This window comes from Gopherus evgoodei, chromosome 1 (assembly GCF_007399415.2).
Source record: "Gopherus evgoodei ecotype Sinaloan lineage chromosome 1, rGopEvg1_v1.p, whole genome shotgun sequence".
NCBI classification, from domain to species: Eukaryota; Metazoa; Chordata; order Testudines; family Testudinidae; genus Gopherus; species Gopherus evgoodei.
This window is the reverse complement of record NC_044322.1, coordinates 11,058,385-11,189,545: the sequence shown is the minus strand read 5'-3', so window position 1 is coordinate 11,189,545 and position 131,161 is coordinate 11,058,385. Positions and strand designations below refer to the sequence as shown.

Genomic DNA, 131,161 nt, shown 5'->3' with positions numbered 1-131,161 from the left:
CTAAAGCGCTCAGACTTGCTGCGCTCAGGGGGGTGATTTTTCAGACCCCTGAGCCAGGAAGCGCTCTAAGTGTAGATAAGCCCTTAGATGGTCATGCTGAGCCCTAGGCAACCCCTTAGAGCTGACCACAAGCATCTAACATGTTTTGAAAGGTTGCTAAGTGGTGTTTAAAATCCTGCTAGCTAGCTGCTACCTATTTTCCTAGTCTAGGCAGGGCCTCAGGCTGCAGGCCAACACTCTTTGCTGTTAGTCTAAAAAAGAGGAAATTTAGGTTCTCAAGTGATTACTCAAAAATCAATTGATTAACAGAGTTGGTCTTTGAGGTTGGGGCCTGGTGCTCAATTCCTGCCCACAGAACACAAGGGACCCTTTTGAGGTAACTGAGGAAAATAACTTCTTTTTGGAATGAAGCCATATGACTTCATTCTCAGCACCAAGGAAAATCACAGTCCTTTCCCAAAGACTCTCAGCGCATCTGCTCTGCCTATTAAGTTCAGAACACAAATTAAAAAAACCATTGTTTTGCTTTCAGTCAGTCACCTCTCAAGCAAGACTTATCTTTTTCGATGAGAGGTCCATTTGCCACTGCCACTTTGTGGACAGACATCCCTGAACATCTCTTCCTGTCTTTGGTCATGGAGCAGGTCTTAGATGCCCAACAATAGGTTGGGATGAAGGATTGATAGAGTTTGGCTTGGATTCAGGAAACGGGATACCCAATTGTCCAGGTTTTTTCCCCACTTTGAATTTTAGCATCCAAAAAGTGGGGACCTGCATGATCACTTTTAAGCTTAATTACTAGCTTAAATTTGGTATGCTGCCACCAGCCAAAAATATAGTGTTTGGCACACTTCCTGTTCCCCCAAAACCTTCCCTGGGGAACCCAGGACCCAAACCCCTTGGGTCTTAAAACAAGCAGAAATAAACCATCGCCCCTTCTTTCCCCCCCAGACTTTCCCCTCCCTGGGTTGCCTTGGGAAGCTACACAGATCCAAACTCCTTGGATCTTAAAACAAAGAGGAATTAACCATTCCCTTCCTTTTCCCCCCACCAATCCCTGGTGAGTTTAGACTCAATCCCTTGGATTCCAAAACAAGGAAAAATCAATCAGGTTCTTAAAAAGAAAGCTTTTAATTAAAGAAAGAAAAGGTAAAAATTATCTCTGTAAAATCAAGATGGAAAATGCTTACAGGGTACTTGGATTCATATAGCCTAGAGGGACCACCCCCCATCCCCATCTTGAGATTCAAAGTTACAGCAAACAGAGGTAAAAATCCTTCCAGCAAAAGACACATTTACAAGTTAAGAAAACAAACATAAGACTAATCCACCTTGCCTGGCTATACTTACAATTTTGAAACATGAAAGACTGATTCAGAATGATTGGGAACATCTGGGTGTACGTCTGGTCCCTCTTAGCCCCAAGAGCGAACAATGAACAAAACAAACAGCACAAACAAAGACTTCCCTCCACCAAGATTTGAAAGTATCTTGTCCTCTGGTCAGGTGTCAGCCAGGTTCACTGAGCTTCTTAACCCTTTACAGGTAAAAGAGACATTAACTTAGCCATCTGTTTATGACACCAATGGTGGAGCTAATAAAGGGGCAAGAATGGCGACTGCCCCCCACCCTGCCCGCAGCAGCCTTCAGGTGTATGTGTGGTCCTTTTTCAAGCATATTATGCAGTTGACAAAAGAAGGTGTAAAATTTTCACACAGGGATGGAGAGCAAGGGGAACTGCTGCTTCTAGGTGACTATAGGGCAGACTCACTCTCCAGCCACCAATGACCTATTGACCCCTGCTTGCAAAACCTGGCTCTGCCAGTAGGAGTACCATCACCACAAGGAACCCCTTTGGGGTACCAAATTATGGCACCATCTGTCCTAACCTCCTAATAATAATGGAGCAGAAATATGCTCTATTCCTTTGGGGACACTTTGGAATGGTCTCTTAAAGGCAGTCTGCAAAGGTGGGAGAAGACTTTGTGCCCACTTTTTGCTTCCTTAGCTCTAATCTACACACAGAAATTGCACAGATTTAACTAAATTGGTTTCTAAATTAATTTAAGGCTTGGCTTTTTACATACAGTTGTTTTTTACCATTGTAACTGTATTGTTTTAGTAAGAGACATAGGTCATATCTACACTACAGCTGCGCTGCCATGGACTGGAAGGGATTTTTCTGTTGCCGTAGGTAATCCAAATCTCCAAGCGGCAGTCACTAGGCCAACAGAAGAATTCTTCTTTCAGCCTCACTGCATCTACACTAGGGATTAGGTCAGCATAGCTATGAAAATATTCACACCCCTGAGTGCCAAAGCTGTGTCAACCAAACCTAACCTAACTGTGTCAACTAGTTAAAGCAATATAACCCCTAGCTGAGATGGAGTTATTTTCCTAAACTATATGGTATAAGCGCCTTTATATGGTATAACTCAGGATTTCTCAAACTTCATTGCATCGTGATCCACTTCTAACAACAAACATTACTACATGACCCCGGGCAAAGGGACTGAAGCCTAAGCCCAGAGTCCTGCCAGTTGGGGGGCGGGGGGACCTGAGGCCAAAGCCTGAGGGCTTCAGCCTTGGGCAGGGGGCCATAACCTGAGACCCGCTGCCCAGGGCTGAAGCACTCAAGTTTTGCTTCAGCCTGGGTGGTGGCGTTCTGACTTCGGCTTCAGCCCTGGTCCCCAGCAAGTTTAATGCCAGCCCTGGTGACCCCATTAAAACACAGTCGCGACCCACTGTGGGGTCCCGACCCACAGTTTGAGAACTGCTGGTGTAACTACAACCAGACTGGGGCATGAGTAAAGTGATACAAAAACTATGGGTAGACCAGGTCTAGTTAAACTGGTGCAACTCCCTTGTGTGGACACATTTAAATTGGTTTAGGAGTGGTTCGTGTTGAATGAGTTTAATTTGGTATGTATATTGTCCCACTAGGAAAGGGGTGCTTCAGGGCTTGTCTACATCACAAAGTTGCAGCGCTGGTGAGGGGGTTACAGCGCTGCAACTTAGGAGGTGTACACATCTGCAGGGCATCACCAGTGCTGCAACTCCCTGTTTGCAGCGCTGGCCATACTCCCATTTTGTCTCGGGTGTAGAGGATCCAGCGCTGGTGATCCAGCGCTGGTAATCAAGTGTAGACACTTACCAGCGCTTTTCTTGACCTCCGTGAAATAAGCAGGTATCGCAGCATACCTGAGGAAGCCTCTCTGGTAATCAAGCAGGTCTCCTTGCCCGGTTTGCTCTCGCGTTCCCCGAACCCCCGAACAAGCAGGTCTCCTTCCCTGCGGTTTGCAGGGGGGTTCGGGGAACGCGAGAGCAAACCGCGGGGAAGCAGGTTTCCTTCCCCGGTTTGCTCTCGCGTTCCCCGAACCCCCGTGCAAGCAGGTCTCCTTCCCTGCGGTTTGCAGGGGGGTTCGGGGAACGTGAGAGCAAACCGCGGGGAAGCAGGTCTCCTTCCCCGGTTTGCTCTCGTGTTCTCCGAACCCCCGTGCAAGCAGGTCTCCTTCCCCGGTTTGCTCTCGCGTTCCCCGAACCCCCGTGCAAGCAGGTCTCCTTCCCTGCGGTTTGCAGGGGGGTTCGGGGAACGCGAGAGCAAACCGCGGGGAAGCAGGTCTCCTTCCCCGGTTTGCTCTCGCGTTCCCCGAACCCCCGTGCAAGCAGGTCTCCTTCCCCGGTTTGCTCTCGCGTTCCCCGAACCCCCCTTGAAGCCGCCCAACAGCGCTGCAGTGTGGCCACATCTAACACCACTTGCAGCGCTGGTTGCTGTAAGTGTGGCCACTCTGCAGCACTGGCCCTATACAGCTGTACTAATAAAGCTGTAACAACCAGCGCTGCAAAATTGTAGATGTAGACATACCCTTAGTGTGGTCAGGACTGATCATCTGCTTCAGGTCCTCCACTATAGGAGTGAGGAGTAATCAAAGAAACTATGTGTTCTGATTCATCACTGAATTAGGATGCAGACACTAAGGGCTTGGCTACACTGGAGAGTTGCAGCGCTGGTGGTGGGTTTACAGTGCTGCAACTTACTCACCATCCACACTTGCAAGGCACATACAGCACTGCATCTCCCTGGCTGCAGTGCTGGCTGTACTCGTGCTCTGCCTGGGGAATAAGGACTGCAGCGCTGGTGATGCAGCGCTGCTCCGCCAGTGTGGCCACCAAAAGCGCTGTAATTGGCCCCCAGAGGTATTCGGAGGTATCCCAGAATGCCTGTTCAGTCACTCTGCTCATCAGTTCGCACTCTACTGCCCTGGCCTCAGGTGACCTGCCCTTTAAATGCCCCGGGAATTTTAAAAATCCCCTTCCTGTTTGCTCAGCCAGGTGTGGAGTGCAATCAGTGAATCTTTCCAGGTGACCATGCCTCCACATGCCAAACGAGCCCCAGTATGGAGCAATGGTGAGTTGCTGAACCTCATCAGTGTTTGGGGGGAAGAAGCTGTGCAGTCACAGCTGCGCTCCAGCCGTAGGAATTACGATACCTATGGGCAGATATCAAGGGCCATGCTGGAAAGGGGCCATGACCGGGACGTGGTGCAGTGCAGGGTTAAAGGGAAGGAGCTGCGGAGTGCCTACTGCAAAGCCCGCGAGGGAAACCGCCGCTCTGGCGCTGCCCCCATGACCTACCCGTTTTTACAAGGAGCTGGACGCGATACTTGGGGGTGACCCCACTGCCAATCCAAGGACCACGATGGACACTTCAGAGTGGCGGGGGGGGAGGACGAGGAGGAGGGGGAGGACGGGAGGAAACTGAGACTGAGGGTACTGGGGTCGGGGGAGACACCCTGGAGTCCCAGGAGGCATGCAGCCAGGAGCTCTTCTCAAGCCAGGAGGAAGGTAGCCAGTTGCAGCAGCTGGTACTTGGTGAAGGACAAGCAGAGGAGCGGGTTCCCGGTAAGCGGCTTTTATTTTCAGGATGGAAATGTTTCGGGAGAGGAGGGAGGGTTAGGGCTGCATGCATGCATGCCTAGATGTGGAATAGCCCATTGATGTGGTCTATCACGTCGCGGTAATCGGCCTCAGTAATCTCTTCAAAAGTTTCAGCCAGAGCGTGGGCAATGTGCTTGCGCAAATTTATAGGGAGAGCCACTGTGGTCCTTGTCCCAGTCAGGCTAACGCGTCAGTGCCACTGTGCTGTGAGGGGTGGGGGGACCATTGCTGCACACAGGCAAGCTGCATAGGGGCCAGGGCGGAATCCACATTGCTCTAGAAGACTCTCTCGCTCTTCCCAGGTGACCCGCAGCAGCGAGATAGCTTCCAGGATTAACTTCTGTGGAAAATGTTGGGAGAGTGTTCACTGTACTTGCTCCCTGCAGCAGTTTGCTTTCCCCAACGCACAGAAACCCCAGAACATCCCTGAAGCAATCGGTCCCCCTTACTCACCATTTCATGGCTCCTGTGGGTTATGTGCACTCTGTTTGGTATGGGAAAAGTATGCTAAATAGAAGACTGTAAACACCTTCACTGTGTGGGAATAACTGTCTGGGTGAGATTATAAACAATGCTGCCTCTGTTAACTGTTGCCATTTTTGCCTTTCGAAAGGTGTCCTTGACTATTCAACTGCCCGTATCATCGACTGCTCAGAGGCTACAAAACCTCAGGAAGAAGCTGCGAAAAAGCAAAGAAGATGTGCTGAAAGCAGTTATGGATCACTCTGCCAGAGAGAGTAAAAAACTGCAGGACTGGAGGAAAAAACTGCAGGACTGGAGGGGAAGGGACAGCAGGATCCACCAGAGAAATGCAGCGGCTAAGAAGAAAAGCACAAAGCAGCTGATAAGCATCCTGGCGCGCCAAGCGGACTCTATCCAGGCGCTCGTAGCCATGCAGGCAGAGCTCTACCGTTCCAGCCGCCCCCTGTCGCAAAGCTCTTTCCCTTGTGCCCCAATGTCAGCTCCAAACCCCCTTCCCCAGCATCCAGGTTCTTGCCACCACCAGCTGCCCCCAACACCTGTATGTTCACCAACCAGCCCTGAGAACTACGACCCTTACCCTCTGCACTCAACCCCCATCACCATGCAGTATTTTCATCCTGAAGTGCAGCAGTCATTGCACAGCACTCCAGACATGACATATTCAAACCTGTGACTGTACAGTTCACCACCCCACCCCCTTACCCTTTTAGGTTCCCAAAATGTTGTATGTCTGTCAAGAAAGTTATTTTCTTTTCAATAAATGAATTCTTGGCTTTGAAAACAGTCTTTATTATTGCAGAAAGTGAAAGATACCGTAGCCCAGGAAAGAAACAGGCACTGCAAATCATTTTAGGAAAAACAGATTCCTACTAACATTGTAACCACTGCACTTCACTTCCATGCAAGGCACCAAACATTACTGTTGGTTTTCAGCCTCATATTCCTCCCTGAAGGCATCCCTAATCCTTGTAGCCCTGTGCTGGGCCTCTCTAGTAGCCCTGCTCTCTGGCTGTGCAAATTCAGCCTCTAGGCGTTGAACCTCGGAGGTCCATTCCTTACTGAATGTTTCACCCTTCCCTTCATAAATATTGTGGAGGGTACAGCACGCAGATATAACCATAGGGATGCTGCTTTCCCTCAAGTCTAGCTTCCCATACAGAGATCTCCAGCACCCTTGTAAACGGCCAGAAGCACACTCCACAGTCATTCAGCACTGGCTCAGCCTGTAATTGAACCGTTCCTTGCTGCTGTCAAGCTTCCCTGTATATGGTTTCATGAGCCAAGGCATTAACGGGTAAGCGGGGTCTCCAAGGATCACAATGGGCATTTCGACGTCCCCTACTGTGATTTTCCGGTCTGGGAAAAAAGTCCCGGCCTGCATCTTCTGGAACAGGCCACTGTTCCAAAAGATGCATGCATCATGCACCTTTCCAGGCCAGCCTGTGTTAATGTCAATGAAACGCCCACGGTGATCCACAAGTGCCTGAAGAACCATAGAGAAATACCCCTTCCGATTAATGTACTCGGATGCTGGGTGGGGTGGTGCTAGAATAGGAATTTGTGTCCCATCTATCACCCCTCCACAGTTAGGGAAACCCATTTGTGCAAAGCCATCCACAATGTCCTGCATGTTCCCCAGAGTCATGGTTCTTCTTAGCAGGATGCGATTAATGGCCCTGCAAACTTGCATCGACACGATTCCAACGGTCGACTTTCCTACTCCAAACTGGTTCGCGACTGATCGGTAGCTGTCTGGAGTTGCCAGCTTCCAGATTGCAATAGCCACCCGCTTCTCCACTGGCAGGGCAGCTCTCAATCTCATTTCCTTGTGCCGCAGGGTGGGGGCGAGCTCAGCACACAGTCCCATGAAAGTGGCTTTTCTCATCTGAAAGTTCTGCAGCCACTGCTCGTCATCCCAGACTTCCATGACGATGTGATCCCACCACTCAGTGCTTGTTTCCCGAGCCCAAAAGCAGCGTTCCATGGTGCTGAGCATTTCCGTGAATGCCACAAGCAATTTAGTGTCATACGAGTCAGGCGACTCGATATCATCTTCGGACTCCTCACTGTCACTTTGGAGCTGAAGGAATAGCTCAACTGCCAAACGTGATGTGCTGGCGAGACTCGTCAGCATACTGCTCAGCAGCTCAGGCTCCATTTCCCACAGAAATAGAGCTGCACAGAAACCGTTGGGATAGTCAGAATGGCGCCAAACGTGGACGGAAAAACAGTGACTGCTGGGATGTGAAGTGATGCATCACAGGGCGTTGGGACAGGAAGTGGAATGACCTGCACCCTTCCATCCTCTTCCCACAACCCATGGCGTCAAAATGGGACGAGGTGCTCTGTGGGATAGCTGCCCATAATGCACCACTCCCAAGAGCGCTGCAAATGCGGCCACACTGCAGTGCTGGTAGCTGTCAGTGTGGCCACACTGCAATGCTTTCCCTACACAGCTGTACGAAGACAGCTGTAACTCCCAGTGCTGTACAGCTGCAAGTGTAGCCATACCCTAACAATATTTACAGGGTGCCATTCCATACTATCCCCCTGCCATGGGTCATTCCCCACCCATTCCCCTTTTCTGGGGAGTGTGAAATGCTTTGGCTATTCCCTGCCATTTCAGTCTTTCAGGTCCTGGGTGTAAAATGCCACATCCATTCCTTACCAGTCACTGCCCACACAGCTGGATGTGGAGAGTTGATATTACCTTTCTGTGCTGGAAGTGAAGGGGGATCATTGTTCCTTGCCTAGCTCTGGTTGCAAGTATGTGTGCGAGGGGGAGACAGCAATGGTGTTACCACACCAGTCTATCAGCCCTGCAAGGGATGGATGCAGCCAGACCTGCCATGAAGAAGGGAATCCTGGGCAGCAGCTCATACAGGGAGAACAGAAAAGCTTAGGAAAAAATCTGCCTGTGTCACAAATTTTGATAAAATCAATAATTTGAATAAAAATTTGCCAGGACTTGGCTTCAAAAAAATTTTTTTTCATTACCAGGACTCATCTATATTTCCCCCCGATGCATCTGTATTTCCCCCTCAGGTATACGAAGTTATTCTACCCTGCACAGGACTAGAAGCCAAGAAATCTTGAGTTCTTATCTCAGCTCTGACATTTACCTCCTCTGTGGCTTTGGGCAAGGCAGTTAGGGTGTGTCTACACTGAGCTTTTTTGTCAGATCTCTCACTGTTGCAATACATCATGCAGCTCCATTGATGTTAGTGACAGTGGGGTTCGTAGTATGGGCCTGCTGTTGCTCTCTCTATCAACATGACAACAGATAGCCAGCTGGTGTTTTAAGACCACTGCTTATCATGCTAAACAGGGTTGTGTGTTATTTTTTGTTCCCCTTGTCTGTACTATTCACCACTTGTCTCTTATCTCTTACTTAGGGCTTGTTCACATGAGAACCTTGCACAGGTTTAACTAAAGCTGTGATTTTAAACTTGTGCAAAAGGCAGCGGAGATGCTTTTGTTTTGGTTTAAACCAGCTTTCTTGTAATTTAACTTCAGTTAGGAGCAGGTTTAAGCTAAACCAGAATAAGAACATCCACCTAGGGAGTTGCACCAGTTTAAAAACACATTTAGGATAAAGTCACACAACTTCTGAGATTAGACAAGGGCTCAGACTGTAAGGTCTTTGGGACAAGAACCATCTTTTGCTTATGTGTTTGTACATTGCTGAGCACAATGGAGCCCTGGCCCTACCACAACAGAAATAACATGAAAGAAAAGGGTGAGTGGGGTAATATCTTTCATTGGACCAACTTCTGTTGGTGAAAGAGACAAGCTTTTGATTTTACACAGAGCCTCTAGTGGTAGTGAAACCATGGGGGATTTTATGCTCTCAGAGATTCCTTTCTAGCTCCAATACCATCAGAGGTTTTGCACAGGCAGGTGTAACTGATCTAGTAAACAATTCAGCTGATGATGCATAAGAAGGAACAGAACCCAGCTGGCTCTCTGAGTCTCTTATGTGGCTCTGTGGGACTAGCAGGAGTAAAACAAAAGGGGGAGTCTGTTAGTCTATAAACGTGCCACAGGATTCTTTGCTGCTTTTACAAAAGGGGGAGGCATTTTTCTAGTAAAGTAGCAAAGGTGACTCTGAACAGACCTAGGGAGCAGGTTTCCTAACTAAGGTGTGGTTATATAGTTTCCGGAGCAGAACAACTCTCTCCTGTTTCCCACACTATATAAGGGGGATGGGAGATAATTCTTTCCATATTTACCTCCAAGTGCCTATGGCCGGGTGGGGAGATCGATTCGTTAATGTCTGTAAAAGGCTCTGAAGCCGAAAAATGCTGATTCTCCTAAAACTCCCCCGAGCACATAGTGGGCTGGTGGCTTGGCAAACTGCGGAAGATGCGGCCACGCAGGGAGTTTGGCTGGAGGGGGATGATGCCTGGGCTCGTGCTGCCGGCTCGCAGCCCCCTAATCCCAGACGCCTCTACCTCATTCCCACATGACATCACCCTGCAAGTCTTCTGTTTGCTTCACACTCACATGTCCTTCTCCCACTCCTCCCCTCCCAATCCGCATCAACCCACCTCACGGGGGGAAGGGAGAGGGGGTTCGCCGGACACCCGCAGCGGCCAATGGGAGAGCAGCCCAGCTGAGGGCTGGGAAGAGCCGATGGGAGCGGGGCCGGGCGCTGCAGCCGGGGTTTAGGTATTGCTGACAATAGGGGAAGCCGGAGCGGCGTGCAGCAGGAGGAGCAGGGGGCGGGCGCTGCAGCCGAGGTTTAGGTATTGCTGACAATAGGGGAAGCCGGAGCGGCGTGCAGCAGGAGGAGCAGGGGGCGGGCGCTCCTGCTGGCTGCCTTGCTCTGAGCTAGCCGCGCCGCTGGGGAGTGCGAGGCAGGGAGAAAGAGGAAGCGCAGCAGCAGCAGCAGGGCGAAAGCCAGGGAAGGGAACCGCTCTGCCGCGCCCCGGTGAGTCCCATGGGTGCCCGGGCCCCTCCTGCCCGGCGCACTTGCAGGGCACTTCGCGTCACCCGAGGTTCCCCGGGCAGGGGGCGTTCGGAGAGCGACTCTCATTCATTCCCACGCTGCTCTCCGGAGTCCCTGGTGTGGACAAGTTTGAAACCAGGGCGCAGCGCAGACGGAGTCCCTTCAAGTTTCCCTGGGCGGGGGTGGGTGATTGGCGAGCCGGGCTCCGGGCAGCGCTGGTGGGCTAAGCTGCATGGCTGGGGTTGGGGAGACCCATTCAGCCAAGGGAGGGGGGCCGGCTGCTTCTCCTGCACATGCCGCTCATTCATTTAACAAAGGGAGCTGCCTTCGTTCTTAGTCCCCCTTAACTTGCGCCAGCGTGAACCGAAGGGATTCTGCGTGTGTGTGTTTGGGTGTGTGTGTGGGAAATTGAGATCTAAATTGGAGCTTCAGCTTTTCCTGGCTCTGTTGGGGTTCACTGACTGGAGAGAACTGGGGGTGGGGGGTTCCCCCCTTGCTTTCTCATAGCTAGTGGTAAAGAGACCTGGGCATGGACGCTTGGATTTTGTGGTAAGAGGGAGACCCGAAGAGGCAGTTGCGGGGTTGAGCATTCGGCTTTTTGTCTAGGGAACTGAAACAACGGGGGTGCCCGGGGCTGGCAAACGCTTCAGCGCTGAATTGATGGGGTATGTCAGGAGCAGAGAAAATAAAGAGCGTGTCACGATTCGGAGCGCCGTTCTGGCGTTTGAGGCGGTGAGCGAGCTGAGAGCTGCGGGGAGGGGAGGTGGTGTGGGGTTTGGGGTGAATACAGAGAATTGGGGACCCGGAATCCTGAGGAGGGGGTTGCACGTCCAGCGAGCGAGTTGTATGTCTAGTGAGACAAGTAGGATGGGGTTTGGGGAATGGCGATCCCACCCCCCCGGCTTTGTGTGCCCAGTGAACAGAGCTAATAGGCGGTGGGGGCAGGAGGTTGGTATAGGTTCTTGCCGCGGGTGTGTGCGGGGGTGTTGGGTGAAAATGCAGAGTGCAGCTCTTCTGGGGTTTTATTTTTGGTCCTTGGAGAGAACTCGGGCAGCAGAACTGAACTTTTTTGAATGTGATGAGCAGAGAATTCAGGGAGCGTGGGTGTGTTTCAGTGGGTGGCTTTCTTCAAGGCTGCCCTGGGGAGCGAGGGGAGCAGCCGCAGGAGGGTGCCGCTGGAGAAATGACTTTATCTCATTCTGCAACTCTGTAAAGGCTGCCGTGTGAAATTGCCCAGATTCAGAAAGCCTCATATTCCTAGTGATGTCCACTGTGATTCTGGCTACTTTCCTCTTCCAGAGGCTTTAACAATCACAGCGCTATGTGAGCTGTCTGGATGTCACAGAACATTTGCTCACACTGGCAATTACTCAGCCCTTATTCATTCCCAGCCTCCAGTCAGAGTTTCTCCTGGGGAGAGAGATGAGTAGAAACCGAATAAAAGGCTTCAGGATTTGGCTAGATATTTGGGAAACTTCATCTCCTCTAAGATTTGCAAATTATGTTTAGATGCTATGATTATTTTAATTTGTGGTAATTATATATTATTTTAATATGTGGTAATAATAGTGAGAAGTGCATTGTTAAACTATTTAGTCTTAGCCAAGTTTTAAAAGCAAAAGAACAGTGGGTGTTGTGAGTAGGCAGGATTTCTTAGAGAGAGGTATGCTTCTAAAAATTTTTTTTCAGCAAGTGAAGGAGCAGAAGGAAGAAAGTCTGTTCTTTCCATTGGGAATTAGAGAGTAATCCCAATACAGTACTTAACCTCTGGGTACAGTAATTGCATTCCCCAACCCCCCACTATTTTGGGAGCTGCTTGATGAGTTACGCGTTATCCTGCAAGGTCCTGAGTGCCCTCAATCTTCAGGAGGAGTTCAGGATACTTGTCAGGCTCAGGCAGGTCTACGCTAGAAGTGCTACATTAGTGCAGCTGTGCTGTTGTATGTTCTGTGACAGCGCTTTGATCACTGTAGCTTGCAGTGTGTGTGTGTGTGTGTGTCTTTGTCTTTTCACTCCACTGAGCAACATGGGTTAGACTGACTTACCCAGTAGTATAGACCTGCCCTCAGAAAGAGGCTTTGGTGCAATCCTTATAGATGTCCACTGAGCAGTTGAGGTTCCTTTATGCCTCCCACCCCCTCTTAATGCAGATTATTCCTACAAGCAGGCATAATCTGTACAGAGAGAGGACAGCCAGACTACAGGAAGATGTTAATGCTGCTATTCCAGTATTTGCTTGAGTTTATTTGAAGATTGATTACGGTACTTTTTCTTTTGTACCTTGAGCCAGAATTTGGCCTTGTATGCATGTAACACTACAGAAATACTGAAAGTAATGGGTGGGGGGTGACAGCCGGGTGGATAGTTGTCATACCTGAACTCTGCAAATGGGATACTAAGGCTAGAAAGGTACCCCTCCTGTATGTGGTATTGAAATAAAAGTTAAACCTGAGGAAGAAACCACTCTTGTCAGTGCACTAATGCTCTTATTCTACCATCTGCTCAGTGACTGTTCTGGGTGAGGCCAGGTAGATGAGATGGTATCCTTTATTGGACCAACTTCTGTTGGTGAGAGACAGAAGCTTTGGAGCTCACACAGAGCTGCTTTTCAGGTCTTCTTCCCAAGAGGAGAAAGAATTGTGTGTGTAGGGAAAATATAAATGGAAAGATTTGAATTTTTCTAACACCTCAAAGATGTCAAGCCTGGTTTCTCCTCCCCCGCCCGCCCCCCCATTAATTAATTACAAAAGATGAATTCAAGTTTTCTTTGTATCAGTTCGCTTGCAACAGTTTTAAATTCAGTGTTAACTGTCTCACCAAATAGGTCAGAACTTCAAACATCTCTCTACTTCACTATTACTAGCTATTTGGGGTTTATTTTTGTTAATGATTTTTCTGATCAGCAGGATGTTGGGACAGACACTGTGGTGTTTGCATGGAGGAAATCACTGGTCCTATGTTTTGCTCTCTCTCTAGATACTTATATGGCATTCATAAGTGTACTATCCGAGTGCCTTCCTTGCTGACTTAGAGCCTGCCCTTCTACTCTCATCAAAGCGAACTGCAATATTCCTATTGACTTGAGAGGGAGCAGGCTTGAGTTCTAAATCCTTTTTACTGAGATATGGTTTTCTGATTTTTTCCCCTTTTTGGTGCAGCTGTCCTGCAAGGCTTTTCTTTTGAACGGCTAACTTTTAAAAATCACTAGTTCAAAGTCTGAGGATGGGATCCCTGCCTCAAAGAGCTTATAGCCTAAACCAGGGGTCGGCAACCTATGGCATGCGTGCCAAAGATGGCACGCGAGCTGATTTTTAATGGCACGCTGGAGCCTGCTGGGAGCCCAGCGTGCCATTAAAAATCCTGCCGACACGGCAAGCTGCAGGGTCCCCGCTCCCTGTCAGGAGTGCCGGGCCGAGCGAAGCAAGTTGCCGGCCTCTCCCCTGCCTTCCCCTTGAGCCCTGCCCCCGTGCGTGCAGGGCTCTGGGGGCCGGGGCAGCGTTTGGCTCCGTGGGGAGGGAAAACCGCTCCCTGCTCATCCGGAGCTCTGCTGCCACGTGCGCAGTGCTCTGAGGGGTGGGGCAGGACTGCACGCGGCGGCAACAAAACTCTAGATGAGCGGGGAGCCTCATGCTAAGGCGTTTGGGGCTGGGGTGGGGTTGGATAAGGGGTGGGGCAGACAGGGAGCAGGCTGGGTTGGATGGGGGGGTGGGGTCCCTGGGGGTGGTTAGGGGCGGGGGTCTCTGGAGGGGGCAGTCAGGGAGTGGGGGGAGGGGTTGGAATGGGCATGGGAGTCCCGGGGTCTGTTAGTGGGTGGGGTGTGGATAGGGGTCAGGGCAGTCAGGGGACAGGAAGCAAGGAGGGTCCTGGGGGCCAGTTAGTAGGTCTCTGGAGCGGGTGGTCAGGGGACAAGGAGCTGGGGGGGTTGGATGAGTCGGGAGTGCTGGGGGAGGAGCTGTCAGGAGGTAAGGGTGTGGAGAGGGGTTGGGGCAAGCAGGGAGCGGGGGGGTTTATGGGTCCAAAGTTCTGGGGGTCGTGTCAGGGAGCGGGGAGCGGTTAGATAGGCATGGGAGTGCAGGGGGTTCTGTCTGGATGCAGGGGTGTGGATAAGGGTTGGGGCAGTCAGGGAACAGATAGAGGGTAGGGTCCTAGGGGGGCAGTCAGGGGACAAGGGGCAGGGAGGGTTAGATAGGGGGTGGGGTCCCAGGAGGGGGTAGTTGGGACAAGGAGCGGGGGGGTTGAGAGTTCTGGGGGGGCAATCACCGAGCCCTCTGCCCTGACCCCTCCCCCCCACACATAGCCATGAGCCCTGTACCACTCAGCCCTCTGACTCCTTCACCCCTCCATGACCCCAGCCCTGACTCTGACACCTCCATACATACCCAGCCCCCCTACCCTGACATCTGCACCCCCTCACGTCCCCAGCCCTCTGCCCTAACTCTTGCACCCCCCACATCCCATGCACCCCGCACATCCCTACCTCCACCCTGAGCACCAAACGGGAGCTCCTGCACCCCCACTCACATTCCTACCTGCACCCCTCACACCAAATGGGAGCTGACCAGGTAAGTGCCCCCACACCCGAACCTCCTGCCCCAACCCTGAGCCCCCTCCCTCATTCTAGCTCCTGGCCAGACCCTTCAGGTACCCACTGTATGTGGGCAGGGCCGGGACCCTAGACTGGCAGCGAGCTGAGCGGGTCCGGCAGCCGGGATCCCGGCTGGCAGGATCTGGCAGATGGAACTCCTGAGCGGCAGTGGGCTGAGCTGCTGTTGGTCTGAGGTCCCGGCTGCTGGCCCTGCACAGCCCGCTGCCGGTCTGGGGTTCTGGTTGCCAGACCCTTCCCAGCTGGGGTCCCGGCCACAGGTCCCACTCAGCCCACTGCTGGCCTAGGTGAACAGAACCCCAGACCAGCAGCCGGCTGAGGGGCTGGCAGCATAAGATCAACATTTTAATTTAATTTTAAATGAAGCTTCTTAAATATTTTGAAAACCTGTTTATTTTACAATACAACACTAGTTTAGTTATATAATATATAGACTTAGAGAGAGACCTTCTAAAAAACATTAAAATGTATTACCGGCATGCAAAACCTTAAATTAAAGTGAGTAAATGAAGACTCTGCACACCACTTCTGAAAGGTTGCCGACCCCTGGTCTAAACAGACAGGGTTCATGAAGCAGAGGGGAAGGGGAAGCAACAGCAAGCCAGTGACAAAGTACTCTGTTCCCATAGGAATTGCAAGTTCCTTTAATGCTTATTTGGAATGGGGAGAGGTAGGGTTTAGAGGCCTTTTGAGTTCAAGTGTGTTTTCAGGAGGGTGTGACGGGATCCCTGGGATGCAACCTGGAACTGGGGTACTGCTGAGCCCTTGGACCCACCATCCTGTACTCCCTCTCACTGTTCTCTAGCAGGTACTGCACTTACACAGCCATGCAGAGGCAGGGACACGTCTAACCTAGTTACATGAATGCTTCTCCCAGCCACTCATGAACCAACAATAGAGAGGCTCCAGCCAATTCCCTCCAGCTCCTCAGCCTTACACCTTCTTGCCCTGGTCAGAAGCCTGACCAGTGTAAGGCTACGTCTTCACTACCCGCCGTATTGGCAGGTAGCAATCGATTCCTTGGGGATCGATATATCGTGTCTCATCTAGACGCGATATATCGATCCCCGAACGCGCTTATATCGATTCCGGAACTCCAGCAACCCGAACAGAGTTGCGGAATCGACACGGGGAGCCGCGGACATCGATCCCGTGCCATGAGGACGGTGAGTAATTCTATCTTAGATACTTTGACTTCAGCTACGTTATTCACATAGCTGAAGTTGCGTATCTGAGATCGATTTTCCCTCGTAGTGTAGACCAGCCCTAAGATGACTTACCCAGTCTGTCTCTCCCTCAATGTGGAGAGGACATGCACTAGCCTTTGTAACTGAGCTGAGATCCCAAGCACTTCAAGCAATTTTGAAGGTTTAAGTAAAGGTTTAAGTAAAGCATAAAACAGATTTATTAGCTACAGAAAGATAGATTTTAAGTGGTTATAAGTGATGCATAAAAGATCAGAGAAAGTTACCAAAGAAAATAAAAGATAAATGTGCAATCTAAATCTTAAACTTTATTACATGAGGCAGTATTTAGATCAGCATTTTTCTCAGCCCACTGGATGTTACAGTTCTTAACACACAGGCTTCTCCTTAAGCCTGGACCAGTCTCCTCAGATCACCTTCATCTTCTCCACTTTGCTGTTGCTTCTAGCATAGGTGTGGGGGAAGAGAAAGGTAAAGGCCTTCTGTTACTGTTCCCTATTTTATATCCTTAGTCCATGTGCCTAGACGACACTTGCCCTGGTAGGCTATGCTGAGTCACTGGGTTGAGCAATCAGTCTGCTGTAGTCTTGTGCGGCTGAGTCATAGAATAGAGCAGTCCCCATTGTGTGGTGCTTGGGCAGCCCCCATTGAATTGTAAATCCCTGGATTACAATTCCCCTGCTAATTAATGGTTGTTGAACACCCTTCTGGGTGGAGGTCCTTTGTATGTCACTAGTAAATTTACAGCGCATTTCTGTAACACTATACAGCTACTTTTATAACTTCATACGCACTAATGATATACACATTTGGATAGAACAATGAGTTTCAGCAGATCATAACCTTTCATATGGTATCTTACATGGCATGCTTTGTATGAAATATGATGATGTATGAATGATGAGTATGGGGGTTACAGGGTGCCATTTTGAAGTACAGTGTGTCACAGAGGGATTGAAGGAGAGGATGAAGGCATGGTGGAGGCATCCAGCTCAATTACAGCGCTTCAGGTCATCATCCAGACTTCAGAATGAGTATGTGACCTGGAGAACCACGTTTGGTTTCTGTTGTTAAAGCTAAAACAGGGGCTTTTTTGACCTCTTGCGTCTGATCTGGGGTGCAGGTTAAACAATAGCTTTTTCCCCAGTACAGTTTTTTGGATGGTCTGGGCTCTTCGTACCTGCTTTAGTCCACTTCAACACTGATTACTGGTGTTACTTCAGTGGAAATCACTGGTGTTACTTCAGTGGAAGAGTGCAACAAAATAGGGCTCTCAAATGGTAAAATTAATCACGATTGATCATGAGATAAAAGAAATTAATCCCACTGTTAATAATAGAATACCAATTTAAATGTTTATAAATCTTTTTGGATGTTTTTCTGCATTTTCAAATATAGTGGTTGTATTCTGCATTGTAATTGAAAAGTGTAGAGTGCTTATTTTTGATTACAGATATTTGCATTGTAAAAAAAAATAAACAAAATCTACACGTCAAAGCATGAAAGAACGTATGACTGTTTAGCATATCTAGCACGTAAATACCTTGCAGTGCTGGCTACAACAGAGCCATGCAAACACTTTCAGGTGACATTGTAAATAAGAAGCGGGCAGCATTATCTCCTGCCAATGGAAACAAACTTGTTTGTCTTAGCGATTGGTGGAACAAAAAGTAGGACTTGTAGGCTTTTGTTTTTGTGTACAGTTACGTAAAAAATAATAATTCTACATTCTACATTTGTAAATTGGACCTTCACGATAAAGGGATTGCACTACAGACAGTACTTTGAGGTGAATGGAAAAATACTATTTTGTTTTTTACAGTGCAAATATTTGTAATAAAAATTAAGTGAGCACTGTATACTTTGTACTCCGTGTTGTAATTGAAATCAGTATATTTGAAAATGCAGAAAATATCCAAAATATTTATAATAAATTTCAGTTGGTATTCTGTTAGTTTTTAACAATGTGATGATTGCAGTTAATCTCAGTGTTTAATTTTTTGATAGTTAATCTGGTTTGAGTTAATCGCTTGAGTTAACTGACAGCCCTAATATGGTGAATCAGGTGCTTGATTAGATTTTATTTTTTTAAGAGATTTAGCACAACACTCTCTTTCTGTCCCTAATGTTGTGTCTCTATCTTTGACGCAGGAACAGACTGACCATGTCAAAGGCGGTAACAGCACAGCATGCATACTGTTTTACTCCTGCATTTGACATTATTTATGACAGTAGCACCCAGAAACCCTCACTGACAGTCTGTGCTTGGCATTGCACGTAATATATAGCGCGTGCCTTGAAGAGCTTATACTCTAAACCAGAGGTGGGCAAAATTTTTGGCCTGAGGGCCACATTGGGGTTGCAAAACAGTATGGAGGGCTAGGTAAGGAAGGCTGTGCCTCCCCAAACAGCCTGGTCCCCTCCCCCTCCCTGAACTCCCAACCCATCCGCCCCCCCCCGCTCCTTGTCCCCTAACCGCCCCCTCCTGGCACCTCACCCACTATCCAATCCCCCTGCTCCCAGTTCCCTGACTACCCCCTGTCCACCGCCTTGCCTCTAACAGGCTCCCCGGGACTCCCACCTGCTATCCGATTCCTCGGCCCCAGCCCTTTTTGGAATGTGGCCCTGCGAACATGGTCAGAGGACTGGAGAGAAGTGGCAGTTTCACCTTTAAAGCGGCCACCCAGTGCTCCTCCTGAGTCCTCCAGCCACATTCGCAGTGCTCCTGCTGCCTGCACCTCCTGCCTGTTCCCCTGAGGCTGCAGGTGAGCCTCCCTCCCTGCTCTTGCACAGGGGGTGCACTGGGGCTGAGCTGCCTGGTGGCACAGTGAGGTGAGACTGAATAGCAGGGGAGGGGCAGGGGGCTAGCCTCCCTGGCTGTGAGCTCAGGGGCTGGGCAGGATGGGCCTGCACCTTTGCCTACCTCTGCTCTAAACAAATGAGAGACAGGAAGTACTATTGTTCCAATTTTACAGATGAAGAACTGAGGTAAGTGGTTTGTCTAAGCTGTTGCAGAGCTGGGAATTGAACCTAGATCTTCTGTGTCCCAGTCCAGTGCCTTCAGCACAAGACCATCCATCATCCCTGATTGTGTTGATGAAATGTCAACTGTGCAATCACTGACTTTAAAAAACAGAAATACCAAAGGTCAGAACAAAGAGTTCCAGCTTTGGTGTGGTTATAACTCCTTCTACTGATGTGTTTTCTGTCATGGTGGCAGTGATGGACTTTGGATTATTATTATTATTATTATTTTTTGAACTCTAGATTGGTAGAAGGAACAGTCTTATTGATGCAATAAAACTAAACTTTTATGGTTGTTAAAATACCTGATAGCTCAAATGACACAAGCGTTTCATACCCCTATCTAGCATGACTTCTCTTTTACCTTCTAATGGATTATGGGTTATATTTTATTCATGAAGTGGGGGATGGGAAAGAGAAATCATTTTCATTCAGATAGTGGGGCTTTCAAATAGTGGTGTTTGTTACAATGTGTTCTTCTGTTTGCATATAGAAAGCTTTATGGCTTGTGAAATACATATGTCTTGTCAGATCTCTTTTTTGAAACTGTTTATGCTAAATATGGTTCCAGATTTTCATAATTCTCATTTTATATACATGCATGTGCTGACACATGCACATACATTGCTTATTTTAAGGCCTGCAGAGATCACTATGATCATCTCTCACCTGTGTTAGGCAGGAGGTCACACTAGAATTTTTACCCAGTGATTTTTTGCTGGAGAGGGACTTAATGTTCACTCATGTTGTAGGGAAAACTATTCAGCCCAGGAACTTGTGAATGAATTAGAGCATGTCTTAGAAATATATCCAATCTCTATTTAAAGACTTCATGTGATCTTGGATTTACCTTTTGCCTTTGTAAACTGTTTCAAGAATTTGTCTTATTTGGGGAAACCTCTATTTGGATCTGGAACTAAAAAGCTCAGATCCATCTTTAGTTCATACCAGTTCAGGATGAAGGAAAAAATAAGCTTTTCTTTAAGCTGGTATCCTAATCTTTAAGGATTCTTTTCCTGCTATGAATTTGTTTACGAAGAGTAGGCACCAAATGATCTGTATTCTATTACACCAATATTACCCGTCAGAAGTCTATGCAGTTGCATGGGTATAACAAGAGAGAGAACTTGGGTTATGATTTGAGTTTTTAACAATTTGACAAGTATCTAGCTTTGTGTCTGTGATAGGGATTTAAAGTGCAATTCTCAGCGCGATACAGGGTACAACTCAAAATGAGTTGTCTTGTATGTGAAGGCATAACTGGGTCTCAGAACCACGGGGTCGGGGGGGAAAAATATAACAAGGCCCAGTGGATGATGTCCTGATAATATCCCTTCATTACACTAGTTCATTTAACGAGCCTCTTGAGCCTGAACTTCCATGACCCTTCACTTTCAAAGGTAAAACTAACAGTCAGGTAACAGCTTGTCAATAAGGGGCATATAATCTAAAGAGAATTAAAGGCAAACTGACACATTGGGGTGGGATATCAGTACTTGGTCCTACTAGTGAAGGCAGGGGGCTGGACTCAATGACCTATCAGGTCCCTTCCAGTTCTAGGAGATAGGTGTATCTCCATATGTTATCAGGCTTTGAAATGTGATATTGATTAGCTTTATTAAAATTAATAAGACACTGAATTATAAAACTCCATTACATTGTGCATCTTTTCTGGAAAGAAAGTAATGCAAATAAATATTGTGGGTGACATGCTCATTTCCTTCAGAAACTACAGAACATATTAAATCTTGATGGAGCCTAGATTTTTCTGCTATGTAACACATTCTTCTTAATGGATCAGTGACACCAAGGGAGTTAACACTGGCAGCATTTACTAGCCAAGAGGCATTCAGTGAGATGGTGCCAAATATGAGTGTTCTATTACTGGACCAATGATATTGTAGTTAAAGGTCACCCGCAAAGTGGAGGTGGGGGAGAAATGGGCTTGTCTGCTTTGCTGCTTCATAAAGCACTCCCGGAAGGCTTTTATTATATTTATAAATATAAATGCTTGGAGGATTTTTTTGTTGTTGTTTTTAACACTGTAGAATAAGGTCTTGTCTACCCTAGAAGAATCTATGGGTGACTGGAGAAGAGGGGAAGGGATTTTTATTTGAATGTTTAAAACTTTGTCACTTCTGGTTTGGTTGATATTTAGTTAACTAAAACATTTGTGAGAGAAACTTTCTTTAAGGATTTGACAACCCTGCCTTTTCAACTAAAGTAAAACAGGAACCTTTGGGAAAAAGGATGCCTTTAGGCACACTTTAAAGAAGGGAGAGAAAAAAGCAGTCCTCTTCTGCTTTGGAGGGCATCTTCAACGGGGAAATGTTGCCTGTGAAGACCACTGGTCTTGCTGTATGATGCTCTATCTTGGTCCAAGCAGTATTGGTGACCTGATGGACCTCCGTGGTTAAGAAGATTGAGTGCTGGATTTTCAACGGGATCTCCATCTATACTAATTCCTATATTTTATGGAGTTAAATAACACCCTTAATGTTACAGGGTATTTTGAAGATGAGTTGAATTCCTAAACTCTGGAAGCCTGTTTCTAAAAAATAGAAAATGTTCTAGGAATAGCCAGCCTCCATCTGAAAAAATATTGTAAGATGCTAAATGAAAATGATATATTGGATGGATCACTATGTCTTCGGTGATTATCTTGTAGCGAATGACTGTCACCAGTGAACAATTGTTTCCTTTCACAAATGTTCGTATGAATTTTATTGCCAGACTCCCCAGAAGACTTTAAATTATTTGTTTTACCACAGAAGTCCATTGATGCTTTCCTCTACCCTATTCTGCCACCGTGCATCAATGCTGATCTCTAGGAGTAAGAAAGTAGTTTAGTTGCTCTGTTTAGGGCAGTGGTCCCCAGCCTTTTTGTCTGGCGGGCGCCAGATGAAGGACCATGGCTACGGTCCAGCATCTGCCAAAATGCTGCCGAATTTCTGCAGCATTTCGGCGGTGACACCTCTCGATGACATTGCTTGTCGGTGGCAAGTGGCGTCATCGAGAGGCATCACTGCCAAAATGCAGCAGAAATTCGGCTTCATTTCAGCGGATGCTTGACCGCCGGCCAGGACGCGGGTGCATTTAGATGCCCTGGCACCCGCGGGCACTGCGTTGGGGACCCCTGGTTTAGAGTTCCTGAATCCTTGTCACTGGATCACACAGGCTCCCAGATGGGAACAGTTTTTATTTTATAGCGGAACTTAACTTGTAGGGTTAACCTAGATATAAATGCTGATGACACTCTGACTTATGAGCTAAGGCAGTGGTGTTCAAACCGGGGTGTGTGAAGAAACTTTGCCCTTTTGCCCTTTTAAAAAACAAACACACAAATAACCCTTTTTGCTGCAGACTGTCTAGTACCCCATTGCCATCCTTAAATCTGTGCTGCTGCTGGCAGCAGCACTGCCTACAGAGTTGCGTGACCAGAGAATGGCTGCTGCCGCCCAGGGTGTTCATGTTGTTTGCGGCGCAGCAGGACTATTTTTTTTTAATCCTGCTCCTGTCCCACTCCACAATACCCACTCCCACCTGCTCCTACATTGTTTATTTAATTTTTATCCCGCTCCCACTATGATGGCAGCGGGTCCTGTGGGATCCCAGTGCTGCTGCAGGAGAACTTGTACATTTAGTAATAAAAACAATTTTTTCATTCCTTCTGTCAACTTGCAAAAAAAACCCGCCAGTTTGAGATTACATGTTGTAGGGCAGGGGTACATGACAAATTCAGTGAATGGTAAAGGGAGCGTGACTGTAAGTTTGTGCACCACTGACCCTAAGGCATCCGCTCTTCCTAATAAAAGTACTCGTAAGGGTCTCTATTGTGTTGCTAACTCTTGCGATCTATATCCTGAGTGTCATGATATTTGGTAGCTTTTCTTAGTTCTGCCTCCTGGAGGCATTCAGTTTGCTGAGTGTTTTAGCATTTATTTAAAAAACAAAGTACGGTAAGTTTCTCACCCTAATGACTATGGAGAAAAGCTCAGAAATTGGCCCAGATGTGAAAATCAGTAAGCAAGTACTAAGAACATAAAATGAGAGTTTTTAAAAAAAAAATAATTACTTCTGAGAACCCAACTCATTATTTTTGTTGAATGTTTAGCGTTGCTAATACTGCATTTATAAAGTACAGCATAATGAAGTTGCAGTAACGACATTGCTTAGTCTGCAAAAGCTCAATATATCCATTGAAATGTCCATTAGGCATCCTTGGGGAGAGCGAGAGAGATGTAAAACTGTTTGGGGGCAGGAAGAAGTGCTGCAGGACAATAAATGAGCATGTCGGATTGCTGTTGCATTGACCTAATAAAACCACTTAAATATTTCATTTCTGGTTTAAATAAATTCTCAATCTACTGCACATCTTTCTAATAAAGGGATTAATAAAAATCTGCGATTCCTTCAAATATCTGTACTTTGCTGTTTTAATCCATCACTTGTATATTTCTGACTTCCTTTCTTAGTAATTTAATGAATTTCATCTCTTTGTAAAATATTCCTCCTTGTGCCATCCAGTGCCAAAAGACATTGAGAGTAGGAACATAATTGCTCCTTTAGGACCTGTTCTAATCCCCTGCTGATGTTCCCAAACAAGATTTTTAAGAGATTTTTAAGCACAAAATTAAGCTGACCCTGTATCTTCATTTGGATAAGTATGTATCTAGTCTGTGAGGCTGGTTTCTCCCTTAAATCTAGAAGCAGTGTACTCACATCTTCTTGTCAACTGCTGGGATTGGGCCACATCCACCTTGATTGAACTGACCTCATTAGCACTGACACCCCCCTACCCCTTTGTAAGGCAACTCCCATCTTTTCATGTGCTGTATATTATACCTGCTTACTGTATTTTCACTCCATGCATCTGATGAAATGGGTTATAGCCTACAAAAGCTTATGCCCAAAAAAATTTGTTAGTCTCTAAGGTGCCACAAGGACTCCTTGTTGTTTTTTAATGAAAGCCCTGACACTAATCACTTTAAATGTAACTTGACAAGGAAAAGTGTTAGGGTTGTCATTCTTTTATGTAAGCGCTCTTGTACTGTCTGCTTCCTTCCTTCCCTCCCACCCCAAGTTTGTTTTTGTGCTTGCTTTCTACATTAAATATTTGTTTTGTCTGCCTCCGTTTTTTCTGAAAGACTTTAGACAAATAGAGAATGGATACATAAGTGATACTGGAGACATACACTCTCTCTCTCTCACTCACTTGGGAGGAAAGATGTCTAAATGTTCCACACCCTTACTCCCTTTAAGTCCAAAACTTATAGTCCACATTTGGGATTGTCCAAGCAGTCTAACAGCAAAACTAAAGAAGGCCACCCTTGGTATTTCTAAAGGCAAAAAAAGCAGACTTGTTTTTCCATGCTGAAGAAAACGTATGCCCCTCCACCCCCAACCTTTCATGCCTCCTGTATACATGTGAAAAGCCAAACATGACACAAAACCAGTTTTGTTTCCTTTGTAGGTCACCTTTATGTAGGTTAAAAATAAATCATCTCTATGGTATGTAAGAACAGCAATAAGTTCTTCAAATTGTGTGTCCCTGTGGGTACTCTGCTTCAGGTGCACTGTGGCCCCATGTGTCTTTGATCAAAGGCATTTGGAAGGCTTGCAGAGGCACCTTACACGTGCTTGTGCCCCACACCGAGGCTATATAGGGTTGCGTGGGCAGACTGCCCTCAGTTCCTTTTCCGTAACCTTGATCTGAGCATTCAGAGTGCTCACTTCAATTGTCAGGCTTGCCTTGGCTAGCCTTTAGTTAAGTTAGGTTAGTGTTTAGTTAAATTTGTTTTCTGAAGAGAATTGCAATATCTTGTTCTCTCTATTTCCCCCACTTCTCCTGGGAGGTTCTTTCTCTGTTGAGGGGGTGTGCCAGGATCACGTGTGTTCACATATTGTCTTACTTGCCAGAAGGCTATCCTGGTTCGCAGGGGTTAGTCCTTTAAGGGAAAAGTCAGAAGGTACTGGGAAAGTCTCTGAGAAAAGAAGTTCTAGTTCTCCTCAGAAAGAGCTTACTTCAGAGAGATCTTAAGTCTCTACAAAAATCAATCTGTCCAAGTCCTCAAGTTCTGGTCTGGATACCATTAAGACTCCAGAGTCGTCCTGTACCCATCACGCTCCTAAGACTCGGAATTCCTCTAGGAGCCGTGACCCCTCAGCATGCTTCGGTACCTAAGTCAGTGTCGACGCCATAATAAGTGACGGGGGCAGCAGAGACAAGCAGCCTGCTTCTAACAAGTTGGTACTGATAGGCGTCCTGTTACTGTTTCTGGTAGCCCGAATTGTGATTTCCCTCAGTTACCACAGAAGTCCAAGCAACTGCTTCAGCCCATGATAGCTTAGACACAGTTAACATTGTTGGTACCATTTACCTGCCACTGCAAGGGACCTACTTCAGTACTGTTAATTCATCTGGTACTGCAGGAATTTAGATATTGGAAAGACCTATTTTTGTTGAATGAACCAGAGCCTCCCCTCTTGATGGGTACCAAGCACTTTGGTAGCAACATCCACAGGGTCACTGGAATTACAGGTCTCTCTGGGACCACCTGATTCCCTACCATTCTCAGGGCTGCCCAGAGGTGGGGGACAAGTGGGCCAATTTGCCCCAGGCATCGCAGGGGCCCCCACAAGAGTTTTTTGGGGCCCCTGGAGTGGGGTCCTTCACTTGCTCTGGGGGCCCCAGAAAACTCTCACAGGGCCCGGGCCCTCAGAGCTTCCTCCGTCCCAGGTCTTCAGCGGCAATTCGGCGGTGGGGGGTCCCGCCCCAGGACCCGCCACCGAAGTGCCGGGTCTTTGGTGGCAATTCGGGGCGGGGACTCCCTGCTGCCGAAGACCCCAGGCCCCCTGAATCCTCTGGGCGGCCCTGACCATTCTCTGGCAGAGCTCCCCTGTTGGATGATGAGAAGCAACTTTCCTCGGTCTCTCACATCTTGGTGCAAGAGCCTCCTACTTACCTTTATATGAACCCTTTCCCTGGCACCTACAAGGAGAGGGTTGACTCACAGGTAGGGGACAGATCTGAGTCCCCATCACTGGTATGAGTGGCCTTGAATTCCACTCTGTATTCCTTATGGTCCCACTTAGTGGTCGTATTGCGACCCTTGGCAGGGGTTGCCTGCTGGCAGCAGTTCTCAAAAGCCCCTAGCCTCTCTCATTGGGACTGCCAGTCTCCTACTCCATCTGTTCCTCCTTAACTACCTCAACAGCTGGAGGAAACCTTTGAAGAGCAACAGACTGTAACAGACAAGGAGGCCGCCCAAAAGACTAATATTCCTCTTCTTCCCCACCCTCTCTGGCCAATGACTTCAAATGGTTTCAGGACCTCACGAAATGGGTTGCAGATTCTTTGCAGATAACCCCCCCTGAAGAAGTCAGAGAGTCACAACACAAACTATTGCACACTTGGCAGACAGCACTGTCTCCCCGAGTGGCCTTGCCCATTAACAAAGCTCTTCTGCCAAGACCATCTGGCAGACCTCAGCCACAGCACTATCTGTGTGCTGACAAAAAAAGTGTTCTGTCCCAGCCCAACCAAATATTATGTCTGGATTTTTTTCCCCCTCCACATACCTAACTCCTTGAATGCTGAAGCCGTAAATGAATGTGATAGATAGCCCCATGCTAAATCGACCCCATATGACCCCTTTGGCCATAAGAGCTATTTATCTGTGACCCTGCAGTTTAGAACAGCAAATTGTATTTTGCCCTATAAATTTGATAATCACACCGCCTGTTTCAAGTCTCACATGTTTATTGAACACCTTCCAGCAGAACATCACAAACAGTTCCAGGACATCCTAGCCCAAAGTTTATAGCTAGAATGTTTTTATAAGCCGCTCTGGCTGCTGCTGATGCTACAGCTCACTCCATCTCCACAGCAGTTGTCATGTGTTGGCCATCTTGGCTCCAGCTGTCTGAGATCCTTAGGGGCATCCAAAATATAGTTGAGGATCTTCCTCTTGATGTTTTGAAACTCTTTGCTGAGATGACCAATGAGTCATTTTACGCTTTGAAATACTCCAGAGCCACCTTGCAATCTTCTGGGATTTATACACCTGCAAGTAAATGGAAATGTAATAAATCCCAAACTTCCCAGAGTTCCTGTCCTGTCCAGTTTTCTGGCTTTGAAAGACCTTCGTAGCCATGTGGGAAGAAACGAGGGTTTCAGAGAGACACCATGTACTACATCTTGTTTAACCATTCAGCCTTCCTCATCAGAATTTTTATGGTCTAGTTGAGGGACTGAAAGAGCCCTGGTGTTCGTACGTTCAGCTGCAACAGTTGACCTTTCTCCTTTTTGGGCCTCTCCCCGCCATTTTCAGCTGGTGTGGGAGCAGCTTACATGAGACAAATGGGTCTTGAAGGTTATAACATCTGGTACTCTTTTATCTAAACCAATGCGATTGTATTGAAGTGTCTGGAAAACTCCATCTGAGATAGCAGGATTTCTGCATATCACTTTCTATTAAAATGATGAACTTTCTGTGCTCTTGTATAATCTAGAAGGGGAAAGCTGGGCAGTAGAAGATGCACATTTCCGAGGGCAAGTCTGGGACTAGGAAATTGCTGGTGTTTCTCTGCAGTGTAAATCAAGAATGGCTGACCATATACTCATACAATATAGCTGGGAGTAATTTACATGCTGGAAGCTGTGTGTGAGTAGACCAGGAGTGGATGTTCTGTCAGTGAAGCAGTGCAAAAGGCACCCCAGGTTGGAGAATTCAGGGGACACAGCTGTTCAATGGTCCAGATTTTACCCTGAGTAATGTCACAGTGTGTTCAATCTGTGGGAGGAACATTGTAGTGTAGCTGCTTACACAGTTAGGTAGAAAGAACAGGCTTACTTGTGGCACCTTAGAGACTAACACATTTATTTGAGCATAAGCTTTCGTGGGCTACAGCCCACTTCATTGGATGCATAGACTGGAACATACAGCAAGAAGATATTTATACATACAGAGAACATGAAAAGGTGGAAGTACGGATACCAATTGTAAGAGGCCAGTCAACTGAGACGAGCTATCATCAGCAGGAGAAAAAAAACTTTTGAAGTGGTAATTGAGATGACCCATAGAAGGTGTGAGGATACTTAACATGGGGAAATAGATTCAATTAGTGTACTAACCCAACCATTCCCAGTCTCTGTTCAAACCTAAGTTTAATTATATCTAATTTGCATATTTGAGTTCAGCAGTCTCTCTTTGGAGTCTGTTTCTGATGTTTTTTTGTTGTAAAATTGCCACCTTCAAGTCTGTCACAGAGTGGTTAGAGAGGTTGAAGTGTTCTCCCACTGGTTTTTGAATGTTATGATTCCTGATGTCAGATTTGTGTCCATTTATTCTTTTGCGTAGATACTGTCTGGTTTGGCTAATGTACATGGCAGAGGGGCATTGCTGGCACATGATGGCATATATCACGTTGGTAGATGTGCAGGTGAATGAGCCCCTGATGGCGTGGCTGATGTGATTAGGTCCTATGATGGTGCCACTTGAATAGATATGTGGACAGAGTTGCCATATTACCTAATCACATCAGCCACGCCATCAGGGGCTCGTTTACTCTTTCCCATGCTCCCCCTCTAGACACGGCCAACACACACTTATCAACCTCCTAGCTCCAGTCTGTACCTGCGGCATTCCTCTCCTCCCCGTCACAGTACAGTACAGCACTGTGGACTCTCAGTACCCACTGCACTCAGCATCCATACCTCTGCAGTTTAGCCCTGCTGAAGTACAGTATCCACTGCACTGTACTCCAGAGGAGAAGATTGGATATTTTACCTGGACATACACAAATCTTTAAATGTCCTGGGACCCCACCTCCTCCTGGAACCCTCCCTTCCCCCATCCCCCTCAGTTCTGTTGTGTGTTTTTCGTTTGTTTGTTTGTCTCTTTCCTTCAGTGGTTGTTTTTTAATAAAATAATTGTTCTGGTTTGTAAACAATCTTTATTCCATTGTTAACTGAAAGCAACCCGAGCCCTTCATAGTGCATCATCTGCGCTAATCACAATCACCTCCTAGCATTACAAGCACTGCACTCCTGAGCATAGCAACAAATATTAGCGGATTTCAGCTTCAAATTGCTGCCTCAAGTCATCCCTGATCCTTGTGGTCCCATGCTGTGCCCCTCTAATAGCCCTGGTCTCCTGCTGTTCAAATTCAGCCTCTCGGTGTTGAGCCTCAGTAGGTCCAGCCCTGAGTGAAGCTTTCACTCTTCCCTTCACAAATATTATGGAGCGTACCGCAAGCGACTATAAGCATAGGAATATTGTCATGGGCCAGATCCAGTCTCCCATAGAGCCATCACCAGCAGGCCTTTAAACAGCCAAAAGCACACTCAACAGTCCTTCTGCACTTGCTCAGCCTGTTGTTGGAGCTGCTCGTTGCTGCTTTCAGGGTGCCCCATGTATGGCTTCATAAGCCACGGCATTAAGGAGTAGGCAGGGTCTCTCAGGATCACAATGGGCATTTCAACTTCCCCTATGGTGATCTTCTGGTTCAGGAAGAAAGTCCCTGCTTGCGGCTTCCTGAACAGGTCAATGTTCCAAAAGATGTGGGCATCATACACCTTTCTGGCCAGCCTGCGTTAATGTCTGTGAAATGCCCACAGTGATCCACAAGCATCTGGAGAACCATTGAGAAACACCTCTTCCTCTGGCTAGGTGGTCTGGTGCCAGAATTGCATGCCATCTATCGCCCCTCTGCAGTTAGGGAAGCCTATTTGTGCAAAGCCATCCACAATGTCACACACATTGCCCAGAGTCATGGTCTTTCGGAGCAAGATGCGATTAATGGCCCTGCACACTTCCATCAACACAAGTCCAATGGTCAACTTTCCCACTCCAAACTGGTTAGTGACTGATCGGTAGCAGTCTGGAGTAGGCAGCTTCCACTGTGCAATCACCACGCGCTTCTCCAATGGCAGGGCAGCCAGGGCCGGCGCTTCCATTTAGGAGACCTAGGCAGTTGCCTAGGGCGCCAGGGGTAGGGAGGGCGGCAGACTGCTCCAGTGGACCTCCCACAGGCATTCCTGCGGGTGGTCCGCTGGTCCCGTGGTTCCAGAGAAGCATCCACAGGCACTCCTGCAGCAGGTCCACCGGAGCTGCGGGACCAGCGGACTGTCCGCAGGAACGCCTGCGGGAGGTCCACCGGAGCCGTGGGACTGGCAAGCCGGCCCTTCGCCTAGGGCGCCAAAAACCCTGGCACCGCTCCTGAGGGCAGCTCTCATTCTCATGTCCTTGCGCCGCAGGGTTGGGGTGATCTCATCACACAGTCCCGTGAATGTGGCTTTCCTCATCTGAAAGTTCTGCAGCTACTGCTCATCATCCCAGATGTGCATGACAATGTGATCCCACCACTCAGTGCTTGTTTCCTGAGCCCAAAAGCAGCGTTCCACTGCGGTCAGCACCTCTGTGAATGCCACAAATAATCTTGTCGTAGCTGCTATGCGTGGTGAGATCAATGTCAAACTGCTCTTGCCTTTGTAGTTTACAGAATAACTCCACTGCCCTTCATGACGTGTTGGTCAGAGCGACCAGCATACTGGTCAGCAGTTTGGGATCCATTCCTGCAGCCTGAAAGAGGCCGAGTATGCAGTGCACAAACCACTGAAAGATGGTGCCAAATGCTAATGGAAGTACAGGGTTTTCTGGAATGCAAAGCAATGAATCATGGGGCATTGGGACAGGACCCAGGATGCCCCACGACTCCCTCAACCTTCCCACAACTCTTAGCGGCGGAACAGGAAGTGCTGCTCTGTGGGATAGCTGCCCAGAGTGCACCACTCTGAATACCGCTGCAAGTGCCACAAGTGTGAACGCGCTATTGTGCAGGCAGCTGACAGTGTGAACACACAACAGAGATTTCCCTTCAGTGCTCTCTGAGCGGCGTTGTAACTGCTGGTGCTGTAACTCTGCCAGTGTAGACAGACCCTTAGAGTCTGAGCCAAATGCTATTAAAGTAAATGAGAACCTTAATGAGTAAAAAGGGTTTTAAGAACTGCTATACAAGAGCAAACCAATGGCCCATCTAGTATTATTCTGTCTCTGGCAGGGACCAGTATCAGATATTCTAGAGAGTGGTCAAGATGCCAGCTGTGTAGTAGCCTATTCATAAGGAAAGATTCTTCCTAACCTCAGGCAGTTGGTAATGGACTTCTGGCTTAGAGCATGATGACTTCCACTGGATATAAATGTGTAAGGGGTCTAACAGTAGATGTTCTCATATATCCATATAAATGCCCAGTCACTTCTTAAATCCTACTAATCTCTTGTCTTCAGTATTTAAGGGCCTGATCTAGTTTATTTGCCTGAGACACACACTTTCATAAAACAACTTCCTCTTACCTACACTTTTTCAAGTAGCATTTGCATTATTCTTTAGTGGAGGTAATTCTAGAATGTTTGGGTGTTTTGGCCAGAGCCGTAATGTGTTTTGGCCCTAGAAAGGTGTGTTCCTTGTGTGAGCTCCTGTCTCTGTATCAAAATTCAAAATAAGCTAAACTTGGGATTGCAGAGTGGAGAAATTCTGTAGCTGACCTTGACTTTTTTTCATGTGAGCAAAATGGGCAGGTGAAAAGTGGTCTTCCTGTGAATCTGGCATGTGTTTAGAGGTCTTTAGCAGCTCTAGCTGTGTGTGTACATACCTGCAGCTGCTGTCCTTCTGGTCTGTTTGACGCAAACATAATATTAATGTACATTTTAATTTGAAAGAACTCTTAGGACATTGTGCGGACAGTGAAGACCTTATAGCGTCAGCCTCTCCCGTTCAGTGGGGAACAGTCTCAAGTTAGGTTTTTTGGAAAGTCAGTGTCTGCAATTATGCTGCAGATTGCTTTGTAAAAGCAACAGAAGCCCATAGTGTTTTTGGTAGCAGAGAAATAGCTTAAAGCATTTGTCTTTATAATTGTAAGAAATGTACTAGTTGGGTAACACACACATTTAAGGAAAAAGACTGTACTTCTAGATCTGACTTCATGTGCTTTAGAGATACAAGGTGGGTGAGGTAATAATTTTTTATTGGACCAACTTCTGTTGGTGAGAGAGAGAAGCTTTTGAGCTACACAGAGCTCTTCTTCAGGTCTGGGAAAGGTACTCGAGTGTCACAGCTAAATGCGAGGGGGAACAGATTGTTTAGCCTAAGTAGTTAACACATACTGTAAGGGACCATTTCAAGGTGGAATGGCCCGTTAACACTTCTGCAGTCATAGGACAAAATGAGGGGTGTAGTGGGTTACAGATTGTTATAATAAGCCGTAAATCCAGTGTCTCTGTTCAATCCATGATTTTTTAGTGTCTAGCAGAGTTATTAATTTAAGCTCCCAGGCTCGTCTTCTGAAAGTGTTGTGCAGGTTTCCTTTGAGGATGAGGACTGAGAGGTCAGACATAGTGATCGCTTTGTGAAAAGAGTTTACCCACTGGTGCTAGAGTGTTTTTGTGTTTAATCATTTTCCAGGTGCTCTGTCTGTTAAGTTTTATGTGATGTCATTTATGGAGTTGAATAGAACAGAGGGACCTGCTACTTTCCTCCTCATGTATCTTAATTAGCAGAACTCAGCTTTGGAGAATATTGAGATGTATAGTTGAATAACATTAACAAATAAACTACAGGTGGTTCAAATTCAGGAGCATGGATCTAACGGACTGGGAGCCTGCTGCCAAGCATAGAGGATTCCCCAGGGCATCTTCTCCCAAAGTACTTACTAACAATCGTTGTTGGGCCTCATATTATTGCTTCCTTAAGTCCCCTTTCTTTTCCTGGCATTGGAGCACCCTTCATTTTTTTTCATTTTTAGTTTTTATTCATTTCCAATTCTGGTAATTATTGTATATGATCCTGGTTTTTAATGTTATGCAGGGCCCCAAGCACCTTGCCCAGCAGGTGCTTCAGAAATAAAATTATTATTGTTCTTGGCAGAGGCAGAGCTCTGTGTGATGCTTCCACAGCAGCTGCTTGCATTATGCCTGACTCAATTAATCCTCCTTTTATGGTAAGTAAATGGATTCTTCAATTCAAAAACCAGAAAGACAATTTAGAATTATCCAGTAAGTTACAAACCATGATCTGGGCTGGAACCTCTGAGTGATGTCCATCTAAAACAATTTGTTCTTAAAGTCTATAAATCGATATTCTGAAGAATGGGTAGTTGGGGCTAATTCAGAGTGCTTGATTCTCCACCACCTTCCATCATGTGTTACCACCTAAATCTGTTCAAAGTGGGTGAAAAATGCCACCAGTCCAGCATGTTTGCATTTTTACATCCACTGTGCACAGATGTAAATGATTACCCACAGGTGCAAGGCAGAGGTGACTCACCCTGGAGAACAGCTTTCTGGTGTAATGTAGGAAGGAGGAACAGGTGGCAGCAGTGCCAGGGTTGAGGCAGATGCATCTCTCTCCCCCTCGCCCGTTTCTGGTCGGTTGGGAGATTCTATGCGAGCGGTGGTGGTGGGGGGGGGATTAACAGAAGGTTGTGGCCTTCTTCTTACTGTAGGAGCACAAGTGGACTAGGAGCAGCTCTGGGGAAAGATTACACAAAGAAAAACTGTTTTTATGTAAGCTGGGCTGTGATGTGCAATGCATTTACCAGTTTGTTCCATGGCTGCTTAGTTTGAGAGAAAATACAGGGAGATTATATAGTGATTCTAGGCAGTGCAGGGATGTATTATACAGTTTTGGGAGATGGAGAGCCAGAAAACTGTAAGGTTGGTCTGTGTCCTGGAGTTTACATGAAGGATCATTCTTGTATTCATTGCAACAGAATACTGTCTGTTTTCTGTCATGGGAGATGCTACCTGATGGGCCTAGAAACTCAAGAGCTTGTTTGTTTGTTTTCTGGAGCCTTTGCTACCTCCACTTGGATGGGAAAGGGTAGTGATGCGAGAGAGGTTTTTTAGGAATAGTCCCTGAGGGGGCCCATGAGCTCAGCCAGGCCCCTGTCAGTTGAATTGGATTAGTGGATTAATGACATTGTTAGGATCTAAGTCTGCCTAGGATTACATAAAAACTGTACAGGGACATCAGGATAAACTGGGATACTCTTGGATTTCAGGGACATGTCCTATTGGAACTGTACGTAAATGAGACTGAGCCTCTGCCTTCAGTCACTTGCAAAAGTATGCAGACTGATACTGAAAAACGTGTATGCAAGAGGGGGCGTCGAGAATAAGCAAATTGCAGATCAAAAAGATATTCTTGGGATGTTTGAAAGAAAGCTGGGTAAACAAATGTACTTCAGCACATACATCAGTGGTGGAAAAGGGAGCTGATGGTCATGTCACAGCGTGGGCCAGAAGAGCTGAGCTAGCTTTGAACCAATATCTTTGAGCTCGTATTCTAAGTAGACTATGGAAAGCAGAATAAGAGGATCTAGTTCCCTGTTGCCTTCCACCATGTAAAGTCATTTACTCCAGTGTAATGCAAGTGCAACATGGATGTTAAATGCGAATATTCTGATCTGGTGGCATATTACTATTGGTTTGTGAAAGAGCTTTAAGGACTTTTCGTTGCTCGAAGTGCAGAAACTGTGGGAGATCTTCATGAGGAGAAAGGAGGTGAATTGGAGCCGGGGTTTTGGGTCAGAACCCTCTCTAATTCTAATGGCTAAAATGAAAATGCTTTCTAACATTGTAAGATTGTAGATCTGTACCTGGACTCCACAGTTCGGCATCACTTCTAATCGTAGAGGGGGAAAATGTTGGAACAAGTTTATAATCTGATAGCCACAAACTAACCTGCTTCTTTTGATGAGGAGTTTCTCTTGTGGAGAGGAGGAAAGGAGGGGCAGATGGCATGATCCAGGGGATAGGACACCACACTGGGAATCTGGAGATCTGTTCCCCTCTCTGCCATTAACTTGCTTTGTGACCTTGCTCAAGACACGTCATCTCTGCCTCAGTTTACACCACTCTGAAATGAGGCTATGGATAAGTGTTACCCATTTGCAAATATTGTTCTAGAGCAGGGATTCTCAAACAGGGGGTTGTAAGGATATTAGCTGAGGGGTCATGAACTGTCAGCCTCCATCCCCAAACCCTGCTTTGCCTCCAGCATTTATAATGGTGTTAAACATAAAAAAGTGTTTTTAATTTATTAGGGGGGTTGCACTCAGAGGCTTGCTATGTGAAAGAGGTCACCAGTACAAAAGTTTGAGATCCACTCTTCTAGAGACACCTGTATTACCCTCTTGGAAAAACCTTATAGGGCTGAATGGAAATGAAACTAATAGTTCTATAGAAATTCTTGGTGTGGGTAAGAGTCCAATAAAAGTGTATAGCAGAGAGAACTTTTTCTATAGATTGCTTTAAAAACTCCCCAGAAGAATTATTCTAAAGGTGACAGGTATTGACAAGTGCTGAAGGAATATCAGCTGTTTCCTTCCCTGCTGTAATTTCTTCTATTTTGTCTCCCATCCACTTGATTGACAGCTAATATGCCTTGCACTGATCCTGGAATTCTGAATCAACAAAAATGACAGGGCAAAATAATATGTGGAGTTCTTAACAGAAGTCATATGTATTAGATGGAAAAGCCATATTGCTTGCCATAGGTGGTCTCAGGAGCGCCGCCAGCTTTTTTGGCACCCTAGGCGGCGGAAGGTCCCGCCCCTGAAATGCCGCCCCCGACAGAGGTGGCAGAAGGTCCCGCCCCTGAAATACCGACGATGACGGGGCGGCCGAAGATCCGGCCGCCATGGTCACCGCCCCCCAAATATTAGTGCCCTCGGCAACCGCCTAGGTCGCCTAATGGGTTGCGCCGGCCCTGGGTGCTCTGTGTGTATTTTCCTCTTCTGTTTAAACAGATCAGTTTCCACAGGTTGCTTCACAGTTATGAAGCAGTTCAGTTAATTAACATTTTCAGTCAGAATGATCCTTTAGGACAAAGATACATTTGTAACTGTAATGCATTTGGGAATATAAGCATTTTCCTGCCTCATACAGAATTTGATGCTCCAGGGAATGCGGTGTAACTGGAAAAAATGATGCTCTCAGATTTTCCATGTACAAAGACATCCAGAACCTCAACATCTCAAAGCAAAACTCAGTCAAACGGCTCAGTTTGACCTGGCTTCGGGTGTCAGCCAGTGTGGGGGGGCCACGGGGGTCTTTAGTACTCTGGAAGTCATTCAGGGAAACTGAGCAAATTTAACAAAAGTATTGGGCTTGAAATGAGCTGAATTGCGCAGCTCTAATTGAAAATGGATGACCTGTTTCTGGGAGTTTGTTATGATAATGACCTTTTGAAAGCTTGTTCAAACTGTTTTCATTGCACTCAGACAGGAATGTTGTGTTCTTTGTCCAATCCCTTAAAACCTTTTGTTTTAGCTACTGACAGCTTAAAATTTTTGGAGGTGATATTTGGGGGTGAGGGTGAAATCAGGGATGGGCCCAAGCCAAAACCTTGACTCTGAACATCCTGAACTTCAGGAAGTGGGGTTTGGAATCCAGCTTACTTCTACAAATGACTCCTATCTCTATTAGGATCTGAATAAAACCCCAGAGTTGAGTATCCTGTAAGTGTGTGCCTGTGTGTGTGTCCAAAATCCTGCAGAGGAACATTGCTGATCTCTGAGAAGGGTTCTGAATCCTGCTTTAAACTCTGGGGTTCAGGCTGGCCCCTAATAAAAATGGCCCCACCGCTCAACTGTGTTCAGTCAAATGTCAACTTTCTTCAAGCAGATCAGATTATAGGCCCAGCAGATACTGTAAATAACACTGACCCATTGGTTAGGCTGCCCAGCCCATTTTAGGGTATTTCTAAAGCCTGATCCACATGCTTTTTTTGGTTAGGGATGTGATTTTTTTTTTTTAAAATAAAGAAATAGTGCACAGGTGTAACTGATTGAAACAGCATACAATCTTGTTGATGATCCACTAGCAAGAGTACAATCCTGCTCACTCTCTCACATATTCTGACTCTGTAGGGCTATATGGAGTAAAAAAACAGTAATTTTTTTTTAGGAGCCAGCAGATGAGCCTCAGTGTACTTGGAATCTTCTGTTGAGGTAAGAAGGTGCCATTTCTACAGAGTCACTCTTTTCAGAATAGAATCGCCTTTAAAAGATATAATTCCAAAAAGGAAGTGTGTGTATATTGGAGGGGGTGGGAAGAATATGGAGCAGAACCTAATGCAAAATGGAATAAACATCTGAATGATAATGTACAAGTCTTTCACGTGATTCTCCAAAATCCTGTCCTCTGCTGGTTGGCATGTCATTACTGGCCTTGATTAAGTGTGATTGTGTTTCCTTCTGGTGATTGCATCTTATGTGGGAGATTAGACCTGGGAAGGGAGAGGAAGAGAGACAGAAAATGAGAGGTAAGATAGAGAGCCTGACTTTTTCTACTACTTGTATAGTAACTTACACTTGTGCAAAATGGATGTACAGTTCTACTAGTGCAAAATGGTTGTTACACCTACATTGCACAGGTGTAAATGACTATTCAAGAAGTGAGGCAGTGTGGAATTCTATCCAGGGGAATACAGGGCAAGAATGGATTTGTGATGCCTTTGTTCTATGCAACCAAAAGCATAGACTTGCCTTTCCTCTAAGTCGTCATTTGTTGTTGTTTGGAAACCCTCTCACATCTCTGGATATTCAGTCTTATCAAGCTAATGTTTAAGATCATAAGCATGCAAAGATGCATCTGCATCTGCCGGCTACTAACGAAAAATGGTCTGAAAGAAGAGATGAACTTTTCTTCCCTTCTTTGTCTCTGCCATGTTTCCTTCCAGATGGTCTCATCTGGGAAGCTCCTGGGGCTGAAAGCTTATGTTGAGGAAGAGCCGTATGCATATGAAAGAAACTCCAGATAATAGGCATATAACTACACAGGCTCATCTTCATATGCAGCATTACTGTGTGCTACTGTCACACAAGCTTTTGTACTTAGGGCTTTCTGTACCTAATTTCCATATTAAAACCTTATCTGCATTTTTCCTGAGGGGCGGGGCAACAAGTGAAATCCAGGTTCAGATATGCTTTCTGCAATTTTTTTTTTTAACAGAGGTAGTGTGGTGGTGGTGATGTGTGTCTGTGTGTTAAACAAGATTAAGGCTTGATCCAACTCATATCCAAGTCAAAGGAAAGAATCCTAATAGGAACTGGATCATAGCTTTCATACAGAAACTTGGTGCTAGCTAGTGGGGAGCTAGCTACATTGGGGAGCAGGAGAGGAAGGATGGTCGTCTGATTAGGGCAGTAGTCTTTGGACTTGAGAGACCTGCATTCCGTTCCCTGCTCCACATCAGTCTCTGTATTGGACTATGGCCTAGTCTCTCTGTACCTCAGTTGCCTATCTGTAAAATGGGGATAATCGCACTGAAGATGTTATGAGGATAAATACATTAAGAAAAAAAGTGTGGTGCTCGTTACCATAGTGCTCATATACTAGGTTTATTGGGGCCATAGAATATTCTAAAATAGGGGAGGGAACAAAATTTGATTACCTGGTACTTGACAGTAATGCCCACAAAATCTGTGAAGAGGCCACTCTGCAGATCTTCCAACCACAGATGCATTCTGGGTTTTCGCAGAAGGTCTGTTTGCTTGTGAGTATGTGCCTGTTGATTCTGCAGTGATACCTAAAAATCCACAAAATGTAGGATTTTATCAGGAGCTGGTTGGGAGGTGAGAATATGGATGCAAGATGACGCTATTCTTGTATCTTACATTGTGTATGCACGTCCATCTGGAAGGCATTTTCAAAGGGGGTCAGAATCTGGCCCTTAATTTTAAGTATTGTGGATCAAAGAGGCTAAATTCTGCTACACAGCTGATCTGGAGCATTCAAAGATCTAGGTCTGTGTGGGCTGTAAGAAATAGAAGCGTCAGATATCATAGCAATGGGCTACTCTGCGGATTTCTCAGAAGCCAAGTTGCTAAAGTGACTCCTGGAAGTGAACACACAGGGTTAAACGTCCCCACTCTGTTTGAAGCAGTGAGGGCATTGAAAGCATGAGACTTTCTTGTTAAACTCTAAACTAGAAGCACTAGAGATGGTATGAGGCTGTCACAGGCACTAAGCTTTCCGAGGTTGCCTTTTAATTCAGTTCAGGAGCTAGGCACCATTGAAGATACTGAAACATAGTATTACATAGATCCTGAAGCGCTGAGAGGCAACATGGTCCAGTGGATAGGGTGTCAGTCTGGGATTCAGAAAACCTATCTTCTGTTCCTGGCTCTGCCACCAACATGGTGTATGACCTTGGGTAAGCAGTAACCTTCCCCCCCCCCGCCTTAGTTTTGCCTTTTTAGATTGCAAGCTCTTTGGGGCGGGGACTATCTCTTACTAGGTGTTTTGTTCAGTATCTAGCCCAGTGGGGCCCCAATCTCACTTGGGGCTTCTAGGTGCTTCTGTAATACGAAGAATAATAGTTTTTGGTGTATATATCTCATATCATTCTGTGACAATGACCAGCTATTGGATTATGTCCCCTGATCTCTGAATAAATAAAATATCACTGTATATTTCTCATTCAGCCTATTTCTTCAAATGTAAATTACTTATGGAAAAATAATCCTGCTTTCACGTGAGTTCTTTAATCCAGTATTTATGTAGACAATGCAATTTACCAACTTTTCTTGCAAGATAGTGTGTCTTAAGTAGACTGCTGTGATATCAGATCTGAAGTTTGGGTGGTGACACTTGCACCATGGCAATTTTAGAGTTTTCTAATTTCTGAGTTGTGTGTTCTATTTCTCGTAATAATTTTAATCCGGTAGGAGTTATGTGTGGGGTAGCATCAAGGGTGAATCGAGGTATTGATGAGGTGCTATACTCAGTTTTCAGCTCTGGATTCACCCTCTCTTCTTCACCCAGTGTTTCTGTTTTAACAGGAATTGTTCTAGGTTTTGATGAAGGTTTTTCCAAAACTTGGTTCTCATCATAAGGTGGTGGTTGCGGTGCGGTAGCCCCTGCCCATGGGCGATTGGATGGTGGGTCTTTCCCCAGTGCAGCATCCATTCCCATTACTCCATGTTCCATCTTTTAATTTGGCTTGGGCCACCTGTTTCCATTTCCGTCCCCATCCTTCAGGCACTATAAAAGCACTTGAAGTCTGTTGTTGGGTAGCAGGGGACGGCACCTCTTTCTTTTCCACAGCTGTTTCCAATTTTTTATTCTCCTGCTTTATCTGTTTGAGCATCTGATGTGTTTGGACTGCCTGCTGCCCTGCTAAAAGAAGTTGGGCTTTCCAGTGCTCGACAGCCTGGATGCTTCTTCCAAAGCCTGGGTTACCTCTTCTATTTCCCTGTTTTTTCCCATGACTTGCTTGGCCAGTATTGTGGCATGTTGTTTAAGCCATTTTACTGCCATGGCCATTAATTACAATATTCTACATTTTTTTACTTTTGTTATTGTTTTTCAAAACTTCAGTTTCTGCCATTACTTTACATATTCCAGTCCATGTTTCCCCACGTTCTTTTTAAAATTCATATGGGCTCCCCTTGCTGGCAATCCAGCAGGTCCAAATTTCATCACACTCTGTGGGGATTTGCAGGGAGGAGATAAGGGAGTTCCCTAGCTCATTGTTTTCTGTCATATTAGATCACGATTCCTACAGAGGACAGCTTGCTTACTTACCAGATCAGCGGTCGTGGGTCACAAATGTGATTCGATGTTTGGGTGTGCATGTGTTCTCCCTGTGTGCTGTCCCAGCTCTGCACAGACAGTTGACACAGCAGACCTCGAGTGAACTGCCCAGTGACCACAAGATCCTTTAAGGTATGAAGGCATCAGGCCAGGTTTATTGTCAACGAAGCATAGTACTAGTATTCCGCAGACTTTATTGGACAATTAATACAACAATGGACCAGCTCAGTGAATGGTGGAACTTTTCATTCATTCCTAGGCTAGACAAAGACACTTCCTCTGAGATACATTCTTATATCCTGATACAAACAAGTTACATACTGTCCCTCTGACAAAGTTAGTTACCTCTCCCTGAAATGGCTAGTTATTACTCATCACCTTGTTCATGTTGGTTCAATAAAAACATCTCTATTATGTACTGTCATCCAGACCTTATCTTTTAGGAGGGGTCAGCGTGTTTCTCTTATGCTTGGGGAATGTTTTTGTACCATCCTTGATACCGGGATGTTCTGGAACCATTTGATATCAGGATGTGTTTGTGTGAGTGCTCTGTGCATAGCACTTCTTAGGAATGTGTATTTTTGCAATATCAGCCCTGTTCTTGCCAGAATCTGTGAGCAGATCCTGCCTCTTACTCACAGTTTGTCTTTGCTTTATATCAGTAAAGCTTTGACCACTACTTCAGCCCAGGCCTCAGGCTTCATACAGGCCTTTTATACAAGGGCTCATGTCTCAGGCTCTCATCCTACTACAACCTGTCTGCTTAAAACAGCTCTTTCCTCCTTAGCACCAATCTCTGATTCCAAGCCTACCATCAAGAGTCCTCCTAATAATAAAACTAACCAACACTAAACAGTAGGTTCTGATGACATGGTCTGTGTTGTCTGTAGACAGAATTGGGATATAGCAATAAAGCTTAGTAGTTCAGTAGTTCATTTTTAGAAAAGAGGAATTGATCATATGCTGCGCACTTGATGAAGGGGAAAGGAAGAATGGAAGTCTTCTTTAGAGAGCTGCCTTTAGTCCTCTAACCAAACTGTGCAACTAACTCCTCTTCTTGTTGCCTTTACTAGCCAACGGTTAGAGCTCTCTCTGACCAATTCTCCGTTTTGCTAAGTACTCTCTTCCTTCAAGTCCCTTCTTAAAAATAGACCACTTCCATGCAGTCTGCAAACCTGTGTATGCACATACACACAATAATCTTTGAACCTCCATGATGACTCATAGACTCATAGGTCAGAAGGGACCAATCTGATCATCTAGTCTGACCTCCTGCACAAGGCAGGCCACAGAACCCCACCCATCCAATTTTATAACAACCTCTATCCCAGGACTGAGTTATTGAAATCCTCAAAATTGGTTTGAAGACCTCAAACTGCAGAGAAACCACCAGCAAGCGACCCGTGCCCCACGCTGCAGGGGAAGGCGAAAAACCTCCAGGGCCCCTGCCAATCCGCCCTGGAGGAAAATTCCTTCCCGACCTCAAATATGGCGATCAGCTAAACCCTGAGCATGTGGGCAAGAGTCACCAGCCAGCACCCAAGAAGGAATTCTCTGCAGTAACTCAGTTCCCATTCCATCCAACATCTCCCCGCAGACCATTGAGCAGACCTATCTGGTGGTAATCCAAGATCAATTGCCCAAATTAATGATCCTATCATAACATCCCCTCCATATACTTATCAAGCTTTGTCTTAAAGCCAGGAAAGTCTTTTGCCCCCACTACTTCCCTCGGAAGGCTGTTCCAGAACTTCACTCCCCTAATGGTTAGAAACCTTCATCTAATTTCAAGTCTAAACTTCCTAATATCCAGTTTATACCCATTCGTCCTCGTGCTTACATTAGTACTAAACTTAAATAATTCCTCTCCCTCCCTAACGTTAACCCCCCTGATATATTTATATAGAGCAAGCATATCCCCCCGCAGCCTTCTTTTGGCCAGGCTAAACAAGCCAAGCTCTTTGAGTCTCCTTTCATAAGGCAGTTTTTCCATTCCTTGGATCATCCTTGTAGCCCGTCTCTGAACCTGTTCCAGTTTGAATTCATCCTTCTTGAACATGGGACACCAGAACTGCACACAGTATTCCAGATGGGGTCTCACCAACGCCTTGTATAACGGTACTAACACCTCCTTATCCTTGCAGGAAATACCCCGCCTGATGCATCCCAAAATTGCATTTGCTTTTTTAACAGCCGTATCACATTGGCGACTCATAGTCATCCTGCTATCAACCAGTACCCCAAGGTCCTTCTCCTCCTCCATTGCTTCCAACTGATGCGCCCCCAACGTATATCCAAAATTCTTATTATTAATTCCTAAATGCATAACCTTGCACTTTTCACTATTGTATTTCATCCTATTTCTATTACTCCAGTTTACAAGGTGGTTCAGATCTTCCTGAATAGTATCCCTGTCCTTCTCCGTGTTAGCAATACCCCCCAGCTTCGTGTCATCCGCAAACTTTATTAGCACATTCCCGCTCTTTGTGCCAAGGTCAGTAATAAAAAGGTTAAATAAGATCGGTCCCAAAACCGATCCTTGAGGGACTCCACTAGTGACCTCCTTCCAGCCTGACAGTTCACCTTTCAATACGACCCTCTGGAGTCTCCCCTTTAACCAGTTCCTTATCCACCTTACAACTTTCATATTCATTCCCATCTTTTCCAATTTGACTAACAGTTCCCCGTGCAGAACCGTGTCGAACGCCTTACTGAAATCTAGGTAAATTATATCTACCGCATTTCCTTTATCTAAGTAATCCGTCATCTTCTCAAAGAAGGAGATCAGATTGGTTTGACACGATCTACCTTTACCAAATCCGTGTTGCAATTTGTCCCAATTACCATTGACCTCTATGTCCTTAACTACTCTCTCCCTTAAAATTTTTTCCAAGACCTTACATACTACAGATGTCAAGCTAACAGGCCTATAATTACCCGGATCACTTTTATTCCCTTTCTTAAAAATAGGAACTACATTAGCAATCCTCCAGTCATATGGCACAACCCCCGAGTTTATCGATTGCTTAAAAATTCTCGCTAACGGGCTCGCAATTTCACGCGCCAGTTCCTTTAATATCTTCGGATGAGTGTATATTACCAATAGATGCGACTGCTGTCCATACTTCTCGTTGAGCCTGTAGTCATCATTTGACATGTCTTGTCTGCCTTAACTTAGACAGGCGCTAACAGTGAGCATGTCTCCCTCCAGAGGCTGGCCCGAGAGACTACAAAAGCCTATCCCGTTACAACTAACAGCATTACACCTTTAGCTCAAATGAGGTTGAATTTCCTGTGCTCCTCGGTGGTGACAATGGTATCTATGTAGCCATTGTTTGCTATACTATATAAATAACAGTTTAATGGGCTTGCATGGAATAAATTGATATTTCATGTTGGTGTAAGGTTTTTAATCGCATGCCTTAGAAAGACTTTTGTCTTTAATTTTCAGCTTTTAAAATCCAATAGTTCTAAAATGTAACTGTGAAACTCAATGTTAGTCAAGTGAAGGGCTGGCAGAGTCTTTCTGCTGTAAAGAGTTTAAAGAATGCAAGATATAAACATGACTGCTCTGGGATTATTCATGATTTCATTTTGATGAGTCAGTCTTTTTTCCTTTGCTGTCTGAAATAGTTAGAACTTGCCTAGTTTCAGGGTTAAACATGAGTGTATTAACTAATCTGTGAAAGTCTCTTTGGCATTTGATAACTGTGCGATTTTGAGCAGAAATGCCTTTGCTTCATTTAAATCAGAACCTGTTTTGTCATTTCAACAGTGCGCTCACATCCCCTCTTATGCTTCTGTTCCAAAATGAGTCATATTTCAATCCCCAGAAGATCCACTGTCAAGTTTCCCCTTGGCTATTTTTTTAAAGTTAATCATTGTGCCAAGGACCTTTTCTAATAGCTAGAGATTCAGTGTTGAATATTACATATTGTTGCCTAGACACCGCATTGATGACTTAACTGGCTGTGACCTGGTTTGCAAAAGAAGGGCTGATCCTGAAATGTGTGGAGCACCTGCTACTCCAGATGAAGGTGCACCTGAGCATCAATCCCAATCCTGTGCACATTGAAATCAGTGATTGCAATGAGTGAACGATCACCCTCTAAGGGGATACTCCATTCAAATGCATTTCAAAACATCAGCTGCCTGTCACTTGACTCCTCACGGGAGGAGGGTTGGAGGAAGAGAGTGAATGTAGCTGCTGGCTCCTTATTCAGAGGGGTGGATCAGACTGTCCCCCAGCTATGTCCTCTCCTTCCTACGTTGCTTCCCATGGAACAAGCTGGTGGTGGTCCTATTTATTCTTCTGTAGCTCTTTGGGCTTGCCCATAAGAGATGAATATCTGCATGCCAGTAATATGTGTGATATATTCCTTTATGAATGAAAGATTCATTCCATCCCTAGGGTTTCCTAATGAGAACTTCTGTTAAGGATCTTGATTAACATGCACTAACAGTTCTACTATCTGTGCTAAAGCTCCATGAGTTGAATTTTCAGAAGTTCAAAGGGACTTGTGTTCCAAACTCAGGTGCTTTTGAAAATCTCACTGCAGATTCCTACTTGCCAAGGGCAAGTGGGTTTTTCAAGCCTTGCTCCTGGAGAATCATACATCGAAGCTGAATTCTTTTGTTCTGTATACTGTCAACAGAGTGCAGGCCTATATTTCCAGCCTATGTAATTTTTATTGTCAATTATGGAAAGCACTGTGTTGAGTGCATCTCCTCTGGAACATACTGCATCATCTCTACTTTGCTAAATGGTGGCAGCTTTCTGCAAACAGCTACTACAGGAAACTTAAAGATGCAGTACATAGAAAGGAATAAGTTAAATGGCTAGTCATGGTTGGAGCTGGGCAAAAGTTTTTGGATGAATAGTTTGTTCACCAAAAACTTCAGTTTTTGGTTGATTGAACTTGGGAATAGTTGATTGAACTTGTGAATAGTTCTGAGTCAAACTGATCAAATAGTTTCTTCCAGGGGGGAAAAAATGACACCCCCCCACCCCCAAAAAAAAGTTGGAATGAAACATTTTGACCTTTCATTTCAAAATGACATTTGTTTTAAAATTTAGCGAGATTTATTTAAAAATATGAGGCGAAAAATACCTAAAAACGGAGGGGAGGGGAGGGAAGGAGGAATTGTTTTGAGTCAAACAATGTCTAGTTCAGCCACCAAACTAAAAACTGAATTATTCAATCAGCTCTAGTGATAGTTAGTCCTGGAATAAATCAGAACCAGCTGATGTGACATGAAATGCAACAGTCCTTTTTCTACACAGAATGCAAGTCATGTTTGAACATCTTGTTTGTCACCTGTTCTAATGCAGTATTTTCCAATGTGGGGAAGCAGGTTTTACATCAGTTGAACTTTACCTCACCTTCAGCCCCCCTTCCCGAAGACCTACAAAACTAGACTGGTTAAAGAAACAAATTTATTTTCTAGGGAACAGTCCTCCCAGAAGGATAGATACAGGGTATAGATGTCCTAGTGGACAATTTCCGTCTCCAGTGCTGTTCTTTGATCCTCTTTTTAATAGCTGACAGTTGGGAAGGAAGGAATCTAAGAACCTTTAAAGAGACGCTGGGGATTGTTAAATAGTAATTGATGACATGCTGCAGTTCTACTGATGCCAGACACAGACACTGCTGCTTGACTGTTGAATAGGTTTGCTGCATGATATTCTACTGGCTTGTTTCATGATACACCTTTAACAAAATCAGAAACAGCAACTCCCATGAATTTGGAAACTCCAGAATATTTTTTCAGCTGTTGAATTGAATAGCTGCAAAATAAACACCCAGGAACTGCATTTCAGAAGCTGTTAGCATGCCATCTTTCTTGTGCCAATAATAAAGGGATGCCGTCAGCTAGTTTTAGGCTCAGTTTCATGTTTAGGGGGTGGGTGAGATGGGAAGTGTTACGTGACTGAATCGGACAAATCCTGAGATAATTTATTGGGCAAAATTCCCATTGCCAAAAACTTTTAAAATGATGCACTGTTAACCGACCTGGCAGGAAATTATCTCCAGCTAAGGTGGGAGAGCTCTGCTTCTCCACCTCAGTGAAGTATTAACTTCAACGCCTGCTTGGAACTGTGTCAATGTCAATATGGAATGTTAGTCAACAGCAATTAAGAAACACACCTAGCTGGTGTTAGGCACCAAAGCCCAAACTGTCTGTATTCTCTTCCTCCTCCAAGGCTGGGCTCTTTGCTCATTCGTTCTTCAAAGTGGAACTCTCTCCGCTGTCACATCATCTCTACTGGAAGGGAGAAGATTTTCTTCTCCTCCTCCTCCTCCTCTTGGCTAGCAGTTGTGATAGATGAAGGCTCAGCATAGAGAGAGATGGTCCCTGTGTTCAAACAACACTTCCTATTACAGTAGTGACTAGAGGACCAAGCCTGTGCTAGAGGCTGTACAAACACCTAGATAGTCTCTGCCCCCCAAGAGCTTGCAATCTAACTAGACCAGACAGACAAAGGGTAGGAGGGGAAATTTGACTAAGATATCACTGCAGGTCAATGGCAGAACTGGGACTAGAACCCGGAGCCTGGCATTCACCTAAAAATTAGATTGACCTAGCCGCATTGACAGTGGATCTTCTGGGGACTGAAATATGACTCATTTTGGAACAGAAGCATAAGAGGGGATGTGAGTGCACGGTTGAAATGAAAATGTTCTTGCCCAGTGTGTTGTAATTACATTGCCCAGTGGCAGCTAGGCCAACACAGGAGTTCTTCTGATGACCTAGCTACCGTCTCTTGGAGAGATTGATTTACTACATTGATGGGGGGCGGGGCAGGAACCTCCGTCCATGTAGGAAGCATCTACGCTACAGTGATCTGTCCTGACACAGTAAATTTTGTCTTTGTAGACTGGTTCCTATGCGGTACCATATGGATACAGTACCAACTTGGAAAAGTTGGTGATTGTATTTGAAGAACCATATGCAGTGTTTCTGTTTGCCCAGAACCAGTTACTCTATCCAAAAGCAGTCCTTCTCCAGTGGTAGTTCTGATTGAGGGCCTCATGGTAAGAACACAGTTGTTCTCATTCTTCAACCAACCATGTGCTTGCTAGTTAAACAGTGGAGTTTGCTTATTGTCACATTTCCAATGACTGAAACTGTGTCAACCCAGTGTGATAGATGGGCTTGTAGCTTTTTTATGAGAGCATGCTTTTGAGAGTAAATATAGCCTGCACAGATGTTAAAAACTAAGGATGCTTCTCAGGGGATTTAAACAGGAGGTGAATGTTGCTGGTCACTGTGCCATGACCCTTTTTTATTTCATCTGTTTATATGGAAATTGCTTTTCCCTTCTTCTCTTAACACCATCTGTTATTCCAGAGACTTCGACTATACTAGGGTGTACTTTTGAGGGGGAGGGTAAAACGGCTCCCTGGAGCTTCTAGAGAAGCATAAAGAATCTGGAATCTGATTTCATCCACCACAAAAAACTTGGTCTTGTTTGATTGATCACTTTTATTCATATTTGGTTGTTGCCATTAGGAGATGAAAACCCAAGATATGAATAAGCATAATCTCCTCTTGAGGACCTCATTAAATCTTCCTTCAATGTGCATTATAACATAGTATGTGGTGTTGGCATGATGCCGCACATGTAGCAAATGAATAATTTTTGCAAATATCTGTCCTTTTGAGGCTTTTTTTTAGTCGAGTGCTCAAACATGGATAGCTATTTGATGAATTATGCCTAAACTGTACATATCTATCATTTGATTTAACAAGTGAACAAGAGTTTACATTGTATACTGTGCATTTTTGTTCTGAGTATTTTCAGATAGGTCTGAGCATGTGTGTTCTAATAACAATAGAAACTTTCATTGTCCCTCTGGGAGTGCGATAGGAGCTAAACAAACCCAGAAAACAAGTAGCTAGCAGGCTGTGTACTCAGTTACGCTGATCTATCCCTTTGCTTTTCTGGTGAATCCCATCCCTGCTCGCTGTTCTTCTCTATTTAGGCCTCAGTAGAGCAAAACACTTAAGTGCCTGCTTAAGTACTGTTGGAATCGGACTCACTTACTCCCAGTGGAAATTAAACATGCCCTGAAGTTTTTTGCTGACTCAGGGCCTCAGATTTTAAGCATCTTGGAGCAGAGGCAGCTCTTCATCCTTGACTGTTGAAAAGGCACCTAGTACGCGTTTGGCACTTTGTAAATAATACTCCAGCTTTTGAGTTGAGGCCAACTATCAATCTTAAGGCTGCACCAAGGCCACATAAGTGTCCCGCCACTTGGTGATCACTGTCTCTGATATCCTGCTCGTAAATGCTGCAGCCATTTATGGTTAATGTTGCATTATATTGCAAAATGTTTAAGATATGTATATAATGTCTGTCTTCCTTTTTTTTTTGTTCTTTTGTCTTCTGTCATCTTCCACGTGTCTAGACTCTCCCTCAATCTCTCTGCTTCCTTATCACCTTAAAAAGTGACAGAGTCCTATGACACCTTATAGACTTACAGACGTATTGGAACATAAGCTTTCGTGGGTGAATAAAGTGGGTATTCACCCACGAAAGCTCATGTTCCAAAACGTCTGTTAGTCTATAAGGTGCCACAGGACTCTGTCACTTTTTACAGATCCAGACTAACCTGGCTACCCCTCTGATACTTATCACCTTAAACATTTCTTCATTTTTTCTTCTAACTAGAGATCAGTCTTTATGCAAAAGTTCAACCTTCCCAAAACCAGGGGTGCTGGAGCAATTTTTATAGTGGGGGCGGTGCGAGCTATAGAACCAAACTGCTGTATATAATGGAATCCACTTCAAGCCAGGAGATGCGGCTAGGGTTGCCAACCCTCTAGGATTGTCCTGGAGTCTCCAGGAATTAAAGGTTAACCTTGAATTAAAGATTGTTGTATGGTGAAACCTCCAGGAGTAGGTCCAACCAAAATTGGCAACTCTAGGTGCAGCAGCACCCCCAGTACCTCTTGTTCCAACACCTATGCCCAAAACTCAATGTTGTTGCGAACTTGGATTTTGAACTTGGTCCTTTCCCTTCCCTAACCCAACATTTAGTCCTTCCCTTCTGTCCAGCCCTTCTCCATTGCTTCAGTCCACTTGTAATGTCCAGGCAAGTGGGTTTGTCTGTGTATCATCATACTCTATTACAGTGGTCCCCAAACTTTTTACCTTGCACCCTACCTTATCCCTGTCTGCACCCCATCCCTGGAGCAGGGCCGTGGCTGTGGGGAAAAGCGAGGAGACAGGAGTTAAGTCCATTATTGGCTATTAGCCAGGATGGGTAAGGAATGGTGTGCCTAGCCTCTGTTTGTCAGAGGGTAGTGATGGACGGCAGGAGAGAGATCACTTGATCATTACCTGTTAGGTCAAGGTTAATCTTGAATTAAAGAACTTAAAAATGGCCGTACTGGATAGTTTATTTATCCATGGTGGTAACCTACAAAGGGATATGGGGTTTGATCCACAATTGATGGAGCATAGCTCCGCTGAAATCAGTGAGGGTCTGGCACATGATATCTAATGCTAGTGACAGTTAAAGATGATCTGTGTGTAGTTGAAATCATAACTGTCTGCGGTTTTTGAGTCTGATTCTGGTTTATTACCATGAACTCTATATAGCCGTAGAAAACCTGCACTGTCTGCTTAGCAAATAGGAAAAAAGATTAAAAAATGGGGATGAGATGAACTGGCTGAAATATGGTAAATGTGTAGTAGGGGAAATATAAAGTGGGTGAGATGAGGACAGAAGTTGTTTAATATTTAAGGTCCATGAGATGGCTCTTTTCTATTAATAATTCAGCTAATCAATTGGTAACTGAAAGAAACTAAGAAATAATCTCCCTTCCCTTGTAAAATTTTTCTATCTCTCATTCCATTTGAAAGAATAGTGTTCATGAGGGTAGAAAGAATCCATTTTACAAAAGAAAATGCAGTTCTCTTCAGTTCACCATAAAAAGCAGCTTTTTTTTTGGTTAACAACTAAAAGCTACAAGGAAATTAGCTCTCGTGGCATATTTCTTAGTAGGTAATCCACACTAATTAAATCAGACAAATAATCCTATTATAAAATTCATCTAGTTGTATTTTTTAATACTCATTGCCATTTGGGTTCTTGACATTAGTATGATTGTCTTTTACATTAGAAATACCAAGGTTGTAATTTATCCCATTTACCCCTGCAGCACTCTGGCATTAGAGATCTGAACTGGAGTAACACCACGCTTAAATGACATACAAACCATGCCTAGATTAGAAAACTTGTCTGTTTTAAAAACTGTTTAGTTAAAACATTTCTAAACGTGACCAATTTCCCTAGTTTAGACACAGCCTTGCAGATTAAACTAAATTGAAAGGTATATAGATCCCCTTGTTCTATTTCTCTGGCCTGACTGGTCTTTTTAAAGGGTTTAGAAATGTGGGCAGTAAATAGCAAAATTAGATTGTTTAAAAAGAGGCAGCTAACAAATCTGGAGGAAAGTAATCCAAAACATAGATACTGGGAAGGAGAAGACTGGAGAAGCAGTGGGCCTGTGGACATTATTTAGAGTCCGATCAAGATTAGTTTATAGGCTGAGTTTGGAGATTGGAGTAGAGGTTGAAACAGACAGATGATTTTAGTTGGGATGGCTCTAAAATTTAGCAATAGGTTCTGATGAGACTTCATACCAAAATGATGGCACTTGGGAGCCAACAATCTTGGGCTGAAATCTCCTCATGGTTCAGCCTCATTTGAATGAGAGCTAGAAGCAGTTTGGGATCAGACCAGGAACCAAAATCATAGGGTAGGTTCTGATAGCCAAACCCTACTGCAAGGTTAAGTGCTGTAGGAGACTGGTGTTGGCCCAGCTCTAAAATGCTGAAAGGGGAGCTAGCAGCGATACACAGCAAATTTATGGTCTACTATTGGAAACGTGGGAGAGTGGCAGAAAAGGCCAATACAGTTCTGTTGAGACTGTTTTGAATATTGCACTGAATTCTGGGCTCCGTAATACCAAAACTGGTTTGGACACTGGAGGGAGTTCAGGGAAAAGCAACAGAAATGACTAGAGGAGGTGTAAGGATTCTTATCTGAAAAGAATTAAAAGAGCCAAATATGCACAGCTTGCTTAATGGGAGGACATGATGACCATGGCAAACATCTGAAGTATGAAAATACCAAGATAAAGAAGAATTTGGCATGGAAAAATCTCAGGAGAACATATTGTGGGGAACAATCCTACACTGGCAGTGAAATGGACTAGCTAACCTAGCAAGTTATGTGCCACTTCTGACTGTGCTTAGTCTGTGGATCACCTCTGCTAAGAACTTCCCCCCCACCCATGGCCTGATACAAGGATTACTTTTAGATTATAAGCTCCTTAGGCTATGGAAGGGCCCTTTCAGAAATGGAGTGTCCCATTTATATTTGAGAAGCCATTATTTCTAGCTGCACGACGTATAACTTTACATTCTGGACTGGACAGGATGTATTAGACATCCTTGAATCTCTGTTTCCGGTCCTTCCCACCAGAGCTGCCTTGTGCAAGAATACAGATAACCTTGGGCAGAACGTGCAGAAAGTTCTGTGTCCTGGATCTGCCTGCTGGATGGGATGTGTGCTAGTGCACATGCCTTTGTCACTCAAAGTGAGAGTAATCGGAGCTTCTCTCCACCTGTTACTGCCTAGATAGGTAATTGTATCCTCACAACGGGCAGCTCACCTGGCTTGGTAAGGAGTACTGTTGCAAAACAAAATGCTCTTACTTATAAATTGTGTTAGAACCAACTCATTTCTGTTATTCAATGGGGAAACCAGTCCTGGTCACCACTTCCCAGACCAAACAGAGATTAGATGCAAGACTTGATGTTGGGACCTAATCCAGTGAGCACACTTTTTCCATAATTTAGTAGTAACAACAACAGCAACAAATATCCAGCCATCCTATGGTGAAGGAACATTATTTTCCTAAAGCATTCAGAAGTGATGGATATATAGACCCTATGTGGAAGGTAAAAACTGGCTGGCTGGCTGGCTGTCCTTATAATCCAAACAGAACTGTATCAGCCCTATTGTAATTTTGTGATGTGGACATTGTCCACTAGGTATTGGATTGATGCAACCAACTCGTTTTGAGTGGATACTGGTGCAGGGCTTTGTGTAGAAGTCTGCAGTGCCCTGCCTACATTGTGTTTAGCTGCAGCCAGTGCCATCATTTTCATATAATATAATATAATCTATATATTTCATATAATATAAATAACAGAGCTGTTGCCTGTTACATTAATCAGGAAGTTATCAGAGGAGTAGCCGTGTTAGTCTGGATCTGTAAAAGCAGCAAAGAATCCTGTGGCACCTTAGAGACTAACAGACGTTTTGGAGCATGAGCATTCGTGGGTAAATACCCACTTTGTCAGATGCAACGACGAAGTGGGTATTCACTCACGAAAGCTCATGCTCCAAAACGTCTGTTAGTCTCTAAGGTGCCACAGGATTCTTTGCTGCTTTTATTAATCAGGAAGGAATACATTAAACAAGAATATTGGAGTCAAATGTAACTGTGCATATGAATCATGATAATGCTGTTTTATCATAGATATTTTATTTATAAACATCTTTGTGAAGGGAGTGTGGTATAGTGGTTGCTTGTATTGCAGCTAGTGCCCATTGTGTTAGGTGCTGTACAAACACACAACAAAAAGATGATCCATGCCCCAAAGAGGTCACATCATAGGATTAGGCCTCTGTTTCAGGGGGACGCCAGGTTCTATTTCTGGTTCCATTATTGACTTTGTGTTCTTTAACCACACATGCACTGTGGCATAGTATCTGTAAAATGGGCAAAAAACTGTAATAAACGTGTATGTGCTCACTGCTACCCTCCATTGGGTGGAATCTGAAGGGCCCAACTATATTTCATGGGGCTTACTGCTAACAGCTAATGAAGAATCTCCTTTTGCTTAAACGGTAGGAGTCTGTGTTTTTTGAAGCAGGAGGTTCCGCTACAACCCTTTTGTGCGGCAACAAATTTTATTATATTTAGCAACTCAAAAGAGAGATTTTTTGGGGTTTAGGCATCTTAGAGTGCTTTTATATCCTTGGAAGCATGACATTGTATATGAAGTGTAAGTTATTGCAGTAGAATCTCACTAGTTACTAGAAGACCCAATACACAGGAAGGTACTAGTCACATGCAAACGTCACAAGTCAATCCTACAATGTGGTGTGTTTGTGTAGATCCCAGTGTCTATGTAAACTTCCATTGCCTTTAATAGGGCTCCATCCACCTGCACAATTGGGGTCTAAGTGAACAATACTGTACAAGATAATGCATCACCAACTGTACTTAGTTGGCTTACTGTGACAATTGTAGTTTAGTTTTTAATTATTTATTGATTTGATTCTTAATGCACTAGTAAATGTTCTATACAGTACACTTGGTAAAAGTAATGAAGTTTTAGTAATATGAGACTTCGCTGCGGCACTCGGGTATTATCTCTTAGCTTGTTCCCCACCTCCCAGCAGATATTTTTGTGTAAATGTGAATTATAAATTGTGCGTATTGGTGCTGTTCCACTAGAATCCGATAGAATATCATAGTAAACATATATAGTTAATGCTGTAGCAGCAAGGAGAGACTCTTAAAAGCTAAATTGAATGGAAACCCTAGCATAGTTTAGAGTCACTTTAGCTTGGTTTATCATCTTCCGTAAAATGCTGTTAGGGTATTAATGCTGTCACAGCTGAAGGAATAATCATTGCAAACTCAAAGAATTTAGATACACAATTTTTAATGAGTTTGTCTCCATTGACTCTAAATTAGCTTCTCCTTTTTGCTGCTCTTCTTACTGTCTTCTAATCCAGTTGCTGTGAAGTTTTGTAGATTTTATGCAAAGCTCGGTTTATATTGGAACGTTCATGATTCTTTTGTCTAGCTCCAAAGTCATGAGACTTAAGAAAACAATATTAAACTAAAGCGATTGATATGATTTATGTCAGTATGATACTCTCACTATGGCATTGATTAGAAACATGCATCCTGAACCTACAAGCATTTGTAACTGAGTGCTGGGCTTGCTCCCTTGAACAGTTCCTTTGCCTTCAGTGGGACTACAGCCAGTAGGAAGCACCGTGTTCAGTAGGGTAACTCACTGACAAAGATGTCACATCCCTCTCTAATGGCTGGCCACTAGAGGACAACAGCCTAATACTGTTACCAGCAAGTGGAGTTAGACAGTAACTCATCACTTAACGCTGTAGTTATGTTCCTGAAAAATGCAACTTTAAGTGAAACGATGTTAAGCAAATCCAATTTCCCCATAAGAATTACTGTAAATGCGGGGGGGAATTAGGTTCCAGGGAAAATTTTTTTTTGACCATACAAAAGGCATTATATACATTTTAAACAAGCAATTTAATACAAGTACTGTACTATAGTTGGGAGGTGCCCCTGCCTTCCCCCACACAGGCACAGCCCACTGGCACTGGAGATGACACAGGCAAGGAGGATGAAGGTGCTGTAGGCTAGGAGAAGCACATTGCACAGCAGTGGCAGCTTCCCCTACTCTGCAAGCACCATGGGCGGGGGGCTCAGCCCTTTAGCCCACCCACTCCTCCCTTCCCCCAAGACCCCATCCTTGACCTGCCTCTTGTCCCCCCCACCTCCTCCCCCTTTACTTCCCACATTGTGTCCTCACTCCTCTCCCCTCCTTTCTAAATGCTGCAAGCCAGCTGATTGCCCTGGGCAGGAGGCAAGGGAAGGAGGGGGAACTTGCACGCTGAGTCCTTGTTCCTCCCTGCTGCCTGGGGCAATCAGCTAGCTTGCTGCATTTGGGAGGCAGGAGAGGGAGGGGAAGCCTGCACACTGAGTCCTCTCTCCTCCCCGCTCCCTCCTGCCCCCAAAACACCTCAAGTCAGCTGATTGCCACTGGCAGGAGGCAGGGGAGGGAGTGGGGAGGCACGCTGAGTCCTTGCTCCTCCCTCCTGCCCGGGGCAATCAGCTGGCTCGCAGCATTTAGAAGGGAGGGTAAGGAGGGGGAGCCTGCGCTCAAAGTCCTCGCTCGTCCCCCCTCCCTTCTGCCCCCCAAACGCTGCAAGCCAGCTGATTGCCGTGGGCAGGAGGAGGGGGAAGGCGCTGATCTGTGGGGTCTGCTGGTGGACGGGAGGCATAGGGAGGCTGCCAGCTGTGGAGAAAGCAGGCAGCCAAACAACATAAGAGTGGAACATTGCACAACTTTAAATGAGCATGTTCCCTAATTGATCAGCAGCGTAACAATGAAACAACGTTAACTGGGACGACTTAAAGTGAGGAGTCACTGTATTCATTTGACTCAAATGACAATGGCTGTTCTGTGTGGCTAAAAGTCCCATTTTCAGAACCTGCTTCAGGCCCATGCAAGGAGTCATTACATGTCCAGAATCAGCCTATAATCTCCATATGCTTGGTGCTAGATTTAGTGTAGGGTGCTGCTGGGATGTGTAAATTATACCTCCTTGCATCAGCCTTGCCATGTGTCCCAGCATAGTGCTGCTGCTCTCTTCTCTCATGCTTTTAAATCTACTCTGAATTCCATAGGAGCCCTGCGAGCGGAGTTGTGGAGGGACCACACTGAATCCAGGCATCCCTCTCAGTGCTGATTAAGCCAGCTCCTAGCCAACACCACCCAATCTTTGGGCACTGCTGTTCTCATGTGCACCCCTTTCCCATTGGGCAGGGAGCCGCATCTACTTTCCACTGTCACAACATCCCTTTGCCTTGCAGACTTTCCACCTTAACCTCTTCTTGCCCCACTTTTCCCTCAGGGACTCTGTGCAGGGACTGAGTGTAACCCTTAGTGTATAGATCACATCACATTCTGGCTGCACTTAAAATGCGTGTTTATCAATCTGATATCTGATTAAATAGATCCAAACAGTAGTTCTACAAATAATCGTGGCTAACGTGTTTTTTAGTGTTGAAAACTGCATGCCTCCCTGTGAGATTTATACTTTTGGGGATGGAGTTAAATGAACGAGTGCTCATGAAAGACGCCCGCCATGGAAAGTGAAGTCTGCTGTTATCAGAGCAGGCACATTATTGGCAGCAATAATAACTTGGGTTCCATATCCTCTTACCCACTCCCTCACTGTCTGGTCCGCTATGTATTCTGTAATATTGTTAGCCTGTGTTCCGTCTTCATGGCAAGATGTTCATCTTACACTCGCACAGCTAAAATAATGATTGTCAAATTACAGTTTGTCTAAAAATAATAAAAACTTGAACAGAGGGCTCAGGGTTAATGGTCACTGATTTGAACCTGGTCCAGGTTGGTAGTGACTGAAAGACTTTTAAACTGTTGTGGTTCACTGATCAGTGTGAAATATTGGCAGGAGCTGAGTTCTAAGTGAGCAAGGGCCACTCAACATTTAGCATCACTGTTGGAAGTCTCAACAAGGATGCTAAATACTAAAAAAGAATGGAGACTTATAACCTTTTTGTTGTTGTTGAAAGGTGGTCTCCCCATTTCAAGGCTGAAGCATTTTGGCTCAGACTCTTTATCTTGGTTATGCCACGGGAATTCAAGGCGACTCCATTGTAGTCAATGGAGTTACTCCAGGTTTACACCAGTTTGAGATCAGAGAGAAAATTGAGTCTAATCTGAACTTTGTGGCCCAGGTTCATCCTCTGAACAGATTCCTTTGCAGCAGAAAGCTAATTAATAATGCAGTGGCCTGTGGTGCTCTTGCTGCTTATATGCAATTTGAATTATTGCTAAGTACCCGACAAATGTTCTTTTCATGTATTGTGTGTGTGATTTAATATGTTAATTGCTCCCACCAATATCATCTTCTACCTTCTGGGGCGGGAGGAGTGAGACTTAGATGAGGGATGAAGATTTTCTTGAGCGGGAGGCTGGGGGGTGAGAGAGAGATTTTGTGTGTGTGTGTGTGTGTGTGTGTGTGTGTGTGTGTGTGTGTGTGTGTGTGTGTGTGTGTGTGTGTGTGTGTGTGTGTGTGTGTGTGTTTCTGCTTCTGCTGCCAGTTCTGGCTCCCCTCTCTACTTTGACTTTTGCAGCTGAAAGTTGAAACCCTACCCTGTCATTCTGTTAGCTGAAGCGGAATGAAAGCCAAGGGAGAGTTTCAAGTGTGGCAGCAAAGGAGGAGCCTGCGCTGAGGGCAGCAGCAGCAATAAAGGCAGCTTGCTTGTTCTGGCGTAGAACTGACAGGGTAACAGCATTTCCCCATTCACTGAAATGCTGAGGATTTTTTGCTGAGTGAGATCATTTAAATTAGAAACACTTGGCTCCATCTGAGTGTCCTTTTGGGTTATGTCTATAAACAGAACGTATCACTGAGATGAGTTTCTAGATAAACTAAGAATACATTTATTAAAAAAGATGAGAGATTTAAGGGATACTAAGCAAAGATAATAGAAAATGTGTACAAATAAAACTAAAAGTATAACGTGCTTTCTAGTGACTAGACTTAACAGGCCGCAGTCCTTATCTAAGGCAGATTCTCACCTAAAGCCACCCTTCAGTGTCACCAACCCATGTGGCTGTGGATGTGCCATTCATGGATACAAAAGTTGCTTTCCTTTTTGTTCCCTCAGTGATGCATAACCACAATGTCTTTTTCCCCTTCTTCTGCTAGTCCAGTAAACCTCTTACTGTTTGTTCCCAAGAGCGTTGGCATCATGTCCCCCTTTCTCATCCTCTTGTTCATTTTCTTTTCCTGTTGCCTGCAGATGCAAATATAATTCCCATTGTCTATGGCTTACCCTGCTTCATTTACAGTCAGTACCAAGGCAGACAATCATTCCTTTGTCTGGGGCAAACTTGTTCACCAACCTATCTGCTTTCCTGGTTTGAGCATATTTTTAGTACATACCTACAACTTTGTAATTGTTACCCAAACCTATATCACACAGTGATTATGGTGGCCAGTTTGATTTAAGTTTTCATTTGATACCTTACACAACATTCTTTATCGATCAACACTGTGACAGCAATGTGTTGAGTGTAGTGAGTTTGTCAGGCTAAGAGTTGGCTGACACAGAAGTGAACCACCAAAAGAGCCTCTATGTCACATGGGGCTATGGCTGGCATGGAATAAGTACTCTGACTGGTCTGTCAATGGTGTTTTGGAGAAATAAAGATTGTCTCTGACATGGAGGATACCTCTGTCTCTCCAGCCTTGAAAGATTTTTTAGGTACCCTACTGAGGTCTTGTAGCATAAATACGTAATATATTTCAGAGGGGTAGCAGTGTTAGTCTGTACCAGCAAAAACAACGAGGAATCCTCGTGGCACCTTTGAGACTAACACTTTTATTTGGGCATAAGCTTTCATGAGCTAACACCCACTTCATCAGATGCATGGAGAGTAAAATACTATAATATATATTCTGCACCTACCATAGTATTCAAATACTTCTGTGATGGGAGCCATATAAATACTTAAGTTAATTTGAAGGAGAGAATTTAGTAGTGTTGAGTAACCAATGGGTTTTGGTTAGTGTAACAAAGGCTATCTATGTGCAGACACCATGGTAGTGAGCAGGAACTGAACCCTAGGCCTTTATAAGAGAGAGAGAGAAAAATGCTGTGATAATTAGTAGGATTCTCTACTAAAGAGAGAGGTGATCATGTGCACTAATGCAATGTACCATGTAAGGGGCATGTACAGCGGTGGTGCCAGCCTCTTCCTGGTGTAGGGTGGCTGAGCTGGGCTAGACAGAAAATCGGCGGGGGGTGGGGGAGCGCTATACATCTATACGTATTAATTCCCCCCCAGCCAGCATAAGTCCTCTTTAACCTCCAAGTATTGGGTTCAGAGCTGGGGAGGGGTAAGACTGGGGGTGCTGTGGCCGGGGCTCCTGCTGCTAGTCACAGCTGGGCTGGGGAGGGCTGAGACTTCCTCTTCCCCTGCACAGACTACTCCCAGGGCCAGATCAGACTAGCGTCACCACATCTGAAATACAAAAACGCTGGTCCCTTTCCTGCCCCCCCAGCCCCAAGGCAAGCCTGCCACAATCCCAACCACAAGACAACTCTGCAACATCCCACCCCCTTCAGCAGCCACTTATAGTATCTAGACTAGAGAGAGAACACATAAGATGATAACATAATTTTCTTACTTAAGCTGCAGAAGAGCTAACACTGTAGCATCTTTGGCTGGACACAGAAACTTTTACCATTAGATATCCCAGTGTATTATGGTGATAATACGGGGATCTTTAGACCCACGTTATAAAAACCCAAACCTGGCAGATTAATTTATTTTTCTGGCAGCTGGCAAATCCATAAAAAACTGGCAAGGCTGGTCAAATACTGAGCAGGGAGTAACCCAAGTCAGACCCACTGCAGGAAACTCTTCCCAACCCCTGCTTCCTGCCCCTGTTGCTCCCCAGTCACGAGGAGAGGGTCACTATATGGGGAACTCCCACCCCCCATTTGCCCAGGCTGCCATTTTCCCTAAGGCTGACCCTGGACATCGTCAACATTCAGAGCTGGGTGATTGGAGAGCAGCGGCTGCTGGCTGGGTGCCCAGCTTTGAAGACAGCTGAAGCAAGGGTAGGAATAACATACCATGCCATCCTTACTTCAGGGTAACATCTGACCTTTGCATGGGGAGGGATGACTATGGGGAAACTAAGGAAAAATTTGGGGTAGCTATAGCCCCTGCAAGCCCCTCTTAGCACTGCCATTGGGCAGGGACCTTGTTATATAGAGTCTAAGACTGGAAGAGATTATTGTGGTGGTAGTCTGACTTCCTGCATAACACAGGTCATAGAACTTCGCCCAGTTATTCCTGCATCAAGACCAGTATGAACTAGATTGTGTTTTTAAAAGACATTCTGTCTTGATTTAAAGAGTCAATTCAACCATTGCAATACCTTACCAAGGGATTTGGTGAATTACCTTTTAGTGCTATATAAATAATAAAACTAGCAGTGGAGCAAAACTGCAACCAGTGGCTGTAATCTAATGGATGGTGGGGGATGCGCGCCAGTGCGCACACACGGTACATGTAATGTAGAAAGCATTAACAGTTTTTAGAATGGTGCAAGAGTGAGTTAAGGGTGAGGAATAGTGAGACACAACTTCATTGGTTTCTACTTTGCTAGAATTTTCATTAAAATGTCTAATCCTTTTCTCTTTGTATGAAATTACTTCACTTCTAAACTCTGGGGTTGGGATCATGTATTGATGGTGGCTGACTTATTGGCGAACTGTGCATAGTGCTTAAATACTACAACATCTGGCTCTATATTAAGGGCTTGGTAGTCATCTGCCATTTTATAATCTACATTTTGTTGTCCATCCTCCCACAACTGTGAGGAGCATGTGTGTCCTTCTTGTCCGTCCCCCTGCACAGCTCCAGGTGGCATTCTGGGCTCTCTTTTCCCTAAGGTGCCATATAGCTCATCGTCCCTCAGCACAGGGATATGCTTGTGTTGATGGAGATTAAAATGGCCCAGTGAGTGTATCCTTCCTGTGTTGATATCAGTCCAGCAAACTCCCTGTGATGATTCATTGGGATTCTTGAAATAAGGGCATGACACATCTGCAGGGAATAAGAACATAAGAATGGCCATACTGGGTCAGACCAAAGGTCCATCAAGCCCTGCATCCTGTCTTCCAACAGTGGCCAATGACAGGTGCTCCAGAGGGCATGAACAGAACAGTTAATCATCAAGTGATCCATCCCCTGTCACCCATTCCCAGCGTCTGGCAACCAGAGGCTAGGGACACCATCCCTGCCCATCCTGGCTAATAGCCACTGATGGACATGTCCTCCATGAACTTATCTAGTTCTTTTTTGAACCCTGTTATAGTCTTGGCCTTCACAACATCCTCTGGCAAGGAGTTCCACAGGTAGACTACGTGTTGTGTGAAAAAATACTTCATTTTTTTTGTTTTAAACCTGCTGCCTATTAATTTCATGGGGTGACCCCTAGGTTGTGTGTTTTGAATCTCCTCTACTTACAGCATCCCAGCACGATATGTGTCACAGCAGTACAATGTTTGCTCCTTTCCCTCCCCTCCTCGCCCTCTTCTTAGTTGTAGGAACAATTGGTCTTATAAGGAAGAAGGCAACTTTAATGTGTGTGTTCTTGTTCGCTAGGATCAGTTATATTGTTGTGGATCAGAGTATAACAGGAATGTTGACACAGAGGTAAAATGCGTAACCGGGCTGATCGTAATCAGCATAACAGTTAAGATTTCTTTGTTTTGGAATCTGATCAAGATGACCAATAGTCATGGTAACAGTGGGAAAACAGTGCTTCAGAACTAATTAAAATTTTGTACTTGTTGAGAGAATAACTGTTGGGCTAATCTTTTTTTAGTATAGTTTATTTCATCTAGAAGTTATAATGACTAATTCTCAGCTATTGTCTTCCCAGACTGCATGAATTATAGATGGCTCTTTTGAGTTTCATGTTGGCTCCAGCAATCAGTATGTACTGGGCATAGTTATGTTTGTGGCATCTACTTTAGGGTATATTTCAGCTATAATACTGGTTTTTCCCTCACTGCTTTCTCTTTAACAATTGCTTTTACTAAAGGAAAACACTACAAGAAAATATAATTCAGCTTGATGTTCAGTGGTGGGAACATCAACATAAAATGACTTGGCTTTCCAAAGGAAAACATTATTTGCATAGCATAAATGTTTAGTGTAGACTTTCTATTAGACAGTCTTATTTTGTTTTTAATTAGGATAAAGCTATTACTTTTTATTTATGTTAGAATAGTGCCTAGAGAGGCTCCAAACTCTCAGATCCAAACACCCTCAAAGTTTGGGAAAGTTCCTCTCCAGATGTGAACTTTGTGGTTTGGGCCCATAGTTGCTTAAAACAAACCAGGAGAAATTACAAATCTGTCTAGGTAATTTTAGATGTAGGGTTTTCGGAAACCATTCTTATGCACCTGTTAAATTCTGCTCTTAGGAAGAACAGCATATCAAATCTGTGCTGGAGAGCTGGTCTGTTGGATCCAGGGCCGGCTCCAGGGTTTTTGCCACCCCAAGCAGCCAAAAAAAAAAAAAAAAAAGATCGTGATCTGCGGGAGCTCTACCGCTGCCGCTTCTGTCTTCGGTGGCAGTTAGGCAGCTGGTCCTTCGCTCAGAGAGGGAGTGAGGGACCCGCTGCTGAATTGCCGCCGAAGAGCCGGACGTGCCGCCCCTTTCCCATGGTCGCCCCAAGCACCTGCTTGCTGGGCTGGTGGCTGGAGCTGGCCCTGGTTGGATCACCTCTTCTCCCATTCATAATTATTCGTGTGGATAGGACATATACATTCAGTGAGTGCATTTATATTGGGCCGCTGGAATCACTTACATTGGCTGATAAATGATTTGAAAAGGTAAAAAGAGATTTCAAGAGTACAGATACTAACTGTATTCTGGACTCATGGCAGACAAAAGTTTCTTACTATTCTTAGTCTATACCACAGTGTATTTTCAGGACTGCTATGTGATGAACCATATGGTTCTTCTCACATTCAGTGCTCCAGAGTGGCCACAGAAACAATAGCTTTAGACAGTGGAGATACCCTTGTTGTCATGACTGTGGGATTTGGTCTGAGTGCTGGTATTTTAATATACGGGAATTGAGAAAATTGTATCTGTATCTAAGTGTTTGTCTACACTGGCACTTTACAGCGCTGCAACTTTCTCGCTCAGGGGTGTGAAAAAACACCCCCCTGAGTGCTGAAACTTTCAGCTCTGTAAAGTGCCAGTGTAGACAGTGCACCAGTGCTGGGAGCTATTCCCCTCATGAAGGTGGTTTTTAGAGCGCTGGGATCTCCCAGCTCTCTGCTGCAACTACACAAGCCATGTTAAAGCCATGTTAAAGTGCTGCCGTGCCTTACAAGTGAAGACATGCCCTAAGATGCATCCCTTATCTAACTTCAGATGAAAGGTTCATTTGCTGGGTAATTACATTTCTATTGTTGTCTTGCCATTGAAATGTAAAGTCAGTTTCTCGTGGAGTGTTCTGTCATTGCAAACAGAACAATCATAGTGTTGTGAAAAGTAAGGGATATTAGGTTGATTGATGTTACTTTGACTGGCTTTTGCAATCTGGGTTGCTTAGAGCAGAGATTATTCAGTGACTCACTTTGGTGTAACTGAGCTCTGACAACTGTGGTGGTTTGCTGAAAACAACTACTTGCTGGAGCAACTGGAATTCATGCAGAATGCAAATAAAACAGCTCCTTTATATTTAAAGAAGGAAAGGGCAGTGAGTCGGCTACATATTATCATGGTAAGAAAATAATTTGCATGTATGCTGCACTTTGATGAGGAGAGTGCCACCTTCTGGTACATTCAGAATAACTCAGGCATGGATCAGCGTTCACATCGCACTCCCTCCCTGTCAGTACCCAGCCCGGGCCAGGGAAGTTAATGTTCCAACCAGCAGACCAAATTAGGTGATGACTCCTGGTCACTTGCCAGCTGAGGCTCGGTGCACATACGCTAAGAAGATGCAAATCGGAATGCTCCACTCGAGGCTCCTACCTATCCTGCAAAACCTGAGCTTAGCAGGGTTTTGACAATAGTGTACGTTTAGAATTGTTGTCCCATGACAGTGGGCTGTATTTTAATCTTTGGACTTCAAAATGTGTGGGTTTTCTTTCTGTTTCAGGCAAGTAAACATCCCAGGCTGATGTCTCAAAGTTTTGTGAAAACACCATGTCAGGTGCGTGCATGTGGAACATAGCTGCTAGGACTGGGCTGCTGGAACCTGAGGGCTTTCCCAGGAAGTTCCTGGAGAATCCATGGAAGAGACTGGGGCCTTCAATCCTGAAACAAACCCCGTAAACCTGTAGCTTGGAGTGTTCTCCCCCTTCCTGCCCCCAAATGTTGTGGGGAGGAAGAAAGCTGACCATACAGATTCTGTGCACTGGTTGGGCCAGCGGGGGAGGTGTATATTTTAATACCACAATCCTAGATCTTGTGTGGGGCAATACCGGGGAAGGGTTTGGGTGGCTTGAGTGGGAGGAGGAATCCACTTGTGGGTTGCCTAGGTGAGAGCTGCAAATCTGAGTTCTCAAATAGGTGTGCAGAACTGGTATCCACTGTTGAGCTGTGTCTCTTTTTGGGGGCGTGTGTGAAGTGTGTGAGCATTTTCTGATCACCCGAGTTTCCCCTCATTTAATCAAATAGCTGTAACTGGCACTCCTATTGCCCCATCCCTTTGAGGATCTTAATGTGCTTTCATCTGCCGGTGAGGAAGGGGGGTATTGTCCCCATTTTATAGATGAGGAAACTGAAGCACGTGTAAATGAAGTGGCCTCTCCAGGGTTTCACAGCAGGTGAGTGGCAGAACTGGAAATAAAACCTAGGAGTTCTGTCTCCCAGTCAGAGGCATTAGCCACAAGCCCTTCCCCTAGGAGGAGGGATAAAGTCAGTGGTTTGAGCTTTGGCCTGCTAAACCCAGGGTTGTGAGTTCAATCCTTGAGGGGGCCACTTAGAGATCTGGGGCAAAATCAGTGCTTGGTCTTGCTAGTGAAGGCAGGAGGCTGGACCTGACTTTCAAGGTCCCTTCCAGTTCTAGGAGAGAGCTCTATCTCCAATTATTAAATGGGGAGGGATAGCTCAGTGGTTTGAGCATTGGCCTGCTAAACCAAGGGTTGTGAGTTTAATCCTTTAGGGGGCCATTTAGGGAACTGGGGTAAAAATCTGTCTGGGGATTGGTTCTGCTTTGAGCAGGAGGTTGGACTAGATGACCTCCTGAGGTCCCTTCCAGCCCTAATCTTCTGTGATTCTATTTTTGTCTAAATTGTTCTCTCCTTCCTTTCCCTCTCTTCTCCACTGTCTCCCTCCTTGCCACCCTGTGGTCCTATTTCCTCACTGTTTCTACCAGCCCTGTCCCCAAATGGTCTGTTCTCTCCCCCCAGAGCTCTCCTCAATGTCCTTCCCTATTTCATTTGGTCACCCTACTGGTCCTGCATCCCTTCCAAGGTGGCAGGAGATGGGTGAGTGAGGGGGTCAGCTGGTGTCTCCCTGTTTCCTGGCAGTGTGCTGCAGTAAGACACAACAAGAGAGAAGGAGTCAGTGGGGAGGTAGGTTTCTTTTGCCTGCCTGCACACCAGGCCAGATACTAGTTCCTAGTAGCCAGGAGCCTGAAGTGCAGGGGAAAGCTTGATCATTTCTCCCCTGCTCTCCCCCAAAACACAACAAAACACTTCCTGACCTGGGATGAGTGGGAAAGAGGCAGCAGTGACTAAAATGACTATCGCTCCCGAGGAGTGGCATTAGGCAAGTGTGCAGCTGTTGACATTATCTTCCCTATTTCTCTTCCTGCTGCTGTCTTTGTCTAGCAGCCTCCTGGTAACTTGCTTCCTCCTGATCATAAGTATGTGAATGCAAGGAACTCAGGGCTTCTTTAGTGACTCTGCCTGGCAGCCTCTGCTTGTTCCTTTCTGTTTCAGTTGGATCCAGATGAGCTGCTAATTTTATAGGCACCAGTGATGCTGCTGTATGCAAGACAGCTCCGTATAAACGTGGTCTCGGGTGTATTCATGTCAAACAGGATATTTACCCACTAATGGCTGTTGAAGTTACTGGTGCGTTTTAGTTTGTACCAAAAGAAATCTCCCAAACTTCTTATGCAGCTCCCGGTCTCTGCATCTCCAGCTGTCAGCTTTGTTTTTGCTCTTGCTCCTTTTCACACTGGGGAATGGCAGGGAGCTGATGGCCAGTGACCTGAGTACTGGAGGAGGCAGGAGGTAGATGCCAGAACACGCCCAGACAAGTGGAAAGCTGAATAGACTCATCTGGCTGTCAAAAATTACCCCCTGACATTCAAATCAATGTCCCAAATAAGAATCTTTAAACAAATTTCATTTCTAGGACACTGACTCCGGATAGGCTTGTGTGGAGTCACCACTTCTAAGTTAAATATATTAGGTAAGTCGTAATAACCTGCCTTTGCTGTGGTTTGGCTTTCTTAGGTTCCAGTTATGCAATCAGCACCCAGAAGTCTTATTGAATTCAGTGGCCAAGGTGTCTCTATTTTAACTGTCCAGGAGGAGGTACTCAAAATCAGTGGTCACTCTGGAAAACTTAAGTCTAGGGCCTGATATAGAAAGCACCTGTATCTCTGGAGATTAGGACCTTAGGGACTCTCTTGAAAGTGCCCCTCAGGCTCTGCTGTGACTGCCAGACTAATCAATGAAGTTCTGCTTTGATACTTTAAAGCCCCCTGCTGGAATGTGGCCTTCTTAGGATATGTCTAAACCAGGGGTCGGCAACCTTTCAAAATTGGTGTGCCGAGTCTTCATTTATTCACTCTAATTTAAGGTTTTGCTTGCCAGTAATACAATTAACGTTTTTAGACTGTCTCTTTCTATAGTCTATAATATATAACTAAACTATTGTTGTATGTAAGTAAATAAGGTTTTAAAAATATTTACGATGATTAATTTAAAATTAAATTAAAATGCAGAGCCCCCCTAACCGATGGCCAGGACCCGGGCAGCGTGAGTGCCACTGAAAATCAGCTCGCATGCCACCTTCGGCACCCGTGCCATAGGTTGCCTACCCCTGGTCTAAACTATAGCTTATGTTGGCATAATTTATGTCGCTCAGGTGTGAATAAACCACCCCGTCATAACATTTTTCCCAGATCTGGACCTTAGCGTCCAAAATATGGGTGTTAGCATGAAAACCTCCAAGCTTATTTACCAGCTTGGACCTGGTAATTGCTGCCACCGGCCAGGAATTATACAGTGCCTAGCTCACTGTGGTGTCCCCAAAACCTTCCCTGGGGGACCCCAAGGCTCAGATTCCTTGAGTCTCACAACAAAGGGGAATAAACCATTTCCCTTCCTCCTCCTCCCCTCCAGGGGTTCCCTCCCTGGGTTCCTGGAGAGATATACAGAAGCAAGCTCTGTGAATCTAAACAAAGGGATTCTACCCTCCCTGTTTCCAGTCCTGGAAACACAAGTACGGAGAGAGAGCTAATCTCTCTTCCCCCTCACCCAGAGGGTATGCAAAGTCAGGCTTAGTAAATCTAATACAAAGAGATTTTCCCCCTGACTTCTTCCTCCCACCAATTCCCTGATGAGCTGCAGACTCAATTCCCTGGAGTCCCCGCTAAAGAAAAACTCCAACAGGTCTTAAAAGGAAAGCTTTATATAAAAAGAAAGAAAAAGGACATAAATTATCTCTATATTAAGGTGACAATATACAGGGTCAATTGTTTAAAGGAAAAAAATGAATAAACAGCCTTATCCAAAAAGAATACAATTTAACACATTCCAGCAACTACACACATGTAAATACAAAAAAACAATATAAACCTATTGTCTTACTATCCTTGTACTTACAACTTGGAAACAGAAGATTAGAAAGCCTGGAGATAGAAAAATCACTCTCAGAGCTGAGAGGGTCAGACCCAAGACAAAGAACAAAGAACTCACACCCCAAACTTCCCTCCACCCAGATTTGAAAAAGGCTTGTTTCCTGATTGGTCCTCTGGTCAGGTGTTTCAGGTTACTGTTGTTACCCCTTTACAGGTAAAAGAACATTAACCCTTAGCTATCTGTTTATGACAACCCCCCTGAGCGATGCAAGTTACACCTGCATAAGTGCTAGAGTGGGCAACCTATGTCGGTGGGAGTGCTTCTCCCGTCATCGACATCGCTACCGCTGCTCGCGGGGCTTGGAGTGACTCAGCCAATGGGTGAGCTCTCTTCTGAACATCTGCACTAACAGTGCTACAGCAGCGCCGCTGTAAGCTCTGTCATGTAGCCATAGCCTCTGTCTGGGTCACACTAGCTGTGTCCCCGCATGGATTCTTCTTCTGCCGGAGCAACTCAGAGATTTGGATTTTGTAAATTAACTTTGCTCTGATTTTATTTTATCACTTTTTGGAGCTGGGCTTTTCCTAGTGACAGAACCTGCTACCAAATAAAAGGACTCAAAACAGGATGTGTGTGTGTGTGTGTGTGTGTGTGTGTGTGTGTGTGTGTGTGTGTGTGTGTGTGTGTGTGTGTGTGTGTGAGAAATTTGGAAAGTTATCTGGTTATAGGATTGGTTTGTTTTACAGCTAGAGTTGGTCAGAAATTGTTTGAATTTTTAATGAAAAATTCCAGCATTTTCCAACAAGCTCTCTGTGCAGTTGGGCTGTATAAAGATTTCTTTTGCTCTCACTTGGTGAGAGGAATGAGTTAATTGTGCTGCTAATGGTTTATTCTAAAAATATAGTAGCTTCTTTGTTTAAATCTTCACTTTAAGGATGATTTACATGAAGAGTCACTTTGTGCGTGTGGATGATCCAGTTTTATTTTACCAGCTCAATGAAATGAAATACCCTTAAAAAGGCTGGGCATGATGGTCGGTAACTCTGAAAGAACCTTTAAACTTTGTCTTTATATGGGAAATAATTAAGAGTTGTGTTCCGAGGGCCAAATCCTGATTGCTAGTGAATAAATGGGAATTTTGGCATCCACTTCAGTGGAAGCATTCATTGGCCCCCAGAAGAAAATTTTTATGCAAGTTTGTTATCTGCAGGTAATTAACATAAACTAAAAGACAAAGCTGATGCACAATTTATTTGAAGGATCAATTTGCAACTGTAATTAAAAATGCACAAAAGTGATTATTTCTTTCTCCTGGTCCTAGTAACAGCTTCTTTTGCTGAAGATGTCTAATAATGGTGTTGAAGCCGAAGACAAACCTCCAGCCCCTCCAATGAGAAATACCAGCACTATGATTGGATCTGGAAGCAAAGACATTGGGACTTTAAACCATGGCTCAAAACCTTTGCCTCCCAACCCTGAAGAAAAGAAAAAGAGAGACCGATTTTACCGATCTATATTGCCAGGAGATAAAAGTACAGTATTTTGATCTTCTCTATAGTTTCTTCTTTGCATGTTGCTGGGCAATGATGTTAATGATTCTTTAGAATTTAGAGGATGGTTCACAAAGTCTAATATTTCACATATTTTTTTTTGGCCATACTGGGAATATGGGCTGCCTGTGGTGGCTAGCTAGGTATCTGCTTTCCTAATAATTAATGCCATTCCCCTCACAAGCTCCCCATTCCTTCTCATAATCTGTTGATTGTTAAAGTGTGTGTGTGTGTTTCTGTGAGATCTGTGACTACCAGTTTTCAGGGATATAGACACTGTAATGTCCCTGTTCTCAGAGCCTATCACAGCTGCCTTTCCAAAGTTCAGTGAGGTTTGTTTGTTTTTTGGGGGGGTTTTTTGGCCTTAGTTTTTGCAACCATTGTGAGTGGGCCTCCTGAAGGAGCCCCATTGGCCTTCTGCATTGGTGAAACTGAAAGCAGGCTGGAAGAGTGCAAGTATGTCTAAAAGACCATTTCTTACCAGTCCTGTCACATGTTGCTATGTTGTGAAGAGCTTAATGTCTAAGATGAGTCTTTGTCATCCTATTCTATTTCAGAATTTTGGATGCAACATTGTCCACTGCTAAAAATAATCTATCCCTATAACTTCTTGCACATTAATTTGTATTGAATGAATTCTTTCAGCTAAATAAGTAATGTAACAGGCAAGATGGGAATAAGGGACAGAACTGATGTACTGTACATGCAATTTTAATATCTTCCATTAGTATATTTCGAAGGTTGTACATTTATCACATGAATCAGTTGCAATGATGCAAGAAATTCTCTAGTCCTTAGTCTGTGCTGCTTCCTTTTATATCTCTCTTTAATCTGTTTGTAAGGAACCCATCTCTGTGATGTATTTATCTCCCTTTTTCAGTCTCTTTTTAAGGATTCATAGTGCCCATTGCCCTGGTAGTTGGGTGCTAAATAAATAAGATCTTTCTCTAATTTTTGTATCTACATTCTCAACTGTTTCATTAAGGAGTCAGGCTCCTAAATTCTTGCTAGATGGAAAGGACTAATCCTAGTTCTGTGGCCTAAGAGTAACTTATTTGCTGTTTATACTATTTAACCTGCTCTGGGAAGCAGGCAGACAGTTTCATATCTATCATAGTGCCAATCTGCAGTAAGGATGTAGGTATGTTAAGGATGCGAGATGTTGTTAAACATGAATGCAAAGCACTGGATTAAATGAGTCAGTTCACATGCTGTTAGGTGAAAATGAGCTTTGGATGTCTTAACACGTCTGTAACCCTTCCCTATTCCCCCTTTATCTCTCAGCTCTTAAACGTTAATAAAATATCATCTACTTACTTTTTTTTAAAATTGGGCCAGGTTTCTCTCTTCCCCTGTTTATACAATGGTAAGTACAGTGTTTGGTATCTGAGCACCAGATACGTAGTTCTTTTCTACCAACAGGCGACAACAAGGTAACGGAGCCTTTTGAGGTTATGTAACTTGTTCCAAAGGAGCTTTCCAGATCTCAGTCCTACGTAGTGTTTGTCTCTAGCTAGCAGATGGGACAGTACCCTTGCTATTAGCTGTTGCAGTCTTGTTTGCTGACCACTATCTGCGTACTTTCCATAAAAGGGTTACGCTACCAGGTCTGTTTCTACACCGACACGATTGTTTCCTCCCTCCCCACCCCAAAACTGGCAACTAAAGAGGAGTGCCGTAATGTGATGCTTCAGCAGCTCTGGGTTCTCTTTACATCGAGGGTGTGATCCAGCTTCAATTTGAAGTCAATGAGCAGACTGCCATTGAAGTCAGTGGAAGCTGGCTTCTTGTAGACATTCCAGCATGGTAGCCGCTCAGGCAAAAGAGAATCATTGCCAAGGCCAGAAGAGTCTTCTGTTGCAATGCACCTGTCTGAACCAGAGAGGCAGCCTTCTCCTGCTGCCGCTGTCAGAGGCCTTTTAGCCTGGTTGCCACTCTGGCTCTTGGTAGGACGACCGACAGACCAATATGTAAGCCCTGACTGGCTACCACACCTGATGTGAAGTGCTGATTAATTGTTAATAGAAAATCCACCAGCTGATCAGCCTTAGAGAATCTCCTAAAGCACGAACCTATTTACACAAGAACCCAGCTTGATTAAGGCTTACAATTCAATTAATGAGTTGACTGGAGTAAAAGAAGGGTTTATGCAGGTTGGATGTAATTTCTACTGTGATGGAACTGCATAAAGACTGTACAGCTCTGGTACACTGAGGAGCAGGCCTGACCAATAATATTGGACTTCAGATTCACTTTTTTAAATACTATTATAAATTGAGGATTGCAGAAAGCAATATTGGCAAACACTTCGGAAGCAAGTCATATAAAACAATTATGCAAAGAACCTCATTGATTCAATGAGCTGAATGTAAGACTTTGGTGATGTTTCTGCTTTGCAATGCTGTGCCTGCTGTGCACCACCTACTGAAACGCTAGAGGGGTGGGAAGCGTTTCAGGTGACTTTTCCAAGTGGCCCAGGAAGAGGTGGTAAGATCTCTTGAGATTCTATGGGGTGAATCTGGAGCTGTCCCTGGTGGAGCTCCAACTTAGAACGCCTGGGAGCTATGGTGTTGTGTTGCTAACTTTTCCATGGTGGTAGTCGGGTAGCATTGTGGAATTTTGGCCTCATTGCTGGGTAGTACAGCTTCTGACATAATTCCGATGTTTGAATATAGACTTAATAGTGAGGTGGCCTCATTCTAGACGTGCTGATCCACAGCTTCATTGTCTTAAGTGAGAGTTGTGAGTGCTCAACATCTCTCTGGAGATATTAGTTAGTTGAAAAGACTATTATTGGCTTGTAATTCTCATCCGAGGATTTTCAGTTAGCAAGTCCCCCTTGTATTGAGAGAGTTATTGTCTTCATCTGAGGAACTCATACCCAGCGTCTGGCACATTACAGAAAAACCTTGCTAGTTTATGAAAGGTTCACTGTGAGAATGCAATCGGACACTCACTGAAATTTTTTGAGCATACATTTCAGTTTACTTTTATTCCTCAGAACCTTACAGTTTAATGGGGCATTAATTGAAATAAAGTAATCAACAATAGATGGGTGCTTCTAGGAAGACTGTTTTTCTTTTGAAACTCCTAAAGAGTTTTCTCTTGTCCTCTATATGCCATTACAAGACCCAGGGTAAAATATCCAGTAAGACTATAAAGTGGGATTAAAGTGTAGAGCAAGGCTGGCATGTCCTTTTAAATCTAATCCTTCTTAGCCTATTCCTCATTCTGTGATATACAGTGTCATCAGTGAAAAGCAATGATAGTGTTAATATTTTAATGCATGTATGTTTTGAGATCTGTTTCTCCGATTTGATCAAGCTCATATGTGCTTAGAATCAGAAAGCCTGTTTAAGCATTTGAGTGCTTGTTTACTTAAACCAGGTCTTGAAGTAGTTAATCTTATTTTTACTACTTCCAAAGGGGGTCTACTGGACAAATAGAAACATGTGGGGCTTGATTCTAATCTTGCTCGCATCAGTTAGGAATAGCACAGATTAAGTGAGATTAGAATGAGGTCCTTAGTGGTTGCCCCAAAGAGTTTACAATCAAATTTGTGCTGTGCCGTCAATGGTGGGGTTGACAAGCAGTAGGAAGCAGGTGCTTTGAGGAAAGACAGTGTTACAGCCATAAGATCACAAGGTTACTCACTTCAGTTACGTGGGGTATCAAAAGAATCATGAGATTGCCAACAAAGATTACAATTCACGTCCCCATGTATACAAAGCATAATCATTTTTACTATAATGAGCAAATGCCGCTTTATCTGCGGTTTAATATCTGCATGAGAGCTGGATATTGAGAGAACTATGAATCTTTAATGCAGTAGATGCAATTAAATTATTTAATTCATTATTGAAAACACTGTTTACCAGTCAGTGTAACTGAGGCTTATCCAAGCTACCAGCCCTGATTATTGAGGCTTCTTCCTGAATATGCATTTTCATATTTAATATGAATTTGAAAGCAGTAGAGCAAAGCTTGACTTGCTCATTATGCTGTTTTAAAATGGATGCTGGAGATGTTGGTTAGTGAAAAGTTGTATCCTTCCAGATGCAGAATTAATGTGTAGAAGGATATCCTGATGTTCAGTAAATCAAAAATATAGAAGTCAAAAAGTTCTGTGCCTTGAATTTTGGACAGTAAATGTTCTAACATTCTTTAATGCTCTAGTAGTTCACACATCCATTTCAGTTGTCTTAGGGTTCCTGAGCCACCTTGATCTATTGGCTTTCTCAGCATCCCTTTGTCTCACTTTCCTTCTCCGAGGCTGCAGCTTTCAGCTTCCTTTGTATTCCTGCCAGTTGCAGCTGCTAGTCCCGTCTTTGGTTGGTCTGCATGCTGCAGATGCTTGACATCTGCTAACCAGAAGATGCTTCTGGTTCCTCCTAGCTTCTCTGTCTGTGTGGGATCCTCCAGTGTTCCATCTACTCTTCTCTCATTCCTTTCTTTTACAAAGCTGTCACTATTTAACAATCTCTCCACTTAAACTGAAAAAAACCTAAGGACTTAATGTTGTTTTAGAAAAACCTTTAAGGCTATGTACCCTTATCCTGCTCTGTTACACAGTACATGGTAAATCTGAAGTAACTCCATTAACCTCTATAATGTTACTCTGGATTTTTATGGATATAATTGAGAGCAGAATCTGGTCTTATGAGCACGGGACTCAAATAAGACTATTTGGTTAAACTTGGGAAACGCAATACGTGTGTGCAATATAATGGGTTAAAATGGTGGCTTTTAGAATAGGTGGGTATCTTTAAAACCTCCATTTTGGTGACATGAATGGTTTGGGGAACAATGTCTGTCTATATAGCTGAGTAGCATTTGTTTTGCAGTTGACAAGACAGCAGCTGGAAAACATAAACTACGTGGGACATTTGTGTGCAGACTCGTCACCCTCTCTGGGCTCTGTGTGGCCTGCAAATATCAAGAATATCAGAATATGGTTGTCCCATAACCTTCAATCTTTACCAGTGTGCAGTCAGAATCTTTTTCACATTTCCACAGATCATATGTTTTTTGTTGTGGATTTGGTTGCAGAGGTTGTACTGTGAACTGCCATGGAAGTATTCTTTGTTCTTGATGTTTTCTCTCTCTCTCTCTCATATGCAGCCAATAAAAAGAAGGAGAAAGAACGCCCAGAAATTTCCCTCCCTTCAGATTTTGAACACACAATTCATGTTGGATTTGATGCTGTCACAGGAGAATTCACGGTAAGTGATTCTGGAGGGGGAAGGAGGATTACACAGTTGTTTATCATTAGTGGAGCTGGGAGATATTCATCCTTCATAAAGTAATGCCAGAAGGGACCATTATGATCATCTTGTCTGATTGCCAGCATAACATGGGCCAGAGAATCCCACCCAGTTTAATTCATGTATAGAGTACTCCTGAGGGAATTCTGTGTCACTGCGTGGATGCAGAATTCAGGTCCCTCTGCAGATTTCTTTGCTTCCCTGCAGAAAATGACAGCTCGTCATGTGGTGTCCCCTCAGCAGCAGCACCCCCACCCTGCTGAGCATGCCACCCCCACTCCCCTGCCAAGCGGCAACCACCTTTACCTGGACCCCTCTGCAGAGTCTCATTTCCCCAGCACCTGGAACCCCCCAATGACCCCTTGTGCATCTGCTGCCCGCACTCAGATTGCTCCACACAGAACCCTCTCAACCCACACTGAGCCCCTCCACACTTGGATCCCGCTGGGTTGAACCTGCCTGCCCACACCTGGTGTACCTGGCACAGAGGGGCAGGGCCCCAGGGTGTTTCTGGGGAGGCCTGGCCTTTGGACTGTGTCAGTGTTAGGTGCAACCTCACCACGGAGTCCCTGTCCTGGGGCAGGGGCTGCAGAGTGAACTCACCTCTCTGTACAGTCAGTGGCCTGTGTTCCCCACTGCCATGCTGGAGCCTTCACATTTATTTATTGGCAAATAACATTTGCAGAATGTTAAAATTTTGTGCACAGAATTTTTTTTTTTTTTTTTTGGTCACAGAATTCCCTCAGGAATAGAATCATAGAATATCAGGGTTGGAAGAGACCTTAGGTGGTCATCTAATCCAACCCCCTGCTATAAGCAGGACCAACACCTACTAAATCATCTCAGCCAGGGCATTGCCAAGCCGGGCCTTAAAACCTCTAAGGATGGAACCTGGTTACTGGACGTTTTGTCTGGTTGTCGAACCTGGCACCAATACACTCCAGAAAGATTGTCTGTGGGCCAGTTTTTTACTATCTGTTCTTAGCTGAAGTGGACAGTGAGCCAACTTTTTTTGCAATGCTGGGCCAGGGCAACAGAAAAGGTTAATCTGTGCCTGACAGCTATGTCTCACTGAATTTCAGATCTCTTCTTTAGGAAGCAGCCAGCTCCACACAAACACGCATGCTAGTGTGCGGCATGTATTTTCCTTAAATTAATGGCATCTATTTCGCTTTATCCTTTTCATTGATGTGCAGAATATTGAGAGGAGAGGGTTATGCTGTAATCTTGCTTACAGTAGTAGTTCGTATGGCTGTCTCTGGGGCTCTCCTGAGCTAACCAAAATGCAACAGTTTGTCACATCTGACTAGCGGATCCACCAATCTGTTCTTGAATGTAGACTAGCTGTTGAGGGGGGAGGAGCCATATCTTGAGGCCAATCTGTAAAGTCCCTAACACACCGGTATGAAAAACAATAATACCAAATTATTCAGTGTCTTTTGTGAGCTTGACGAATGTGGTTGCCAAATTTATTTCACCTGTGGCTGAAGCCATGTGTCTCTGTTGAAATTCTGTTTTTAATGTTTGGGAGACACTCCATTAGATGCTGTTAGAATTACCACATGGTCACAGCCAACACTGGGCCAAAATATGGTTTGGTGCCTATCGAAAAATTGCGTCACAATAGCACCAGGAAGCCTGAATCAGGATCAGAGCCCTGATTGTGCTGGGTGCTATGCAAACGTGGTAAAAGAGCTTGCAGACTAAATTACCACTGTAGTCCTCTTACAAGTGGATAGTCACATAATAGGAAATTTCTTGTATTTCATAGAAGACTTTCCTGAACCAAAACACTGGATCTGCCTTTTACTCTTTTGAACTTTGGGAGCTGGATCTGAACGTTGGGTTCAGAGCTATGGGCCTTTTCAGAGCCTGCTGATTTCAGTGGAACTCCACATGAGCATGAGAATTCGTCTGCATGGATCGGACGGCAGTATCTGGATTTAGATTTCAAACCTAGGTTGCTGAGCAATGAGAAGGGGTTAATCCAATGAGCCCTCTCACATGGAATGAAAAATCTCGGAAACTGAGTGACTGAACTAAACGTTTTAAACAACCTTAGGCTGAATGTAGACGGTGCATCCAAGAGTGTGGTGGTAACTGCTCGGAATGTCTCAAACAGGGTATGCCAGAGCAGTGGGCTCGGTTATTGCAGACTTCCAACATCACCAAATCGGAGCAGAAGAAAAATCCCCAGGCCGTGCTCGACGTGCTAGAATTCTACAATTCCAAAAAGACCTCCAACAGTCAGAAGTACATGAGTTTCACAGGTATGTGCTAAATCTCCGATTCTGCATTATTGAGTGTGAATCCCTGATAAGTCCTTGTGATTTTTCTTTTAAAAATTAAAATAAACAAACAAATGCCAGAACACCTGGAGAGTTGTTTTTACAAAGGTAATGCGATTTTCTTCTGCTCTGCCAGCAGCCTTTCTCCTTTGAAATCCAGCTTGATTGTCTCCTCTAATTCCTTTGCCAAATGGCTGCAGTTGTGAATAAGGAAGTCTGTAAGATGGGCAGGTCCTAAAAAAACCACAGTACTTTATGGGTTAAAACCAACACCTGGAAACTAACAGGCAGATCTGCTCCCAGTCAGAGAGTTTCTTTAGTAAGAGGGCAGCTAAATTCTGCACCAGCTTGTTTCAGGATGGATTTAAGAGGGATGGATTGAGTACACTGTGGTGAATGCATCTCAAGCATAGGACCCTAGGATGTAGCTGCAGGGAATTGCATCTTTTTACCCCAGGGAGCAGGGAATTTGTCCCCATTATGGTTGCAGAGTTTTAGATTTCCTGTTTCCTTATCTCACAGTTGGCAACCTGCTTGGGGAACTCGCTAACCTGTGTCACACCTAATTTCCTGCAGAAACTTTTCTTGGCGTGTAAGAAACCTGGACAAGTTCCAAGCCATGTATCACTCACAGGTAGCAACCCAAAAAAGTCAGGAATCTTGAAAAATAGCCTCATGTTCTCTTAAACTTAATTGGATTTGAAATGATTAGTGCATTTCTGTGGCAGTGAGGCTGGGGCTGTGGAAGTCGTGGTTCTGGGACCTCTTTTCAAAACTGGTCGAAGAAGCAAGCAATGTCTTGGAATTTGCAATAGCTTCCCCTGCTGGTGTCTGTGTGCTCAGTGCCTTGGTTCCTTGAGTGCTTCTGCACAGAATTTTGCTCACTGTCATTTTTCAACCTTCTGGAAAAGCCTGGATAAGACCCTGGCTACATGTATTGCACTTACAGTAGGGGCTGGTTTACACAGAGAATCAGAGCCTGCTGTTGCTACCAGCTAAGGTCACAGGCTTGTTACCCACTAAATACCCTGGTAGTGGCTCAGCATCTGAGATGCTGCATTCCAGTGCTGAGTGAAGTGACATGTATATCTTGGAAAGCATTTCTGAACTTTTCTGAACAAAAGATGTCACATTAGTAGTGGGACAAAAACATGGAATATCTACACCTGGAACCATACTTTAAGCCTGCTTCACAATACTCTGCCCTTTTTTATTTTTTTTGAGTGTGAAGCTGTTCCCAATCATCTGCTAACCTTGCATTCTTTAGAGGCCAAAGATTGAAGAAAAACACTTTTGAGCATTTCTGAGTTTTCCATTTGTATTAATGGGGCTCAGTAAGCCATTTTGGAGTCTTGTGGCTAAGGCACTGGACTGGGACCCAGGAGATCTAGGTTGAATCCCTGGTTCTGCCACAGACTCGCTGTGTGATGCAGGGCAAGTCACTTAAACCCCTTAATCACTCTGTGCCATGATTCATAATCTGTGAAATAGGGATAATACTTCCTTTTGCCTACCCTCTGTTTAGCTTGAAAGTTCTTAGGAGCAGTGACTGTCACTATGGGTTCGCGCAGTGCCTGGCACACTTGGGCAGCAATACAAGTAATTTATAATAATTCCAATTGTATCTGTTCTGTTTTGTTTTCAGATAAATCTGCAGAGGAGTACAGTTCGTCAAATACATTGGTGAGCTTTTTGGTTTTTATTAATGTTTCTTTCATAGAATCATAAAAACATAGAAGATTAGGGTTGGAAGAGACCTCAGGAGGTCATCTAGTCCAGCCCCCTGCTCAAAGCAGGACCAACTCCAACTAACTCATCCCAGCCAGGGCTTTGTCAAGCCGGGCCTTAAAAACCTCATATATTTCTTATATTTTAAGTTTTAAAATGTGCATAAAATAAAACTATAACTGTAGAGACATTTTTATACACCTCTACACCGATATAACGCGACCCAATATAACACGAATTCGGATATAACCTGATAAAGCAGTGCTCTGGAGGGGCGGGGCTGCGCACTTCGGTGGATCAAAGCAAGTTCGATATAACGCGGTTTCACCTATAATGCGGTAAGATTTTTTGGCTCCTGAGGAAAGCGTTATATTGAGGTAGAGGTGTATTTAATGTCAACATCCTCTTTCACTTCTAGGCTACCCAAAATGTGGCTAAGCAGCGAAGTTCCCTCTAAGCTGTGAGCTGCGTAGCCATGCAGCTGACTTTTAAGCACTGTGCAGGTGCTTGCGGCTGCAGCGGGGAGAGATGCTTCTCTCCCAACCCTGGACCTGCAGGGGCACCCCCGTCCCAGACAGTACCGGGTTTATCATGGTGCCACGGTGCCCGGCCCATGCTCAACAGGGGCCCCACGGCCTGTCGCTCCACTTCACTTGTGCTGCAGCCCGGAGGCTGCAGCGCTGGCTCCTCTCTGGCTCCTCCCCTGCTCTCCTCTAGGCCCATGGGCCCACGGCTTCTATGCCCCCCCCGCCCACTTGCTCCTCTCAGCTGGCCAGCTGACGGCTCCTCTCTCTGCCTCTGTCACTCACCAGCAAGCAGCAGTCGCTGGCTACCTGCCAGTGATAGTGGGAGGTGGTGGGGCCTAAAGGAACCCACAGCCACTGCTGCTTCTCCAGGTCACCGGTGAGGGACATACTGCGGCCAGGGGAGACGTGCCCAGCCCCAACCCAGCCCAAGCCCAGAGCTGCTGGGGGGAGTCCTTTCTCCCCCGCTGTAGTCCCGGAGCCTCCTCCTTCACTCCAACCTCCTCATCCCCGGCCCCACCCCAGCACTCTTCCCACTTCCCCCCCAACCCTCTGCCCTAGCCCCTGAATCCCTCATCCACGACCCCAGCCCAGATCCTGCACCCCCAGCCAAAATCCTCACTTCCCCACACACCCCAAACCTCTGTCTCAGCCCTGAGCTCCTCATCCCCAGCCCCACCCCAGAGCCCGCACCCCAACACTCTGCCTCAGCCCTGAGCCCCTCATCTCCAACCTCACCCCAGAGCCTGCACCCCAACCTGGAGTCCTCACCCCCAGCCCTGAGCTCTTGCCCACACTCTGAATCCCTCAGCCACACCCTGCCACATGAATTTTGTTATGTACACCAATATGAAGGTGATGTGTAACACATCATCTTCATATTGGTGCACATAACAAAATTTATTCCGCACATGCGTGGAAAAATTAGAGGGAGCACTGCTAAACAGTATTATTTGTCATCTTAATTTCAAAAAATTATGTAAATTGAGGTGTCTGTCATTCTGGCCTACAAGCATTTCTTTTCCTTCTCCTGTAAACTGTCTGCTATTGAGGTTACTGCTTTATATTCCAAGTGATTTTTGTTAGTGAATATTGCTGCCTTCACAGAAGCAGATCTATTTCTGGACTCTAGTGAACAGCAGTTTCCCCTATGCAAAATAATCTGGAAAATGAAAGCCAGCCTGCTTTTTATCAGGTATCAATAAATGTCTATGATCTGACTAAATTTAATTATTAGCATGCAAGATCTGATTAGTGAACTGCTGTAGATGATTCATTTTATTTCTCAAGATTAATTTATTTAAAGGTCTTCTCTCTTCTTGACCTGTACTCCAACCATTACAGCACGTGTTCAGCACCTCCTTTTACTGAGAAGATACAATTTAAAAGTTTTGCTGTTTGTTGGACATTGAGTATGTGTGTGTGTGTGTGTGCGGTATTTTTGTAAGTAAGCCAGCACAAAAGGATTAAACAAAATCATTTACAAAAATATAACCACTCCATCATCATCTTGTATTTCCTCACTACAATACCTTTATCTGGAGTGAGTTTGCTGTCACTTCGTCCAGAGGCAGTGCATCCCTATCCAACTATGTTTGGGTCTGCCTTAAAAAGGGAAAATAAAACCCATATTACAAGCTTTTGTAACTGTTTCCTCTTGTTGTAAAAATGCATCTGTCATTAGTAACTTAAACTGTTTAACTGTGCTAACATCTAAGCAGGAAGCAGGAAGCTGTTATCTTTCCAGGCTTTTGATCTGGGGCCTGATTCTGTGAGGTGCTCAGCAGCCTTATCTTACTAATTTTTTAGTTAGAACCTCCTCAAGTGTAACGTTCAATGCCTTGCAGAATTAGGCCCTCAAATTTTGATAAAGCAAGTGCCCCATAGTATTTGAATGCCTGAGGGAGGCTGGAGACTTAAGGTCAGTTAAACTTACTAACTTTTACAAATGTAACTTTGGCTTAATATTGTCACATTATTGTCTCTGTGCCAGCTCTAAGGAACTGGTGGAAAACTGAACAATCAAAACTAAAAATGAACCCAATGCATGAAGACGAGTATAACTGTTTTGGTGGGTCAGGGGAAATGTGCACTTCGATAGTCACTATTTTGTAAAGTAATACTATGATTTTTAAATCTAATTATTTCAAAATAATAAATAAAAGTAGTTTTAGGTTCTATTCTTCTCCCTGAATAGCTCTTGCTAATTTTTGTGGTTTTACAATCACAAACTAAAAAAAATAAATATTTGTTCCGTTCCTGTCTCACATGAACAGGAGAATGACAATACAGGGAAACTGTGAAATTGACTGCACACAAAGTGTGCTCGGATACACAAAGGAAACTGGCAAAATAGAGAACTTTTGTTTTTACCAGTCTTTATTATAGTCAGTTTAGGGTGTCACTTCTATCAACAGTAGGTTTTAAAAAAATTCAAGCAAAAGTGATTTTGGTTTCTGTTTGTTGACAGTGTCCCTTATGTAGGAAAGGAGTCTGAAGTGTATTATTTTTCAGTTATGAATATATAGAAATAAGGACTCTATATCAGATTTGAAAAGGCTTTATAGATCCATATAGCTACTGTATCCAGTATGTATTACTGAAGTAGGGCCTATCAATATTGAGCCTGATCCACAACACGAAATCTGATTTCAGCCTTATCCTTTAACTTTGGGAAAGTGTGTGGATCTGGATCCAAACTTCATGGCTTGGGCCCAACCCTGATCATAATGTGGAAAGGAGTGGCATACAGATCTTTCAGAGCATCAGTGCAGGGACAGTGTCTAACTGTTGCTGGAGAATATAGTGTCACTCTTAAGGATATAGAGGTGCCAAGGCCGCAGTGATCTCAGCCATCCATTTAGATGAGAACAAGCCAGTCTCGTTTCTCAGCAGGTGAGACAAAAACAAACACAGTGCAAAGGAAGTTAATCTGCACCCAGAGCCGTGTTATTTATTACTCTGGTTATTAAAATCAGTGTGGTGCTTCTGCCAACGCTTGTTTTGTTGGCACAGCAATGTGCTTTAGCTGTGCTAACAATCTGCCCATTATCTATTCCCGTCACGTAGGGTTGTCCCAGAGAGAAAATCTGCTGGAAAAGCAGGGTTTTTGTTTTTTGGGCGGTGGGGGGGGCGGGGTACTAATCGCAGGTGTGGTCGCCATTTTTAATCATATCTTTGAGAAAGAAGTAGTGAGCCTTTCTGTTTATTTGCCACGCTTAGGGAAAAACTCACACAGTCCCTAGACTTGAAGCGTGCCTTCCCTACAAAACAAATCTGAGGACTGAAAACTACCTTCACCTGTAGCTGGGTGACATGATGACTCAGGAGAATGGTAAATGAAGAAGGAGCCTTTTATTCTCTAAGAGCCCTATTCAGATCTGTCCCAGATCATCACCATCTGATGATTGTTGGTAGACTTGGTTCAATTCCAAGTGGGACAGGTGTCCTAGTCACAGAAAGTACCATCAGTGCTCCATTGCTGGCAGTCTTCTTGGAGAATCCAGAGATTAAATTGTCTGGAGACTGAACCACTTTCTGTCCCCTCAAGATCAGACTGGTTGAAGGCATGTGACACGTGGTGAGGCAAAGGGCTCTGCTCTGTGGAATGTCTCTTCTGAGCACTCAATACTTAGTCACCTACTACCCCTGCTGCTTCTGGACAAAATGTGGGAGGGGAATCAACCATGTAAACTCTTCTCCTATTCAGCCATCCTCACTAATGACAAGTGCCTGATAACTCTGCTCATACCCCTACTGTTGTTAAAATCCTCCTACATCCACTAATGGCAGGTATCTCTGGCTTGCCTAGCTGTTAAACCTTCCCCTCCACTAGCCCAGACAGATATGCTAGTTATGGATGTCTGCCATGCTTTACTTTGCATAGGACTTCCAAGAACCTGAGGGAGAGCCTGGACATATTTAAAAAATGGCAGACACTCACAACTGACCCTTCCAAGCCACATGTGTGTGTGAGAAGCTTTCACTGCTGCTGCCACCTCCTCTGCCAGAGGACCCATTCTGACAATTAAATAGAGAACTTCTGTCTCCAGAGCTGTCAGGCAGGTACTTTTCCTGATGCTAACCATCTGCTGGAGAGAGAAACTGCTTGCTCTACAGAACGCTCTTCCGCACATGGAGTTACCTGGATTTTCCTGGATGGGGCACTTTTCAGATCCAGCAGTTTGAGTATTTTTGTTTAATAATTTTTTTTACGTTGTTTGTCATGTAAAAGGAGTAAGGCCACTGCTTATAACACAGGACAAAAATGCTAATGATCATGGAGGTGGATGTCTTCTGGCATGGCGGGGAAGCCTGTATATTTCATAATGGGGTTTTGGATATGCATGTCACCACTAGTTGCTTTGATGTGGGAACATTTTACACATAAATCGTGCTGCTTTCAGGGACATAAGTATTAAGCACATATAGACCAGATTAAAAACAAGTCAGATATCCACGCTGCAGGAGCTGTATAAAATCTAGGATCTGGACGTACTGCTGGTGAGTCCAGTCCTAAAATCGGAAGCGTCTTACCTAAAATTGCAATGTACTTTGTACTAGATCAGGTTTAGATGACCTGAACCAAAGCATGGGAGCCAAACACCCCTGAAATATGCAGTTTGGATCTACATCCAAAATGTTTCCTGGACACATCTCTAGATCAAACTGACTTCTATCCTGTGAAATTCAGTTTTAATCATTACAGATGTGCAATGAGAGACAGTCCCTGCCTGGAGCACCTAGAGCCTAGTCAGATGAAAGAATATTATTACTGTGGTGCTCTAAAGAAACTTGTTGGAATTGTAAGCTATCACTTTGAGTGGTGTGGGGTGTTTCCTGCTTCTGCTCGTAAATGAAGGGGGTCTGTAGGGAAGCATACAATCAGTCATCAGTCTGCAGAGAACAGTTCTAGAACAAGGTGGGGTGAGTTGTGCCTTGCTGTCTTATGGAGCAGCCTGCTTTGTCTATCTCTGATTTTGGTTACTGTGTTATCATTCTGGATTCTAAGAATAAAAGTAGTTATGTTGCAATGTTTTAGAAAGAGTATTTTATGTTTTTTGTCTGACTTCTGTTTGTATGCCATAAGCATAAGTTATTCCTATTTTACAGAGGGGAAACTGAGGCACAAAGCTCTTTAATGTGGAAACAAGCTTTTCCTGCTTCTAAAGATCAGTCTCTCTTCATACAGCCATATGCAATTGCAGTCACTTTTATCTGGCTTCGTGGTTTCATGTAATGAAAAAAATCATGTAGCAAAGTATAGTTTTGACTTAGCTCCATTCTGCAATCTGACCATGTGTAAAGCTTCATCACCTTCAGTGACACTTCATGACCCTGTTGATCTGAGCAGCTAGTCAAAGTTCGAGGCCCTGGGGCTGTTCCAGTTGGGAGTAGAATTCAGTGATGGAGTCTGGTTTGTTGCAACATTGTTTATTTACAAGGAATGTAGAAAATCCTGTTCCCCTGAGAATGAATCAAACAGGGGACAATGTTCTGGCTCTCAGCACCCAAACTGCTCTTTCCAGTCAGTACCCCAAATCTCTGTAGATAATTTTCAGGATTAAGTTGCCGGCTGCTTACTCAGTGTCTCTCCCATGCTTCTTTCTTACACACCTCTGGTCAAACCATACCCAATGGCTCTTTCCACCCACATGATGCTAATTTCTGGGCAGGCGTCTCTTTTAAGTGAGGGCTTGTGGTAAACTTATTTGAAATGGAATGTGTTGGTTAAGCTTGTAACAGGTTCCCTGCAGGGACATTTCAGGATTGAAGCCTTAGCTAGTAATTTATGATGCAATACTATTTCCATAAGCAACCAGAAATATCTGATATTGAGGCTTTGCTGCATAATGCATCTCAAATTACCCCCTCATTCCCACACCTCCAGCGTGCATCACTATCCAACAGGGAATGTTTGAGCAAGCCTTTAAGAGTCCAAGAAACCTGGTCCATGGATTTTATAGGGTCTGATGCCGCAGACATCTGTGTGCTCATGTGAATAGTTCCATAAATTCCCTAGTGGGTTTAAGTGTTTGTACGCGTAGGACATCAAATTGTCACTTTATAGCATAATCCAAGAGATCTGACCATGGTTTCTTGTCAAACCCATTTGATAATAATTCCTGTTGTGATTTGAAGGGCTTAAATGTTAGAAGCGTGATTCTATTTCTGTGAGGAGTGATTCTAAAAAAATAAAATTCTGGGACTCCAAAGGTATCTTTTGTCTTTTAACCAAAATGCAGAATGTGAAGGCTGTATCCGAGACTCCTGCTGTACCGCCAGTTTCAGAAGATGAAGATGACGAGGATGATGCTGCTCCACCCCCAGTGATAGCTCCACGACCTGAACACACAAAATCAGTGAGCAAGCTAGAAATCTTTGTTCCCTTCCTACAGATTTCACCACTTTGGGCTACGCTGCAACTTTAGTCTGGCCAGGGTAAGGGGTGGTGCACAGCTGCACTGCCCCAGGAACATACTTGAGAACAAATTGTAACCCAGAGTCACAGACCATGTCTACACTTTGAGCTGGGGGTGTGATTCCTAGCTCGAGGAGACATATTCACGCTAGTTCTGATTGAGTAGCATGTCAAAAATAACAATATGGCCAGGGTGGCAGGAGATGGGGAGCTAGCCTCCCCAAATACGTGTCTATGATCTCAGATGGGTACATACTTGGAGTGCCTACCCCTCCCGTTGCATGTCACTGCAGCCAAACTGCTATTTTTAGCATGCTGGGCGATCAGAGCTAGCATGAGTATTTCTCCTTGAGCTGGGAAGCATACTCCCCACTCAAAATGGAGGCATACCCATAATTCCTCCTTGCTCTGGGGGAGGAGAAAATTACTTTATGCCTTTTCATAGAGCAGCTTAATGGAGCAGCATCCAGCCATGGAGCTCTTAATGTAGTAATGCTACTTACTGTAGTAATATTTCTTTCATTGCTTGGCACATGCTACTGCTAAGGACATATGTCTAATGCATAGATATCTTTTATTTTTAATCTTCATTTAATAAAACATATTTCTCCCCAACACAAAGGTATACACCCGTTCTGTGATAGAGCCCCTTCCACCACCTCCTACCAGAGATGTGGCCACCTCGCCTATCTCTTCACCCTCTGAAAACAACACAACATCCCCTGACACAACGACCAGGAATACAGAGAAACAGAAGAAAAAGCCGAAGATGTCAGATGAAGAAATCTTGGAAAAATTAAGTATGTCAACTTTGAAACTCCGTATTCTGATTTATTTCATGTCTTAGAGGCAAATTCCGTTCCCAAATCCTGATTAAGCAGAGATCCTGTGACAGTTACATTCTGAGATCTCTCACTTCAGACTTCACTTTATGACTCAATGTTTGTGTTATTCAGTGACCAATTCAAGTGCAATCATCGTGCTCAGCATGCCTGTAAATAAGGCTCTCGGTGCTTAAATTTGCAAGTGAAGTCAGTGGGAACTGCAGATGCTCAAACTCTGTGGCAATTAGGCCCTGAATATATACATATATATAGATTTTTTTTTCAGTGTGAAAGCTGAAGCCAACCTAGATATTGCTTTTTCTCAACTCTAGGATATTATAATTAACTTTGTTAGGCTTTTTACTATGAGTACAACCCCCCCCAAACCCCTCTCCCCCCAAAAAAACCCAACAACCCCTAAATAAAATCAGCAAAAGAATATAGCTAGAAAACTTCCTCATTGCTCTCCTCCCATAGATACCATTGTCTAAAGCAGGGGTAGGCAACCTATGGCGAAGGCGGCATGCGAGCTGATTTTCAGTGGCACTCACACTGCTCAGGTCCTGGCCACCGGTCTGGGGGGCTCTGCATTTTAATTTAATTTTAAATGAAGCTTCTTAAACATTTTAAAAACTTTATTTACTTTACATACAACAATAGTTTAGTTCTATATTATAGATTTATAGAAAGAGACCTTTTAAAACTGTTAAAATGTATTACTGGCACGCGAAACCTTAAATGAGAGTGAATAAATAAAGACTCAGCACAGCACTTCTGAAAGGTTGCCGACCCCTGGTCTAAAGTGATTGGTGCCCAACATGAGGCAGGCACCTTTTTGAAGGCGACTGATGGTCAGAGGGTCGATTGCTCACTCACCACTTTCTATAGATCAGGCCATGGTTAGGGGTCTCAAACATTGAGATGCCCCAAATCACTGGTTGCTTTGGAAAATATAGGCCCAGGTTTCCATCATGTCTCCAAATGGTTTCAACATTTGCTTTCTATTTGTAACATTTTAAAAGCATTCTGGTACTGTGGGTGCCTTTATCATTAGCAATACAGTACAGCTGAGACCAGCAGCAACCCTCAGAATATCTCCCCCCATCTTCCCAACAAAACCAATAAAAGAGACTTTCCTCACTAAAATTCCCGCTCACTTAAACACAAGCTTTTACCAGGCCCTGCTCCCTTCAAACGCCTGGGTAAAATTGCTATGGTGAAGGTCCCCAACCTCTGACTTTTAAGTAGTCAGTTGGCACAAGCAAATTTTAAACATGAGACAATACAACATAACTTGCAGATCAACTGTAATACAAATATGAATCATAATGAAACCCAGGACCAGCTCCTCAGCTGGTATAAATTAGGTTAGTGCCTCTGAAGTCAATTAGGAAAAACTTTCTAACTATAACTATAGTTAAGCTCTGGAATAGGATTCCAATGGAGATTGTGGAATCCCCATCATTGGAGGTTTTTAAGAACAGGTTGAGTAAACACCTGTCAGGGCTGGTCTAGATTGACTTGGTCCTGTTTCAGTGCAATGGGCTGGATTAGATGACCTTTCCAGGTCCCTTCCAGCCCTACATTTCCATGATTACTGTTATTTTGTATTACCATGGTCCCCAGTTATGGACCTGGACCCCAGTCTGCTCGATGCTGCCCAAACACAGGGCCAGAAGACAGTCCTTGGCCCCAAAGAGCAAAGGAGTGATTATTGTGTAACAAAAGGCTACTAAATAGAATCACTTGAGTAATTTAAGGTAATGTGAGTGCAACACTTGCAAAGTCACTACAGCTATGTTGTATAAATATGTCAGCCTTGCTGGATCTGCTTTAAAGGGCCATGTGTTCTGCCTTGTGTTAATTCTTTCACATTGACGCCTTTAGCAACACCCTCTGGCAGCTGCAAGATTGTTTTTTTGCTGGAAGCTTTGCCATCTCTTGTCTCCCCAGTGTAATTCTATTGAAGGGAGCAGAGCTGAACATGCTCATACTAGGGTACAAGTTGGCTCATAGATGGGTCTTCTGACAACCACTTACAGCTCCTGCAAACATAATTAAGAACATAAGAACGGCCGTGCTGAGTCAGACCAAAGGTCCATCTAGCTCAGTATCCTGTCTTCTGACAGTGGCCAATGCCAGGTGCTTCGGGGGAGTGAACAGAACAGGTAATCATCAACTGATCTATCCCATCGCCCTTTCCCAGCTTCTGGTAAAGTTTAACAGCTTTTCTTGCAACTACAAATATAGAAAGATTTTAAGAACTTTTAGCACATATGCAGCACTTTGAAAACCTTACTAATCTTGCCAGCCTCCTGTGAGGCAGGAAAGTATTACCCCATTTTACAGATGAGGATACTAACTCAGAGTTTAATAATATCACAACTCCTCCTAAATCCTGTCATTACTCCTCTCCAGCAGTTATCAAATTTACAGTCTGAACCCAGGGCCTGTGCCTTACACTGGAAGAGAGGTTTCTTGTGCCCTTGCCCAGCTGTTCATCCTCAAGGAGCAAAGGTCATTTCTATAATTGTGGTGTCAATTCTCGGTTTGTGTAGTTGGCCTGCCCCTTTGTTCCTCTCCCTTACTTCTGTCTGCCCCAGATCCTGTGATTTGGCCATGCCCCAGTGATGTCTGAAAATAGCCTGTTTTTACATTGCTCGCCACTGGGTTTCCAGGCCTCATTACTAAATGCAAAGTGGTCTACAAAGGCCACTAGGCGGCTAATTGGTGTTTCTTGCTCAGCTCTGGGCACTTGTGAAAATCCCACCATATACTGACTGCTCAGGTAACTTGCAAACACTAACTCTGAAAAACCCTTATGTTCCCAATTTCCATATTAAGCGCTAGAATGGCACCTCTTTGGCTCTTTCCATCTGCCTGTGCTTTTGGAAAGGTTGGCTTTAATTTTCCCCTCTGATTCCCAACCGACCCAGGGGGATGATGATACTTCCTTATACCTCAACGGTGTTGTGAAGATCAAAGCCCTTTGCAGAGAGTAACTGGAAGGACAAGTAACATTGAAATCGAAACACTTCACTGATTTTTGACAAAGGTCCTCTAGAAACCAGGAAGGTTTCTCTCAGAACCTTGCTTGGTTTCCTGCCAGGTTGCCAGCCAGGCAGACTGCCATGGAACCAGGCATCCCCAGGGCTTCCAGGGTCTGTAGCTTTGAGGCAACCCACCAGGCAATCTGCCCTCAGCTGGGACCCCCTGGCTTCCAAGGTGTGGCTCTGGGGCAGCCTCTGAAGCAGTCTGCCCCATGGTGAGGGCTCTGTCCCCTTCCGTGGAGAACTTCAACATTTGGGGGCTTTGTTCCAAATTGGAATGAAACCAGATCTCCAGCTCTCAGAATCCTCTGTGAAATGGAATACTTTCCTCTGCCCAGCTCTACTAAATACAAATCCATATCCTCTACTCTCTTGCTGCTGGGAAAAGTATGAGCATCCACTGCATGTTAACTGTGGTGACAATGACGCTTATGGCCTTCCAGCAAACTAGTTCTCTTTTAAGCCCTGATCCTGCAGAGAACTCCATGTGAGCAGCTCCTGCATCTGCCAAGTGCAGCCACAGGCATTTACCCATGCAGAGGTCATTTTGAGGTTGGGGCTTTGATGCACAACGGATTGCTCTTGCATTGGTGTATAACGAGAATTTTAAATCCCCCCCCCCCTTTTTTTTTAAAGGAAGTATCGTGAGTGTGGGTGACCCCAAAAAGAAATACACACGGTTTGAGAAGATCGGACAAGGGTTAGTATATACTGCTTCCCCCCCACTCAGTATACACACAGCAGAAAACCCAAGCTGGGTTTGTTTCCTGGAAACAGTATCATAACATTTTCCTTTCTTCCCCCTCCCCACATACTCTTGAGTCATAGTGACTGTGAGGTTTTGTGTGATTGTTTAATATTAAAATATATGTCATTAGATGACTGTGTTGCTAAATATATCTGTGTGCAGGGAAAGAACTGCTTATTTCCAGTGCACAAAACCTCTTCAAATTACAGATTTGCTTTCAGAATTAACCCTTTCTGCTCAGCGTTGGTTTTGTGTCCCCTGGCAGTGGGGTGTAGGAGAAGGAGTATCAGATGTATTACCTCTTTCTTTACTGACAGTTGACTCCATTTTTTAAGATGGCTGTTGATCTATTGTACAAATGTTTTCTCCCAGTAGTGAGTATACAGATGGTTAACTTTTTTTCCATTTAAAACTATGCAGGCTTTTCTCTCTCTCTTTGGGCCATTAAAGACAATGGAAGATTTGCTACTGAATCCAGTAGGTGCAGGATCAAACTATCTGTCTCTCATTACAAATGCCATGTCTGCCTTGCCTCGCTGATTCAGTCTACCCTTTAATCTCTGCCATGTTGGGGAGCCTTGGTGCTGTCATGTCAGTTTAGATGGGATCAACTCATGTTCCAAATTAGTGATTTTTCCAGAACAAGGTTCAGTCCAAGACCCTAACCATGTCAAGAGATTGTTGTGTTATAGCCAGTTCCTCAATATATTCTATGTCACTCTTTTGAGCCATTGGGCTTTGCTCATAAATATTTCAGATTGCTGTTTACTCTTGGAAATGTTGTGTAGAAACAGAGCTGAAATGAAATGTTCATTTAAGGTAAAAATGTAATGGATTGGAAAATTCTTCTTTTATTTAAAGCTATCACTCTTGCTGTTTAGCACTAACAATGTGTTTTCTCCCCTCTTTGGTTAGCGCTTCAGGCACAGTTTATACTGCAATGGATGTAGCTACAGGACAAGAGGTGAGTGCTGCCAGATTGTTTCTTCACTGAGCTTTGGAACAGGCCCTACAGGTTCTAATTGACACTACAAAACATAGATCTTCTTTCAAAGATTCATGACATTTAGCTTTTAATGAGAACACTTGTTTTTAATTTAATGACAGGCCTGGGCTAGTGGTCTGAGCATAGGACTGGAAAAAAACAGGAGCTCCTAAATTCTACACCATGCATAACTTCACATTTGGAAGGATTTATTTATTTATTGGAGCCATGAGGATGGGTATGTGTGTGGGTGTGTAAAAACATACTCATTATATGTGATATTAACATACATACTGTACGTTTACCTATATAGTTCATTTTCCCTGACCTCTTCCAGAGAGGGGCCTATCTACTCTATCCTCATTTAAGTCCCCCTTAAAGGCCCACTCTTCATCCGCTGCCTACAGTGAATCTAACTGACCTGCACAGAAAATCTTTGTTTCCCTTTCCCAATCCAATCTCTGTCTACCTGCTTGTCTGCCCTAAGGCTGCTAGATGACTGGGGCATGTACCTTCCCTTTTTGAACATGTAGAAAGCACCCAGCACATCATGGGCAGTACCATAAGCTAATGGGAGGGATAGCTCAGTGGTTTGAGCATTGGCCTGCTAAACGCAGGGTTGTGAGTTCAATCCTTGAGAGGGCCATTTAGGAATCTGGGACAAAAATCTGGGGATTGGTCTTGCTTTGAGCAGGGGGTTGGACTAGATGACCTCCTGAAGTCCCTTCCAACCCTGATATTCTATTCTATGCGACAATGGGTTCACAGCACCTCAGAAAATAAGGTCCTATATATTACGTGTCCATAAGACAAATAAGAATTTTGCAATGATGGAATAATGTTCATTCTAATAATACTAAAGCTAGTATTGAAATAAACAGGAAAGTTTGTAGTATTATTGGTTCTTGAAATATGGGTCCATTTTGCAATTATACAAAGCCAACAATTAAATACCAGTAGTCTTACAACTATATGCTTTTGCTGACACTGTATTAGGGACTGAAAAGGGGTGAGATGACAAAGCACTAATAAAAGTTTGACTTCACATTTTTGAAAAGGGGAACCATGTTGGTTGCTGCTTGTTTCTTACAATTCCTTTGGAAAAGTAGTCTGGAAGTTTGTGCCTGTATGTTGCCTCTTAGGATCCCTTAGCTGAGTTCCATACTGATACTCAAACCCATTGTACACAACTGTGTAACCCATGGACTTGAATGACTTCCAGTAACTCCTGGTTCTCAACATGGTGAGAGTGTAATCAGGCCATAGACTTTACATTTCTGAAATCCTTAACCATTGTATTCTGTTAACCTGTTCCTTGTTACGCTGAGTTCAAGTCATTTTTGGACACCGATATCAATCTTTCCTATTATTCTGAAGTTCATTGACATTGAATGGCAGCATGTTTCAAAGTAATAAAAGGAAATATTTTATTATACAATGCATGTAACCTGTGCAACTGCTTGTCACAATATATAACAGGCTAAGAACTTAGTAGGATTATCTGGATAACGAAGTTACTATTGTACGAATTAAAAATAAAAGATGAAGCCAGAATTTTGGAAGGGATGGATGCTTCAGTGCATAAGCCATGCTCTGACTAATGGATTAGAAAGAAACTTTCACAGGGGAGTATGGGGCAGACTATCCCATGACTATGTACTGGTTTGCTCCGAAGCTTCTGATACTGGTTACTGTCAGACAAAATAGTGGGGTTAGTTAGTTGGCCAGATGTTCTGGTCCAGTCTGTCAATTCCTGTGCTCCTAGTTTCTCACCAGTTCTTCTTTAGTTCCAGGATGGCTTCTCCTCTGGCTGTGTTCTATATCCTATGTGTCATAAAACTGTCTTGTTTGTAAAAGGAATCTCTTTTACTGTTACGCTGTTTGTTTGTTATCTAACAGATATATGGGTGGTTAAAATCCCCCTGATCTAGGGATTTCTTGTCTTCCAGCTCTGTGAGGTCTGGAGCAGATACCCTCTGTTTTTCATTCCTCCTGTCCTAAGGGAACAAATGTCACCACTGCATGTTTTACTGTCAAACTGCAGCTTGACAGCTTTGTAAACACTGTTGGCAAGCAGCACGTTCTCTCTAGTCTCACCTGTGTCAGGGTTTCCTGTAGAATCTATAACCATAATACCTAAGTGCTGATTGTACCTATCTATATTGGCATTTTCCTAGCTGGCTCCCATCCATTAGAAATGCTGCCTTTTCTGCAAATAGCTCTTTGCCATAAAGGTGTAACTACATTCCCTTCACTTTATCTTTGCCTAAATATTGTAAAAAACGCAACAGAATGTTAACACAATCAAACTGATTTTGCCAGCTTATTCATACTGAGCAGTCCCATTGTTTTAACAGTTAAATGACTATACTATGAGTAAGAGTGCCTGATTTGGCCTTTTATATACTGGTATTGTGACTATTTGGATATAATGGCGAAGAACACGTTGCATGAGACTGCGGTCTACTTTGTCTGTTTATACACACACACAGAGATTTGTGTATGTGCAGTGATGCACTGCAGAAAGATACAGACCAAGAGACTATAGTAAGAGTCCCGCCCACCTCCAAAGTTTTGGCTAGAGGTGGGTCTGAACCAGACTCTCAGGTCTAACCACCACCAAACTTTGGATCTGAACACTGCTGCTCACCATTGTAGCTCTAGTTATAACACAGTGAAATTAGTACCTTGGAAAACTGCACTTAAGCTAAATGAATTTATCCCACAAATTTCTTGGAGCCTGATTTGCATTTGAAAGAAGATGCTGATCTGAAATAAGGATTCCTTAAAGAATGAGCTTTTTAGAGAAATCAATCCATGTTGTAGTAAGGAGCTATTTGTTATTTTGCCAAGAGCACTGCAAGGAGCAAGGTTATCCAGCTATGATGCAGGCTTCCAATAGGGAAATACTTGCCTCTCAATTTTTTTTTGCTTGCGGCGCTGAACGCTTCTGGAAGTTGACTGGATGAAAGTACTTGCACTGTTACAAAACAGCTGTGTACCCTGAGATAATAAAGTGGTGGTGAACTTTATTTGCAAATTGAACTTAAGCAGCAGAGACTAGCAACTGGCAGATTTCTAGGGATGTTAATATATTAATGCTTTACGTATTTTTTCTCTCCCTCTCTTAGGTTGCAATCAAACAGATGAATTTGCAACAGCAGCCCAAGAAAGAACTTATAATTAATGAAATCCTTGTAATGAGGGAAAACAAAAACCCTAACATTGTCAACTACTTGGACAGGTATGTTCTGATTTAAAAGATAGGCTGTGTATAGCCACTGCCCTTCACCTTCCTCAGTGATCCTGTTTGAATCCAACCCAGGGTGATAGTAACACTATATAGTAACTATGTGCCAGGAGTTTGGTGCTCTCAGTCCAGTTCTGCATCAAACAGCCTTCATTGGCACTCGATTCACTGTAAAAATGCTGGCATGGAAGGCTTTAGTGCTGTGCAGTCAGGATTCCAAGTTGTATCCCTCTCCTTTGCTGCATTTTAGACACTGAAAGCAATTTCCTTCCTACCAACTGAGGAGAAATGGAAATAGCTCATCGGTACTTCCTCCCCGTCATGAGCCGGGCCACCCCCCCCCGCCAGCCAGTAGTGCACCACGTGGCCACACTGCTCTGGGAAGGGGCCAACATGCCTCTGTGGCCCCTGGGAGGGGGCATGTGGCTCTGCGTGCTGCTCCTCTTTGCAGGCACCGCCTCTGCAGCTCCCATTGGCCGCAGCTCCCCATTCCCAACCAATGGGAGCTGCAGGGGTGGCGCTTGCAGGCAAGAGCAGTGTGCAGAGACCCCTCCCCCCCTGCGGGTCATGCTGGCCGCTTCCGGGAGCGGCTTCTGGGAGTGGCTTGGGGCTGCTGAGGCTGGAGAGCATGATTGACTGGGAGAGTGTCCAGGATCAACCCAGTGATTGCGATCAACGGGTTGGTGGCCACTGCTGTAGACAGTCTGAAACACATCTGTGAGAGCCATGAACTGCCCCTTTCAACCAACAGGGTGTTCACCTAACGATCATGTACAAACATCAGCATTGTCAATTGTTTTATTGTTGACCATTTTAGAAGAAACATTCAGTTAAAAGGCTTTTACTCTAATCTCAAACTGCCTTCCCAATTGCCAAAAACCTCACTTGTCTCCTTCCCAGCTGCCAGAACCTGTAACCTCCCCCAAGATCTATTAGGATGCAATTATGAGCTGTCAGAACAAAAACGTGTGTCATATCCAAAACTGGGGGGGACTGCATACAGTGACTTGAATTTAGTATCAAACTAAATAATCTAGAGCACTGTGTATCAATTGAATTAGCCATTTTCATACGTCATTAAAATTCTCCATATTCAACTTCAATGGAGCTGCCACAGAATTAAGGTCCAGGTTGCTGCAGAAGGTCTCTGGACCACGCACTTAAATCTTGACTTTCTCCAGCCCTTCAAAAGCACTGTAGGTAAATAGCCATGAGGTTTGTCTGTGGATCTTTCAGATTAGACTGTGTAACAGAATATGCATCTGCTCTGCAAAGATATTAAAGTCTCCAAGACCTTTTCTTAAGGGATCTGCCTGACTTTACGCAAAAACGCTGCTTCTCACACTTTTGCATCTGTGAGCTGCAGTTCAGTGGTGCTGTATGTACTGCAAACTTGTACAGCATTTTAGTACCTTTAGGGATGACCGGTGCAGCTATATAAATGTAAATTGTTATGAATAAAACCAAGGGTGTGTTGAGATGGAGAAGTGACATTGCAAATGCACTCTGTTTTTTTACCTTCAGCTTTTTCCCAGTGTGTATTTGAGACAGACACCAGTCCGTTATTGATCAGTCTAGGCTGTTTTTGTGCCTACAGTAGAACCTTAGTGTTACAACACCCTTGGGAATGGAGGTTGTTCGTAACTCTGAAATGTTCACAACTCTGAACAAAATGTTATGGTGGTTCTTTCAAAGTTTACAATTGAACATTGACTTAATTCAGCTTTGAAACATTACAATGCAGATGAAAAATATTGCTTTTAACTATCTTAATTTAAATGAAATAAGCACAGAAATAGTTTCCTTACCTTGTCAAATCTTTTTTTAAACTTTCCCTTTATTTTTTTAGTAGTTTAACACTATATTGTACTGTATTGGCTTTTTTTTTTGTTTCTGCTGCTGCCTGATTGCATACTTCCAGTTCCAAATGAGGTGTTTGGTTGACCTATCCGTTTGTAACTCTGGTGTTCATAAATCTGAGATTCTGCTGTATCTGCTTCTCTCAGCACATCACATACAATAATCCTCTAAATCACACACTAGGTACATTCCAATAAGTCCTGAGAATCCTTCCCAACCTCTGGCACAATCACTGAGAACTTTCAGTCATACCGCCAACTATACTCTGTTTGTGTAGTTCTCCCATGATTCCAGGAAAACTTGGGGAGAGGGCTGAGCCTTGGTGGCACATCCTGATGGGATTCTGAATCCAGGTGAACCGAGGCAGGAGAGGGGAAGAATCCAGACCCCTCCACCCTGCCACAAGTCCTCTCACAATTAAAACACAATAATTCAAGCACTGCAGAGGACTGAACTGTCCCACAATGAATGGAGAGCATTTATAAATATTTGGCCATCAGTGACTTGTAATGTGACTTCTGGGGGTTAGTTCTTGACTGTTCTTTTTTTTTTGGTTTGTGTTCAAATGTCTCTTCCCACCTGTAAAGGCAGCAAAGAATCCTGTGGCACCTTATAGACTAACAGACCTTTCGGGGCATGAGCTTTCGTGGGTGATCCAGACTAACACGGCTACCCCTCTAAAACTCTTCCCACCTGTGTAGAGTGTTGCAAAGAACACAAGATTAAATGCTGTGAATTTAACTTGGTTCATGGAGAGCAGTGTGACAACTTCCTTTGACAATAGGTTGCTTAAAGGAGGCATTTATTATCTAATTAGAGAAGCTGTGCAACACTGCATGTACTGCACTTGCCTTCTCTATTAAGAAAATCTGGGCTATTGGGTAATTACATGCCCTGTTGTCTTGTTTAAATGCCTCCAGTACATGAGCTGCTGCATTTGTCATCGCCCTTCTTTCAAAAGACATCTTGAATAGAACTGAGTATTCTACTGCTTTAGGCAGTGGGCAAAGCAGCTCCCAAATAGTTCTGTAATAGTTACAAGATGGAGGAATGCTATGTACAGATTAGGTCTACTGTGGTACTTCAGTTTTGCACCAGTGTGAACCTGGGGTTTTGTTGGTGAGTAAAAAGGGGGTAATGTAGTTGTGAATCAGGCTTGTCCTGGCCTGCCCTATTCCCTGTCCTTTCTCGGACACTGAATGCCTTTCCGATTGGAACCCAAATTTGCTTTAGCAAATCTATTATTACAAAAGGCAGCATGGGGAAGGATACCCTTGCAATTAGGTGACTGGACTGGGGAGATGAAAGATCTAAGCCCCTTATGGATCTATAGGCTTCCAATATCTGAGTGAAAACCAGATCATAGGCCCTTCTATTGACCCCATCCTCTGACTGTAAAATGGGGCTACTCATGCTTTATCCACTTTTGTAAACCACCAGGAATTGCATCTGAAATGTATTTTATTACAGAAATGCCTAGAGATTCCAACCAGAGTGGGTCCCCGTTGTGCTAGGCACTGCATAAAAATACTATGCAAGTGTACTATATATTTTCCTTTGAATCCCAATCCTCCAGTGCTTTGCATATGAGTGAGAACATAAGAACATAAAGACCATACTGGGTCAGACCAAAGATCCATCCAGCCCAGTATCCTGTCTTCCAACAGTGGCCAACGCCAGGTGCCCCAGAGGTGATCTCTCTCCTGCCATCCGTCTCCACCCTCTGACAAACAGAGGGACACCATTCCTTACCCATCCTGGCTAATAGCCACTAATGGACTTAACCTTCATGAATTTATCTAGTTCTCTTTTAAACCCTATTATAGTCCTAGCCTTCACAATCTCTTCAGGCAAGGAGTTCCACAGGGTTACTGTGCACTGTGTGAAGAACTACTTCCTTTTTTTGTTTTAAAGCTGCTGCCCATTAATTTCATTTGGTGACCCCTAGTTCTTGTATTATGGGAATAAGTAAATAACTTTTCCTTATCCACTTTCTCCACATCACTCATGATTTTATATACCTCTATCATATCCCCCTTTAGTCTCCTCTTTTCCAAGCTGAAGAGTCCTAGCCTCTTTAATCTCTCCTCATATAGGACCCATTCCAATCCCCTAATCATTTTAGTTGCCTTTCTCTGAACCTTTTCTAATGTCAGTATATCTTTTTTGAGATATCTGTATGGTGGACCCCTGTACCTATGCAGAGCCCAGTGAGGTAAACATAGAGGCCTTTTGTTTCTCACCTTTTGAGAGAAATCTCCTTTAAAAACAAACAAACAACAAAACCAACCAATCAGCCCCACAGAAATAAAAACCTTCAGTTGTAGTCATGTATATGGAAAAGCCCCATGCAATTGAATAGGAGTAGAATCACAGTGCTACCCAGGAATGTGATACTGTACTGTGCACCTCTGAAATTTAATAGCTAATTCTTATTTCGCTATAAGATTTAAAAAAATTATTAGTGCTCTGTAGTAGAAATATAACTTTGTATCAAATACTATGTGAATGTCCAAAAACCCCATGCAGAAGAGCTGTCGTTTTCTACTGAATTCTATAGAGTTTTTCACAAGAGCAGGTTTATAGTGATGGTTGGTGTTTATATGTTGTCTTCTATGGAAAAATCTCAAAGTACCTTGTAAACTGTAAGCCTGAGAGAAACACATCACTATTCTACAGCTGGGGAGACAGAGGTACAGAGAGGTTCTGGGCCCGATTCTCCCACCCTGACTCATGCTGAGTAACCTCTCGTTGCATAAGGAGCCCCATTTCAGTAGGACTACATAGCGTGAGTCAGGGTGGCAGAATTTGACCCCAAGTGATGTGCCCAAGGTCATACAGCAGGTCAGTGGGAGAGAACAGAACTTGGTCCTGTATCTGTAATCATAGTCCCCTTTGCTGTCTCAGAAACTGCACCCGTCCCCTTCCCCCCCCCCCCCCCAAAAAAAAAGCATTTGAAACATATCTGCAGTAAACTATTCAGTGACTAATACTGGCCTCTGCTGTGGTTAAAGATCAAGATGAGCCTGGAGGTGGCACCAGCCTGCTTCCTCAAATCACATTTACGCAGCTGGAGCTGGCAGGAAGCTTGAATTAATTCTGCGGCCTTGCAGGTTGTGTAAGATCTCTGCTGTTTAGGTGTCAGGCTCTGCCATGCACATACGGCTGCTGATGGCATAGCTTCAGATTCCCAGCGTGCTTCTTGGCTTGCTCTGTCCGCTGCTCAGAATTACTTTTCAGCTCCAGCTGGTGCTCACTGGGTTGCGCTGTGTATGGTCATGCTGGACATGTGATCTCCCAATCTCTTGCCCATTGGGCAAGCTGAGTTATGCTGCAGAAGACACTAGTGGCAGGGAAGGAAAGTGCCACTGATCAATTAAAGGTGCTGATGAAATCTGCAAGGCAGGCATGTCTAATTGTACTTGACTGGAAAGATGATGATGATGATGATGGGTAAGACACAAAACCTTAAAAGTGAATGGGGGGATTTTTGAGATACAATAGCTTTGGGGATCCATTAGGAGGCAGATAACCCAGTTTCATCGGGTCAGCAGGAATATTCATGAAGAAAATTGTAGTGTTCCAACTGTATAGTTTCCTTCAAGAGGGAGTTATTGCACAGACAGCAGAACCAGTCATAGCCCAGTTCCTATGAAATCTGTACTGCTGGGAAGAGATTCCAAACAGAGCATCAAAGGGGGCATTGCCCCACAGCTTCCTTTCCCCATGGATGTCGGGTGTCCAGAGGCTGTGTTCTCGGCACATGCAGGGAAACATAGGCCAGTTGGTGAATGTTCCTGGGCCCTGTGTACACTCCTGCAGGATTCTCAAGGGATTTTCCCAGTACTACGCAGAGAGTCATTGGTGAGCTGGGATTCTGATCTCCTTGGCTCCTAGTCACCTGCTCAGATGACTAGACCATACCTGTCCTCATTTAACTAGAGTCTCCTTTAGTGCAAGTGTAAATGGTGTGTGTTACTTTGGAGCAAAAGCCCACACGCCGAAGCAGTCCTGTGTGGCCTCAGAATCATTACTACCTACAATAACTCCTTGCTTAACGTTGTAGTTATGTTCCTGAAAAATACGACTTTAAGTGAAATGATGTTAAGTGAATCCAATTTCCCCATAAGAATTAATGTAAATGGGGGGGATTAGGTTCCAGGGAAATTTTTTTCATCAGACAAAAAACTATATAGCTATACACACAGTATACATTTTAAGCGAACAATTTAATACTGTTCACAGCTATGATAATTGCGAAGCTTGGTTGAGATGGTGAAGTCAGAGGGTGGAAGAGGGAGGGATGTTTCCCAGGGAATGCCTTGCTGCTAAATGATGAATTAGCACTTGGCTGAACCCTCAAGGGTTAACCTGTTGTTGTTAATGTAGCCTCTTATCAAGGTAGCAGGAACAGGAGGGAGAGGAGACAGCATAGCAGACAGAGACAGACACACACCTTGTGCGTGCAGAGAGAGAGATGCACACTGCCCCTTTAAGTAAGCTGACCCACTCTTAAGTGCATTGTCTTTTTAAGTGGATCAGGAAGTTGAGACAGCAGCTGCTGCCCCAAGCTCTCCGTCTCTCTCCTTCAGTGTCCCCACCCTGCTCTATATGGAGAAGGGGTAAGCGAGGTGCAGGAGCAGGGGGTAGGGGGGACACCCTGACATTAAGCCCCTCCCTTCTGCTCCTGCACAGCAAGCAGGAGTCTCTGGGAGCAGCTCCGAGGCAGAGGGCAGGAGCAGCATGTTGCTGTGGGGGGAGGGACAGCTGAACTGCCAATTGCTAGCCTGCTGGGTGGCTGCAGCACAGGGAACTTAGGGGAACAGGGAGCTGATGGGGGCCTGACGGTCCACCCTGGATCCAAGTCCCCACCAGTTAGCTGCAACGGGCTGCTCTTCCTGCAAGCAGTGGACAAAGCAGGTGGCTGCCAAATGACATTAGAAGAGAGAATTGCAAAACTTTAAATGAGCATGTTCCTTAGTTGATCACCAACGAAACAACGTTAACCGGGATGACTTTAAGTGAGGGAATTACTGTATTTTAAAGCCAGAATATGCGTTAAATCTTCTCGATTCTCCTATTTGAAAGATTTTAGCTAATCATGGAACCAGACACTCACCTTGCTTTCTACCTTTGACAACTTGGAGAATTATTTATTACTTTGAGACTGTCTATTACATTTTCCTCTGGCTTTCCAGATGCAGTAGGATTGGTCTTCTGATCAGACTGAAGCGTTCTTTGATTGATGCTAGTGCACAATGTCACGACCAGCACAGCAGCTCTTAATGTGATTTGATTCTTGTTTTTCTGTCTGCTGATTGCGTCTGCTTTATAGACCAACAGGCTGCAAAATGTCCTGGTAATAAAATGTGTAAAGCTGACCACATAGATTCTTTTCCCGCCTCAAAATTAACTTTAAAAACAGGAGGGTAACAGTGATGAGATAGAAGTTATAATTGGCATTTACTGTGAGGATAACAAATAAATTAAGCTTCCCACTGTGGGCCCTGTAAAGGAAGGTAGTTTCTCACATTACAGATGGGCAAATTGAGGCAAAGAGGTGAGATGACTCACTGAAGGTCACACGAGTTAATGCCAGAGATAGCAGTTCTTCATCCCAGTGTCTTGTTTATAACCTCAAGAGCACACATACTCCTTAAAGGGACTAGGATTTCACCACAGCCCTCTGGAAGAGGGAAATTGTGAACTAGTCAACAGAACCAGGTCATATGCAGCCATCTCTTTCCCAGCCCCTGTCCCATCCTGTTGTGGACATACCAGGAAAGGGTCAGGCCAGAGCCCTGCTGTACTAGATTCACAGCTGGCATGTGGTCCTTTAGCTCTAATTTAATGCCTGGGCCAAGACAATTTGAGAATCAGGCAACCATAATCAGCTCCCCAGTCGACATGCCCTTTGCCCCTGCATCAAGCAGATCTTGATGCAGGTGAGAATCTGGCCCAAAGATGGTCTTGTGATTAAACCACAGAACTAGGAGCCAGAAGCCTGGTCTATAAGCTTGGTTCTGCTACTCTGTGGTGTCGTTTGGGGAAAATCTGTTTAACCTCTGTGCCTTCATTTTCTCTCTGTGTAAAATGGTGATAATGCTTGCGTATCTTGCAGGATACTGTCATTCTCAAATTGCTTTGAGATCCTTAGGTGTCATAGGTGCAAGGAAAAAATTAATGATCAGACTTTAAGAATATACAATATTGTCTTAAAAATGACTCTACTTAGTGGGCGCACAGCTGATCCATGACAAAACAGGAGCCTATTACTATTTACCCATTCCCCCTTTCCCCTCCCACACCTTTTATTTTCAACTACATGTTCTCTCTTGTCTTAAAGTAAAATCCAAGCTCTTTGGGGCGGGTACATCAAATAATAAATCATTGGAGTACCAGAAATATTGTCTGAGTAACTTAAATCTCTAGCACTGCTAAATTAACTGTCTGTTAACTAATAGCTGAAAGCCTATGCTGTCGCAGACTTAATTTATAGTCACGTATGTCAAAAATAACACAAAAGGATGAAAATGGCCGAGAACTTAAAAACTGGCTTACAACAGACCGCAAATTCCATGTGTATGCTGGTTATGTCGTATGGGTGGTTGTGTTGATTTGTGTCTCTAGGAGGGGTTGTGCTAGAATATTTGTTGATTTGTACAAGTGTTCAATTAGGGGAGTGTGCTGTGGTAAAGTGGTGTGTGCATTTTTGGGCTTATTGTACGTGCTGATTGTGGTGTTGTATGGGTGGTTGCGTTGCCCTGGGAGAGTTGTGTGGGTTTACGTGGTAGCAGTTAGGTACAGAGGTGTGGCGACTTGGCCAAGTAATCCACCATCTGTGCAGTTTCTCTCAGACAGCCAATGAAAGTATTGCATATTAATTAGCTGTAGAGTAAGGATGGTGATTGGTTGAGTTACCTCTCATATAACAATAGTCTAGGACTCTGGGCATGGCATAGACACCTACATTACTATCGCTGTTCACCACACAGGTGTAATGCATAAAGTAAAAATGGCTGAAAACTTAAAGCTGGATGGTAACAGATTGCCAATTCCAGTGATGATTCAACCTGGTGATATTCTGAACAAAAAAGAGCTCTCAGCCATGCCCATAAGCTGATTCCATCACTCCACACTGACTCTCCAGGCATTTTGGACTTTAGAATGAGGCACAGATGCCTAGTGGCCCACTACATTTTAAAAATAGCTTTACTCAGAGCTTTTTTGGCTAAAGAAATACAACTACCGTCTGTTATTTTTTTTGGTCCTTTATAGTTACCTTGTAGGAGATGAACTGTGGGTAGTTATGGAGTATTTGGCAGGCGGCTCCCTGACGGATGTTGTAACAGAGACCTGCATGGATGAAGGACAAATAGCAGCTGTGTGTCGAGAGGTAAGATCATGCCCTACTTGTCAGAACGAGTGCTTAGCATGAAATGTATAAATAAAATTAAGGTTTCCATGAAGTGTCATGGTTTTGCAGTATGACTTGGAACTAGATATTTAATAGTTCCATAGGACATAGCTTAACTGCGACAGAAACATTTAAAAGAAATATCACCAGTGAGTTGAGCACAGAAGTAGCATGTCACAGTGCTGTGCAAACATTAGCTAATGGATGCAGTCCTGTTAACAGAGTAAATCTTTAACAATTTGAATTTCTGTTACCTAAAGTTCCTTGTTTAAAGTAAGGCCTGCCTGCCAGTGTCTGCCTAGGGACATGATGGATTCTCTATCATTTGCAATCATTAAGTCAACACTGGATACCTTTTGAAAAGCTGTGCTGTAATTCAAACAAGTTGTGGGCTTGATGGAAAAAATACTAGGTACGGTTCTGTGCTCTGTGTTATGCAGGAAAGCAGATTAGGTGATCACAATGGTCTCATCTGGCCTGAAAATCTTAATGTCTGTAATTCTCTGCACTGATTCAGTGCCCCCATTAAATCAGGATAAAATGACTTTATACTGTTTTGATTTGCCCCAGAAACCAGGCTGTGAGGGGCAAGCAAATGCTGAATGAAGGGGGAGATTTTCAAAGACACAGATGGGAGTTAGGCACCTGACTTTCCATTGACCCAGCTGCCTTCTTTGCCTTTGAAAAAAACTCCCCTCATATTTTTGTACTGTCCCAGAGCCTTTACTTTCCTCCTGCCCTGGAAGGTGAATTCCATTGGATAATGGAATTCCTGCTTTTTAAAAGCAGAAGAAAGAAAGAAGATACTCCTTCTGGAGGGGCAGGTGGACTTTTAAGGCCTCGTTAAGGTAGGCCCCACGGAGTGCCCTGGATGGTTCCAGGCTTCCTGTGGATGTTCCTAAAAGAGCTCGTTCTGGCACACTGTATGTATGGAAGGGGGTGGCATTCCTCTTGAATGTAAAACTGCTCTTTTTCCACTTGTGGTGCAGTTCTCAAATCTCTCTCCTTTTCAAATGTTGTTTAGAATTCGATAATTATACCGAAGAAACTTTGAAAACCATGCATCAAGCTGAAGAACTGTGGAAGCTCTGTTATTGCCTGGGCCTTTATGGGCCAGCTCACTATTACAAAGGAATTTTCTGGCAGTGTTCTTGTGATATTGCAGAACGATTTATTCCAGGTTGTGCCAGAGAAGCCCATGCACAGTGTTTATTTTTAAATTTGGTTTGACCTGTTTCTTCACAGCCTCATTAGTGGATCCATCATCTCAGTGTTAATATTCTGTTTGCAGACAGGCTTGCAACCTATTCTGGAGGTTCTAGGATAGTCCCTGTTTTCAGGGCAATGCCCGATCCCACATCTAGATAATGGGGCTCAAAATCACTTTTAGGCTCCCAACACATAATCCCTTGCAGCATGGTAACATTTTGATGCCTTAACTCTCAGATCTAGAGCTAGGCAAATTTTTCAGAAGTTTCTTTACCAAAAAACTCAGTTTGGGGTGAGTGAAGCTATTCGCAAATTTGTGTTGAGTTCGCCAACCAGTTTCAACCAAACAGAAAAAGTTGAAATGTTTCAATACCATGGAAAGGAAATATTTTGTTTCAACCCCACAACAATTCATTTAAGTTTTCAGCCTTTTGAAGAAAACAAAGCAAAGGCTTCACAAAGTGGTGGTGGTGCCTCCGTTATAATAGCCTTGTGGCTAGAGCAGTTACCTGGGATGTGGGAGACCGAGGTTCAGTTTCCTCACCTACCTGATGCCGAGTAGGGACTTGAGCTCACGTTTTAAACAAATGCCCTCGCTACAAGGCTGAAGGTTCATTCTTGCTCTCTTTAGTCAGACATGATGATATGAACAGCCTGTAGCCCATGAAGAGCCCCCAGTCTGGAATTTTCCCAGCTCTGAAATGTCCAGCCTTTTCCTGGACAATTCACAGGAATAATAAGGCTTATTTGCTCCAACTCATCACTTTTTAACTGGAGTTAACTCTCACTTCAGTTCAAAGGCAACGCTGGGTTGGGTTAGATTAAAAGTAAAATAAGTTTATTCTTTTTATTGGAACTCACTTAAAATCCTATCCTCTCTTGTTAATAGAGCTAGAAATGGTTACAGGCAAATAGAAGTGAAAAATGCTTTCTAGCAGCTAAGACTTAACAAAACAAGCTACAGCCATTGTTCAATATACCAATCTACTTTCCAGCAAGATGGCTGACCTCCCCTCTGGTCGCGTTCTTCCACAAAGTCAGGGAAGATTGTCTTTTTAGATGGAAGATAACTTGGGATTGTTTTTACCCCTCTCTTTTATAGTCCACTGAACCGTTGCAATGGATTTTTCTGAAGGTTAATGTCCCCAAAGTAAAGTTCATTCAAGCTGCGAGGAAGGCAACATGGAGTCTCCTGGTAAAGGAAATTTCATGCTGGTTTCTTTCCCTGCTGGTGTTTGTTAAAATGCAAATTGATCTGTTTCTTGTAGTCCCCTTCCTACCCCCCCCATGCTGTGATGCTAAGTGGTTATCTCCTCTCCTTGTTTGCTTGATGGTCCTATTAACTTTCTATGTAAAGTGCATTCCCATTGTCACTTACTCAACCTTGGAAGTACCTTCAAGGATTCCTTTGTCTAGGGTGGGGTAACTTCAGCTCTGCCTGGCAGATGCACATTAAGACCATTAATTCCTCATGTTTGTAAATTTGAATTTGTCCCCTGAACATACGCCCCCAATAGTATTAAGTATCTATATGGCATTAGCTTTCTATTGATATTGTAACCTGTATCTAAAAGGTGTCATGTATGTCATTAATGAGTTGGGGTACACACAACTGGTCAGGGTAGCTGAAACTCAGTCCTAAATGCCAGTGAGCCTCTTGCACTGGGATGCTGTTAGAGTCACAGTTTCCCACATCCCATGTGGCTGCTCTCACCAGCGGACAAAAGCTTATAAGGGAGGCTCCACCCAACCTCCTCCTTCCTATTTGAGAATCCTTTCTTTTGCTTTTGTCAAAATGCCTGAAATCTGAAACAAAATGTTTTGGGTAGAAGCTAATTATTTTTATTTTGACATTGAGACATTTTGTTTAGTTTTGACTTAAATTTTTTTTTTGATTTGCTAAAAAGTTGAAAAAATGCCTTTTTTGGTTTGACCCCCAAAATAACTTCTTTATGCATTTGTTTATTTTGGGAGGAATTGCCAATGAACAGAGAAATCAATTTTTTGCCCAATTCATAATGATTAATTCCAATTTGGGTCTGATCAGGGTACAAACAACGATCTCCGTTCCACACAGATATGAGATACTCTGACATATCACTTGTGTGTCACATAGAAGTACAGTCGTGAAACTGTGGAGATAGAATATTAAGCCCATGTTGTTTAAAAGTGCATCTCTTCAGATTCGACTAGTTGCCCCTTTTCTAATACAATTTCAAAGGTTGTTGAATGGCTTTTTATTAAAAAAATACTGTATTGTTTTCTCATAGTGTCTTCAGGCTCTGGAATTCCTCCATTCAAGCCAAGTCATTCACAGAGACATCAAGAGTGACAACATTCTACTAGGAATGGACGGCTCCGTCAAACTAAGTATGCAGAAGGCAGCCTTGATGATGACTCTAATTATGAGCTTGCTAATTAAAGGGAAGGTTGTCCTTCCAAGGCACAGTTGTGTTGTGAGGATAGCCAATAGGCAGTGGCACCTATTTGCGTTAATGGTAGCTGCAGGGATAAATCCCTGTGCACTGAGACCATAGCTTTAAATATGGTTGGGCTAGATCAGGGGTCGGCAACTTCTGGCAGGCAGCTCGCCAGGGTAAGCACCCTGGTCGGCCGGGCCAGTTTGTTTACCTGCTGCGTGGGCAGGTTCGGCCGATCGCAGCTCCCACTGGCTGCAGTTCACCATCCCAGGCCAATGGGGGTAGTGGGAAGCCGCGGCCAGCACATCCCTCGGCCCGCGCCACTTCCTGCCGCCCCCATTGGCCTGGGATGGCGAACCGCGGCCAGTGGGAGCCGCGATCCGCCAAACCTGCCAATGCAGCAGGTAACAACTGGCCCGGCCACCAGGGTAAGCACCCTGGCAAGCAGCGTGCCAGAGGTTGCCGACCCCTGGGCTAGATTAAAAAGGGTGTCTTGAGGTGGACGGAAGGAGCAGATCTGTTGAATAAGAAGGTATCATTTATATTTTTTACATAAATCCCTTTTCAGAGTAGAACTGCACTTCAATATCCCACTGTTTTGACTTTGTAGCAAGCTATGAATAGCTAGCTAGAGGCAAAGATGCTGTGTGCATTATAGAATTTTTTTTAAACTGCATTCTGATAGCTGCCTACTGCGGGTTAAGTTAGAAAAGTCTCTCTGTGAAAATGGTGCAGTATGCTTTCAGGCTGATTCTCTCAATGGCTCCAATACAAATTTACTCAGTTATAACCCATAGATGATTTTTCTAGCTATTAGCCTGGGTGCAAGGCTCAATCTGGGATCTAAAAATTAAGCTGTATGTTTTGCTGGTAGCTATGTTTCTTCTTCTAGTAGATGCAGATATATATTCCACTTAGGTGTGCATGCACCCAGTACACCAGAGCTGAAGAAATTTCCTTAGCAGTACCCATAGGGGGTGGCACTCATGCTTTGTGGTCATAACCCCTCCCTTAGCTACATGAGGCAGTGTTGTCCTGACCCTCCCTCAGTTTCTTCTTACTGCTTGTGGCTGGAGTCGGCGCCCTGTGTGATCTTAACTTCGTTACCTCTCCACTAGTTTACTATTTTCCCTTGTGTGTAGTTAGAACATAAGAATGGCCATACTTGGTCAGACCAAAGGTCCATCTAGCCCAGGATCCTGTCTTCTGACAGTGGCCAATGCCAGGTGCCCCAGAGGGAATGAACAGAACAGGTAAGCATCAAGTGATCCATCCCCTATTGCCTATTCCCAGCTTCTGGCAAACAGACTAGGAACACCATCCCTGCCCATCCAGGCTAATAGCCACTGATGGACCTCCATGAATTTATCTAGTTCTTTAAGTTAGTAGTACCCTTAGTGTTAGAGTAGCATTAGTTGTAGTAGTTTGTTTCCTCGGTGATGCCCCCACTGATGTGTGAACATTGTCCTTTCTGTGGAGGAGCGATCCCCACATGCAGTGCTTCCTCTGTCTCAATGAGGCCCACATCAGAGTGTTGTGTGATCAGCAACTCATCTAAGAAAACGGACTCAAGAGGCGCGGGACCTTTGCCTGAAGAAGTACCTGCTCAAACAGGCCATGCAGCCTGCGGCAGTACCAGGGCCCTCACTGAGTTGCAGATCACCCTTGGGTTCGGAGAGCGCTGCCACTTCATGTTCCGGAGCAGTCACCTCTCCAAAGAAACTGAGGAGCTGTTCCTGCTGATGGTGCCGAGGAAAAGGTCCCATGACACCAACTGAGATTGCTTCAGATCTGGCGTTGACTCTTCCACCTGACCCAGGAAAAGCAGGCCAGCACAGAATTGGTGCTGGTGTGTAGGATGGCACAGGTACCTCTAACCCTTCCCTGGTACCAAATAGGAAGGCTAGAAACCCTGTACTGTTGACTCCGGTTCTGGCGTCTTGAGTCTGGTACTGACGAGGGACATACTAATATACCAATAAATGTGGAAACAGTCAGTACCAGACAGTTACAGACCACCTCTGCCTCTTGGTCCCAATCTCTCCATTGGTCCAGGACTGCATCATGTATAGCCCTGTTGGCTGAACAAGTGCTGAAACCTCGGGTCTATCGGCACCATACCCCAATGTTCCCCTTGCAGAGTCTGTGCCAGAATGGTATAGGGACCTCGGTACCAGGAATCTCCTCTGCACAGCTACGGTTGGCTCTGCAAGTGCTTCCATGGCGACTTTCACCTCCCTCAACGTTGGTACCATCAGACAGTCTGGTAATGCTGCTGACTTTGTGATTGACAGCACTTCCAGAACCAGCATGCTCAATACTGATGGTACTGTTTCCATGGGCAACACCTCTTCCTGCCTTGTTCTGGACAGGGGATACATCAGATGGGTTACTTGTTCCCTCTGGTCTCACTCCACGCTTTTTGCCAGGATCCCGAGACTCCTTGGCATCTGAGTGAGAGTCACCATTCTCTTGCTCTCCATGGCCTGACCGGCATCGGGGCCCTTTGATGGAATGTTATGGGTACCAAGATTGATGCTTGTCTCATGGTCAAGAGGGAGGCCTGTGGCCTGGCACTTTCTGTCCACCAATGCGTTATCCATGTCAATGGCCTCCATGGAATGCTCCTCGGTTGCAGAGGTCCCGCTCTTCGTTTTGCTTGAAGGCAAAATTGCTGGCCAGGTCTGCAGTGATGACCATCATGGTACACTGCAGTCCCAGGCTCTGGGGGCCGTTCTCCCTGCGGAGCCCCCACAATTGTCCCATCCCGGTCCATCAGCCCTAGAACAGGATCCGGCTTTGGCTCAGGTAAGAGCCTAGTCTTCATTTCTGGATGATTCTGTGCTGCCTGGCTCATCCTTCCCTTCAGTACCAGAGGATTTTAAGGCATACCAAGAGCTTTTGTGGGGCATAGCTTCTTCCCTCAGTATCCAAGTGGAGTTCTTGAAAGAGAATACCAACAAATTAGTGGATATCTGCAGCCGTCTGCTCCTGGGAGAGTTGCCCTCCTATCAAGGATGTGCTCTTTGAACCAGCTAAGGCCCTCTGGAGCATGCTGGCTTCTGTACCACCTGCAGTTTTACTCCAATCCAGCCCCAAATTCCCTAGTTGTATCTGCAGTGAATGACAGAGCCCAGCAGGGCAGTCTGCTAAGGATAGGGACTCTAAATGATTGAACCTCCTGGGCAGGAAGATTTACAACTCCTCTTCCTTATGGATGCAAACTAGCAACCCTTGCAGTCCAAGTATGATTTTGTTAACTGGACAGCTATGTCAGAGTTCACAGACTAGCTGCCTTGTGTGAGGAATTTTGGGCATTTGTCACTGAGGGCTGTTTGGTGGCTAAGGTGTCCTTGCAGCCCATGCTAGACATCGTGAACACTTCAGCCTGGGTGATGGCCTCTGCAGTCACCAAGAGGGCTTCCTGGCTGCAGGGTCTGGGCATTGCCCCTGATATCCAGCAAGCCATTGAGGATTTGCCCTGAAACAGCCAAACACTGTTCTTTGACAAACCTGACGAGATGCTGCATTCCTTCAAGGACTCTGGGGCTACCCTGTGGTCCTTGGGGGCGTACATGCCAGTGGTGCAGAGATGCCACTGCGGCGTTCAGCAGCAGTATTGTCCATAGCGCATGTTGGCCGACTTTGCCCTCCTCCAAGGCAGTGGGACAAACCCAGAAAGAGGGATAGATTCAACAGGAGAAAGCAATTGGTCTCGGGGTTTGGCCAGGCCACACACTGTCCTTCAAGCACCCATTTTGCCTCTTTGGTCCAGAGCACTGTTCTAGTCATAGCTCCTCTCCTGATCTCCCTGCTTTGGGGACAGGCTGGCCTTCTTTCACAATGCTTGGGGATCGATCACCACTCACAGCTGTGCCCTAAGCACCATTAGATTGGGTTATGTCACCCAGTTCCTTTCCACAACTCCTTCCCACCTTCCCTCCCCATCCCCCTTCAGGGCCCCCTCTCACGAGATACTGCTCTTTGAGCAGATCCACTGTCTGCTAGCTTTGGAAATAGCATGGTTGTGACACAGCTGAATGGGGAGGAAGAGCCATGTTTGGTAGCTGTCCAACAAATCCTCCTTAACGGTAGAGGACATTCCACCAGGGTGGCCTATTTAGTGAAATGGAAGCTATTTTCGGTATGGCCATTAGCCCGCAGAATCCAACCATCACTGACCTCTATCCAGGGCATTTTGGAGAGCCTGCTGCACCTTCTGTCATTGGGCGTGTGTTTAGTTCATTGAAAGAGTATCTGGCAGCGATACTGGTGTTTCATTCCCCCCATTCAGGGAAGATCAGTCGTCGTCAATGCCATGGTAGCAAGATTCCTAGAAGAGCTCCTTCATCTACATCCTCCATTCCTAGAGCCACTTCATCTGTGGGACCTTACCTCATCCTAGCAGCCTCAATGGGACGTCCATTTGAGCCCCTGGCATCTTGTCCCTTACTGCTTGTGTGTCAGAAAACTGTATTCCTGGTAGTGATCACATCCCCAGGGAGCGTGTCAGAGGTGCAGGCTCTGATGGCAGAGCCACCGTATACACAATTCTCCAAAGACAAAGTGACCTTATGGCCTGAATCCAAAAGTTTTGTCTAAAGTGGTTTCCCAGTTTCATTTGAACCAAGTGATGTATATACCTGTGTTCTTTCCTAAGCCACATTCATCTCCAAAAATCAGCGTCTCCATATCTTAGGTGTCAGGCTGGCCTGACATCTGGACAGGCCTAAACCATTTCATGCTTTGCCTCATTTGTGTCGTATGCAGATCGCATGAAGGGTCCAGTGGTTTCTGCAGAGACCATCTCCAAATGGATAACATCCTGCATCAAGACTGCATAGGAAATAACTCTGGCTACCCCCTTGCAGTGGGTGTGAGCTCATTCTATTATGGCGCAAGCAGTATCCATAGTGTTCCTCAGTGACATTTCCATATTGGACATTTGCAGGGCTGCTACGTGGTCGTCAATACATGCGTTCACAAACCATTATGCTATAACCACATGTTCCAGGGTGGTTGGTAGGGCGGTTTTGGAGTCACTGTTTAGGTAGACCCTGAACCCCGCCTCCTGGTGGGGTACTGCTTGTGAGTCACTCAAGTGGAATACACGGCTGTGTCTACCTGAAGAAGAAGAAATGGTTACTTACTGTAACTGTGATTCTTTGAGATGTAAGGCAGTCACGTATTCCATGACCCAGCCTCCACATCCTCTGAATTGGAGTCTTGTTTCCAGGCATTTGGTGCTAAGGAACTGAGGGAGAGTTGGGACAGCGCTGTCCCATGTAGCCAGGGGAGGGGCTATGGTGACAAGGCACAAGTGCCACCTCTCCGCAGGTACTGCTAGGCAAATTTCTCCAGCTCTGGTGAGCTGGGCACACACACACTTACATGGACTATACGTGTCTGTATCACATCTTGAAGAATCACAGTTCCAGTAAGTAACCATTTCTTATGGTGCAGGAGGCATGAGAGAAACCAGCTTGCTGTGTTGGCTTTGCAAGGCTAACAGGAGTAAGTACTTGTTTTAATCAGTAAAATAAGCAGATGAGTTGAAAAGACATGGGGATCAGAAATCTTCACTTAAAGGTTCCATTATTCTTACTTTTGACCATAACTGAGTTTAAATGTCTAAAAGTAAATTAATTTTAGTATGGACACAAGTGTTCACACTGTAAAGCAAATCCAGCTAGATGGGATGACACATCTACTGTGGAAATAACACAACTGTGACACATCTGATGAGAAAAAACATAGACTATCCTAATCCCAGATCAGATTTAACATCAGTTCACTTTTCTGGCAATGTCAACTTAGAATAATGACATTTAGAATGTACAGCATATATAGTGTGCTATGCTTTCAGGGAGGTTCTGAGACAAGAAATACTGTCTCCATTTTATATGTTGTCATGGAGGTGTTCACTTGTCCAACGGCGTTACAGTGAGTCATTACAGTAACTTCTTGCTTAACGCTGTAGTTCCGTTCCTGAAAAATGTGACGTTAAGCGAATCCAATTTCCTCATAAGAATGAAAGTGGGGGGAGGGTTAGGTTCTAGGAATTTTTTTTACCACACACACACACACACACACACACACACACACACACACACACACACACACACACACACACACACACACAGTTTTAAACAAACAATTTAATACTGTACACAGCAGTGATGATTGTGAAGCTTGTTTGATGTGGTGAAGTAAGAGGGTGGGATATTTCCCATGGAATGCCTTCCTGCTAAATGATGAACCAGCATTCGTCTGAGCCCTCCAAGGTTAACACATTGTTAATGTAGCCTCACACTCCACAAGGCAGCACGAATGGAGGGAGGGGAGACAGCATAGCAGACAGAGACACACACCCTGTGTGCAGGGCCAGCTTTAGGCCCATTCCCCCCAGGTGCCTTTTAAATTTTTTATTTTTTTTACATACCCAGCGGCAGTCCGAGTCTTTGGCGGCATTTTGGCGGTGGGGGGTCCTTCAGTGCCGTGGTAGATCTGGAGCGAGTGAAGGACTCCCGTGCCGCTGAAGACTCAGGCTCCCGCCGGGTATTCGAATCGGGCCCCACAGTTCCTAAAGCCAGCCCTGCTGGTGTGTGGGGGAGAGAGAGATGCGCATTACACCTTTAAGTACCCTGGCACCACTCTAAGTACATTGCCTTTAAAAAGATCAGGAAGTTGAGACAGCAGCTGCAGCCAGCAAGCTCTCTCCCTCCTGAGCCCTGTCGTCCCCTCCTTGCTTTATGTGGAAAAGGGGTAAGCGGAGGGCAGGAGTAGGAGGGAGGGGGACACCCTGACATTAGCCCTCCATTCCTCCCCTCCCTTGCACAGCAAGCAGGAGGCTCCCGGGAGCAGCTCCAAGGCAGAGGGCAGGAGCAGCACATGGCAGTGGGGGGAGGGACAGTTGAACTACCAGAAATTGCTAGCCTGCAAGCAGTGGACAAAGCAGGCGGCTGCCAAACAACGTTATAAGGGAGCATTGCGCAACTTTAAACGAGCATGTTCCCTAATTGATCAGCAACGTAACAACGAAACAAAGTTAACCGGGACAACTTTAAGTGAGGAGTTACTGTACAGAATCCAGATGCCTTATGTCTTAACCACATAACTACCCTTCCTTTCATAACTTACATCAACTGATGCATAATATGAAACCCATTTTCAGCCTCATTTTCAGTCAATTCTCTGGCATTAATGTCATTCTAATAACACAAGAACGAGGGGTCACCAAATGAAATTAATAGGTAGCAGGTTTAAAATGAACAAAAGGAAGTATTTCTTCACACAGTGCACAATCAACCTGTGGAACTCCTTGCCAGAGGATGTTGTGAAGGCCAAGACTATAACAGGGTTAAAAAGGAACTAGAACAGTTCATGGAGGATAGGTCCATCAATGGCTATTAGCCACGATGGGCAGGGAAGGTGTCTCTAGCCTCAGTTTGCCAGAAACTGGGAATGAATGACATAGGATAGATCACTTGATGCTTACCTGTTCTGTCCATTCACTCTGAAGGACCTGGCATTGGCCACTGTCAGAAGACAGGATACTGGGCTAGATGGATCTTTGGTCTGACCCAGTATGGCTGTTCTTATGTTCTCTATCTTTGTGAACAAACTAATTTATGTTTAAAATGTCTTCTTGCTCCTCCCCCTCCCAATTTTCTCTTCCAGCTGACTTTGGTTTCTGTGCCCAAATAACACCAGAGCAGAGCAAACGCAGCACCATGGTGGGGACACCTTACTGGATGGCTCCTGAAGTGGTGACGCGGAAGGCTTATGGGCCGAAAGTGGACATCTGGTCTCTAGGAATCATGGCTATTGAAATGATTGAGGGAGAGCCTCCTTACCTCAATGAGAACCCCCTGAGAGTAAGCTAATGCTATGTCACTGCAGTGCCGTGCGAGAGTCAGCCAGATGTGTCAAACCTGGCTTCGCTTTTGTGATAGTTACTGTATAGTCATACGTTAATAAGGAAACCTCAGAAGTTTCTGCATTAGGGTGAACAGATGCACCCTGGATGCTTCTATGAACTTCTCTGCTATATTAGTCCAGAAGCAATGCAAGAATAGTCTTTTGTGCCATTTCTCTCCATTCTGTCCCTGTCCTGGCTAGAAACTAGAAATGAGGAAGATTCTGACCATTTCAGAGCCTTAGAAGTCTGAGTTTGGCTCTAGATAGTGGAGGCCTGTGGTCTTGGTTTTGTGAAGTGATTTAACCGTCCTTCGTAAGCTGTCTTTCTAGGAATACCTTTCCAGTGGCCCACTTCAAAGCATGTCAGACGCTTTTGTAGACTTGCTCCTAAGATCTGAGGACCAGATTGTAGGTAGTTACTTACTATCTCACGTTATGGGCGTGAGGCAGCAGGAGCACCAGTAGGCATAGTGTTCTGTAATCGTGGCTGGCTTCTCAAATCCTCAAGACCAGCCCCTCCTGTGCAGTCCCGCTCCATTTCACTGCCTGGTTCTCATACTGTGGCAGTGGTAGATGGGTTGCAAAGGCTGAGCCCAGGCAGTGGGTGAGCTGCAAGCATTGCAGGAGAAGTTTCAAATCCAAACACATTCAAAATAAATGTTTCTGTTAATAGTTTTGTAAAATTTTGGGGTTTTTACGTAATCTAAAAATGTTGAGTCTAATCTGCCTGACATTATCCCTTTCCATATATGATATACACCAGACCTTCACTTATTCATTTGGGATGCAGATGACCTGCAAAGTTAATCAATGGATCAAATTATCCCTCTGTTGGTCAGATGTGACTCCTGAGAGGATGAGAAGAGTCTAGCCCAGTTTGTTTGACATTGGTTTCCAGTGCAAGAGACTAAGGCCATGTCTGTATGTACAGCGCTGCAGCTGCACTGATACAGTTGTGTCGCTGCAGCGCATCTGGTGAGGACGCTCTGTGCTGATGGGAGAGCGCTCTCCCGTGGGAATAAAAAACCCACCTCTGCCAGTGGCAGAAGCTGTGTCGGTGGGAGGAGCTCTCCCGCTGACATAGAGCTGTGCACACAAGCACTTACGTTGGTGTAATTCACATTGCTGGGAGGTGGAATATTCACACCCCTGAGCGACATAAGTTTTGCTGACACAGACTATACTGTAGACATAGCCGAAGAAAAAGCCCAAAGGGAGGGAGGCAGTGAGGAGAAAAGGAGGGAAAGGAAGTGACTGTTACTTAACTGGCCTCAATAACTTAACACTATGGCTTCTTTTAACTCGAGGTGCTTCAGTTCCCAGGCTGTTGAATTGCTCATCTTAAGTTCAGGGGCTCTGAAAAGCCTTCAGACTGCCTGGGAGCATCAAACTGATTCTTGCCTTCTTTCTGCTTAGGTGGAGACATCCTCATCCAGAAGGATGGTTCTCATTTAAATCAAATTCTCTGAGCCCATTGGTTCTTAATTCTCTCTGTTTGGAACAGTCTGACTTCCCCCTGTCGTAGTGGGAAAGCTGGTTGTTCTTGCAAGGTGCTGAGTGCCTGAGCTATTGCAGACAGGCACTCAGCGTCTTACAAAAGTGGGCTCTTTCGGTTTGTGTATGCAGGGACATTTACAGGCATAATTATGCCAGTAGAGTTACACTGCTGAAATTATAGTGGTATAACTCCCCGTGTGGATATTCTTCTTGAAGATGTTATACCAGTAGTTATACCAAGGAGTTATACCAGTATAAACCACAGTGGAATAATTATACTGATCTAGTTATGCTAGTAAATTCCCCTGTGTATAAAAGCCCTTAGACAAGGCATGAAATGTTTTTTTTCTTGCAAATCCCTCCAGATGACTACAGGATCCAAACCTGGATTAATAGGGTAAAATACTAGAGAACTGGATCCTGGCCATTTAAAAATAGGGCAGACAGCAGTTCTGTTTTATAATAAACATGGATGGACATAAGCGTGGATGAGTCATGCAACAATTTGTTCCTAACCGAATGTGCAGGAAAAATAGAAGCCTGTGTAATCTGTAGAAGGAGGGATCTCGCTCCAACGAGGGGTGAATCTGAATTGCCCCTCTTTTCCTTTTGTTTCCTTGGTGCTCATTTCCTGCAGGCCCTGTATCTCATTGCTACCAATGGTACTCCAGAGCTGCAGAACCCTGAGAAGCTTTCAGCCATATTTCGAGACTTCCTTAACCGCTGTCTCGAGATGGATGTAGAGAAAAGAGGCTCTGCCAAAGAACTGCTACAGGTAACCACTGGGAGGGGGGGTGGAGGGGCGAGCTCAAGTCAAGCCAGCAGTCTGGCCTCTACTGAGGATTTCTTTTATATTTAAAATGGCAAGGCTGATGGCACACGCATGTCTGAGGTGACTTGCCCAAAGGGACACAGGGAGTGGATTGATGAAGATTTTTTACTTTAGGACTCTTTTCCTGGTTCCGATCCATTTTTGTTTTAGCCACTGTTTAATGGCAACAGCTGGGTGGAATATTCTGTAACCAAATTCAAAATGCTCACTCTGGGCCTGGCCCACCAAGATGCAGAGCCCCTTACTCCCATGGTTTCTGCACAGCTGGTGCCCAACTCTGTGTGTGTCAGCACTCTCTCATTGCTCAGACTTCTCTCCCTGCTCCTCTTGGCCTTGTCAACTGAATGATTCCCCACAACAGCCCTTCTGCTGCAAGTGTCTTTTTATACCATGTCTCAGACCCTGCCATCTCTCTCCTTTATTCACCGCAGCTGAGCTACAAAGGGGACTTCCACCCTGTCCGTGCTCTGCTAGTCTGCCTTACCTTGTGTCTGCTTCCCTGAGATGCCTCTACTCATGCCTTAATCGCTAACCTTTTATTGGGTGACATTCTCTCACTGATGCACTTCCTAAATTCCTGCTGTCTCTGTTTCAGGAGCCTGGGTGTTGTAGCCAAAATGCTTCCAGGGAGCAGAACAGTACTGGCCTCTCACCCACCTCCCCTCTGCTTCCATGGATGTCCAGTTCCAGGACTGAATTCAACCCCTTCAGTTTGCGTGTGTTCCACTCCCACAGAAATCCAGTGGGAGTTGTGCATGTGTGACTGATGGGATGGTCATGTCCAGAGTGGTTCGGCTCTACCTGACTTCTTCACTTGAAATCCACTTAAATCTGTCTTCTGCTCTCCTCCCTTGACGCACTATGGTCGGATTGGGCATTAGCAGCTTTTCTTGTTACCCCCTATACATGGAATTATTTCCCCAGTGCTGTAGGTTTTGCCACTTCTTGAAATTTACCTCAAAACCCACTACCTTCAGCTCAGGATGAACTCTCCATACACTGTTTGTGGCACCATGTATAGTGTGATGGATGCACAACCATATCTGGGTTGCATTGTAGTAAGTGGAAGGTGTCTTGCAAATGGACGCCTGGATATCTAGTAAATGACTTAGATTGCCAGTTTGACTATAACTGTGCCTAACTCCAGTTCTGCTTTGCAGATATTAATAGATTGAAAAGCCGGAAGGCACTGTTTTGATAATTGAGTCTGACCTCTTGCATGACACAGGCCTTAGAAAATCACCCAGTGACTCCCACATACAGCTCAATAACTTCTGAGTGAACTAGAGCAGATCTGTCTTCGTTCCGTCCAGGACTGAGATCTTCTAACTTTCAATTTATATTTTTGAATTAACTCCGAATCCATGATGAATTTCCTGAGTTTCAACTAGTTTTGTGTTACAAGCCCACAAAGCTGGGAATTTGGTGCAAAGCTGGAATTCAATCCAGACTTGCTTGAAAGGTTTGTGACTTCAGCAAACCTTTTAGTTTAACCTGGTTTGAGTTTTGAGCCTGTAACTAAACTAAACTGCAAACCACTTGAGCTCTGCATGGCTTCAGTGCAAATGTTTTACTCTGTGGTGAGACTTGACCTCAAAGGTATCATCAATAACTTAGTTTTCTCCTTTTCTCCTAGCACCAGTTCCTGAAAATTGCAAAGCCCCTTTCTAGTCTCACTCCTCTGATTATTGCCGCAAAAGAGGCAGCGAAGAACAACCACTAATGCGGAATCATCATAGTCATAGTGCCAAGTCTTTTCAATGTTCATTTCAGAATACCTGCCTTCCTGTTCCTTGGGGGTGCCCAAAACTTTGATCCCCTGAGAGTGGGCTGCAGAAGTAGTATTTGTTGAATGTTAAAGGAGACATTGCTGATCTAAAGCTGTGATCAGCCTTCTCACCCTCTTGGTGGGAGAAGACTATTTTGTATGGTTGACAAGGTCTTTGTGAGAACCTCTGAGCCTGATGTAGCAAAGCCAGTTTGATTTCATATCTCCTAATGTGTTTGTTTTTTAACATAAGTGTGGAGCCTTAGACCATGTTTATCTTAATCAATTAAATCTCTCGCTGGCTGCATTTTCCCTGCCTCTGCCCAGCTCAGTTGTTACACTACTGAAACTCTTGCATGCTTCGGGTTACTTGAAGAATGGCGCAGCCAGCAGAAATCTGAACAGTTTTAATAACGGAAAAGGGGGCTGCAGGAGTATGCAGCACCCAAACACTTCCTCAGTGCTGCCGGACTCCTTGACAGAGAGAGCTGAAATATTCTGAATTAACTTTCTGCAACCATCGGAAGATTTAATTCGTGGATCACCTTTGTGCTACGTCTTGTGAATCAGCCTCTGATTAAAAGATCCTCTTTCTGTTTTCATCTCAGATTTGTAGGCTTCAGTTTTCAATTCTGCTAATTATTAGATCACTTGCAAAAATAGTATTTCTGGTGCGTTAGAAGGTAAATCACAGAAGAAGGTGGCAGGCCTATTTTTAAAACTATTTCATTTGTAAAGCACAGCTTGTGTTAAAGAAATCACTGGTCTGTATCATAAAACACTGATACAGTGGTCACCAGGACAGTATCACCATTTGCCCACAGTTTGCCATAGTGGTATTTGAGAAAGTATAATTTCCTATACCAAGTTCAGATGCTGTTGGGTATAGTAGTTGTGTGTGTAAACTAAATAATCTGTTTTCTTTATCCTGTGACTTATCTGGAGGACCAAGAGGGTTAATAATTCCTCTAGTTGCCACAGTTTTTAAAGCATCAGGAAACTTGGAACTGCATCTGAGTGGAGAAATCTGTGTCCTAAACACTGGACTGTAACCAGCTGTATGTTGATTTTAATAAAAACTGCTGCATTTCTGACCTCAGGGTGGGGGAGAGAGGATTTAGAGGATTAACTTCATAGTCATAAACACAATCCTCTCAAATTGGACTACTGTTCATGCTATTCTTCGTTTGCCACTGAGTGTCCAGAGGTGATGGCTAAAGTGGTACGTGCAAACTAGATTATTTTATATTTGGAGTTCCCTAGACTGGCGTATATCCAATTACGAACATGATATGGAATCTAAGTGACTGTAATTTCCATACTGAGGAACCAGAAGATTGTGTAAAAAGGCATGCATTAAAGTCAGGTGGGAGCTGCTTTCTCATACTATGCTGTTGCTTTCCTTGCCACGGCCTCCTCTTCTGGCCACTTCTGGTACAAATTAAACCAATGTATGAGGCCTTAAATGATGGAGGAACCACCAGGCCTCCAGCAAATGGTAACAGTGCATAGTAGCTCAGTCCAACTCCTAGGTGAAACCTGTAATTGACCCTGTCTGCTTGGATACCAATGGATTTTTCTTCATCTTCCTCACTCTGGTCTCTGCCTCTTCCCTTGTTGCCTAACAAGTTACTGCGTTTAGCCATAATATCTGCCAGATGTACAGTGTTTGGGAGATGGAGGACCAAGAAGGTTAATAATTCCTCTGGTTGCCACAGTTTTTAAAATATCAGGAAGCTTGGAACTGCATCTGAGTGGAGAAATCTGTGTCCTAAACACTGGACTATAATTTTCCAAGTGAACTTTAATTTCTGGTTCCTCATCTTTTTAAAAATTGGTTTGTATAGTTTAATCACCATCAGGTACATACACACATCTCCTGGTTGAGAGCATTTCTGCTTTTCAATATCTTATGTGAATTCACAGTCATATGAAAATGCAAGCAGTTCCTTTGCTGGTATGAGTGTATCTATACTAGAGGGTTTTGCTGGCACAAATCACACCTTACACGCCCTTGTCTGACATAGTTACGCCTGCAAAAGTCTGTAGTTAAGATCTCACCTAAAATAACCTGGATTAATCTGCTTTCAGGGCCTGGCAGCTCGACACAAGTTAAAACAGGTTCAACTAAAAGGATGGTCCGAGTCCCTGTTTTCCCTAGCCCACTACCTGAATGTTCACAGCACGTTCACAGCTCTCTATAAAATCATAATTTTAAACTCCAGTCATTAAAAATCCCATTTGTTCACCTTTCTGTGATTAAGGATTTCCCTGGATATCTGTTTCTGACTAGCCTTGGGTTTCTGGGTGAACACCTAGGATAAAATTGACAAAATTTTGTCCTAGGTGTTCACCTAGAAATCCAAGGCTAGTCAGAAACTAGAACACCCCAGCACTGGGGGAAGTCTGATTGAATGATCAGATAGACACTCCCTGGGGAATCTGGACAGAGGTTGAAGGGAAGTAGCATTGTCTTGAGTAATTGTTGAATAAATGACCAATGACTGTCTTATTGGCCCATGTAATGGGAAATGGACTACAGGCCACATCCTCAGTTGGTGGATATCCGTGTCGCTCCACTGATTTCAATGGAAATACATTGCTTCATGCCAGCTGCCCGACATCTCTAAGACAAAGCCCTTGTAAATAACAGGGATTAGAACCTGATCAGTAAAGGCACTCTGGGTCCTTGCCTCACAATGGGAGCCCGGGGGTTGAGGAGTTCTTTAGCACCTCACATGATCAGACTCTATCCATGTTGGCTGCTACCATAATTGAGCATGGGTGCTGGTAGCAGGATTGCAGCACAACTTCCCTTGACCGAGGATTGCTACTTATAAATAACCATGTTAAATCATGCTTCAGGCTATGCATCGCCCTGGAGGGTCGGCAGTCAGAAGGAACCATCTATTCTTTGTCTTCTGTCCCTCAGCTTATTTCTAATCCACGGTGGTGCTTTGCCTATGATTCCATCATCACTACTTAGTTTTCTTAATAGCTTTATGTGAGAGCTTTTGCCAAAGGCTTTTTGAGGCCCATTGATAAATTGTAGGATTGTGACATCAGAGCTGTGTCATCTAACAGTCTGGCTTTATTGCCCTGATCTATTGACATGAAAGTCAGTGGTGCAGAGTGCAATGCCTGGCTGGCTGGGCCTGATTTAAGTTAACTGCCTCAGGTACATCAGGTAAATTCTTCTGTTTGAGTTCTCATGTAGTTTAAAACTCTGGTATCTGCCTTACTTTTAGCACTTGGTTGGACTCATGTATCAACATGTTGCCTTTCCCATTCAGTCATCGCCTCCCATGTCCTGGGCTCACTGCTGCTTCAGTTCATGCATATATGCTTGGCTAATGCCCATGTATAGTAGAACCTCAGAGTTACAGACACCTCGGGAATGGAGGTTTTTCGTAACTCTGAAAGTTTTGTAACTGAACAAAACATTATGGTGGTTCTTTCAAAAGTTTACAAGTGAACATTGACTTAATACAATTTTGAAACTTTACTATGCAGAAGAAAAATGCTGCTTTTAACCATTAAATGAAATGAAAGAAGCACAGAAACAGTTTCCTGACTTTGTCAAATCTTTTCAAACTTTCCTTTTTAGTAGTTTATGTTTAACACAGTACTGTACTGTATTTCCTTTTTTTTCTTTTTTGGTCTCTTCTGCTGCTACCTGATTGCGTACTTCTGGTTCCAAATGAGGTGTGTGGTTGACAGGTCTGTTTGTATCTCTGAAGTTCTATTGTACTAGAGTAATAAATCTGGTCAGATTTTATGGCCACCACTCTGTCTTGGGAGCAATGCTTTCAGAACTTCAAGAAGTTAAAACTACTTCAGTTCACTTTGAGAACATTTTCATTCCAAACATATTTAAAAATTTAAAAATCCTGGGAAAGCTCTTTCCAGTGAACATAAATCTGCATTGTTTTGATGATTGCTTCTTTGGTTTTTCCATACTATGGTCTTTTCAGGGTAAATGACAATACATTTGAAGAACTAGCAACAATTCTCTTGTCTGTTTGTGAGCCAGATTCCTCAATTATGCCATTTAAATAGTTCCCCATTTAATATATACTTATATTGAAATGACTCTTTTATATTAGCTGCTTGGAACATAACCTAGTAGGTTCTTTGTTTGCCTACTACGCACCCTCTGAAAATCAGTCCACTTCAAGGTGTCTTGATCGTGTCAAGTAGATCAAGGAATAGTAAGGACTGCTCACCACTGCAAATCAGCGACTCGCAAAAGCTTAACAAGAAATTAGGCTGCTATCAAAGCCTGATCCAGAGTCCACTGGAAGTGATGGAAAGACTCCCGTTGACCTCAGTGGATTTTGAAACAGGCCCTTGAAGAATAGCAAACCCAAAGGTTTATCCCTCTTCCTAAAACAAGGGTCCCCAACGCCACAGTGGCCGTGGGCGCCATGGCGCCCGTGGGGGCATCTAAATGCGCCCGCTTCCTGGCCAGCAGTCGAGCATCCGCCAAACGCCGGTAACGCCTCTGGATGATGCCGCTTGCCGCTGACAAGCGACATCATCGAGAAGTGCCGCCGCTGAAGATGTTCGACCGCTGCTACGGTCCTTTGTCCGGCGCCCGCCAGCCGAAAAGGTTGGGGACCACTGCCTTAAAACACAAGAGGCAGATGGGAACTTACACAATATGCTTCCTGTGTTTTAACTGTTATAGTTAAAATGTCTTTTTCACTTAACTCCTCGATGTTTATAGAAATAATTTATTTTAATAAGTTTCCGGGATTTTGTACCCAAGAGGGAGAGAGGTGTGTGTGTGTGTAAGTAAATCCTTTGTGTGCCTTTTAAAAGAGAAGGCTTGTAGCTGAGAAGAAGAATGGGTTGAGTGAATAGCAGCCCATTGTTACGGCTTTGATAGCACAGCTTCGCTCTTGGAATGTCTTAATTAAAGGGACATATCTGTATCGTTTCAGAACATAAATTTGCTCTATTTGTTACTGTTTCAGACAAATTATTTATGTCCCGGGCAGGCTGGAATATCCCTTTAAACAAAAGTGGTGGGAGTTCGTCTTGAGAAGACCCAGGTTTCCATAGAGACAATTCTACTCTTTTATTTGCCTTTTTAACAGATCTTGGTATGTTCAAGGCCAAGTTTAAGTAAAGACATGGAGAAAACCCTTTACAGCCACACAAAAGCGAAGATTTTACAAAGGGGTGAGTGATTTGGGGTGCCTTAGTTTGGTAAGTGTCCCAACTTGAGACCCTGGTTTTCAAAAAGCTCTGAAAAAGTTGGGCAACCCAACATTGAGGCACTCGAGATCAGTAGTCACTTTCCTAAATCTTGGCCAAGAACACAATAGCTATGATAATACACATAGGCCATGTTTACAACAAGGTATTTATGATGTGTGAGAACAGACGGATTTTATGACCTGTGAGTTAGCTAGATGCAAGTTTTAAAGAATGTTTTGCCTGTCACTTGTTGACATAAAGCAGGTCTGGACACAGATCCCAAGAATGCTCCACTTCAAATTGATTATATGAAATAAAATGTTTTACAGCAAAGCATGTGAGCTAACATAACCCACAAACAATGTGTAACAGCATATTTGACCATGTACATCTCCTAAAATTTAGTAGAGGTGAAGTCAGGTTTACAATGACCTGGCTAACCTTGTTTTTTGGCATGGTTTTTGATTTTGTTTTATTTCCACAAAGAGCACAATTTTATCCCTGCGTCAGAGGCTATCAGACTGAGCACATGGATAATTCCCTAATTCAGGACCTGACTGTTACCAATGAAAGTGTATAGAATCAAATATGGGATTTTGGAGAAACAGCTCCCAACCTTGATACTGAAAAGCAGGAGCTAATAAAGCAAAACAATTGAATGAAAGACCTGGACAGAAACTTGCAAGCCAAAATAGACTGTTTCAGAACAGTGGTGGAAGATTGGCAAAGGGGTGGAGAATGTCGAGGAGATTCTGGAACTAAAGGAAGTAAAGATTAAACATTTGGAATTCCAAAACAGGAACTTGGAAAGAGCCAATGACCAACTGACTGATGAAATAAAGGGAATGTGTCTCCAGATTTCTGCATATCAGGATTACAAATCTTTTCAAGAAGAAGAGCGATCAGGTATGGGAAATGTAATGTCTGAAATCCAGAAGTGCTTGAAACAACTTCATAACAAGCTGGAGATTGCAGAGCAGCAGCATAAAGAGGAAAAATGCCAGGCATCCAAGCTAAGGCACGTGCTGGAAGGATTTGAGCAAATCTGGGAGGTTCAGAAAAATGCCATAATCCAGCTGAAAGGATAACTGGAAAATTCAGTGCAGGAGACCGGAAAATGAAGATGGAGCCCAGGTTCGTTGGTTGTTGCATAAAATTGTGGAAGCAAAGCTGGTGCAGGATTCTCTGGATAAAAGAAACTATCTCAGTTGCCTTTCAAAAAGTGTCTGGTTTGTATTCCCTTGGTCCTATGCTTTGGATTTATGACCACATCAGTCGTGCTATATATCTTTATAGTCAACAAAGATTTTAAGTCTGTCAGTCATCAACTGCTGTTTTCTGACCAAAATCTTGAGTTTGCTGAGAAACCTGTCTCCATATGCTATCTGGAAATACGATGGCCGGTGGTCATTTTAGTCAGCTGTGCAGCCTCTCTTCCATCTCTTCATATCAGCTAAATTAACCCTCCTTCAAATGCCTGGATTGTTTCTTCTTGATGTATCAGCTCTATCATTTTTTTAAAAATGCTTCTTTAAAATAAAATAAAATCCAAATAGATTGTCCGCTGGTTCTCCTTTGTGTACTATTTGGATGACTGAAAGAGGTGTAATTTTCCGTTGAGCATGCCACACTCATTATTGTTCCTATTACTATATCCTGTTTGTCTCATTGGCCTGGGATTCCCAGGGTTGCACCTACCACCTCTGTTAGTTGAAAACTTTTTGAGAGAAAATATAATTGCTGTATTGATCATGATCCTAAATGCCAGTATCTAATACAGAGGCACCAGATAAGAGAGAAGAAGGTTGGGCTTGTGGTTGAGAACTGGGACCAGGGAAATCTGGGTGCAGGTCCCAGCAAAATTCTGCGTGATTCTGAGCAAGTCACTTTCTCTCTCCCTGCCTCAATTCCCCCTGTGTAAGATTCTTCCGTTGTCCCTCCCCTTTGTGTGTCTTTTCTCTTTGATTGTAAATTCTTTAAGGCAGGGATTGGACCCTGATTGCATTTGGGGCCTGCAGGTGCTCCAGCTGCACAAAGAATTGATACTGACAAAGATGTGATCTAATACTTGCACAGTGGAACAGGAAAGCAGTTTCTCATATAAGGGAAGCCAGCAGCAGCCTGGCCTGACCAAAGCAATGTAGTTAATATTGTGCATGTCTCACCATGGCATGCCTGAATGCTTTATCCTCCTGAAGTTAAATGAACCAAATGAAATGCTTTGAAGGATTTCACAAGCTTGACTCCTGTAGCAGAAGGTGAGAAAGAAAAACTCTTACTGGCAAGGTAGGCAGTTCACAAAACACAGGATGGGAACAGCTGAAGCCCACTTGGAATGAAAGGTGAAACTGGTCCATGGCACTAACAATTCCTTGGTAAACAAGCGCATTGTGCAAAAACATGCACATAGGGACTAACATAAGGATTTAAGGCTGCAACTTAATCCTGTTAATCGGCTGCTATGTAAATTCAAACTGCACTATAACTGGCACTTTCATCTGCACATTGCTTTGCTAATTAATCCTGAACATGTGCCTCCCTCGCTGGGGTGTTCATCTCCCTTCTAGAGATGGGCAGGTGTGTGTGTGAGTGCATACACACACTGTTAGAAGTGAAACACCCAAATGTGAGTCCCACTCAGGGGCTAATCTCCTCTACAGGGTGTGGCCATTGTTCTTTTCCCATATTGCCAGCTGAATCGGTGTTATGTGATCCTCCTAACTTCCCTTTCTCTGAGAGGTTAGAGGTCTTACAAGGTAGAGGACCATGTGTTACAGAGAGTGCTGTATCCCCTGCAATTGTCTCGTGCCTGTGGGTTCCTGGCATGGCTAGTCCTGTATTGTTTATATTATGGTAGCACCCAGGATCTGGCCCAGTGGTGCTGGGTGCTGTGCAAATCTATGGGATGAGGTACAGTACATTTGCAACTGGAAAGTATTTAACATTTATATTGTGCTAGTGCCAAGAGGCCAAACAGGTCAGGGCCCCGCTCTGTTAGGTACTATACAAACAGATAGCTCTGACTGTAAGGGTGATGGGGCAAAAGTACAAATCACCTCCCCGCAGCAAATACCTGTGGGTGAGGGGCAAGAAAATCTGAGAGAATGTCTCCTTAGTGTGTGTTAGTGCTTCAATTCTTGAGTCTATAGTGCCCCCTGGTGGTCATATTAAGTTTTCCCACACTTATTAAAGGTTTTGGCCCTTGCAGTTAGGGCTTCCTCTTTAATTGGACCCTTTTACTATGGCTCCTGTTAACCCTTTCTTTGAACTCTGGGGATTATTCACCTAATCAAGGGCGGGTTAATAGGAAAGCCCCTTGCGCTAGCAAATAAAGCAATAGAACAGGAGTCAGCTAGACTGAGTTTGATACCTGGCTGTGCGACCCAAGGGGGGATTAAGGTTTCATGGGGCCCTGGGCCAGAGCAAGTAGGGGGACCCCCTTCCCCTGCAGGCCCACCCCCATTCCACCAATTCCCCTCTGGCTCCACCTATGGCCTCACCCTGTTCTGACACTTCCCCTGCGGCCCTGCCCCTGTTCCACCGACTGTCCCAAACTCCCCCCGCCCACACACACTGTGACCTGCAACCTGTTTGCTCCTTTATGCCCCTCCAAGACTGGAGAAGTTCTGCTCCCCTCCTCCCCCCTGCCATGGCCCTGGGGCCAGAGCAGGGAGTGAGTGCTCCCCCAGCCCTGAGGCGGTGGCAGGGAGCGAGAGTCCCAGGTTGCAGTGGAGGTCCGGGCTCTGGTGCCTCCGCCGCACCACGCTTCTGCTGGGAAGCAGCGGGGTTGGGGCGCGTTGGCTTCCTCTGCCACGCCCGTCCACTGCTGATACTGGGGTCGGGGCCTGGGGGCTTCCCCCACCTGCCCAGCACAGCTACTGGGGTTGGGGCGCGAGGGATACAGAGAGCTTCTGCCAGGGAGTGGAGTTGGGGCATGAGGACTTGCCCCACCCAGTACTTCTGCCAGGGCTCTGGGCTTCCACTGCTCGGTGACGGATTTTTTCCAGGGTGGATTAGCCCTGTTGGCCCAGTGGCTAATCTGCCACTGGTGTGACCCTTGGTTAAGTCACTTTACCTCTCTGTTTCCCTGCCTCTATAAAATGAGGATAATACTTATCCAGCTTTGGAAAGTGCTTGGACACACAGCAGAGCTGGCACTGACATCCCCATGTCCAGTCCCTTCAGTTAGCTCCAGGACTGGGAACCTGGAGAGCGTCTGCGCTCTCCCATCCCAGAAATGGCCTCTTGAGTCTGAGACATCTTCATGGGGGCTTGTGTGGAGGAACTTGCTCTGTCGGTATTCACGTTATTGCTTCCTGTAGGTATACAGATACCTGTGCTTTCATTGACTTCACTCTTCATCCAGGATCTATGCATCACTTGGTTTTGGGGCAGCACAAACATCTGCCTAACTTACCCTTCCCCGCTTCCTAGACTGATATAGTTTAAGGCCAGAAGAGTCTGACCTCCTGTACAAACCAGACCAAAGAAATCCACTCATCTAATTCCTCATGCAGCCTGTATCTTGTGGCTGAGTTAGACACATCTTTTAGAAATACATCCAGTCTCAGAAAGGCAGCACTCTTTTCATTCTGGTTGACACACACATCCCTGTTTGTGCTGTTGAAATGTACAAAAAAGTCATCTCCTGCTCCTGAGCTTTTCTGTCCACCACATTGTCTGTGTTCTGTCCCAGCCACTGTTCTGCTGGCTGGTTCCCCACAAGGGGGAGCTCAGTGGCTTTCCTGCACCTGCTCCACTGCTTCTGCTGCCCTTAGAGGGACAGAGCAGAAGGAGACTGAGGAGAGCAGCAGAGAAGTGAGGTGTTAGTTGCCTGGGCTTCTCTGAGGTGGCAGAGTGCTCCCTGAGCTTTCTACACAACAAAAACGTAGCAGTTCCTGAGCTGCGCCCCTCTGAGGAGCTCTAGGAGCACTGCAGGTGGGCAACTGTGGACCCAACTAGAGGAGTGCAGGCAGTCAGCAGCGCAAAGGTCCACAGCCACTAGTGGTTGCCACTTCCTCCTCCTCAATCTAATGCAGGGCCATCTGGAGCTGCTTCCCCCCAGCTACTTGCTGCACCAGTGCCCCAGCCTGCATGAGAGAGAACGGTCCAAACTCACACATTCTTGTCAACTGTTTGAAATGGGCCACCCTTGTTACCACTGCGAAAGTTATTTTTCTTCCCTTGGTATTCTACTGTTAATTGAATTGTCTCGTTAGACTGACTTCCCCCTCCACACTCTTGGTAAGGCAACTCCCATCTTTTCATGGTGTGTGTGTGTGTGTGTGTGTACCTGATACTGTATTTTCCTCTCCATGCATATGCTGAAGTGGGTTCTAGCTCACAAAAGATTATGCCCAAATAAATTTGTTAGTCTCTAAGGTGCCACAAGGACTCCTCGTTTTTGCTGCGACAGACTAACACGGCTATCACTCTGAAATGTGTTGACTTATTGTCCCGCTGGGAGCTCCATGTCAGGATGGGCACATGTTGATGCCCTTGCACTTGAAGATTTTCATCAGCAGTGCCATGTGCCTGCACCCTATGCTTTCTCATGCTTCGGTACAAGGATATATAGGGAAGGGCAGATCCACCACCACTCCCGTTCTTCTTCAAATTGATGCAGCTGTGCATTCGGTTTGTGTGTGTGCATGCCTAGTGCACTGGAGCTGGAGGACATTGCCTAGTAGTATCTGTAGCAGGGTGCACTCGCACCCTGAGGTCCTACTTCTTTCTGGGCCACAGAAAGGGGGTGCTGCCCTGATCCCCTTAGTGCCTTCTCCCCACCCATGGCTAGAGTCAGAGCTCCGTGTGGGGTTTTTCACCTTGTGCTTTTGGTCTTAGTCTCTGAGAAATGTTTTTTTGTATATAGTAGTTCATAGGATCTTGGTTAAGTTTAGTGTTAGCATGTTATTAGAGTAGTTGGCTGCCCAGTGTGATTGCCTCTCCAGGGTTCAAGCATTGTCCATCATGCAGGGGGCATCTCTAACAGTGATTCCCACACAAGGTGCTCATTGGGTCATGGTGAAGGACACTTAAAGAGCGGGGAGCCATGTGCAAATTGCTCACAAAGAGGACTTAGGTGGTGAGAAACTTGCAGCTGCATCAGTACCTGTTGGAGCAGGCCATGAGGCAGTCACCTTCGGATCTGGGAAGTGATGCTGCTCTGTGCCTAGGCTCTGGTGTTTCCCCCAAGAGGAAGAGGGAGTATTCTCCCTCCTCTGGTTCCATGAAGAAGAGGTCCTATAAAAAGAATTGGGCTTGGAGAGATTCCTCCTCTGCTTCTAGGAGGAGTGCTGATCAGCACTGTACTCCCTCCGGCACGCAGGATGGA

General features: G+C 44.7%; 1 protein-coding gene across 1 annotated transcript; it reads left to right on the top strand.

The window, feature by feature from the left end:
- Positions 1-10,223: 10,223 nt before the first annotated feature.
- Positions 10,224-123,042, top strand: PAK1 (p21 (RAC1) activated kinase 1). Its single transcript, XM_030557983.1, has 15 exons — positions 10,224-10,354; positions 69,389-69,599; positions 74,739-74,839; positions 77,004-77,151; positions 78,815-78,852; positions 85,667-85,783; positions 86,465-86,642; positions 90,353-90,416; positions 91,380-91,428; positions 94,581-94,693; positions 103,838-103,955; positions 107,456-107,555; positions 115,286-115,482; positions 117,660-117,797; positions 119,491-123,042. Exons 2-15 carry the CDS (start codon positions 69,410-69,412, stop codon positions 119,575-119,577), a joined length of 1,638 nt encoding a protein of 545 aa, XP_030413843.1. The 5' UTR covers positions 10,224-10,354; positions 69,389-69,409; the 3' UTR covers positions 119,578-123,042.
- The last annotated feature ends 8,119 nt before the right edge of the window (positions 123,043-131,161 follow it).

Bases quoted from the DNA above. Each gene is read 5' to 3' on its own strand.
- PAK1 (XM_030557983.1), top strand. From the start codon at position 69,410: ATGTCTAATAATGGTGTTGAAGCCGAAGACAAACCTCCAGCCCCTCCA. The intron at 74,840-77,003 runs GTAAGTGATTCT...TGTCTCAAACAG, and splicing joins CTGTCACAGGAGAATTCACG to GGTATGCCAGAGCAGTGGGC. The intron at 107,556-115,285 runs GTATGCAGAAGG...TTTCTCTTCCAG, and splicing joins GGACGGCTCCGTCAAACTAA to CTGACTTTGGTTTCTGTGCC.